The sequence below is a fragment of the Pygocentrus nattereri genome, chromosome 2, assembly GCF_015220715.1.
Source record: "Pygocentrus nattereri isolate fPygNat1 chromosome 2, fPygNat1.pri, whole genome shotgun sequence".
NCBI lineage: Eukaryota > Metazoa > Chordata > Actinopteri > Characiformes > Serrasalmidae > Pygocentrus > Pygocentrus nattereri.
Window position 1 is genome coordinate 32,288,227 of NC_051212.1, and position 122,050 is coordinate 32,410,276.

The following is a 122,050-nucleotide window of genomic DNA, read 5'->3' on the forward strand; positions in this document are numbered from 1 at the left end:
ACGATCTTATCCTGGAGCCTGGATGATCAGCTTTTGAACCCTGCGTCTGAATCTCAAATAGCTCCGTATTCCTAAATAGTGCACTATGTAAGTTATAAAATGTTGGTTTCTATGCCTGAATAGTCCAATAGGAAACTGTGCACACATGGCTGAATCTCAAATTGCTCTTTGTTAGGTATTTCATGCACTATTTGGATGCAGGAGCCATTATTTAAACCCCATGTAGTGCACTATGTTGGCAGTATTCAGCCTAAGACTAACTGATTAAACAAAAAGAATCTGGTATGCTTCTGCTTGTTTAGAATGAAAACCTGCAACAACACTGGCCCTTTGCTGATAAGCCTGAATACCTTTGATGTAAGTAAAACAAACAACACACTGTTCTGTTTCTAGTATCAGCCCATTCATGCTGCTATTATAAGGAGGATTTAAAGCACAGACTGCTTTTTAAATAAAGCACAATACTGGGCTGCCAGTCAGATCTGAAACATTGAGCACTTGGTGATTAAAAGGCCTAGACTCATCGGGGTGAATGGGCCTACTGAACAACATGAGAACAGCCAACACCTGAAACCAGGAGCACATTAATCTGTTGTGAAAATGGAAGATGAACTGGCTCAATATGCCCTCATGAAAGGTCAAAATAATCAAATTCTAGGGATAAAAATTTATTTCTGACTGTGCCCTGCAGCTCCTGTCCTGCACACGTTAATGTTTCCCTGCGCTAAGACATCCACTTAAACTCAACAAGGGCTTGTTAATTAGCTAATTAGTTGAATCAAGTGTGCTACCGAAGGGAAGCACCAGGGAACCAGGATTAGGAACCACTGCATCAGATAACACAAAAATGGGAAAAATCCTAAAACTGCACCGGCACCCCCCCACACGTACACACTGATATATTGTATGCAACCTCTATAAGATCATGAATTATTAATGCAAAAAGTATGTCGCTTCACAATGAGACTGATATGCCTTGGAAAATCTGAAAAACACACTGGCGAACTCTTGACATGATATGAAAGGATTCATTCCAAAATATCTACTAATAACAGTTTGAATCAGTTTGAAAAATATTGTACTAACACATCATGGATTGTCAAAAGCACATATTGTTTCTCTAATAAAGGTGGTGTTAATTAAAACTAAAGAACTGACATTCCTTGTATGTGTAAAGAATACTTCCAATAATGTATATCATAAAAATTTAATTAATAGACGTGGTGTTTAATGTGTTTTGAAAGGAAAGCCTGGCCTTAGTGTAATAAATAAATATAAAGATAAAGAGTGCTGTGAACAAACTGAGCAGAAATAATCACAATTTGAAAAACTGGGATTGGTAAAAGGACTCATCTGCAATATCAGTACTGCAAAGTAAGATGTTGCGATAACAATTACCAACAATGACAATTAATGCCTCCCACACCTGTAGAGCGCTTTGCACAGTCAAGCGTCTCCTCTGGTTCTGTAGCGATGGCTGGGTCTGAGCAGAAAGGTTTCTGGCTGTTCTCCAGGTTCAGATGGCTCTCCCAGCCTGAACGGATCACCTCCTTATCGGACGCGCTCCACAGCAACGAGTCGGGATGCTTCTGCCTAATATGCCTCTTAATGGTGCTCAGTTTTAGCGTAGCCAGTGAACTCCCACACACCATGCAGATCATACCATGCCTTCTTGGATCAAAATCCATCAAATACTCGCTCCGCCAGTACTCATGGTAGTAGCGGCGGTGGTCCCGGCCGGGAATGCGGCTGAGGCCAGGACGTGAGGCCCGCACAGGTTTAGCCGGAGTGGCTTTCTGTCCAGATGGCCCCGGGATGGGGGACAGGAGGAAGGGGGAGTTGGGGCTTTCAGAGATGCTCCAGTAGCTTGTGCCAGGAGAACGGACAGGAGTGACCAGACCATCATCTCCAATGTGTCCATTGGTCATGTCATATTCACCTGAAAAATACAATAACAAATCTGCATCAAACCCCAGTCTTATTTTCTCATTTTTTTTACAGGTCATCAGAATCCTGATAACAGGCTCTTTTACATTTATCTGCACTCTTATTATGGATTAAAGAAAATATTTATCCATTGTTGTGCTGAACCATGTTTTCACCCTAATCATATGTGTTTGAAAAGTCTTTAATTTGTTTTGCCTACAGAGATTTGGCCTTTCTCGTGATGGAAGTGAACTGGGATTTAGGCAACAGCTTGCAGTGATGAACTTTCTTGCCTAAAACTGAGCATGCATATCACCAGGATTCTTCTTGTACTCATTCACTGATTACTCACAGGGCAGAATTCATTTGGTGACCAAGTAAGCAGCTGTCTGCAGAGTTTACTGCCTCTAAAAGCTATATCACAGAAAGTTTGAACATGTACTGGTTACAAATACACTGACTGATGCTTGAGAAAGTTTTTAAAAATCCATTTAGGATAGAGAGGTACATGCAGGGAGTTGTAAGTCAAAAAAGTACCTAATAAACTCTTTTTTCAGATTTACCACTATTTTGTCATTATCAACATTTCAAAGATAAGCTCTGGTCATTTTGGACAATAAATAAAATGGGTATATTTGCATTGCAGGCAATACACCCCCTGGTCCCGATCACCATCATTGTAAATAAAATCTTGGGTCAGATTCTCTACAGTGAACTACTGCACATCAAACAACTCTTGACAATTGAATTTTGCAGAACTTTAGAAAAACTGTTGTAATTCACCTTTAAACAGTACTTGCTGTACTTATAAGCAGAATAAAGTAGAGCACATTCTTTTCCTAAAAGTCTCAGAGTCACGTTACAGCCACTGCTTTGGGGAGACTGGATTTACGTCACAGGAACTGTAGCTCAGGGGTCATAGATTCCTGCAGGGCCACAGTCCAGCCCAGTTTCGAGATTTCCCCACTCAAACAAATCAGTCAAATGGTGTGTTTGAGCAGGGAAATCACCTCACTGTGGTGAACTCTGGCCCTCCAGCTCTGAAACTGACGACCTTTGCTGTAAGCCAACAGGCCTTCAGCTCCTGGTCCGGGAATGCTTCTGTTCAGCAATACTGAGGTGATTTCTAGCTATAACGCATCCACTTCAACTCAGGAAGGCCTTGCTACTTGTTAATTAGCTATCAGGTTGAATCAGTTGTAACTGGTTTAATATGAACTCTCCCTTATAAATATGTTATTAATAACAATGACACTCTCAAATACTGTCAGAGCTAATGATACTCTGAGAACGTGTTTTGATGTGAGTGCTGCATGTGACACTTATAAATTTGCTATTTTTTCCATCTTGTATTTGCTTATTTGTTTTAGACTGACCTTATTCTAGACTTGAAAAGAATGATTGTTTAAAAAAATCTCTTACTCTTTGATAACCCTTTATTTAGCCCTGATGAGCACTTTATAATAAACGTGATCGCAATAACAGCTAAATCATATATACACAGAATCATTTGTATCATTTGTTTGTACTCACCAATCTGTGTAATTATATATCTATATTAACAAGCTTGACCTTTCAACACAATGAGAAATTCTGTGAATCTGTTGCTTTTGTTAAGGTTTTAAAGTATATTTAATTCCCAGCTTGTGTTCTTTTGTCTTCATTATTGTGTTTTTGCCCTTTTGTTCCCAACATGTAACTGTTGAGCTCTATTGTAATGCATGGCTCAGTGACGTAACTACTAGGGGAAGCAGACAGGATAATCGCACTGGGGCCCATGGGCAAGGGGGCCCACTGCAAGCAGTGCCTTTAAATCTTTACTGGGCCCCTGACATAGATACTGACACAACTGTTCATGACTTAAGAAAGATCCAATTCTTAACATACTTCACCAGTTACCTTCCGTCAACACACTTCCATCAACACACCTGACGTCTGTTTATCTCCCTCTTAGTCACCATGCATCTCACAACCTTTACAAACTGCAACATGATATAATCATCATTTACATTTCTAAAATAACATAAAACGCTAAAATACAACGAGCAAATTACATCAGCTTTATTATTCATTATAAGTATTTTTCTCTGGGCTGGACCACAATTTTTTCTGCACTAATCCTACACTCTTAAAAACATGGTTCTTTAGTAAAAAGAATGGGAAACCACGCTTTCACGTTCTTTGCATGTTAAAACGGATCTTCAGCTTGATGGAGAACTGGGTGTACATGGTTCTATATGGAACCTTTTTGAAAATGGTTCTATACAGCATCAAAAAGGGTCCTGCAACTGTTATGATGTCAAACTTGTAGCAGTAGAGGAACCCTTTTTGGTGCTATATAGAACCATTTTCAAAAAGCTTCTACACATAATCATATACAAGACATTCTTCATCGATCTGAAGAATGTTTTCGCCATGCAATAAACAGAACCATACCCGGCACTAAAGAACCATCTTTTTTAAGAGGGTAGTTATGCCACTGTTACGGCCTGACACAATGTGAGAAAGCTGAATCGGTTTTATTAGAGCAGGGAAAACACCAAAATATGCAGGGATTTGCTGCATAATTTAAACCCAACATCTATGCCCCTTGGCTCTCATCCTATTGGTCAGTTTTGACTTTGGGAACAAGTGATCCGGCTCACTGAGAAATCCAGTTTGTGAAATACGGCTCAGTGGTGGTTTACTCCAGGACCAGGGTTGGGCCCCACTGCAGTGGAGGAACCTTTTATTCTCCATAGGGCCACATGTGCGGCGTGCGGCCGCTGGGGGGCGCTGCGCCTCGCGGCAGCAGCAGCATGGCACTTCGCCTTTGTTTATAGTGGAGCCCGTGAAGCGAGGGGCCATGCTACCGCTGCCTGCTGCTATTGTTCCTCATACGGATTAACGCCGCACACGGACCGCTCCTCGACGGCCAAGGTTCAAACCGTAGGCATACATGTGTATAAATACTTGTTGTTCTTGTTTCTTTTTATTATTATGACATGAGCACAGCCGTCTTTACCTGCCGAGGGCTCTCCCGGTGGTGTCGCCTCCCCTTCCACAGCGCTTATTATTAATGAGAGAGGCTGTGTGAGGGGCTGCGTGTGCTGGGGCTCCGGCTCCTTGGGCTCTTTCTCCTCCTCCATGCCCGTCTCAGCGTTGATCCAGCGCGGCCGTTCCGCCGCTCCGCCTGCGCGGGAGGGAGGCTGTCACGAGCGGGCTGACTCGCAGAAGCAGGCGGCGAACGGTTGTGAAAGCACGAGGAAGCCGCCTTCACCCATATTAACTACATTGGTGTGCGTGTGTGAGGTTGGCGTGCGCCGCGCTGCTCGCCTCACCCTCAGCGCTGTGGCGGCCTCAACAACTTCAGCTAACTTTTACGTGTCGACGCGAGTTTCTGAGTCGCTCTCCGCGCCTGTCGAAGTCTTTCACAGGAAGCTTTTGTCAAATGTTGGTGAGGTCCGGGCGGCCTCCTGTGCGGGGGTTTCAGCCTCTGCCTGTCTTCAGGGTGGGGAGCCGAGCTTGGGGCCCCTGGGGCTCCTTAAGGGGCTCCTGGGTAAATTTAAAGAGACAGTAGCGGCTCCGTCTGGGGCCAGTCCGCTCGTGCCTGATCTCATTTAGACCCAGTGCGCCTTCAGCCGACGCAGAGCAGCGCCGAAAACGTTACGACCACAGCGGAAAACGCGCGGCGCGGCATTTTAAACGAGACATTGTATTGATTTGCGCTAAACAATCGGCACGTCCGCCTGTTTCAGCGCTACAGGATGACCTGTCGTTTACATGATGTTTTAGGGCTCGCAGGCTGGACAGAAGAGGTGAAAGTATAAAATCACAGTGCTGAGATATTTTCACGACCCTCAGTATGTGTGTTTTCTGAGGACTGATGCGTTGGATTAGACAGAAGAGAGCCATCAAGAGCTAATCTAAATAAAATAAATAAACAAAACAAATAAATAAATACTGTCCAAATTCGGAAAGCAGTTATTTTATTAATTATTTTAATTCATTTTTTTGCGTCCTCTGCGGCACCAAACTCAGTTAAATCAAGTGATTTTGCTCATTTTGCCGTGAAACGTGCAGTTAACCAGGGCTCTTTAACTGCTGACGACATCCAAGCAAGAGGATGTGCTCAGAGTGACGTCAGCGTGACGCAATTTTACAGTAAACCTGCGCAAAGAAATGCGCTTTTCAGCTTTTCCGAAGGTGTGAAATTGAGCGTATTTTGGCAAAATGGATGCGAGAGAAACGCACAAACCGCATTTGTTCACAGTGGCGCTTTAGCATGTGGCCCGGACAGCGGACGCGTCGGTATCACTAAAGAGGATTGTGGCTCCTGTCAGTCAGTCTGTTAACCTGCGGACAGCCTAATTCATCCGTGTGGGCCGCCGATACTGACCAACGGCCCAGCGACGGGTCCCCAGGGTCGGCGGGGGTCCTGCTGCTTTAAGAGCGCTATCGGCCCGCGCGTTACGCAGTTCACACACGCGCACACACGGCAACAACGGCAGCACCGAGCTCCGCCGCTGGTACATCCTGGTACTTTGGGCTACATGGCAGCGATAGTAGGGCTGAAAGGGTGAAGTAACTGCTGTGTCCCGAATGTGTTTTAAGGTCCAAACGTCCTCAGAGCGCCGCTTCTTCTCCAACATGACGGCGGCTTCAGCACGCAGGCGCAGCAGGACTGAGGAGGAAGAAGGAGCAGTGCGGTTATAGCTCAGACTCGACACCAACACAGCGCTCTCATGGTGCGTTTCTTTTGTCTTTTTTCACAAAGCCCCTTCGTGTAAGCGTGGTAGAACATCTTCAGAGCGAAGGAAGGCTCGAAGCGAGTGATAACACTGACAGGGGGGGCACGGTTTAAGAGACACTGCCATGGCTGCGCCCCGGTTATACCACATGAACTACATTGGCTGTTTACTGTATCCTGCACCTTGGCTGTTCTCTGTTCAGAGGGGAAGACTGTTTCTCACCGTTTTCCTTTCTTTTTCTTTCCTTCTTTATCAAGTTGCTGCATACTTCTAGACAGTGCTGACACTTTTGACCATTACCTTTTCAGTGTTTCATGATGAACGTAATGGAGGTTTTTGTTTTTTGCCAGTGTTTCTGCATCACTGAATAGTTTAGACAAAACAGGGCAATTCAGAGTGGTTTCATGAGAAATTTGAAATTCTAAATGATCAGAGTTTTCTCAGCGGCGGCGACAGGAACCAGACGTCTGAAGATCTTAGTGCCACTGAAACAACATCTCAGACATCACGCTACACCATAACCACTTGGAATGTGTTGCGTGGTGCCTGAGACATTGTTTTCCGATTAAGGTAAAACATAGTTTTGCGATACGGTTTTGGCCTAAAACATGTCTTAAAAATCCATTCATGGAGGGTTACCTGCAAGGATAAGGCAAAAGAGTCTTAGACTTTCAGATATAAAAACTCAGCAAGTACATGTAAGTTCATTGGCGGTTTCGAATAGCAGATAAAATAACTATGTTTGAGTTGTAAACATCACAACGCCTGGTTCCTGTCACCACCACTGTAAAGGAAGGTTAGTCAGTAAATTTCTGTACAATACACAATTTCACATCAAACACTCACCCCACTGAATTATGCAAAAAATGTTGATAAATCAGTGGAATTGCCTTTTAAGGCACAGTATCTGAACCACTCTAGACAGTAGATAGATAACCTCACACTCCACTGAGGAAAATTTGACTTTACCTTAATGATGGTTGCTTTAAAACACAAAGTTCTTGCACCATGAAGCTTAAAAGATAAAACTCATTCAAATTCCTAGATAAGGACCTTTTAAAATGGAAATGAAGCATTCCAAACAAAATCACATAATAAAGATGATTCAACTCATCTTAAACCAGTTATGTCAAATGCAGTGTTGATCGTTTGTTGGTGAAAATATTCATTGCCAAGAAGAAACTGATTACATATTTACTCACAAATGTAGCTAATAAAGCTTTCGTAAGCTTACAAACTCGGTGAGATAGCCTGTTGATCAACTATGTTCCTCTAAAATGTTGCAGAATGCAGATTTTAATGATTGTTATACCCTGTAAATCTGTGTGGTTCTGATATCAATACAGGTGATTCTATAGAGTAGAGCTCACCAATCTCCTAGAGACCTTCCTATGAAGAATGGTTTTCAGCCACACCTTCTCCCTACTTCCCACTACTGTGGGGGAACCAGTACTTGAAAGTACACCTTAAAAACTATAGTGTGCTTTATTGTTATGCACATTTAGAGTTTGTGATATATTTTGTCATATCACAAACAGACAAAACAAATCAGAAGCATTAGGATCAAAAGTTCTGAATAGAGTTATTTATATTCCAACGTTTCGCAAACTGCGTTGCACTAAATCCAGGTAAGCAGGACTAACTATGTATCGGAAGCATGTAGTTGGGGAGTGATCCTTTAAGTACTGATGATATCTGCAATATGATAAAAAAAAACGATCACAGTGTGCTGTCATGATAATGAGAATATCCAGTAAAATGCAAGTTGTGCAAGTGTGAATGTACAAAAACATTTCTTTCTTTTTTTTATTTAGTCACAGGTCACAGAGTTGGCTGCGACTTAAAAAAAACAAAAAAAAAAACAAGGAACTATGCTTCAGTCTTCATTGCAAGTGCAGAATTAAGTGGACCAAGAATGGAAGACGGCCACACACAAAACAAAATGTGACTTAACAGAAAGCCTCTGTAGTGAAGGTGAAGTGAATAAATAGCAGGTATGTCAAAAACAAAGACCCCGAATAAGCAACGCTACCGGCCAGTATCGGAATTTGACGAAGTCACCCTTGCTTGTAAAAGGGAATACTGGAGGACTAGGAAAAGGGAGCAGAGAGCAAGGCAGACCCTGGCCAAGAAGTTGTCCAAAAGTCCAAGCACAGGAATATGCAAACCTGCTGTGACAGTTTTGACTCAGACAAACAAACATGTGCCAGATATACCTCATTCCCAGTTTAGTCCTACTTTTCTTAATAGTGCTGGATCATACCAAGCTGATGTTACGCAAAACCTGACCAACTCATGTTGTTTGACACCAGAGAACAAGTTTGAGACACAAATAAACCACAAGAGAACATGTGAGAAGACCAAACTCAACAGTGCCATTCACTGGTTCCCTGAAAGGAGCACCGAGTCTAGAAGTTGTATGGTGATCCAAACTAAGGACATGAAAAGACTTGAAGAACCAAATGTGGGGGCTTCATTGGTTAAGTGCAGTGGGAGGCCACTCACCAATGGTTTACCTGTGCCTACAACGTTCAGAAAAGTACATGCAAACGTCACAGCAACATTGCAGACACACAACAGATTGTCAGCCTTTAATAACCTCTCAGACATTTCTCAGCAAAGTGCTGCATCCAGGTTTACACCAGAGTGCAACCGACAAAAGAAGCCTCAAATTAATAGCTGTCTACCACGCAGACCCTCTACCTTTGCACAAGGGAAAGCCAATAAAGACCAGCACATCCTAGGGAGAAGAGGTGCCAGCCCAAATAGGAAAGTGTGTGCCTATGTTCCAGAAAGCTGTACAGCCCAGGGCAGAACTGCAGACCTGCCCATGACTGAGGAGGAGAAGGCTGCTAAACGTAGGGAGAACTGGCGCATCAAAAAACGAGAGCAGAGAGCAAAACGAGCAGAAAAGCTAAAGAAGGACAAAGAGAGGACACAGTGTTTTGAAAATGGTCAGCAGAAAACAGGGAAGCTTTCCTGTGTTGTTCCAACATGCTCATTATTGTCTGTGAACACACTTATACCTAATTCTGTGAAGCCTGCTGGTCAAGTACTGAGTGATGGAAAACCAGTTCATTTCACAAATATTTCATCACCAACTCAAAAGCAATCTCCCCATAAAAATCATTCAGGAAAAGTAGATGCCCAGATGGCCAAAAATCTGTTTCCAGTTTCAGCCAGTAGAGCAAATCACCTGCAGTATTCAAAACCAAGTAATTTGTCCATATCTTCAGGGGTTTATCTGCAGTCTCCAAGCACGACACAAGCAACTAACCAATCAAAAACCCAGCAAAAGAATTTGGTGCAGGTTCAAAAAAGGCAAAGCTTATCACGCAGCTTTTCGCAACGCTTCCCACAACAGAATGACCGAGTGGAGACAGCAGAGCAGCGGCACGCTAAGCAAAGGGAGTACTGGAGGATCAAAAAGCGGCTGCAGAGGGCGAGGCTCTCTATGGAGGCGAAAGCACGTTTGAAGGAGCGGGATGCACTTAAGAGGTGCGCATTGCGCTTCCAGAGCAACCTGGAGCACGTGCAAAAGACTCAAACAGGCTTCCAGAGACTAAATAAAAGCACACTTAACAATGCTTCAGGAACAACTAGTGGCTTTATAAAAGAGGACGGCACCGTATCTGTACCTATCCCGAAGACTTCTGCTGAGATACTTCGAGAACTTCGACCAGCTACAAGTTGCAGTTTACGTACTGTAAAATCATCATACGTAACTAGTCCGAGAACTTCACAGTCACAAAAGCCAGTTTGTGTCAGAGCCAGGACTGCTGTATGTGGAATTCCAAATCGCATGAATTCTTCAGTGAATATTCAACCATGGTCCACTGAGCAGAACATTTCAACTGTTGATTCTCAAGTCAGGTCAAAACTAGCTAGCAGTACAACAGATGCTGGTGTTCTCACAGGTTCGACAGAGGTAAGCAAGGGTGAAGAACCAAACCAGGAGGATAGAACAGCTTATAGAAGGAAGTTGAGAAGTTCTTCTTCACCAAGTTTTGACTTGGTTCCCCGAGATACTGTAAAACAAGAACCTAGTTATCCCTCTATTGAATCTGTTTATTCCCTTGCAGAACAAAGTCATAGTATGGATAACAAAGACATCAAATCTCTACCTTCCTCTCCTCCTGAGACCAAGGTTGAGAAAGAGGCTTCTCCAATTTGTGACAACCAGGCCACCACTCTCTTGGTGGTAGCCTCTATGAAGAAGCTCCTGGAAGAATCTCTCAGCTCTGTGATAGACACAAGCACCTCTTTTACAGATCAAGATGCACTTCTGCCCTGTAAAACTGAACAAGAACTCTCTCCTCAGGAGACGGAGACAAGCATAACACCTGACATTATTTCACAACATGGAGCAGCGGAGTGTAACTTCTCTGGATACACTAACCCCTCCTTAGAGGTCAAACAGAGTCCAACTGTGTGTCATTCTCCCCTTCAGGCCCCTGGCTTTTCTGCTGAAGACACTGGCCAAGGCTCCTTGCCTGAGGTCCCTCATACTCTCACTACCGAAAGCTCATGCTTTAGTCAAGGTCCCGATAACAGAGCACACGATCTGTCAGTGGCTGCAAATGTGACACCTGTACACACAGGCACCCAAGGACACAGTGGAAAGACAACAGGATCTTATCCATGTTGCCCTCTACGGGCCGGTGGAGGTCAGCAGCTGAATGAGCGCAGTGAGCTTCAGAAGAAGCGGGAGTACTGGCGAATAATGAAAAGAAGACAGAGGGCCAGGAAGGCCAAAGAGAAGGAGAGAAGCAAATATACTGTGCAGCATAAACAACCTTCACAGGTATCATATGTTTCTGGCATCTCTTACTTCAGCTTAGATATGCAACTAAAGGTTTATCTATAGTTGTTTAATCTAGTGCCCTATCCTGGTCCTGGAGATCTACCACCCTACACTATTTAGCTCTTACCCTAGTCTTAATTCACCTGATCCAGGTAATGAAAGGCTTCATTCCTTAGAGCCAAAGCCATTTGTCTGTTTTGAACTTGATGCTGTGATCTGAGGATGTCGTAAAACTTACAACTGGCCGTAGACAGCTTTTTGTACAGACATTTTGTCTGCCTGCCCCAGCTGTACATTTTGCCAACTATAAATAAGTATTTACTGCCACTGCTGGCTATAACTCGGCTAACTACTTTTCATTTAATCAAATCTTTGTGCATTATTCTGCACTGTCTTTGCAGCCTAGACTTCATTTATATGTCCTGTGGTGATTTTTCTGTATTTTTGAACTGAAATACTTTTTGCCTCTGATATCTTCTTTTATTCTGGTCTTTTTGTCCTTTAGCCAGTACAGAGGAAATGTATCAGCTCTCAAGTCCATCACCAATGTGTAGCTAAGCCAACGGGTCACACAAACCTCAATAATCACTCAGCCCTACCTGTTGTCACTTTACGTCCCACTCGGCTTGTGTTGAGCCCCACTGCGTCAAACCAACTGTCAAACCAACAGTCGTCAAATGGGATCAAGGCTAAGTTTTCAGAGATGTCTCAGGTGAAGAAATGGCAGATACAACCAAGTGCTCCCACGTTATCCATCAGACCAGATACTGTGACAACCACACAAATTAATCATGTAAAACCCTCCGGTCCTCAAATGCAGAATAGAAGGACCTTCATGACCAATTTAAAAAATAAAAGCCACTTTAAGGCAGCTGCAAACCAAGAACTAGATCCTGAAGAGATTTTAAGGAGGAAGAGGATGCACTGGAGAATAAAGAAGCAAGAACAAAGAGCGAGAAAGGCTGCACGAGAAAGAGAACTCAGCCACACCGCAAAACTCTGCCACTCTGGCCTCGACTCCTCCAACAAGATTACAGAGCTAGTTCAAAGGTAAGTAAATAGGTAGGCCTACTCGTGATTTTCTCAGCTTCTTCCTGATCAAACATGGGAGACTGCATTAAAAACAAAGTCTCATTATATTGTTTTCGTTGGGAAATGGCTTTAAGGCTCTGAGGTGATTACAGATATGCCTAATAATAATAATAAGGGTGTGGTAACTGATTTATGCAATTAAATGAATATGTAAATACCACTAACTCCCAGCTGAGGTCAGAATAAGCAAGGGGAATTTCAGTATTCACAGAAGAGAAAGAAGCACATGATTTAATTAGCCTTTAAAGCCAATAATCTAGATGCTAATGTAAGACTGTATGCATGCAACATGTGCAAAAAAGATATATGCTAACAGGGAAGTGGTCTTTAAAAGAAAGGAAGTAGTCTGGCAAGTGGAACCAAACAGGGAGAAGGAGGAGCCTAACATATTTAACTGATGACAGAATCCTCAGGGAGAAGGAGGAGCCTAACATATTTAACTGATGACAGAATCCTCAGGGAGAAGGAGGAGCCTAACATATTTAACTGATGACAGAATCCTCAGGGAGAAGGAGGAGCCTAACATATTTAACTGATGACAGAATCCTCAACTAAATATCATTGTGTTTATTACACAATGAGTGGACGAGTCATTGTGCTTCTTTTCAGGAAAACTTACTTTCACTTTTTCATAGAAAACTCCAGAGATAACTCCAGAGTTTTGCACGTGGATTGTTTTATATCTAAATTCCTCAGGAATACGCCCTTCAGCCTTTTTAGATGCAACTGAGAATTCAATTTGCAAGGCAGCTGAGGTGTGTTTGGGTAACTTTCCAATATTAGCATAATATTAATGACATCTTACAATAGCCTGGTTTCCAGTTATTTAGAATAATTGGTTTTAGAGTTGCCAGTAGGGTACACAAAGTGTAGACAAATTAAATACTGATAGATTTGATAGTCTTGCAGAAATGTAAGTAATGTCTGTTAATGTTTCCTGCTTTTTTTTCTGATACTGAAAAATGATTAACTTGTATTAAAGGGCTGTTTGACTGGAAATTCCATTTACAAAGGGTGGTCTATGACTTTTGCACAGTGACGTAGCACAGGACCTGGCAAAATGTCAATGAGAACATAGCACTCCTTACCAAAGGAAAAATATTAAGTTCTATAAAGTTACTTTGAATTTGAGAGAATTTGGATGTTTTTTGGATGCCATTGCAGTACCCCATCAGAGAGACTGGACTACCTCCCTGAGCAGTGCCAGGATACATCTTTTAAAGGTACAGTAGTTTTAACCTTAAAGCTTTTTAAATATTTATAAATTTGTTTTCAGACTCCTTTTAGTCTTGTTAGCACTACAGTTCACCTCTTTAAAATGGATAGACACAAATTTACTCAATAAGGACACAAGTCTTTATGGCCAAATTCACAGGCAAATCTACGAACTTGATCATCAGTCATAAACCTGAAATACTATTTCAGACACTTTTATAACCTTAAATAAACAAATGCTCAAAATGTATGATTACTAGGATAAATGGTCTTGTCCTTGGAGCATAGGCTCTTGACTCACCTCATCTCATGTGATGAAATTTCTTTCCAGATGAAGCAGAGTTGTGTTTTGTTCCTGGTGACGACTGCTCAGATGAGCCCTTATCAGAGGCCAGGTGGCGGAGCACCTACCTAATGGATTATGATCCCATCAACCAGCTGCTGGTCTGCATGGTTTGTGGGGAGCAGCAGTATTGCCTTAGTGTGGAAGGAGTAAAAGCTCATATAGAGGAAGCCCACCCAGGTACTCTGTCTCTAGAAGAGAGGGAACGCCAAGGCATCCTCCAGGCCTGGGATGAACAAATCGCTGTGAGAGAACGCTTCTTCACCAACCAGCTTTGGCAGCAAAATGATGCCCCCAAAGGTAAATGAACATTTAAAGCAGTGTTTTTTTTTTGTTTTGTTTTTTTTAAATTCTGCTCTGCTTTAATTCCCTCTGCTCTGCACAATGCCCCAACATACCTGATCCAGCTCATGTAGGGCTTGATAATGAGAAGTATTGAGGAGCAGGATTAAAAAAAACACTGTAAGAAAGCAAAAACTCCAGTATTTTTCAACCTGCCATGTTTTTATTGTGCATCCATTACGACAGTCTTTCCATTTTCACTCAAAACTCGCTCACAATAGAAGCTACTGTGGAATGAATATATAACATATATTCAAACGTCGCCTTTACACACTGCACACAAGTCTTGGAATGAGACAAACATCCAAGAATTCTTACCAGACCTTTTCTTATGAATTGTATCCAACTTTTGAACACTAGAACAAAACAGTGGAAAAGAAATTGTGGTTACTTGTGCTATGATTTTCTGGTATTCATTGGGATCAGAAAGGGGTTGTTTTTTTGCCAAATTTGTTGGCTTGTAACCAAGTTTCTAAAAAAACACAGGAAACATGGATAAGTTATTTAGGAATGTGCAGTCAGCTCTTGAAATCAAAGGATTACTCAAGAGATTTGAAAACATAATTAAGGATAACCAACAGTGCTTCCATCTGCAGTCAACAAAAAATGGATGTCAGATGCAGTTACCACAGATATATACGGTGACATGCTGTATAAATAAAAATAATGCATGGCCACGACTTGGTAAGGCATAGGAATGAGATGATTAAGTTGTGGGAAATGCATTAGAATCTCATTCTCACATATTATTAATAAGGCATGGCCATGCATTATTTTTATTTATACAGGATGTTACCAGCAGGGCTCCATAGTTATACAATTGCAATAAGATATTCAACTTTTTGGCTTCCTTTAGCGTTAGTGAGCAAGTGAGGGAGAAATGATCAAACATTCTTCCTAGAGTATGCACGCTGACACTTGTAGTCTTACAAAAGTTTGTCCCATCTTTAAGATACATCATCCACATTCACTGAAGTGTTCTACAGAAAAATGCATTTTACAGAAAAATTTACTGACCGAATGCCGCAACGGTGGCTTTTATAATAAGAAAGTCTGAAGTTAGTAGGTTTTCTGTTCGTTTGTAAGAATAGAGAAACATAATGAAAGTAATCAAGTGTACAATACAAGATGTGGCTGAAAAATGCTGGAGTATTCCTTTAAAGGCACTGCCATGTCAACACACTTTTCTTTTTTTTAAACTTAGCAGTCAAGTTATTTGTACCAATCTCTTAGTAACACTGAATATCTGCTTTCCAGAGGAAAGCCAGATGCACACGGCTGAGATTGAGGTGATTCTGGATGTGGATGACAAAGCGAACCAACGTGAACGTCTTTAAAGATCAGCTCTAGAAAGCAGTGACCTCTGTTTCAGATGAGAAGCCTATGAGTCTAGGCTCCCACACCACAATTCTCAACTAAGACAATGAAGGACGCTTTGTGTCTTGCATAATAGAATGACAACGAGGAAGGGAAAGATAGTGCGAGAACCTTTTTTGTTAAATAAAACGAAAGCACCATATAGCCTCAAAGGCATAAACTTCTGAATTGCCTTAAGACCACTTTCCTCCTTTAGGCTTCCTTTTAAGGGAGATACCTAATATATATGCTATGGTTTTCTATCTTTTCTATCTGGTTTGTACTCGTAAGAGGGGAAAATGACCATGTATATATACATAATTTGATTGTTTATACATTTTATGTACATTTTCATTTTTAGATTCAGCATAAAGGCCTGATAAGTCCTTTGATCTTGGAGAGTTCAAGAGCTGAGATGTCCTTTTAAACAGGCTTTAAATCTCACAAAAAATTTTACTGAACTGAACAGTTCCTTCTTTTAAATTTTAAATACTGTTTCATAATGAATACATATGCACACATCTCTGGAATGTTACATAACAGACTTGGCAACTGATACACAACCATTTGTATAAATAATATACGAGTATGCATTTGCAATACATATATTGTACAGTTTAATTGTGGGATCTTTTGGGATCTGTCTTTTTTTGGGAAAATATTGTGCCTAGTATTTATATGAAGATGCATATACGTTTACTTTTGCCTTTTGCATGTTAAGTATTCTGTACATTTCTTAATTTGAAGTTATCTGTTCAAACTTTAAATAAAAAAAAACTAAAAAACAAAGTTTCTGAAAAGGGAGATTTGGGGTGTGCTTGCTTAAGCCAGTCACAAAAAAAATCTAGGGAAAAGGCAAGTTGTCTAGCTAACAAAGACTTTGAAATTTAAGGAGTAGCAAAATGAATGGGTTTGTTTGTTTCATCTCTATTGAAGGACGGAGGATGAATGAAAAATTCTATCCGAGCTGGTAGTTGTGGATGAATAATAAAATGGAAACTGAGGGGTGTGAATAATAGGACTTGCAGTGGAGGAAAAACAAATGGGTATATGCTTAAATGGGGACAGCCTTATTATGTATACCAGCTTTGATCCTCCCATAAAAATATGACTTAAAAACCAAAAGTGATCTGTGAGTAAAGACACTACATAAGAAATATAAAGAAAAAAAAATAGGAAATAAGGAGAAATAAAAGAACTTTAATCCACGTTTATTTCTGTTTGACCATAAAAGTAAACAAAGCCAAAATATTTTAAGATGGACTGTATTTTTTTTGTGACAGAGACTCGTGATACACTTTGAGATATTCTTTTATTTGAATTCTTGTAATGTGAATTTTTCTACTCGTGACCTTTCCACACCTACCGTTTTAACTTTTTAAGAGCAAATAAAGATTTTTGTACCTTCCTGACGATTTCATGTTACTTTGCATAATAAAACAAAAAGGAAAGACTAAAAATTCTGCCTTCATGTTTAACAGAAAGACCTATGGTATGGCAGCTGAAAAGGTCCAACTGCAATTGCTTGTTTATATGTCCTGGCCAGATGATTTCACTGGAGACTATTCAAAAACATTCTTAAAAGCATTAAGCACTACATGATGTACAAAGGTTTTTTTTTATATTGCACTCACATCTAAGCCTATAATGGACTCTGTCATGTAGTATGTAATTACAGATAATATACATGATCCTTTTATTATTTTACCCAGAATCACATCAGGATATGACTGAGAACAGTAATACAATAACTGTTTTTAAAGATGCCTTGAGGAAGACCCTTGAGCATATATTCAACATATATTTTTCAAAATAATAATCTTCAAATGATGGTTAACAGAGCTACTGTAGTAACACAATGACAGTGAAATCTCATTTACTACCTGTAGCACCGCCTGTGCTACCCCGGGCTCAAGGAGGACACTGGGGGGCAGGGTTCAGAGCTGCTGCAGCCATATTTTATATAATCACACAAACACAGCACAAACCAAATAATCAAAGCTCTGCTGGCCACCTTTCAGTGGCTTCATTTCAACTAGCTAGACTTTTCAGCTCTTCAGTGCTGCTCATCCCTCTCGGCTCTTTTTGAGCACCTGAGCCAAGAGGGAATGTGAGCTCGCCGCTCCGCCTCCTCGCTGCAGAACTGGGGGCGGGGCGCAGGCGGCAGAGCTCGGGACTCGCTCTGTGCCTTGGTGCTTCTCATGGCCGGCACCATCATCCTCGTCCTCCTCCTCCCCTCGCAGTCACTAGGTTCGTTGCCACTGGGTGTTCAGATGCCACACTACCGTTTAGTAAAACGTGCCACATCAACTTATTTCATGCAAACCACAGTAAGAAACTAATATGCCCACAATATGCAAACATAACTGGGCTTTTAAACATGTTGGCTGAACTGATATGCTATATAAATACCTCAATTACTGTACCAACTATAAATGAGATTGTTGTAGAAATGAAGCTGCTGAGCTGTGGCTGGTTAAATATGCTCAGTGAGGCAGGCTGATTTTGTGTTGGGACATCGGACTAAGACAGCAGCATTAGATTTCAGACATCACAGAAAATAGCTTACGGTCTTGGGAAAAACATGAGTAAATTAGTTTCTCAGCTCTCATATCAGCGACATAGGACATTTAAAAACCACCTCAGAGAAGGCAGCATCATGATAAGCTAAATGGCTCTGGATTGTAAAGTTCGTAACTTCTATTCTTTATTACTAATTACAGTTTTGTGGCTGAATATTACGGAGCCCCAGAGGGGATGGAGGTTAAAAAAAAAAATTCAAGCGAACGTTTTGCAGTTTTCTTTTATTCATGGCCACGATTTATTAAATCGTTCTCTCGTTTTCTTTCAAACGTGCGCACATTTTCTTTACTTGGTGGGTATGTCTTTTTTTCATGGTCACGATTTTCAAATTCGTTCTCTTGTTTTCTTGTAGCTGAGTCATGTTTTATTTTTAACTGAACGCACGTTGTTCGTGTTTTGATAACAGCTCCCTGAGACTGTCTGACGGGCTCTGATGAGATGATGAACAGACACGCTCATCAGGTTTGATTTTGGGGGGTTTGAGGAAACTGCAGCTCCTCTTCACAGCAAACGGGCCACGGTATTCCTGCTCCTGGTCAAATGGCGGTGTTAGGGACCATCACACAATTACAGTACGAAATGATCACGGTTTCAACAGCCTCACATTAACATCTAATCCATAGAGCTACTAAGCTCTCTTGCCATCTGACCTCATCCTACATGAACGTTTCTGTGTTTGTTTCATTTGAATTTGTTGAAACGTCGACGCTGATCATTTCTTCCTGTCATTGTGTGATGATCTCCAACACCGCAGCTTGTCGCGGGAGCAGAAAGCAGCCGCCCAGCATCTGTATCTCTGTTAAACATGATCATTAGAAAGCGCGGTTTAGTGAAGGTTGTAGTTTGTTGTCTTCCCTCATTTCAGCACCAAACTGCAGCTGCACTGATGAATCTGAGGGCGTTTGTTGTGAAGAGGAGCTGCGGTTTCCTCATAGCGCCCCAAACCAGAATCAGACCTGATGAGCATCTCTCTCCATCACTTCATCCATATAACACGTCAAAACCCGTCAGACTCAGGGAGCTGTTAGTTACTCCTGCATAAGACAAATAACATGACCTGTATCTACTACACTGATTTTGTGCACAAATAAAAAAAAATGCGTTAAAAGTGAACATGACAACGATTAAAAGATTAAAAGAAAATGAGAGAACGAATTGGAAAAACGTGTCCACGAATAAACAGAAATGTACCCACAAAGTAAAGAACACGTGCACGTTTAAAAGAAAACGAGGGAACGATTTAAGAAATTGTGGCCATGAATAAAAGAAAACGTGCGTATTGCAAAACATTTGCTCAATTTTTTTTTTTTTTTTTTTACCTCCATCCCCTCCAGGGCTCTGTAGAATATGACAAACTATAACCGTAACTTTTACTGAACAGAGCTTTGATTTAACAAATCAAAATCACAGCATCAGTGCGTACACCCATGTCCACTTCATTGTTGTTGGCATCTCAAAATTATATCAAAGTGACCTGACCCATTTTAACTTTCCCCTCAGTTACACTACTTGAAATAAAACAGCAAAAACCGAGTTTTGAATATAACCAAAACAAACCAGTCTATAATGCACCCTAGTCAGAGCATGAATAAACAAATTAAGTGTAAATATGTATGCTGCTTTTTTTTTATTTGTGTTCTACCCAGAATCAACGGTCCTGTTTTAGGTCAAATAAGCTTCCTCTATTTAATCAATTTAGAACCTCTGGTGATAACCTCTGGTTATAACTTGAAATCAAACACTTTGTCCAACCCTTGACTGATGTTAACACCTTTATTGCAGTGTGAGAGGAGTCTCACTACAGTCCACTCACTGCTTCATCCCCTGTGAGCGCAGTGTTTCCTCCTCTATGATGTGCTCCTGTTCTGTTCCTGGTTCTGCATTTTGCTCAGGGCTGTGATGGACATCTGCAGCCGCCTGGAGCTCTCTGGTCCCGGACTCCAGGCGAAACACAGTGGGGATCTGACCCAAGACAGGGTTGGTCTCCTGCAGGCCGCAGATCCATCGGGCTAGGGTAGCTTGGTCACTTTGACCTGCCATACACATGGCATAGACGGGACCTTCCTCAACTGGACGACAGAGGACCCAGTAAGATATCAGTTACTTCAGCCGACAGTATACATCAATACAACAACCATGTGCTCTTAGTCAGGGATATCTAGAGAGGTCAACATAAGGTCATTTAACATTTTAAAATCTAAAAAACCTTCCAATTATTGCACTCATAAGCATACACATTACATATAAGGGTGTACTGATTTCAATACACTGTTACAGTGTATTAAAATGTAAAACTTTCACTGATATGGCTGTCTCTTGCGAGGGTCTTGCATTTATCACTTTTTGTGGAAACCACTGTCAGTGATCAAAATTATTCTCAATGCAGCCCATCAGAGTGTAAAGGACAAGAAGGGGGCACTTACAGAGGCACTTACATTTGGCAGGGCTTTTTATAACTCAGTATTCTAGGGGTTAGGACTTCTGGGGTTTGTTTTTTAGACAGCAGCACAGCAGGCAACTTTTATTCGTCGTCAAATCAGATTTGTGTAATATACATTTGTGAATCAATTATGAATTAAGTGCAATATACAGTTATAAAACATGCATGTAAATTGTGCTCATGGTGTACACATTAACAAATTTAACATTAACATATGAAGCATGGCACACTTGCAGGCACTCATTTTTGCTGCACCATAAAAATGTGTGGAGATACCGCAGCACTGTTCCATTCAAATGTTGAATTTTCTGAATTTTTTTAATTTTCTGTATTGTCACACCTCCATTTACATGGTAATCTCAATATTTCATAGTAGTTGCTCAATAATTGGCCTTAAAATGAATACATATTATGAATGAATGAATACTATTAGTTTAGCGCAGGGGTGGGTAACTCCTGTCCCAGAGGACCAGATTCCTGCACGGTTTGGTGATTTTCCTACTCAAGCACACTTGATTCAACTCATCAGATAATTACCAGGTTTAGCTGGTCTGTTAAAGCAGGGAAATCACCAAACTATGATGACTCCTGCCCTGCGCCCAGCACATTTAGAGTTTCCTCTGCTCCCAACACACCTCATCCTTCTAATAGTCCTTAATGACTTGAAGTGGGTGTGTTGGGAGCTGGGGAAATGTACTGGACAGGAGGTACTTCAGGACCAGGGTTGGGAACCACATAAAAATAATGTATGAATACTGATTCTGGTTTAAGCTCACCATCATCCACATCAAAGCTGTCATCATCCCCCAAGTCTCTGTTAAGGTCAAGTTCAACACGCTGAGGGTAGAAGAAGCTCTGCTCTGGACCAATCAGTTCAGGATCAGGCTCCTCCTCTATCTAGATGAAACCCATGCAACAGAACAGAGCAGCTTAGCAAGAGTAAGGACATAGTGCTAACTGTTCATTTTAATCTGCATGACCTAGCAGACACCTTGAACTGGCTAGTACATTAGTCTCAAGGAAAAAAATCTATTACAGCATTGCAAGTTTTTAAGATAATGGTAATACTGATGCAGTTAAGGGTGGGCATTTCAAATACTCTTGCTATTTAAATGTGTGCATTTTAAAACAATAATATTTAAATATGAACATACTACCACCAACAGAGTGACAGCTTGAGTTGCATAACTTTACATAATACATTATAAATTTGTCACGTTTTTGTTTCCATATATAGTCACACTCAGATGTCTTCATTTGGCTTAATATCAGATGCAGTAACTTTGGCCTCAGTCCCAACATTTTGTAACTCTATGCACCTTGCTCAGTCAAATAAAATATACATATATATATTTTTTTCACACAGCTCTAAAACATCTACATCACACTAAATCCAGGCAACAGTTTGGAAGAATTCCACTCTCAATTTTACTCCTAGATTTACTCCCTAATTGCTCCCTATAGTCAATTTTCACAATCTGCAGCAAATTTCCAGGTCGGGAGTTCAATCAGAAATGAACGAGGGCGAATATGATCTACAATAAATCCCGACATTTTCAAAAATGATTGATTTGTATGACTCAAAACATTGAGTTCCACAGTATGAGGTGGTCCATGGCTGCTTCAACCTTGTAATGTGAATCTAGCTTTAAAGTACCTTCTCCTCAGGAGGGACAGGGTCAGCCCTGAGCAGGTAATAATGAACACACGTCTTCCTGAGCCAGAGAGGAAAGGGGCCCTCCACAAACACAGGTCTGTTTGGGTTATGTTTGGCAAGCAGAGAGCGCTGCTCCAGGCTCTGGATTCCTGTTATGAGTGCACAGAGACTGAGCTTAAAGGAAAATGCATTTTATTATTATTTTTTAAACTATTAAATCATCTCACATTGGAGTAAGTCAGACAGTATATGCTGCCAACTGTTCTGTACAGTGGCCTTCCAACTACCAGAGCTGTGCAACTGTTCTCTAGAATAAATGAGTATTTTAGGCCTGACTTACACTTACTGTGCTGTAGTTATCTACAATCACTCGGTTGCTTTTAAGTTACTTTAAAATAGTTTAAAGCAATAATTCATGTAACTAGAGAAATGTTTTGTCTGTTGAATAAGAGTCCAGCTTGAAAAAGAAACAACTGCATACCTACAATATGTGGTTGAGCGATTTCCTCTCCTGTCTCTGTGATGTCTGTTAATGGAAACTGAGGAGAGAAGACAATAAGTAATACTTCTTCAATGCAGAGCATCCGAGTCACAACACCTGCCTTAAAAATATATCTAACGGTTTTCCTGTGCAGCATTAATGCTCCTGTATCTGTGATATACCATTTCAAAATGTATTTACATTGTTTCCATTGTAAAGCCACATGGCTGTCAGACAGGATTCTAGTAGTAAACAGTGTGACCCAACAGTGTTCTGGACGACGTCTTTTTGGGTGGTAGGGTAAGTAGAGAAAGACTGTTTTAAGACTTAAAGCCACCACTGACTTCACAACCCTCTTATCTGTAACCTTTCCCAAAATTTAATTTCTAAAATTTGAAATTTGCTTTAATCTAGTTATATTGTCATGACTGTTTATTGTTAACTAAAATACCACAAAGTAAGAGTGTAACACTTCATGACATTGTTGTAACATGATGCAAACTGTGACAATGTGCATGATAGAGAATGGACATTCTATAAATTATGGCATTGAATGCAAATGTATTGTTCAAACACCAAAGATTGCAAATGATCAGCACCAACTTATTCATTAGTAAGTTCATCAGTAGCAACAACATGGATACAGTTACCATTTTTATTCATTGGCATATTCATTTGATTTTGCTCAAAATATTATGAGCAGACTGCCATCGTTATGCCCCTAGTACAAAGTGATATGAAGTACTAAACGTCTGGCTATACAACAGAAATGTACTGAAAGACCGGTACATCCGACACATTAGCCCGCTAGGCAGTGATAGCAGTTACCTGATAAACAGTAATTTCAGCATCCAGGTCATTAGCGATTCGGGTGAGACTGAAGCGTGCAAGGTCAAGAGGGTCTTGTGGGAGCTCGTGGGGCACTGGGAATGGGTTTGCATTCTTGAACTTGGGAAACCAATACATCATACGCTGGTACTTCCTCATAGGGTGGCTCTTCTCTCCAAAGATCTGAACAAGGAGGACCTTTGTTTCCACATTAGGCATGATTCCTGGTGAAACAAAGATTAGAAAATAGAAAACAGCACCGTGCCCCAGTTTTTCCCCCACACAAAAACACATAATGAAACATGCTTACAATCATTGCTCAGAATTGTTGTATACAAAGTGAATTCCTAATTCATTGTATACCATCACTGTCCTATTAACAGCTTTGAAAATGGCAGCTGTGCTTTATATCATGTGGGAATTTTTTAACAAAAGGATCAATAAAAATGATCCAAAGTGACTTGGAATAATACCTAATTTAAATGAAGATTAAAATTGACGTTCCTTCTCTTGTAAAGTTACAATTTAACAGATATGAGGTTTTGTAATGACAGCAAGAACATATACTATAAACATTACGTCACATTATTTAGCTTTGAACACTGCATTTTATCGTATCTACAGGACATATCCTTATTACATATTTGTAGATATGTGTGGCACAATATTTTTCACAAATGATTCTGTCCACTATATCTGTAAGCAATGCAAATTGCCAAGTTTTAGGCGTTTAGCGTTTAGGCGTTTAGCTTTCGTTGAGCTTTACGGAATTATGTCATGATATTGCAATAATGTAACCAGAACACTCTTGTGCTTGTTAGAGTTTGTGCAGGTTTATGCATTTTTTAAAATAAGTGCCTCAGCTCCGAACCTGCCAAGTGAAAAGTAATTATTATGACCAATGTAAGTTCTGGGCCAAAGAAAAGGACAGAACCACGCATACCATAATTTTCCATCTGCTCTAACACCTGCACTCCACACTCTTGCTGCCGGGGATAGTGATTGAACATCCTCTGAATAAAGTTCTGCGGCACAAAAACCTCTTTGGGAAACACATCCAGGAGTTTGTTGTAGACAACAATGTCCCGTTCTACACCAAATTCTGGCATTTTCCTCAGAGCAGCGTATATAAACTCCACATGTCCACGCCGCCGGATGTCCTTCTTGTTGAAGACGTCGACTACTCTGTTGAAATTAGCTTTGGTCTTTGCGTCCTTAGCAGCCTGTGCAAACAGGTCATCATGTGTGACCAATGACTTGTCCTTTTTCTCAGTTTCATGCTCAAATAGTTCTCGGAAATCTGCACTGTCTGGCTTGTTCTTGCAAACTGATGAACCACAATGAATCCACCTTTGCCCCTTTAGAAATCACAAAAACGTCAGAGTATTAGAACATCACACATAAAGAAGTGCATCCTACTTATTAGTCCTTCTAATGCGCAGCCCACAATGACAAGTAGTTACTAGCTAAAGATGTTCATTTAAACTGTGAGCAGAAACAACCAAGTAAATGCTTACTTGACCACAGCAGAGTCGTGGTAGTGGGGACTGCAGGAGAGGTATATGAAGACTGGGTTTAAAGAAAGGAGTGATCCACCCAATGTGCTGGGGTCGTAAGAGAAGCCGGGTGACCTTCATGGTAAAATATCATCCCTTCTGCAATTCCAATTTTGCAAAACAGAGGCAAAACAGCAGTAGTTATCAGTTTACTTCAGTTCACAATTATTAGAATTATCAGGTCATTTTTAACCAAAGTTACCTAGTTCATTCATATAATTACTTATTGTTTCACAGCTAAAACATTATACAGATATAATAGTTACCATGTGATTATGTAGTTATAGGCAGTATATAGCTATAATACACAAATATACCCAATTAACTCATCATTACATAGTCATAGTTAATAGAATAGCTATAGCATTGCACTGACTTAACTCATGACCATTTAGTTACATTTAACATACAGCTATAAAATCAGATAGATATAGTTAAGTAATATAAAATTATATAGTTACAGTTAATTTACTGCCATGGCATTACATAGATGCAGACAGTAACACACATACACTGATCAGCCAAAACACTAAAACCACCCCTTTGTTTCTACACTGATTGTCCATCTTATCAGCCCCACTTACCGTATAGTTTGTAGTTTATAGTTCTACAATTACAGACTGTAGTCCATCTGTTTCTCTGCATACTTTGTTAGCCCACCTTGCTCTTCAATGGTCAGGACCACTACAGAGCAGGTATTATTTGGGTTGTGGATCATTCTCAGTACTGCAGTTAGCACTAACGTGGTGGTGGTGTGTGTTGTGCTGGTACAAGTGGATCAGACACAGCAGTGCTGCTGGAGTTTATAAACACAGTGCTCACTCACAGTCCACTCTATTAGACACTCCTATCTTAATGGTTATGGCACACTTTACAGTTGCTCTTATCCGGAGCGACTTACAGTTTGAAGGTGGTGTTGGGAGTCTTGCCCAAGGACTCTTATTGGTATAGTGTAGGGTGCTTACTCAGGTGGGGGACTGAACCCCAGTCTACAGCGTAGAAGGCAGAGATGTTACCCACTACACTAACCAACCACAACAGATAACACCTGCTCTGTGGTGGATTGGAAGAACAGGGTGAAGAGGGGCTAAAAAAGTACACAGAGAAACAGGTGAACTACAGTCTGTAGCTGTAGAACTACAGCTGCCCCTGTACGGTAAACGGAGCTGGTTTAATGGACAGTGAGCGCAGAAACAACGAGGTGGTTTAACACAGTTACAGTTACTCTACGACTACGGCGCTGCACTGATGGCTCGTTCTCTCTCGTCAACCCAGTTCAGGGGCGGCTCCACCCGTTTTACCGATCTTTCTGAAAAAGGTGTGGGCAGCAGGTTCTGGTCGGGATACCAGCGGAGCAGAACCGGTGGCACAGGAAGCTGTTAACACACATCAGAACAGCGAGGAACTTTATTTACCATGTCACACCGGATTAAGCTTCGCGTGTAGTCTGAAGTGAGTCCTGTCCGTTCAGAAATTCAGTGTAAAGACTGAACATATCAGTCCTCGGCGCTCAGGTCTCCTTCACGCCAAACACACCGCCATAACCTCTTACTTCAGTCCGTCGCTTTCCTCCCGTCCCTCCTCGCTGATTACAAACATTTGCTCTCTCTTTATGGTTCCGACGTGTTGGTTCCGCGCCATAACTTCGCCCTGCTCACACTGGAGCAGCTGTAAATGCTTCTGTTATATTTTTACGCCTTGCAATTCTAGTTACAGGACGGTAAATAAACCTTATGTAAATAAATGACTTTAACGAGACTGAACCGTTTGACACCAATAATACGTTGAGCAGCTGTAATTGGTAAGTTAGCGTCCTACTAACCAAAACCTGTTTGCTAAAAAAAAAAAAACATACTAGTATGTGATCGTTGCTTTTAAACGTAATACCTCATCGTTCTTTCTCAAAACTACAGTAAATACTGCACGAATTGCTGAAAACGTTTAATTGCATGTTTTAGCCGTCTGGCTCCGTTCAGGCCCGTTCACTGAAGACTCTCTGTTTGTCGCCCTCTAGTGTTTGCGGTGTGTAATGGGAGAAATGGGAAGTGGTCGGACTCCCTCTGAACTGGCTGCTGTTTGCACCATCGCCGCGAGGTGGCGCAGGGACGGGTGTGCAGTTCTCATAAGTTCTGGTTTGCTTTTTGGGTTGGACTGCGATCACGAGTGTCTTCAGTAGTCAGTAGTAGTTTAGATGAGTGTCAGGAGGACAGCTGGGCTAAGAAAGAGTGGGGAATGAGTGTGAGCGGAGCTCCTGCATGAAAACCCATCCCGACTCGCTCCTCGCCGTCGCGCACTTGCTCGCCTCCGCGCCCGCCGCGGCTCATTTCCTGGGTCGGGCAGTTTGGAGTGGACTCGCTTCTCCGCTCCGCGCACGTGTGTGGTTTCTCTTCTGCTGCGAAGCTGCTGAGCACGGCTGCGGGACTCTGAGGGGGCGGCCTGGACTAGTATGGACTCTTCGCCTCTCGGCACCATGAGCTACTTCAGCGAGGTGTGAGAACAGCGAATCCTCTCCAGCAACATGGACGGGTCGACGAACAGTCTCGGTGAGTCGGACCGGCTGCCCCACTGCCCCTCCGCCCCGAGCAGACGGGGTTTTATTGTTTTTCGCATCCGCCTGTGAAGCTGTCAGCGTTGTTCGCCGCAGCCGCCTCTGGTGAAAGTCTGTGGAAGTTTGAGCTCCGCGTGCGAGTGAAATCCCGGTCGTTCCGAAATTGGAAGCTGTTGTTTTTCCCTCACGTCCCACTCGGTGTGTTTGACATGGCAGTTTGAACGGTTCGCAGTTTTTTGGCCGCTGGTGCTCAGGAGTATAAACGCTCGTGGGCTCATCTAGAGGTGGGCGATATGGCAGAAGCCTAATATCGCGATACTCACAGGCGCTCGCGATAAAAGATATGCGGCGATATTTGTTCTTCAGGCATCTGAGCAGAGAAGATGGAAAGCAGTGGAGGCACATTTAAAACATACCACCACACCGCGTGAACTCACTGATCACTACTTAATGTCTCATATTTAGGTTTGAGCTCTTTATAATGAAAACATGCAGTTGGTCAGATTTCTACAAGTAACGGTGACATGAAACATTCAGAAACACACCCACACACACACCCACACACACACACACACACACATATATATATATATATATATATATATATATATATATATATATATATATATATATATATAATGTGTGTATTTAATTATGATACTCATTATTGTAATATATTGTGATAACTTGTCGTGATAGTGGTAAATGTCGTGGTATTGCGCAGCTGTAGGCTCAACGTTGTCTTATTTTGTGGCTTGTTTACCTTTCTTTACTGCAAACCTTGTTTATTTCGCCACGGAAAGGAAACAGTGCGGCTCAGTGTCAGTCTCCAGCTGTCATTGTTGTGGTTTGCTTATCAGACATTTCAGCTGCTAGTGTGTTTTGTTTACTTGACAGTTTGGTCAGTCAGTTTAGAAACTGAATTGCTGTGATTACTATAGTAAGTAACTTATTTGGACACTTATGCCAAACCTAAAATGCGTTAGCACGTTTTGTTAGAAAGGAGAAGTCAAATGAAGGGGCATTTTGTTTAAACAGGCCAGTCCAAAGCCGTCTTTTCTTCATGGCAGCGTATTCGTTTGAAAGGCAGCTGGTACGTCTCAGACTCTTATCGTTTTGAGCAGTTTCTTTGCTGATTTCTGCAGATTTGCATCCAAAGTGTCTTTGCACAGTTCATGATCTCATCAAGCTCACCGACCCCGCTGTAAGAAAAGCAGCCTCTGTGCTCTGCAATACTCTTAGCACAGTCTGGTTGGAATTCTTTCCCAGGCGTTCTCCACACAAGGAGTCTAACGTTAGTTTGGTGTATGGCGGAACGATTTGGGGGAAACATTGTGATTTTTCCAAACAATTTGGCCATTATGGTTTAAATGTAATTAATAATTCCATAATAATTTCATAAATTAAGATAATTAAAATCTTAGTTTTTTTTCAAGATTGGCACATCACGTCCAGGTCATGAATTCTGTGGTGTTTGATTAAATTTTCCGAAACTAAAATGTTTAAACTAAAGGGAGACGTAATAAAACTCTGCAGCTCTTGCTTTTTGAAATTGACACCCTTTCACATCACGATTTTGATATTCATACGATTAATTGATTATCGTTAACCCGTCGTGAAATGGCTAAACGATATAAGATTTGAGGATTTGGAGACCTCTCTGGTGAAAATGTGTAATTGCAAGCAATGTGCAAGAGAAGATTTTGTAACGTCGCTTGTGCTTCTGGTCCCTTTACGTGGATGAGTCTGCGAACAAGTTGAGTATTTAAAGAGAGCTCTTTAAAAGGCGTGTCTTAAAAGGATGTAAGTGAATGCGCTGCTATTGTCTATATTATGTGGAATTTGCATTTGAAACCTAAACATTGAGCTGCAGCTTCTTTTTGAGCCTGTGGCATTAATACGTAAAGACGTATGATGTGGTGTAAAAAAACTCCCACGAAAATCCGACCCTGTATCTCTGACTTTTAAATGATTATTTTAGGCTCCCTCTTTCAATTTTAGCCGAAAACAATCTCACATAGTGCAACTATAAAGTCACCATATTCAGGCTGGGCCCACTGTATGTGTTTACCATATTAGGTGCTATGTTTTCATATCACTTACATCATAGCAGTAAAGAGACAGGGTTGCCAAACGGAAAACTCCTGAAGAAGTCCACATTTGCATGTTCTTAAGTGCGGGCATATCGGTTCGTCTGCTCTGCAATGCCCTGCACTACCACCCACTTTGCTTTTTGGAGAAACTGATGATCTTGTTTCCTGTTATATAGGTTTTTATTGGTGTGCGCACTACTGTATAGCATACTGAAACCATTGTGGGCAGCCACCGCGTTGACTTTTGTTTTGTTTACCGCCTTATAAACTGCTGGAGCTCTCAGGCTTTGAGGAGCAATAAATATCACATGGAGGAAGCCCTCAGGCATCTACAGGCAAGTTGAACGTCTCGATGAAGTGTTAATGCATCCCAGCTTTTGCCTTAGACTCGCTGACGGTCTAGCAGCAGAACATACCCGCAGTCTGGTTCGAATCGAAAGAGATCATTGTCAGAATCTTTATTATGCCGCCTGTTGTTTCTCAAAGTGGTCCAGTTTGAGGCTCAGTTTGTTTCCACACAGCCTGCTGAAAGTCTTATTGTGGAGAAAGTGAGTCAGCAGCGAGAAATTGTTCAAGTTATTGGAAGAGTAAATACCCTGTTTGTCCAAACATTTGCGGACACCAGCTTGTTCAGGTTTTCTTCTGATATCAAGAGTATTAATAAGTGTTTGTTCTGCTTTGCTGTGGTAACAGTCTCTGTTCTTCTGTGTAGGCTTTACACTAAATGGTGGAAGATTGTTGTAAGGATGTGTTGCATTAGTGAGCTCAGGTGTTGATGTTTGATGGTTACATCTGGTTCAAAATCTACAGTTTTCATTGAAAACATAAGTACCTCACTATTGCTCTTGTGGCTGAATGCAATCAAATCCCCTCAGCTATTTTCCAACATCAATTGTATCCTGAGATGCTCTGGATGTTGGGTGGTATGCCATCAGTCCAGAGAACACAGGTCCACTGCACCACAGCACAGGGGACCTTTAAACTCCTCAAGCCAACACTAAGCTTTGGACGTAGTACTCTCTCACAGCTGAAGCAGAGCATCCCATTCTGCCAGGCTGTGCTTTTCTATGGTGATTATACAAGCTGCGTATGTGCGCTTGATCACCTGTGTCACCAACAAGCGCAACTTAAAGTAGCTGAATTCACTAATTGGTAGACGTATCTGGAAACTTTGACATATAGGGTGCACAAGGCTTTTATGGGCTTTGCTGAAGGCTCAGATTGGATGTTCCCACTATTGTAGAGCTTGTTTGGTTGTAATTGGCGATATTACATTTGGAGAGGGTACATATTAATTCAAAGTTATTAAAATGTAACTATATATTGACTTGTTTCAAAGATGGAACAACGAACACAGTTTAGATTTGTATAAAGCAAGGAAATCACTCATTTTGCATAGGTTTCCACCACCTTTTTATTATACTGACATTTCCTTTTTGTCTTGTATAATTAATCATTTGCATATTACACAGAGTACCAGCCGCCTGGCAGCTCACAAGCATTCCTCTCCTGCTTTCTGACTCCTGATCTACAGCACATTTTGGAGGAACAGTCTCTTCAGTTCAACACAACAATAAGTGCCTAAATGATAACCATTTGGGATGAGATCAATTCAAAGTCTTGGATGTAGTAAGTTTGGCGCGCAGTCTCATTTACACTTGCTGTAAATGGTTCTTTGAAGCAGAGTCAAAGAAGAGACGCTATTGGTTCCTTGAAGAATCTCGAAGATCCCATGAATGGTTCACAAAAGATTTGTTTCTGTATATGAGATGCGTAAGTGTGAAGAACCGTTTTGAACACATAATGTAAAGGGTCTGGGCTAAAGGGTTTTCATGGAACCGCACCGTCCAAGCTGAGACCCATTTAGGAACCTTTATTTTTAAGAGTGCAGCCACAGCTGCCTTTCCCGTTTTTCTTAGTTATTGTGCAATTATTGTGCAGTTCACTCAGGTGACATAAAAAAAGATAGTAGAACGAACGCATGGGTGTCTTCGCTTAGAAAATAACGATGTATGAGTGGGTCGTCTTGATGCTTGAATTTAAACTTTGATACCCAGACAGATTTAAACGTTAGAATTGGCTACAACAAAGTTAAAGCCTGTGGCCAAAATGACAAATTTGTAGCAAGAATGAGAGAAACATGTTTGTTGTGAATATGAAGTATTTACATGTAATAAACAACCACACAACCAAAAACCACTCAGGTGATGCTTTGGAAAGGACATGTTTATCAAAAAGTTTACATTAGTAAGAGCACTGTAGTGACATTAGCTGTAATGGTGGTTCTCATTTGATACAGTTGGTTTAGCTTGTGACCAAACAGGCTCTGGATCATGGCGGATAGTGGGTGTTTTTCAGTGGTGTGAAATTCAGCTGGGTTTCACAAGAGCGTCTTAGCACAAAGCTGATTAGTAAATGATAGAGCGAGCATGACGTTGAGCACTGTCTCTACCAATTAAGACGATCTTAACACTAAGAAGACAAGTAGAAGAAAGGCAAAAAACACCCCCCAAAAAACAAGAAGAAACCGTTTCAGAGGCAAGTGGCCACTCAGCCTACAGGCTCTGCATTTTAGTGGACAAGTGCAAGGTGTTGTAGCCGAAGGCACCATGTGGTGCTTAATATCAACCATGTTCGATACCATCACCAAGTGCAGTGTGACAGTGCACGTTTTCCCTGAGCACCCAGTTTTTTACTTTATTCAGCAGAGAAAAATGTTCCGCTTAGCATGTGTAGATTCTGAATTTAGTCTCTTGTTTGAATAAAAATAATAATCTTTAAATGTGAGACAAATCAAATAAGTCAATACATAATTTAAACAAGGCCTCTGAATGGAAGAACAGTGGAATAAGATCTACAATCATGCCACGTCAAAAAGGTTTCCCGATACACAAAATGTCACCACAGGTAGTTTTTATTTATTTATTTATTTATTTTTAGACACAAAGAACAGCCAAACAGTGTCGTGTTCATTTAATATATCAAATTAAATGTAATGTTTTCACAAGGGCCTGCTGATTTTTAACAATAGCAGATCCAAATGTGCTTGTGAATAAAGGTATGAAAATTACATTTAATAAAAAAATACACACGTACAGTGTTACATATTCATCCAAGGTATAAGTATACAAAATGTAGAAACTTTCGACATGTTTTAACTTGAACGTGAATGGGGTTAAATAGAGAACTGAAAGCGTATGGAATGCTTTATCTGTTGTGAAATCACAGGACTTTCACTGCAGCGTACACCACTGATATGAAGCAGAAGACGGCAAATGCCATCCAGCTCATGCATGTATATGTTCATCTCAGCCCTGTGGAAATCTGCTTAGTTCAGCTAAAGCTCTGAAAGCAAAACGCGAGAGAAAAGGGCTGACAGGTCCTCGCTGTCCAGCACACGATCACTTCATCATGAGAACAGACGTCATCGCTTGCTTTTCATTGCAACTGTGAAGCTTTCCGACTGTGAGAGGTTAAAAGTTTGTGCACCTCCGTGAGGTTTTGCATTGTGTGTGTTTGTGTGTGCAGTGGAGTGAAGGTGCAGGGGCGGACAGGATGTGTTGATGTCGGGCCGTAGGTCTGTAAAGCTGTCGTGCTGCTACACTGACAGGAAAGGCAGCAGTAGACGGTGGGCGGCCTGACGCACAGACGAGCGCTAGTACAACTGTAATGATGCTTTCAGTTCTCACAGCTGTCTGTTTCAGACCTGTGCTTGACTTGAGGGTTCGTTTTTCTCAAGTTGGTGAACAATTTGAAATGGACAAAATGCACAATCAGAGCTACAGTGGCAAGACATTGAAAAAGAGTTTAATCCTTGCAAAATAAACAAAGAAAGGAGGAATGGGAGAGGAAAAATGTTGGTAAAATTCTAAAATAAAAATTGCAAAATAGACTTCCACTCAGTTAGGATACAGCTTATGCAGTTATTATACTCTGTAGGGCCGGACAGTATCACAGTGTTTATTGTTATTGCGATAAATTACAGCAGAACATATTTCGGTATGGATTTCCGAGCGTATCTTGGATTTCGTTGAACTTAAAGAACACTGAAAAATGCCATGAATTATTACAAAGAGAGCATAATTATTCTTGTTTATGTAGATTTATAGTAGCGCAGTATGGAAAAGGTAGAGTAATAATCATTTGTATTCATAGCTTTGGTAGTATGTTTTTTAATCTGTCACTAAAGCTTCTTGTTTTGTTTGTTTCAACTTCTCAGATGTCAGAAAAAGTCAATGTTGTGAGCATCATATACTGTGATGTATCTTGAAATATTGTGCCATTATACAGGGAGATTCACTCGAAAGAGGCCCAGAGTGTTGTTTTCATCATGTTAGGATGAAGCAATCTGAACTAAAAAAAAAATCCACTGCATATCTTGATGTATGTGTCATCCAATGCATTGCATGGGATGCTGGAAGTGATCTCAAACGGAGGTTAAATGTCGCAACAGCTGTCCAGTGCCTACCTCAGCGCTCTGACTCAGGGGGATCCCAGCTTGTTCGAAGGTCCATATAACTGAGGAGAACATTGCGTGTTGTTTTGTTCAGATTGCTTCATCCTAGGGAGAGTTATTAGGAAATGTTTGGGGCCTCTTTCGAGTGAATCCCTGCAGTTTTGCCATATCACCTGCCGCTTATACACTGTTAGTTTCTTCTCTACAGTTTGACTGAATCTGTTTTCTGAGATGTTTGCAGTTATTCAGTGTGGTACTTGTGCTTGAAATATACATGATAACCTGAATCGTGATGTACTTTATCACAATATCAATAAAATATAACACAATCCTACTAACCCTGTATCAGTAACAGAGTCCTCTTATTCGGTTAATCATGTAGAGAACAGCGATTGGGGGGGTGGTCTGTATAATTTACCTTTTGAGAATTTTTGGCAGCTTAACTTTTCCTTTTACCTTCTTCCCTGAGGCCATTTGAAATGACCTGTTTCTCCTAATAAGCGATAGTATGAGGCATGTTTTACTTGTGTAAAACTTTGTGACCAAAGTCATTTTCCAGTCTGTAACACTGACGCTGCAGTGTGAGGATAAATACAGTTTGTTCTGTAGCATAGCAGGCTGGGAGTGTTGTCAAAGAGCTGTCAATCAATTTTCTCTCGTGTGTGTGTTTTTTTTTTTTCTTCAAACTTTGTTGGCTGTTTAATATAATGATCTGGAACTTAAACTACTAGGAACTGCATTAATTCATCTGATTATTTCATGAAGTCACAGATACGTTTTGTAATCACACTTAGTAGAAGATGCTTTGATGCCTAGAACATCCTTCCTGTGAGCTGCCATTTGGATTGATTGACTGCACACCAGTACAGATCAACAGCACAGATCAAAAGCAATGTGTTTAACACATTTGTTTTGAGAGTGTAGATTTCTCTTTAAGGGAAAATGGCTGATTACCTGCTTTGGAAGAAGAGAGAAGCCTAAAAATGGACTTTAAAATGGTGAATGAACTAAATGTATTTAATAATCAGGAAATCTGTTTCTGCCAAGAGCAGTCTGGTTTTAGTAGTTCCATTTTCTCAGTAGCTAAAGGGAAATTGTGCTGCTTTATAATGATAAAAGATCGTTTTAAAAAAGGAAATCTGTCTCAAACCACAGTTGTATTAAAAAGCGACCCATGAATCCTGTTCTGTGCCGTTTCCTCTGCGTCTTTGTGGTTTAGAGCGTGGTGATGTTTGACCACTCAGGGGATTCACTTTAACTGCTGTCTGCAATTTAGATAAACAGGATTTTCATGTGAACATTCACTGTAGGTCCTCTGGGGCTGGAAGAGACCTTACGTGACCAGCCTGGGAAAGCTTTGGTGAAAAGAGACATTCAGCCTGAATTTGATTGAGCCTCTCACATTCCCCAGCTATCGCTTATCAGCAGACTTCAGTTACCTTCGTTTCTGAGTTGTACGCCCAGAGCACATCTCCTCTTTCTGAGTATGTATGTGTACACCATCATTTTATTCTATGTGGGAATAGGCAATATTTGAATATGTTATTGTTATCATGATAAATTACATCACAATATACAACATAGTATATATAGTTCACACAACGTCCATTGAAAATTTGAAGAAAATAAAACGGTGGGCATGAAAAAGTGGGTGTGAAGAAGGGAATGACCTCTGGACAGCTGCCATTTAACAGGGGCATTGCCGTTCAAGGTCAAGTTTAGTAGTGCTGGAGGGGGAGTTAAAGCTCTGGTTTAAAACTGGCTTCAGTAGTGCCGGAGGAGAAGATTAAAGCTTGTGTGCATTTCAAGCTGCCATAAAGATGATTTTGAGTAGCCATGCAGACTCAAAGAGAATTAAACTGTTATTATTAGACGTGCCATAAGCCAGGAGTACGTTTGTGTTAGCAGAAAGGCTGTTGCGATATATGCGATTAGATATGTTTAGACTAGCCTATTGCAACATATGATAAAGCAATGCAAATTTTTGTTCAACAAAAACACCAATACAGTTAACTGCATTAACACCAATACAGCTGTTTAAACACCTCGGATCAAATGTCATGTTTTGTTGATTTTGAAAATAAGTGAACACATCCTCTAGACAGAGCCTACTTACATGATGTGTTCTGTAAAGTTTCTGTTTGTTTGCTGAGTTTAAAATACTACAAACAATAAAACATAAATGCAGCACATTGTATTTTATTTTTTCCAGTAAACCGTGCACCAATAAACACTAGTTGTGCATTAAAATTTGCAGAAGTGCGTTGTCTGTAGCAGATGTTTACTTATATTTCCATTAAAAAATCCCAAACTTTTGGGTGCCCAAACTGTTGCACACCACTGAGTATGAATCGATTGACTTTTATTCAGAAAACAAAATTTTTTCAAGAACATTCAGAAACAGTTTGACTGGCATCAAAATTTCCTACCAAAAAAAGCCTGTTATATTCTACCACTTTTTATCAATTTTTCTTCTGTTACTAGTTCATTGGTGCAAATGAAGAGTTTTAAAAATGTAGTACTTTTAGTTTTTCATGTTTCTTTTACAAGTAGATGCTGATTTGCTGCTGTATACTGTCTATTCCTAAATTGTGTAGAAAAACACAATATTGTGATATATCACGTACCATGAACTTGTCTTCTACCATGAACTGTTGTCATATATCAGTCTTTCAATAAGTTCTATGCCCGCTTTGAGAACCCAAACACTGCACCAGACTCACTCCAGCACCCAGAGAACAGCCCCTCAGCGTGACCCAAACTGAGGTGAAGAGTATCCTTACAAAGATTAATCCCAGTAAAGCTGCTGGCCCGGATAAGATTGCTGAAGTGCTGTGCAGACCAACTCTCTGCGGTGCTGACAGACATCTTCAACTCCTCTTTAATCCAGGCAGTTGTCCCCACCTGCCGGAAAAACCGATCCACAGAGGATGCCATCTCCTCTGTGATCCACACTGCCCTCACCCACCTGGAGAATAAGGATTCTTACGTCCGTATGCTCTTTGTGGAATTCACATCTGCCTTTAACACCATGATTCCCCAGACCCTGGCTTACAAACTCTACACACTTGGACTGAGCACCTCTCTCTGCAATTGGGTCCTGGACTTCCTGATTAACAGGCCGCAGTTTGTGAGGATCCACAACATCTCCTCCTCCACCATCATCCTCAGCACAGGCTCCCCTCAGGGCTGTGTGCTGAGCCCCCTCCTGTTTACACTGCTTACAAATGACTGTTCAGCCGTCCATCCAGGCTGTCATGTTGTAAAGTTTGCGGACGATACGGCAGTGGTTGGATGCATCACAAATAGTGATGAGTCTGGCTTTAGGCAGGAGGTGGAACACCTGGAGAGTTGGTGTATTGAGAACAATCTCTGCATCAACGTGAAGAAGACAAAGGAGATGATTGTGGATTTCAGAAGGAGCAACACCATCCCTCCCCTCCCCCTACACATCGGAGGTTCTGCAGTGGAAGTGGTCTCCAGTTATAGGTACTTGGGCGTACACCTAAGTAACAATCTTACCTGGAGTAATCACACTTCCAGCCTGATCAGGAAGGCACATCAGCACCTCTACTTACTCAGGCGGTTGAGGCATGCTGGACTCGGGAGCTCAGTCCTCACCTCATTTTACAGATGTGGGGTTGGAGAGCGTTTTGTGCTCCAGCATCACTGTGTGGCATGGAAGCTGCTCTGTGGCAGAGAGGAAAGCTCTGCAGAGGGTCCCACCATGGACATTTACACCTCTAGATGCAGGAAAAGGGCAACTGGCATCATGAAGGACCCCACTCACCCAGCACACACACTTTTTGTTCCGCTCCCCTCAGGTAGGAGGTTGCGGAGCATTAAGAGCAAAACTACCATACTGAGGAACAGCTTCTGTCCTGAAGCTGTAAGACTCTCAATCTTATCTTATCTTATCTTATCTTATTCTTTTACTACAACACTCACCTTTGGTTGGGTCTAAAAGAATGCTTGCTTTGAAAGAATCTGGATTTTAAAGTGTACTTTTGGGTGATTATTATTTGTTTGGTAAGTGTTGCATCTGTGTTGATAGTAGTAGTTAGAATAAGCTTTTGATTATGGTTTAGGCTTTATAAAGAAAATTGAGTGTGAAAGCCATATTTGTGGGGTGAAAGAGGGACAGAGAAATCCCCTCTCTGCAGCTTCAGCATGATGATATATACTCAGCTTATCCTAGCTGTAAAGTAAGAGGTATAAATCTGGGTGTTGGATGCAGTTTGACTGTCTCTTTCCGTTTCTGGCTACGCAGAGCTCACCAGATGACTTCTCAATGGCCACTGTGTATCGAGAGCCAAGCAAAAATTGCAGTGCATGTCGGCTAAACGCACGCACACACACACACACACACACACACACACACACACACACACACAGAGGTTTGTTTTTATGCAATATCAGAAAGTGTGGTCATACACACGTCCCATTTGCACTGCATGTATGTAGGTAAATTAGCTTCACTGTTGATACAAAACTTCATGAATGGAGGTTAATGGAACAGGCATTATGCAAACAGCAGTTGGCATTTATCAATGAAAAACGAAAAACAACGGAAATGGAGATACGAGGTTTTGTCCTGACAGCAACGATATTAGGTATGCGCAGTTATTGTAAACATGGGCCGAGATTTTTCATGTACATATCGATTCATAAACTTTCATATGATGTAGAAATTTTATATGGTCTAAATGTAGAAATTGGGAATAGAACCACTTTGATTAGCATTGCATACAATAATACAATAACATTCATTTCTGAATGGTTAAGAATGCAGTAAAATGCAGGAAATGGAGACGTTTTAGGGCAGTCGCCCAGTTCTGCTCTTCTGTCATACAATAAATACCTAAAATATCGCCAAATCCAAACATTGGTCCAACATCAATATATTTTTTATAGTTCTCTGCTGATGCTGACTTGATTCCAACACCTCTGAGCATCCTTAAATAATGTCCCCTATGTATTATAGACATATAAGAAACTATATGTTATAAAGGTTTTCTAAGCCTTAGCTAACCCTAACCTTAAAAAACCAAAAAAGAAACGGTTTTACCCTTTCATTTGTGAACAGAATGGAACATGAAGCTTTTATATAAAACATTTTACAAAGTTGGGACTATTCCGTTGGTACTGACGGCCCTCTGTTCTTCAGATATTCCTGCAAAACATTTTTGTCCTGAGCATGTACAAAAACAAACACACACACACACACACACACACACACACACACACACACACACACACACGCTGAATTTAACTCATCACAGTTCATCGTTCTGCACCTGTCCATATTAATGTTTGCACAGAGCAGACGTAAGAGAATAGAGCGAGGGGTGATTGTAGAGGCAGAATGCTTGTTTCATGCTCTTTCATGCGCAGAGCTTGTTCTTTCACCTTACGCATTTAGCGAAAACGTTGAGGAAGAAAAGGAGCCAGATGAAGACAAATTGCTAATTGGCTCCTGATGTGCGGTTGGCTGCCGTTCAGAAAGCCTCTTAAAGGAGTGTTCCAAGCGTTTTAGCATGTGATTCTTAACCGTAAAGACCAGTTGGGCAGATTTAGCTAGCGTTCAGAGCTAGCAGACAAAGTTCAACCTAGCAGACAAAACAACATGGCACTAATCTAGCGTTCAGTGAATGTGGGTGAAGGAAATCCATGCTTATGACTTGCTATATAAGGACAGCATTAAATCTACTTGCAGCAAACAGTGTTAAACAGCATGGCAACTAGTAATGGCATTCAATTTTCCTTTCTGATGCTGATATTGAAACCTTTACTATCAGTTGATACAGATACTGTAGCACTGCAATATTTGCTAACTACTCAGATATTCTACTACCCACAGGAAGAAACACGGTACTGTGCCAAAGTCAGAGACCACACTGAAGCCATATCAATTTAATTTTATTTCATTCTTTCAGTATTTAGTGCATTGCCTTATTGCAGCTTCTGTGTGTTTCAGTAGACTTGCTCTGCTGAACGGTATTTTTCCACAACTCCAATGTTCAGCTTTAGAGGTTAGTTGAATTTTCTGCTCCTTGCAGTCCAGTTCATTCCAAAGACATTTAATGATGTTGAGCTCTGGACTCTGGTGTGGTCAGTCCATTGTTCTGAGAACAGCAGCAACTTCTTTGTTTGGTTTGCTAATTCTTTTTAGTCTGTTTTCCTTTGTCAGTAACAGCTTCTTGACAGCTACACATCCTTTCAGACGCATAGTGTTGTTGCCTTCTCACAGTAGAAGGATGAACAGAAACACCTGTGGATTTTTCAGATCTGGAACAAGAGTGGAGTTAGATTTTCTCCCCTCTCTCTCAAAGATGTTTGATGTGATGTTTGTCTGATGATGACAGTTTTGGTGTATAAGCTTGCATCCCAACTGCCAATTTCCTTCAGTTTTTTTACATTTTGGAAGCCTATATTTTTACCATGTATACCATGTTTTTCCCATATGTTTTAACTTATGTCATAACGTTGTTACCAATATGCCCTGTCTAATGGGAACAGATGAACGAGATGTTCATAAACTGCTGCATTGATAAATGCATGTTCATAAACTGCTGCATAAACTGCTGCATTGTGGTTTGAAAAACATGCATCTTCAGAGTTGTAGTCTTTGGTTATTTCATTAGATAAATGCCTTGTAAAAAGCTTGGATTATGCAAGTTTAATGAGGCCACATTCATTAATACCTGCTGTGAATATGTATGTATAATTATATGAATTAAATCCAGTCTTTATTTAAACAATGCTGATACAAAAAAGGTGATATTATTTAGCGTTACACCTAAAATGAACATTTTTGTCATCCTCTAATGACAAGACTTATTGGAACACCATAAAATAATTTTTTATTAGCAATCTGTCTTTTTAAATGTCATATGTTCTAGTTTGTTCATTGTTAATGGAAATCATTGTTAATTGAGGAATCATCATGCCTGAAACAAAAATAGCCCTCTGAGGCCTTCAGAAAGAAAATTTTTAATGCCTATAAATCTGGGAAGAGGGGATTGGGGAATGGCCTAGTCCAGGAGTCGGCAACATGTGGATCCAGCGCTGCAGTAAATGGACGTAAACGCTGGTGTTAATGCATAACTGCTAGTTCAGCCTTTTGGCCTGAGGATTGACACATAGACTGCTGGTCACTATAGCAGCGCAAATAACAGTCTGCCTGTCGAGTAGCTAATGACAAGGCAAAGAGAAAGATTTAAGACGAACGTTGATCATCTGGAGATGAATGGACTTATTTGCATTTGTAGGCACTCCAGCTGGTTTGCTGATACATTTCATTTGCAGCGAGGAACACTCAAACACTCAAAAGTCATGAAGCTGAAGTCAGCTTCTCATTCGTCAGCTTCTCGTTTGAATTTCCCTGTTCCAGCTTAAATGGTGTAGCAGTTACATTCTCACAACATTTTAAGGTGGAACATTTGAAGCTGGTGACTGAGAAGCTTCAGCATCATAAAAAGTCAAACGTCGAGGAACATTTTACAAGAAACTGTTCTACCTATGCAAAAAAAGTATCCTGCCAGATATGCAAGAAATGCGTCTGTAGCTGAGCTAAAGCTTAAAGCAGAGCACAGTCTGTGTTTTCATTTATGTTTTGTAGCCTGTACTTGTACATTAGCATACTGATACATATTTACAACCTATACAGGAAAACATTACTTAAATAAAAATGTTGTGGTTTTCAAGAAGGATTGATTTTTGTTGAAAGGACAAAATGGCTTTCTTAAGATTTGGGTTGCTGATCCCTGGCCTAGTCAAAGTCCAATGTGGATTTGGAAATGTGGGGGAATTGGAAATGTGCTGTACATGCAAGAAACCTCTCAAACATTGCACAGTTGAAAAATATCCGGTTGGAGGACTGGGCAGAATTTCTCCCAGTAGATGTCAGAAGTTGGTAGACATTTATAGGAAATGTAAAGTTGTTTCTGCCAAAGGGGGAAGTACCAGTTACTGAAACAAGGGGTGTACATAGTTTTTGAACAGACAAAAAAAAATGCAACCTCAGTTATTTATTTCTTTTTTAAATAAATGATTGCAACATTAAATTTTCATTGTTTTTGTTCTACTACATAATCTTCATCTGTACATTCTGTCTAGAGAAACATTTCATATGGTATACTTCACATGGCTGTGTGTGTGTGTGTGTGTGTGTGTGTGTGTGTGTGTTGGTTGGTTGGTTGGTTGGTTTCTTTATGTATTGTGACCACAAAGCCTATGATCCATTCCACAAACACTGTTTTGAATCAGCTTCACTTTTGTTCTGAAGAAAGAAAAAGGATCTAATGGAAAAATAGAGCGGTTCTTTGTTTCTGCGTTTTGATTGTTCCCCTTTAAATACCAACCAGTCAGAACATATTGTATTACACTGTAGTTCTGCTGTCACGCACCAGGCAATAACGTCCCAGTATCTCTACTCTGTGTTTGCACTGAACTTTCTACAGATTGAACATAAACCTCTCATTACAGGGCTCACTGCCAGCTGAACCTGGTTTCACATCAACATTAGACTCCTGTTTCAATTGAGGGGAAAGGTTTCCTCATAACCCGTTGTATGTTTTTTTTTTTTTTTTTTTTTTTTTTTTTTTTTTTTTTTTTTTTTTTTTATTATTTCTCTTGGGCATGCATGTGCTTGTCTTGTTTCTGTCTGTTGGTTGTGATGCAACTAGCCTACATGAGGCATGATATCATGCTGGTAGCATGGTCGCCTTTTCTGCTGTAGGCAAAGTAAGAAGAATTTATTTTCAGAGAGCCGAAGCAAAGTCATTTTTCTTGAGAAGAGATGAGATAAAGAGTTACCAGACATTACGGCTGGTTTATTTGACATGAGCCTATAGATAGCTGTCCAGAGTCAACAGATAATGTTGTCTTGTAAGTCATTGAAAGTGGGAGTTAAATGCTTTTGTGACATGGTTTCAACAACAAATTGATTTCCAAGATGCCAACAAATGGTGCTTGGTAAGTGTGTAATGATTTCAAAACAGTAGCGAAAAACCTGTATCCCCAACTCGCCCCAGATCTCTGCAAAGGTCTCTCACTTCCTGTTTTTCTTGGAAAGGAGGGATGCATAATGCAGTCAAAATCATATCAGCTTCAGCAGGTATTTGCTTAAAAATGAATATCAGAATCAGGCAGATGTTTACTTTTGAAGGTATTAAAAACAATTTTGATGATATATTTATTTTACTTTGGAAGAGGAGAATGTTTAGGCAACAGATTGAATTGAATTGACATCCATTTGTCACTGTGTTTGCACACTGTGAAATTAGACCTCTGCATTTAACTCATCCGTGCAGTGAAACACCCACATACATGCACACTAGGGGGCCGTGAGCACACCTGCCCGGAGCAGTGGGCAGCCCTAACCACAGTGCCTGTGGAGCAAGTGGGGGTTAGGTGTCTTGCTCAAGGGCACTTCAGTCATGGACTGTCAGCCAAATGGATCGAAGCAGCTGACCTTCCGGTCACAGGGCTGGTTCCCTAACCTCCAGCCCATGACTGTCCCCAGAAGGGCAGGTGGCTGCTGTGCTAAAATGTCAGCATTTTATTAATTTCAATGCATTTGTCTCTTCTGCAGTGCCAATCCATGTAGGTTTTACATTTTATAAATGTTTGTGTCAACATCAGTATTGGCAAATATGTAGACGACGAATATCGGCATAGGGCCGCTATTCCAGGCCACATCAGTGAAACCATGGTTGGCAAAATGAGGCTTCTGAGTGCATCTGTTTTGGTATTGTTTATAGCTGAGCGCTCCAGATAGCTTTAAAACTAGCGTAAATGAGGCATAATATCATGCTGATGGTGGTATGATTATCTACCAGCATAATGTCATATTCAAAAATACTTACCAAAACAAATAAATGAAATCTGGTTACAGTGCCATGTAAGGTTTCCTTTGGTGTCATTTTAAGAGAAGCTGGATAGAAACAGACCGTCAACCGTGTTAAAGCAACCTTATCCAAGTGTTATCTTAAACTAACAACTTCAAAATCATGGTACACTGACTTATAATAGCATCTCTGTCATTGCCACTTCGGTCACCTGCTATTGCGCTATGTAACTTTGACAGAACATGCATAAGACCACTTGCAAGAACTGAAATGCTTTATGGCATCACATCAGCAACTATGGGTCACATTAGCTGTAGTGATCTGTCATGTAGGTGATAGGAAAACAATATAAATCCAACAGCAGAGTGTATGTCCTGCTGGGACTGTTAAGAACAATACCAATACAGATATATGAGGATTTAAAAATGCAGTGTATCCTTTAAATATTAGATGTTCTTTTTTTCACTTCAGAAATACATAAACAAAAATTTCCCGTGACATTTGTTATGTGTAGTTATTTGAGTCCTCACCAAGATAACATGACACAGTGTGGTTTTAAAATAAGCTTGTAGCTTTGGGATTTCACACTGTAGTGTTATGAACACAAACATCCATCGTAATATCAACGATTATCAACTTAATGATTAACTCACAGCGTATCTCTAACAAAATAGTGCCATTACAACACATACACACTGCATCTTAGAAAGAAAAACTGGTTAACTTTGTTTGGCTACCAAGCCACATTAGGTACTTGTTCAGGTCATGTTAAATTACGTGTCCCCTTTGGTTTAATCATTTCCGATGTACCTACAGACATTCGAGTCACAGATATATTTACCATTGCTTTATTTAGGCACGAGGCTGAAGTTGACTTCCTATTCACCAGCTTCTTGTTTGAATTTTCCTGTTCCACCTTAAATGGTGCCAGAATGTAACTACTACACCATTTTAAGATGGAACAAGGAAAATTCAACCAAGAAGCTGTTGATAAGACGTCAGCCTCATCATTTAGGCAGAATAAGTTAAACACTATAGTGTAACCACTCATTAATGTTAGTTGTTTGCAATGAACAGAGAAAGCAGGCATGGCTGATATGAATGTTGCCAGGCTTGTTTAGGCTAAGAAGAGAAGTGAAGGAGTGCCAATCTCACACCAAAAAAAGCCTTGAAAGGTTGCACCTCTGCAAGCCTGTCTCAGCTAGCTTGTAATAAATGACATTGCCCAATGTATATTATGTGCAATATAGCCCATATCATGTCATCAGCAACATTTTATTCGATTACACACTTTCTCCATATTCAAACGCTTAGCAGATAATGCAGCCTGTATGATTTTAAAAAGGGAGTATTTAAGCAAAACTGAAACTTTCTGTAAATCTTTTTTTTGTTATTCTTTCTGTTATATGAGTGTTCATCTCCAATTTCACAATAAATAAAACTAAAAAGTCATACTTCTGTAAAATCCTGTGTTACTTTGCCTTGTCAGTCGACGTGGTTCTTTCTGATGCTGTCTTTGCCAGATCTGAATCCTTCAGCTTGCCAAGAAATACATGTGTACAGCTGTCCATGAGGGAGATTTGTATTTATAACTGTGGTGTAAAAGTGAATTCCACCCTGCAACTGTAGAAGAACCCCAGTAGCAAACAAATACAAATGCTTGTGTAATGCTGTTTTAAGACATTCTTTTTAAGGGAGTTAACAAACCCCTGCTTCTTAAATATCACATATTATAATATATTTGTAAAATATCTTGATCTAAAATTTGTAGTATAACAGTACTGCCTAACAAAGCTGTCAGACTTATTGGTATATTTTTTGAGTTCACACATGCACACAATCTGTAGAAGATTATGATCTGTTGGAAGATGTGAACACAGTTCATATATATCCAAACATTTGTAGACATCCATCATTTCTTCTTACATCAACGATATTAGTAGGGGATTTGGTCTTCTCTGTTCTGAGTCTTTACACTAGATGCTGTAACATTGCTGTGAGGATTTGATTACATTCGGTGTCAAGAGCATTAGTGAGATCAGGTACTGATGTAATGATTACATTACTCAAACCCCACTCCAGCTACCCCAGTAGCTACTGGATGGAGCTCCATCACTCCAAAACATAGTTCTATTGCTCGGCAGGCCAATGCTGATGGGGCTTTGTACCTCTCTAGCAGGTGCTTGACTTTGGGTATGAAGACCTTAGGCACCTGCTTCCAAGCATCTCATTCTACTGGCAGTGCTTCTCTATGGAGGTTATAAAAGCTGTGTCAGCAATGGGTTCACCTTAAAGTAGCTGTATTGACTAATTAGAAGGGCTGTCTGGATACATGTGAAAATATAGTATAGCACTACTACAATATTGGTGAAGATTAACTGACTTGTATCTTAAGCAGTAACTGTTAAAAATGTTTCTTTCTCTTTCTTTTATTACACTATAAAAATAGTTTCTCAGTTCAACCTTAAAATTGACCTAATGTTGTAACTGTAGTTTAGGTGAACAAACTGTTTTGCATCAATTCAAACCTCAAGAACACTTTTTCTACCCTGTTCCATTTCTTGCAGTGTAGATTCAAGCAAAAATATGACAGAATAAGTCCAAGTTCAAGATGTTCAGTTGTCCACGCCAAAAGAATTTCCAGTGGCCTCTTCAAGGCCTTCAAATGTATATTCTGATCATGTTCTTATTTTTGTGGAAATAAATAAGGTCATAAAATGGAAAGTTTGTGACTGTTTGAATAAGTGGTTTCAGATCTTCGTTGGTCGGGTTTTTGACTAATCCAGAGTGAGCAGGATCAGATAGCGGAGTGAACGGCCTCGTACATTTTCAAAGAGCCATTTGTGAGAGGAGAGCGGCCGTGGTTCTGCTCCAGAGACCAGCGACTGTTTGAAGCTGTGCTAGTCTCAATTGCTAAATGCCAGCACTGAGAATCAGGAGGACAAACTGGTTCAGCACATTGTGTGTGTGTGTGTGTGTGTGTGTGTGTGTGTGTGTGTGTGTGTGTGTGTGTGTGTGTGTGTGTGTGTGTGTGTGTGTCCATGGAGTAAGACTGATTTTCATTTCGTAAACACCATCATCTGAGGGAGTGCAAACAGTCTCATATTGTGGCCCAATAAGGCTGGATATTTTAGTGCTTTATACTTCCCACTTTAGCTGTAAAAGCTCAGCCAGTCTTTGTTGCAGTGCTGTTTTTAACCGCGTGCTGAATTACCCTGTAGTTAGTGAAGTGTTTCAGGTGTTATTTTTGACCAGACTAAACAGTGTTTAGCCACCCTGTAAGGAAACGCTTCATTCACAGCTCCCGCATCTTCTACCATAATGTCTCATATCATACTACAGCTGTATTGGATGTTTGGTTTCGTGTACAAAACATTAAAGTAACTAATACGTGATATAACTATTAATAAATGAATAAAAGCTATATATTTCTTTGTGTCAAACATGAAGGATTATAAAATGTTCTTATATTGAGCACAACATTGTAAGTAGTGTAGAATGTAACCCTTACACTGAGTCATTGTTACAAAATCCCAGTCTGTCCTCACACTGTGGGTGTGCTTGTGGTATGTGCAGTCAACTGAATTTTAAAGCAGTAGTTTGACAAAAAGCTCTTAACCCAATCGAATATACACAGATTTATACAGCTCTTAGTTATCATAGGCTCATAGTGCAAAATTGAAGACACAAAATACAGGCGTCATTGCTTCATTCACGCTGTCAGTCATGTGTCATTTGCTTGATACAACTGACAAGTGCCAGTTGCATCATGCAGCAATGGGGTCTTGCGGTCTTTACCAGACGCAAGCTTATCCATATGCTTCTTAGTTCTGTTCTTAACTATTTTGAATATAATTGTTTTGCTTTTACTTAACAATTGATAAATATGGTTCATATTACTATTTATGTAATAAAAGTAGTAAATTCTAATTAAATGTTGTAGTGACCATAAGCACAGCCTTTACCAACATAAAACATTAGTCAAGCAGAACTGTATAAATATCAGGATTTATAAACTAGTTAGGTTGTAGAGTTAGGTATCATTTTCGGATGGGAAAGAGTGGCATCAGTGCATCCCTGTGGAAGCCAGATAAATAAAATATATAGCTATTAGTTACATGTTAACTGCATGTTCAACCCCTTAGATTCCCAGGCTTATTCTGTGTCCAGCAGTGATACTGAGTAGTTTAAAAACTCCAGCAGCGTTGCTATGTCTGATCCACCCGTACCAGCGCAACACACACTAACACACTGCAATGCTGAGAATGCTCTGCTCTGTAGTGGTCCTACGGGGGTCCTGACCATTGAAAAACAAGGTGAAACAGTTGGACTACAGTCTGTAATTGTAGAATTAAAAAGGGCATCTATAGGGTAAATGGAGTTAATAATATGGACAGTGAGTGTAAAAACAAGGAGGTGCTCCTGATAAAGTTCTCGGTGAGAAACTTTGTTAGTAGGCTTATGTCATACGTTGTCAGAAACCAGCCAAGCAAGTCTATTTAAGATTACTTAACTCACTGAAGTTAGGCGAGTGTGTTTTCGCACGGCGAGGCATGCAGTTTGCGTGATGCTGGCTGGTCTAATGTCTAGCTGCTTTAGCCTTGTAGATCCAGTGCAAAACTAAAGAAGTATACTTTCAACACCAAAAATGTCTTTGTTGACAAACTATTTCAGGTGAAAATTGACATTTTTTTCAACAAATAATTGTGGAAAGTAAGTGAAGTGAAGTGTTGTGTTTTGCAGACAGTAAAGGGTTAGCTGAAGAGACAGCCTGTCAGACTGATGGACTAGTGTAACAAAAGCTGACAATAGAAAGTGATAAAATCAAAGGAACAGTCAGGGTTGGGTCGAGTGGAGGAGTTTGTGTTGGAAAGCACTGAAAGTGTCATGAAACTGTGCTTGTTTGTTCAGTTTATGCAAGTAACAACACCACACCTATGGAAAAGTCAGCGGAGACTGGTGTTTGCTGTCGTGAGGTGGAGTGAGCTTTCCTTGGAAATACATTGGTTGCTGCAACTTTTCTCACACAGTGCAAAACTTAAATTCCATTGTTGCAGCTGCGCTGAATTTCATCATAAATGCTCCAACCTCAGGGGTTGTTTTTTTTTGTCTAGTTTTGTATTATTTCCTAGAAGAGGTGTTCTAGTGCTGGGCAGTATTAATAACAATTTCCATATATATAAAACGTTATCAGACAATCTATAAGTTTGCATTAACAAAGTTAATGAATTTATGAAGTTAAAGAATTTCTACTCTACTAAAAGAATGTCTTCAACCTGACAGAGGATGTTTTCATTGGACTGTTGTACTAGACTTTTCCTAAAATTTCACCTAAGAATTCTTCATACAGGAAAGAAATTTACTGTTTACTTACTTTTCATGTGTTTAACCAGATTCAGAATCACTCAACCAGTGACACATACTGCCGCTGTCATGTTGTTGACACTAACCACAATTATTCATAAATAACTACCCCCCCATTTATCTTGCCACAGGTTGTGTTCCCTTGTGTGGTGGGCATTTGTCTGTGGAAAAATTACCTGCTCTAACAGAAACGCAGAAATGCTGATGAGCTTAAGTGTGGTCAGAAAAAAAACACCTATTTTTTTGACACATAAATATTTATAGACAGGATTTAAAGGTGTTTTATGACTACAACCTTAGCATAATAAGGGAAAATATTTTCAAAGTAGTGAAATATAAAGAATAAAAGCAAGACATCAAGCATTTTTGGGGGAAACAGTCCAATAATTACTTAATCAGATTTTTTGAATAGGCTCAATGCTGCCTCCAAGATGAACCTCCTTGCGCACACAAGAAAGTACAGGCTCTGACTGCTGTACATGTTTGCCACGAATTTAGTTTTTTGTTTTTTCTGAAGTAAAAACCTCAAAACCATAGTCTTTATATTTGGGATATATTCAATATAACCTAAGCCTGTTTTTTTTTTTTTTTTTTTTTTTTTTTTTTTAAATAAAAAACTGCATTGAATATTTTTAGATGCCACCCAACATTTATAAAATTGTAATGCACTGTATAATGTTTTTAAAGCACTGATTCCATGATCGTTTCCCAGATTAATGTACAGCAAACGTCAAGTACCAAATAGTGCATGAGTTTGATTGAATTGAATACGGTCCGTGTGTAGCTCTAATATGCCTTGACTCTCTGCAGGTGTTGAGTATCCTGTTCGGTTCTGAATGAGGGTTAATGATAATCGCAGTGTCCGCTTTGGCCGTGTTTCATGTGTTCTGGTTTCCAAACCCGTCATAGTACAGTAAATCACTGTAAGAGCAACACCCTGACCATACACTGATATCTTCTAGCTTTCAAAGCAATGTGTTTGGTAAGGCAGGTGCTGACTGCTTGTATGCATTTGTGCAGATGATGTGTCGGCTGGGAGCAGTGCAGAGTTTCCAGACAGGCTCTCTCTTATGGAGGTGCGGCTGCAGGCGCAAGAAGATGAGATCACGCTGCTCAAGTCCTCATTGGCCGATGCGTTACGCAAGCTCCGCCTTCATGACCAGCAGATTCCACTACTTAAGCAGCAGCTAATTGCTGGTAAGAACATCCGTGTAGGTGTTTTAATATATGAATGGGTTTTCTTTTGGCAAGACTTGCCAGTTATGGATTACATTTTTATTATTAATAAATTGTGAATTGATTTTTAGTAACATTTTCTCATTTAAATGATTTGAGAATAAATGTGTAATGTTTTTTTAACCAACCTTTTCTTTTTATAATCTGCAAGCTGTTGTCAGAAAGCTAATTATTAGAATACTCTATGTATAGAAAATATAGCATATAACAACACAATGACAAGCATCAAGGTTTTACTCATTAATGGTCACATTTTATTTTGTTTCACATCCTTACAGTTTACAAGGAAACAGCCATTTAAAGAAATACAAACTCTTTTTTTCTAATCCAAAAAGATAAAAAAGAAAATTGGTAATGAGAAACGGAGGGGTAGATACTGTGTGTACATAAGGTTAAAAAAAAAAAAGAACTTTAGAAATGAAAAATGAAGAAAGTAAATTGTTTGCTGTGTCAAGCAGAACTCCAGCTGATCTACTAAATTGTATTGAATTAAAATTAATATAGTTTATCTGCCAGACAATTTTGAGACTCATGTAGGTTATGGATATATTCATGGTTTAAGGCTGTTTTGTGAGAATAACGCTGATGCGATGTAGGAAAGTAGGAAAAATTTACAGTAGTGAAATGTAGACAATAAAAACAACGCATCAAGGATTTGGGAATTGTCATATGGAAAGCAGCCCAAGAATGATGTCAACTACATATTATAATCAATTAGAATTTTCCAGATTCGATGCAACCACCTTTAGAGTGATATATCACGGTACATCAATAGATTTTTACACCCCTACTGTTAATTAATATTTGACCTACTATTTTGCCAAACTTAAACAGAAATGATACATATGGCAATACAGATGTATGTGTGTATGTGTCTGTGTGTGACCTCAGTGAACCCTGGTGCAGCTCGAGTGTTGAATCAGTCTTTTTCCATCGATGGATTCTCCAAACCCTGTAGGCTCTCAACCAGCTCTCTGGATGGTCTGCATCACCCAGTCAACAGGTATTACAACAGCTCCTGATTACAGTAGTGCTTTTTACTTTACTCCTGATTTGCAGAATATTAATCTCTCAGACCTTTCCCTCTTTCTGTTATGTGAATTATGCAGTTCTGTAAGATCCTTAAATGTGTGTAAATATAAATTGCAAGTGGCACTGTGTCAAATATACGTCATATGTACGAAGCTGTTTATTGTAAATGTGATGCATGTTCATTCAATACAGTGTTAAATCAGTTTTTTGAAGTCAGAGCTGTTACTCAACATCCATGATCTTACAAAAGCTTCTTTCTGTTACGCTTCCCTGGAGATATGAATTGCTCGAGTAGAACTGAAGCACAGTTGTGAGAAACACAAGACGCCCACCCACACATTTAGTACAACAAAGAAACGGCACAACATTCCTTGGCACACTTTAAGCCTGGGACAACTGAACAACATCCAGCAAAAGAAGGAGAGCGAGAGAAAACTTGTGTGCCATGTGACTGTGGTTTCGTGTAAATGCACAGTGGTGTTTTCTGCCTTGCTTGGTTTGGAAGAAAATGCCGTCTTTTTGTGAGCAGTATTCAATGGTGCTATTATTGAAAGAGACAGAAGAGGCAGACCTGCAGTTAGGCAAAGCCTTTAAACTCTGTTTCAATACAGCCTGATGTTTTAGGCTGTATTTTAAAAATGAAAAAGCAAAGGTTAAAACATCATAAAAAAAAGTTGAAAATAATCGCTTTAGATGGAGTTTTGAATGTACATTTTAAATTCAAGCAGTGCCTCAGACTGCCAAATGAAACGTAACCTGATGCTCTAGGCGACAAAGGACTGTTGTATACATATTGTCAAAGGTACTCGATTTATGGCCATGTTCTGTAAGCACAGGATCATGGCATTTGGGGCATAATTGCTGTATTAGATCCTACATAACGCAGCCTTGAAGGTTGTACTTCATTTAACTAATTTCAAATGTTTTAATGTGAGAAACTGAGGACAAGCTGATTTCTTGTTATTCTTAGTAGTTGTAAATTTGTCATACTACTCTTCCATTTTTTGCAGTCTGTCTGTCTATCTATCTATCTATCTATCTATCTATCTATCTATCTATCTATCTATCTATCTATCTATCTATCTATCTATCTATCTATTTCATGCAAAAATGATGGGTTTTATGATTGTGTGTGTGTCTTCAGCCATGTCTCAAACTCAACTGAAAACGGGGAGGGCAGTAAAGCCCACTCCGTGCCCAGCCTGAAAGCAGGCACTAGTGAAAGGTCGACCCAAACTGACCCCTGGACCCCTGAGCCTGTGAGGACGCCACTGGCTGCTTCCAAGAGCCTCTGTCTGGAGGATGCGCTTCCAGAAGGAGTTTCCCTGATGGAGGAGGCGCTGAATAAGCTCCATCAGGAGACACAGGAAGAAGAGAATAACGAAGATGAGCGAGAGAAGGACAGAAGCTGGCGCTCTGTGGTGGAGGAGCCCATCCAGCCCACCAGTATCAGAACTCTTCAGCAGCAGCAGAGCAAAAGCAGTGAAGAAAGCCAAGGCTCAGCCCCACAAACACCAACCTCCAGCTCTCCAGCGCCCCCTAAAGAGCCTTCCAGCAGCCCCCACACTGGACCCCTGTCCCCCATTATGGAGGGCGAGAAGACACTGTGCGTTCAAACCGCCGATCAAACTGACCTCATTCTTCCCTGCATGTCCTCACTGCTTCTGGGCTTGGTTCTGATTCTAACCCCTGTTACTTATGCGCCTGCAAGTCTGAGTTGTACCACTTTACACAGGACATTGCTATTTTCCGAGATTATTCTTTAGATTCTTCAGGTTTAGATTGCCTCACTCTCATAGCAACATCAACGTCTTAGTGGTTACACTGCAAAGAATTATATGTTGGCAAGTAAAATTATGCTAAACCAAGTCACTGTGTCTAATATTTTTCATTTTAAAATTGTTGTAAAAATATTGTAATACAATTGACTTATTTCTAAACGTTTTACTTGTTTTAAGTAATTTTATCTGGTGAAAATGTCAGAGTATTTATTATCTGCATTATTAAATGAAAGAAGCAAAACTATTGGTCTACAAAAATCAGCTTTTACCAGATAACATTTTCTTAAAACAAATAAAAACATCTGGAAATAAATCATCTAATGTGTTCAATTTTTACAACACCGCAAAATGAAATATTAGAGACAAACACTATTTAAGATTTTTTGGCTAAGAATCTTTTTTATACAATGTAGGTAGGTTATGTTAATGAGACTTCTTGTAATTATAACACATTGATAGTAATAAGCCTTCAGGTTTCTGGTTGAGTAATAAAGCCTAGGGTTTAAGGGTTTAAGTGCCGTTTTGGGCTGAAAACTAATATGAATGAGTCTTAAGTTTTGTGCAGAATGATTGTGCATAGAGGGAAAATTATTGTGAATGCAGAGTCCCCACTTACATACTTTTGTAGTCCATAGCTAGGCTTTATCAGAAAGCCATAATATAAATAGTCTTAGTCCAGGGCCAGGGTTAATCAGTTATTAGAGACCAGCCTTGCCCTTCTTTTAGGGAGAGCTTGTTTCTATATATGGACGAGGATAAGTATAGTGTGTGGAGTCCGTTGAAAGCCTAATTGCAAGTTATTGAGTATGCTGCAAGTTTGAAAGAGCTGTAAAAACAGCCTTTCTCTAACTACCAGGTGCAAATTTGTAAAATGTGACAAGACACTTGTAATTAGATTTCTGAAGATACATGCAGCATTTATAGACATGCTCTGTCGTTCAGGATGTCATGTCAGAGAAGATTTTACACTGGAAACTGTTTTGGCAGTGTTTTTTTAGGACGAGGCCAATGTTATGTGTGAGTTTGGAGGCTGTTTGTGGTACAGAATGTGAGGATGACTAAGAGTATTTGACCGCAATTCCATGTCGAGAGATATGGGAATGAATAATTAGATTCGGTGGAAAATTTGATGGACAAGAGCAGCATTTGAGATCAGTGGAGCGTATACATGAGAAATTAGTGCAGAGTTAGGCCTCTAGGCCTCAGGACATATTCACACTGTAAACAGCACCCGTGATCTCCTGGAGTTTATAGAGTAGATGAAGTCATTGCTCAAGCTTTAGTAGGTGTGAAGAGGATGGAATTGATTGTTTCTTTAAAGTGTTTTTAGTGCCAAAAGATACAAGTCAGATGGTACATTACGCTTGAATCTTGGACTGGTACAAACTTTAGCAAAAGCTTTATGACTGCTGGGCATTGCTGGTTTCAAATTTAGTTTGAAATCATACTAACCAAATCAAGTCATACTTAATCTTAACCTAATTATATGTCTTAGTACATTCTAATCATGTTTTTTGATTATTTCATGATCTCTTCTACCTGCATGCATAACGTTTGGCAGTCTTTTATGAATATTTCTTGATTAACAAACAACATTTGTATACTGAATGTTTTTGTGTGTGTGTGTGGCCTGATGCCTATCAGAGATGTTGGTATTCAGAAGGACACTAAACAAGAATAGTCTATAGAAAAGCAAGTCTGTTTTAGATTACTTAACAACTTAGTGAGCTTTGAGACAAGTACATGATTTGTGTATGTAATTAGCACAATGCTAAACTTGTGGCTATAAACTTCCATTACTCATAATCTACATTAACCTCATAGCTCCAGTGCAAAAATGAAGAAACAAACTTCAGACACTAAAAATGTCTTTGCTAATCAACTATATTTGGGATAAGGGGATTTGTGTAAATTTGGTGTTTGCCTGATTATTAGATCACATCATGGATCACACTGGTTCTGCCTGTAGGATTCTAGTCCTATGAACTGAACTCACAAAAAAGTATTACTGTTGCATCCTATTATAAGGATAGATTATGTGGTTGTCTGTATAAGGACTACATGATATGGACATAAAATGCAATATTCAGAAAAGTAGTTTGTTATTGCAATGATGATGCGAGAAGACTTTTTTTGCTGCATAATCAGAAATCTAATTAACTTCTTCTTTAAGCAAAACAAAGCCTAAAAAAATACATATTACAATTCTCTATTGTGAAAGTGTGAAATACTAGTGGTTTAATAATTTTCTTAAGAAGGGCCTGATTGAGTTCACATTATAATATACATATTATATATATGTTAGCTGTGCAATCCATAGTTCCATTGCACTTTTGCCCTTTTCCAAAAAGTGTGAAATGCAAATTGTTGTTTTATATGTATATATGTATATATATATATATATAGACCACCAAAGACAAATAAAAATCTTTCCATATATGTTTTTTTCCTAAGTCCTGCAAAAACAATAAAATATACATTTATTTCCTTAAACAGCTACTTATGGTGATGCAGGTTTGTTGTGACAGTAGCCATTACTACTTTGCACATTTTACAACAATGGGAGTGAGAACAGTCATGTTTACAGTCCAATAGTGAAAGATGGAGTAGTTTTTGAGTTGTGCCCATATGTATCCTCTGTAACTGGCTTTATAGCAGAGTGGTTAAGTCACTCTACATGTAGGAGACCAATTTCAAGCCTAGTTTAGGGTAGTGCATCGTTGCTCTAACATTGGATGCGGCTCCCAACATTGCATTCTTGCCAATCTAATTGCATCGCCCTTGCGCTTCACATGTAATGTAATGCTGTGATCTATTCACTTGATAGATGCTCCATTAAAAGCTACTTCATTAACATAGTATAATTTAAATTAAAATGCAGGTTCAGACAGATGTGCAAAGTCTTTTACGCAGAAGACAATGCCCCATCAAACAAGTTTCACTTCTTTGTCTGTTGCTACTAACGTCAGTGGTGACCACTGCCGTTTCCTCTTCCGTGTTTCTTTTATTGGAGAACATATGGAGCTTTTAGAGGAACAGGAAACGGGGTGTGTTTCAGAGGAAACAACCCCTGAGCGCACATCCACTCACACCCGCTCACATTGCATATTGAGTGTTTAATGCACTCATGTTGTGCTGAAACAATATGATCACTCTGCATCTGCGTTCTGTTGATGTCCTCTTAACTGATTGAGAGTGGAACATGATCCTTGCTTGAGCATTGATGATAATGATAATGATGTGCTATGATACTTTTATGTATATCCTGTTCTTCTTAATTCACTCCTGCTGTGTGTTCATGCATGTGTAAAACCTACTTCTATATAAATCTAAGCTGCTACATAAATACATAAACTGCATAATTAAATAAATCTCATAAAGCGATACTTTCGTTATAAATTACATTTACGCAATGTTAACTTACCTCAAAATGTAGTTGAAAGTTGTTTGTCAGAAGCTTGCTTCTTTATTTTTGCACTGGAGCTACAAGGCTGATGTAATGGAAGTAGAGGGTGCTTATGCTGTTGCATGCCTGAATCATCACACACTTCATACCTGCCTGGAAATGTATTGAGTTGGTGAGCAATCTCAAATAGACTTGCTTATGTGGTCTCACTATATAATATGAATGTGTAAAGTAAGATTTTCCACTGTGCTATTACTCTAAAAGGGGAATTTGATTGAGGTGTAAACAAAGCCATTCAAAGTGTTTTGATGTGAAATGGTTCATTGTAGAGAAAACTTGGACTCAGATTGCTTTACAGTGGTGGTGATAGGAACCAGGGGATGTCAACAACCCAGATATAGCCAAAGCCTCCTCTCAGAATGATTGTAAAACAGCATCTCAGGCCTCAGCGCATTTAATACCATTCCATATAAGATCTCTCTGAGGTATCTTTTAGAGACACTTTAGACATCTGGTTACTATCACCATCTGTGAACAATTTTGGACAAGTTTCTGTAGAATGAAGTATTTCGCATCAAACCACTCTGAAGGACTTTGTTTCCATCTTATGAATGCAGCAATTTATAAAAAAAATGGTGGAATTCCCCTTCAAGTCATATGTCATATAGAGACTGATCACTGGCTTTTGTATGTAGGACGCGGAGAAATAGCGAGAAACTAAGCAAGGACACCCAGGACAAGACCAAACAGAGAATGCCTAAGAAAGCAGCATCCTCCACCAATCTGCTCACACGTTCCCCAAGCCTGGAGGGGTGAGTCAATCCACGTGATCGATTCAGTACTGAATATTTCTTTTACCATTGCTCTAATGCCACTTAGAACTTTTGGGTGGGCTTGAATGGGCTGTGAAATATTTGGTGAAGGACATTCTTACAAAAAGGCACTTAAAACGTAGTTGCTGGGGTTGTGGGGTTTTGAATGCAACATGAAAAAAAGCTTTTGTTTCCTGATAATTATTTTTTAAATGATCATCTATTCATTGTAGTCTGAATTGTCCTGAGACTAGTAGTTAAAAGAATCCAAAGCTAGGAAATGTAGTAATGATGTATAGTAGTCGTCTTCATCAAATCTAGTAATCAGATTCATCCAAATTACATCACAGAAATAGATCACTAGAGACTTGCTTTTTAAAAATGTTCTCTACATTCATGATGATGAAAAGATGGCAAGACATTGGACCTTCCCCTTCTCTTCATTCCAACTCATTTAAATACCATCGGATTCCATTAATGTGCAATAGTGTTCAGCATGACAATGAGATGTTCCTCTAAAGCAGGGCCACCCAACATTGCATAACCCCATTATCAGTTAGACAGTGAGGAAACATGTTTTCAATTGTTCTATCTTTTTATGTGTTTTTATATATTTTAGCTTCAATTAGTTATGCATGATTGGAAAAGACAAAGTTTGGAATCAGCAGCTTTTTGCTCTAAACACATGATCAGCATTCATTATTTTGATCTGTCATGTTGCAGTTGCTTTATTTAAATAATAACAGGTAAATAAGGCAGGTGCAATTACGCTGTATTTAAATGCTGCTGATACACTTGTGCTAAAATGTTGTAGCGTAGTTGCGTATGACTTAAATAGCCAGTCATCGCTTGGTTTAGATATCTTATTTTGTGTTGTTTAAATAAGCACCTTAGCCTTTTAAACGTTTAAAATAGCAGTTTGACTCATTAAAGAGCATATGATGTCATTTATGTTGTGGCTAATAGAAAGTTCATGTGTTCATTTAGCCCATACAGTGTTCAGGTTTACAAAAGGCTAATAAGATCAGCAAAAAATGGCATTCATGATTGTTGCCTTGCTTTTAAAGTACTTTTAAAGTACTTTTAAAGTATTTAAGTACCTTTAGTAATAATGCATATCATGTAATGTAAAAATCTGTGGTCCTTGACATCCTACAACTGTCATGGACTGCAGCACGTATGTAACTAGCAGTTTCAAGAGTCGTAAAGGCAGTAGTGCACAGAAAAAGGAGATTTAAAGACTTTATTTTTACTCACTGTGCCTTGTGTGTAAAGAATCCATTGAAATATTAAAGAATACAGTCACACCATGTATCCTACTAACGTGTTAAACGTAAAGCTAACGAGTTACTAGCCAGCTGTTTTGTCTTTCTTGGCTCTCAGCTAGGGGCAACATGACAATATTTTTTGTTTCAGTAATAATTTATTTAACAGTAAGTCACAATATGCTTTTCTGTGCATATCATGGATATCATCAATGTTTAAAGACACTTCCCAACTGCTTGTTTTATTATAGAGAAAGCGTAAATAGCCCTGTGTAATTGGATTTGATGCAGCATATGTGTAAACGTTAAAAAAAAACCCAAATAATTGCATTCATAGTTTTTAATGGTATTTCTTTATCATAAAAAGTTCTCAAAGTATCATGATTGCATTTTTTGTCATATCACCTACCTCTACTCTTTGGGCTACTGCAGACATTACACTATGGTGCTGCAAAAAGCAAAAGGGCCACCACCTTTGCTCTAGATGTTTTAGAAGTCATTCTTTTGCTGTAATGCTGTACATTCCGTTGTTTTGCACCACCAATAGGAGGATCTAGATCACTGACACTTTATTTTCTTGTTTTTTTGTTTGTTTTTTTGACAGCCGAGCTAAAGACCTTCTCGCAAGCACAGGTAATAAAAACTCTCACGGCTTTTTCTCCTCGCACGTGCCGCAATCATATAATGAAACATGCTGATTTACTGCCTGTGTGGGTCCTGACCCAGCGCTGGCTTCTTGGGCTGCATTTGTCCACTGCAGCTCATCTGGAAATGACTTCATTCCACACTTTCATAAACACACACTGTCATCTGTCTCGCCTGTCTTTAGCGACACGCGCTCTGTGCTCAGGCAGGATGGTGTCCAAGAAAAATACCCATTCCTTCTATACTCATTTACCTTTGGGTGTATTCAGTTGCTGAGTAATTGTGGTTGACCAGGGAATATTGACATATTTCCTTGAAAATCTGTTAAATGACCTCTTTTAAACCCAGTCACTATTCCTTCAATAGACAGACATATTTGGTTGGCTGATATATCAGCTCTAAGTACAGTTGCCAGACGGTTTTACTTGGCACATCACATTTCAAGGAAACTTCTAACAGCTTGAAAATTTGACGTTTCAGATAATTGAATAGACACAGACCTTGACAAGCCTTTAAATGTAAGTGGATTAGAAAACTGAAACAGGCTTTGAGAATGTCAGTGCTGCGTTTAGATTCAAAATCGTATTAGTCAGAAACAATTTTATGTCTACATTCATTCCTTTTTTTTGTGAGTGACAAAAAAAGGACAAGTGCTGTCTGGATGTTCTGTTTGTGCATATGGACTATTTTTCTGAATTGGTTCATGAATTGTAGTTGAAAATGCATTTCTGACTTTTAACTGACTTCGGATTGTGTTGCTTTTGGTAACCATGTTATCACTGCTAAAACAATCACAATCCCACGGAAGCTGTACCACCAGCGGTGACTTTTGGTAATGACCATTTTAGCCCATTTTCAGCAGAACTCAAATATGATTCACTAATTACAATTCTTAATGCTACACGTCTTTTTTTTCCTGTTCTAAAATGCATAAGGCACTGCCTGTGTCCTAGATGTCTTTGTTTTATTTGTGATATGAAATGTGGGACAGAATTCTTTGAACAACGTTTTTTTTTTTTTTTTTTTGATATTTAAACTCACAGGAGTCGGTCAAGACTCTGTCCTTATCAAATGGCTGTGTTCTCTGCTTGAATTGTCCTTGAATTGAAAGCATTTTATTTCAACTTTGTACATACTGTACACTTTTTGCTTTTACCTTTTACTACGGTTTTTTAGAGTTATTCTTATATTTTCTTTTTTTTATTCTCTTAAGAGGATATATGGTGAATGGAGGAACAGCAAAGTAAGAATTTCATTGTACAGTGCAACTGCCTGTTCTGCTGTGCACATGACAATAAAACTCTTGAATCTTGAATTTTCTTTGGGGGATTTACCCAATAACTGTCATTCACGCATATTAAAGCATCCAACTAACACCTGCCTTTTTGTCAAAACCATAGAAGAAGGCTACCATAACACGGTACAACACTCTGGTACAGATATGACTGTAAAAGGGGTGTGTATGTATGTACAGGGTACAATTTAATTTGCAAACATACCCATGATCTTAGCAATGCATAGAGAAGCTGACAATTTCACACCGCTGCAAAAGAAACTGGCCTGCTTTGGAAGTTGTGAAAATAAACTCTCGTAAAAATAAAGGTTTCTAAATGCTTCTCAGCTGGCATATATAGTTCTAGGAAAGACTTTTAATTGGTATGGAACCTTTTTTTTTTTTTGTACGTTTTTGTTTCTCTGCGTACAATCATTTCATAGATACCCTCAAAGTTGCAACAGTGGTCTTTAGACTAGGTCCGATTATGTACCTTAAAGAACCCAATGTTTTACTGAACACAAAATACAAGAAACTGAATTGTACAATGAAATGTACAATTTTGTTCCCGAAGTAAAGGTACTGAAACTGTATCCTTAGGATACCACCCCTGATTACAGTTCAGTAACTTTTTTCTGAAAGATTCTTTAGGAAGATAAAAAGTGGTTCTTCTGTGTTCTATGCCACTGCTTCAAAGAATCCTGCTCTGCCCCTTTTTATTTTTAAGAGTATACCCGTAGGCCATGATCATGCTCCTTATTGCATTCAAGGAACAAGAAATGTTCTCATTCTCTTTTAAAAATGTATTTTAAAGTATTTTAGTAACAGAATATAGTGTAACAGTATAAAGAATGTTTTTAAAAACTTGATTTAAAAGCAAACCTACTTTCTTTATTTGTTTAATCTTTTGTCCTTTTAACCCTCGACCCCACACAAACAACGTATGCTGACCTTCCAAAACATATATTTTGGGCACGACTGGTCTAGATCATAGTCCTCTAGTAACCTCCAATAACCTTTTAATTAAAAGTCTTTTCTTGCAGTGTGACACGTTTAAACCCTTTAAATGGCCACGGCCCAAAGTTTTATTACACACTTCTACAGTTTGCATTGAAGTCCCTGTAGTTACTAAATAACAAGCCTTAGTATTTAATAAGCCTGGGATTTTAAGGGGTTAAACACACACCCACCCACACACACACACACACACACACACACACACATGCACATACACGCTCTACTCACTGCAGTAACGGACACAGGAGAGCTTGTTACTGCAGGCTGTTGCTGGAAATTCACTGGCTGTGGTTGGTTGTGTGTTCTGACAGAAATGATGGATGGCTGTTTGCTTGCCAGAAGCCAGAGCCTTATGGCAGAAGTTCTTCCAGTGGTGATTGTTCCCTATCATTTTTGCCTATGTTAAATCATCTGTGTCACCTGCATCCTGAAACACTGGGGAAAGGAAAAGGAATCAAGTGCCTTTACGTAAAATGTCTTGAGCGTGGGCAACACTAGAAGTATGCAGAATTCCTCAGGAGTGATACTGACATTTTAACAAGATGTTGTCAGGTTCAGATTTCCTCAGTAATCACTTGTCTGTGGCACAGCATTGGCGTTGGCTTGGCTTTTCTAGACGGACATTGAGCCCTGACTAAAGTGCCCTATGAGTAGGGATGAAAAATCCATTTTTAGTCCAGGATTAGGCTGGTAGGATTTTGAGTGAGCAGTAAACAAGTATGAAAAAAACAAGCACTTAGAAGAGTTATAGTATATACTTTATTGCCTTATTTTCTTCTCAAAATCCCCTGATTATAAAATACTCTGCATTATGTAATACATTCAAACAGATCACCGTCACTGTTTTGACGGAAAGTAAGCTGACATCGTCTGCCAAGTGTGAGACTGTTTTTTTGGCTCCTACTTTTTATTGTCATACCATTCCAGGGAACACAGATGCACTTTCCTGCCATGACTTATTCAATAGTCCCATGAGCTCTGCAGTCGAAATCTGGCTCCTTCTTCCATTTTCTCTTCTTCTTATGATCTGTGCAATTCTGAAAGGTGATCTGGGATAGTTGGGTCTGGATGAGGGTGCAGGGCTGAGAGTCAGTGGCTGATGGAGCACAGTGTGATTTATGGTAATTTGCTGTAAATCTCTTTATCTGCTTAGGCTGTTTATCTGTGTCTTTCTGCCTCTTTGCAGGAACACAGGGGTCCAGGAGAGGAACACAAGGTAGACTTCTCTATATTATTGTTCAGACTAATACACAGATTGAGTTACACATGAAATCATGCTGTTACCAAATAAATCAACATTTAGCAATAACTCAGTGAAGGAAGACACGGAGAGGACCACACGTAGATAGCCCATCAAATGTTTGGAAACATCGAACTTTTCAAATGGCACTATATGTATGACAGTATATTGTATTGTAGTATGTTGCCAAACAACAAACAATTTATATCCTTATTTTAATGTACAACTTTAGCACTCAGACCTTTCAGCTGTTTAAGCCACTTTTGGGTCCAGTAGTTTTCCATATGTGCATTTAACAGACGTGTAGAAAAAAAACGGTTAAATTATTTAGGCTAAATGTAGTCTTCATATCAAGAAAGATACTTTGATGAAAAAGATGTTGAGTGCAAAATGTACCTTAGAAAATAGTTGTTCATGTTAACAAAAGCTTTGCAGGTGTATTTTTTTACTGTATTGAACTGTATCAGCAAAGCAATTCAAATTTCAAGGTTACAGTGCACTTTTGGTGGGCAACTTCAAGGTATAATGTGAAATATGTTATTTTGTACCTCAGCAAATTCCTGTTTAGTGCCATACTTGCCCTCTGTTGAATTCTCGTATAAACTGCTGTTGTACATGTCTGCTGAAGTTGTGCTGGGTTAGTTACAGTTTTATGTAGTGCAGCCTTCCTCTAAATATTATGTGTATGTGTATTAAATCGTTATTTGTTTTAATATAATAATGCACATGATTATGTATGTAATTGACAGGTCAATCAATCAAAATGTTCATCCGTGGGCGGCCAATCACCATGTACATTCCCTCAAACATCCAGAACTACGATGAACTAAAGATGGACCTTCCCTCAGAGAAACTGGAACTGGATTGGGTGTATCCGCTGTCATGGTCAATCAGGGCCATCTTCATTAAGTTGACATATTTGTGAGAAACAACTATAAGACTTTTAGTCTTAAGTTCTGTGTAATTGTTTGAGGCAAGTTCCAAGACAGTCTGTCTATATTACAGTGAAATACCAAACAGATTCTAGCTGGTAAGGTGAACAAAAAGGATAGACTACAAAGACTTTAACTTCATTTTCCTATATATTCCATTACATGGTGCTTATCTCTTTTATTTGGTAACTGTAAAACTTTCTATAACATTTCTAACATCATTTAAAAGGCTTGACAAAAGTTGTGAACAGCTGATAAGAATGATTTTGAAATTACATTTATTACTTTCACTATAAAACTAATTAGTTTTCTTTTAGTACCATAGAAGTTGTAAAGAAAGATTTTCATTGATTATGCTACACTGTCTTCATTAAGCTGAGAGTCATTGCTTTGTTTTACTGCCCATATTCAGTTTGTATTCTAAAGAAGACTCCTAAAGTCTTTGCACTGTTTTTTTACTCCTTATAACCCTGCTGGCATTTCAGTGTCATTTAGTTACACAGTTAGTCTCAGAAACTTCCCATCATGTTTACATAATACGCAGTATGCTTACCCAGTTAGCACCTCGAACTTAAGGTACTGTAAAGGAAAGCATTACATGAACAGCAACATTACCATTACTATTCCTTGACCCCCTGGCTGTAGCTATGGCTACCGAGGACGTGACTGTAGGGGGAACTTGTACATGCTGCCCTCAGGAGAGGCGGTGTATTTTTTAGCCTGTGTGGTAGTTCTTTACCACGTCACTAAACGAACGCAACGACATTACCGCAAACACACAGACTGTGTACGATGGTGAGTTTAAACTAGAAACGCCACACAACGCCACACCATGATGTCCTTCAGAAAAGATGAAAACATTCTGCATTCCTCGCTGTCATATCAAAACCTTGTAACTCGTTTTCACTTCCTTATATCGTTCAAAAACACCAGCTGCCTTTGACATTGTGAGCATTTAAATAAGGAATGAACCAATAGAAGTGACTCAGAACTACTTGGAATCAAATCTTGTTATATTAGGTTATGTTCTTCTACAAAGTTGACATTTCAGTTAATGGTTTTGTTATGACAGCGACAGATTTGTTTTGACAGTGGCATTTTTTTTTTTCCATGTGAACAGATTACTTCTTTACAGAAACTCCATTTAGCATTCCATGGAAAAGCGTTTTGCTTCATATTTGGCAATAAAAGAGTTTGATGTAGCATGCAACATGTTAACGTTTCAAAGCATACTGTTCACTTTTAAATTCATGTAGAAGATATTTGAATACTGAGCTGTAAAAATAGCCTGTTTTTAAATGTTACTTTTTAATTTAATTAAAACATATTCGCATACAGTTGTATGTAGCATGTTTGAAATGGAAATAAATGAACATATTCCCTACAGGGAAAGTTAAATGTGCCATGCAAATTTTAGTGAACAAATTATATTTGAACATATTGGGGGGAAAAAAAAAGAAAAGAAAGTATAAAATGTGCCATAACCTGTACAGGCTACTTTTTATGTTTTATTTTAAACAGCAATTCTGCATTAAAATGTGTAGAAGTGTGTTCTCTATAGAGGATGTATTGACTTTCAGTCTGGACTGCTTTATGAATGAGGAACAGTGCAGGGCAGTCAACCAGATTAGAGCTCATTAACATAAATTAATCTTAAAAGTACAGAAACAGTCTGTTTAGGGTTGAAGAGTTTGGAAAATGGTCAGCTAACATTGAATTATGACCTTTCTGGCACATAAAAACCTTGAAAAAAGTGCACCTCAGGTCAAAAAATAGGATACCAGAAAAATATACGATATCGGCCTGTAGTGCTGTATTTGAGCAGATTTGTATTTTGTGTTTTCTCTCTTGCACTGCAGTCTAGCAATCCATCCAGACAAGGTGCTCATTGCATCTGGACAGACAGCAGGCGTGGATAAGGATGGCAAGGTGAGTTTGGAGACAGGTTATTGAAATCAGAAGACTTTATTTACTAATTTACATTGTATTGTAGTGCTTTCTTGCATGGCCAGTTGAAGAACTCAGCAGCTCTAGTATTTGCAGGTTGCTAATATATATGTGTGCGTTTGTGAACCAGCCTTTACAGCCGTTTGTCCACATCTGGGACTCCACTACACTAGTCACCCTGCAGCAGATTGGCCTGGGCACATTTGAGCGAGGTGTCGGATCTGTGGCCTTTTCAAATGCGGTATGTGCTGCCTGCCATTCATAATACAAAATAAAAGCGATGGAAATAAATAATTTTAGGATCCAGTGTGTCATTATAAATCTTGAGCATTTTGTTTTAGGATGCTGGGGCGTTTCTGTGTGTGATCGATGACTCCAATGAGCACATGCTGTCTGTCTGGGACTGGAACAAAAATACCAAAGTTGTTGAAGTGAAGGTGTGTAGGTACATGCACGCTCACTGTATGAAATCACCATGCTAAATGTTGTAGCTATAAGTTTTATTAGTAATTAATTAACGGTTAATAATATTATTAATTATTTTATTGGTGGTTGGAAAATTCTGAAAAGTCACAGAAGCCTGTCAATTGTCAGTTAATTGAATGATCTTTTTAAAATCTGGACCAAAAAGGAATAAACCCTGCAGAGCTTTTTAAATAATCCAAAATACTTTACTGTAAAAAATGAACTAGAAAGTTGTTGAAAACACTATATTGCACAAATAGATGTAAATGTAAAAATGAGTCCATCAGGCACTGTTGATTACTGTAAGAGAGGGAAGATGAAAATTGTCATCATGCACTGCCACCTAACTACAGAGCTATCATGAAGGTAAATTTGAAATGTGAACTGATTCATTGGGTTTAATCGAGTCATTGTGACAGCCCTGCTAAATATTTGTTCATAATGTGAATATTATAGCACGTCATATACGCCCCCTCAGGGAAATCTAACTGTGCTCTTCCATTTGGATCCTGTTGGAGTCATCAGTATTGCATAATGTCTGTTGCAGTTAAGAGTATGATTTCCAAGATTGCTTTAGCAGCTCTCCCTGTGCAGTACTCAGTTAGCGAATTAAAAATGTAGGCAGCTTCTGATTCCGTTCCTGTTCATATCCCAAGTGCAATCTGAGCGTTGCCTTGGGAACGCTGTAAATATTTTAAGCCACTGCTTGTGCGGTGGAGTGCGGGGGCTTCTGAGGAGTAGCGAGTTTGTTACTGTTGGAGAAGTAGGAGTGCTCAGTGTAGTGGGCCCATTTGTCATGACGTTTGCTCAGCAAATTATTCTGTAGTTTCCCCCTAGATGCACGTTAGAAAATGTTATTTAGGACCTTGGCGCAAACACACTGTGCAAGCATAGCTGACAGCTTATCCACTTTCAGTTTTAAGATATGCTTCTGATGCGATGGCATGATTAAGGAGTTTTGAGAGAGGGACTGCTAGAGGTGATTTACTGAGCAGTTGGGCCTGCTTCCTGGACACACAATTCTATTCCTGGCATTAAAAAAGGGTTCTCAGTGAAGAATTAGCTCTGAGATTTGACTGAGTATTTGCTTAATCTATGGGTGGGAACCTAACCCTACAGTATGCTGTGGAGAATGCTTGTGCTGGAAATAAAACTAAAAAAGGACCACAGTGAGGTCATTTGAGGGCATCATCAGGGCAGCTTAAGAAGCATTTATTATTTTTTAATTATTGTTGAAATTTGGACATTACAGCATTATTGGAAGCTTGTTTTTTGGAATGCATTAGAAAATTTGGAAGAAATTGTTGGGACCTTTTTCAAATTTTTCTAGATCATACCATTAATGACACATGAAATAACGAATCAGTTATTTTTATGATGCATTAAATAATAATGCTGGTATTTTCACTGGTTAATCTGATGTGAACTGTGTTGAGCTGTACCATTTTGCCTTGTGGTAACATTTTTAAAAGGCTAATTTCATTGAAAAATAAGACTTTTGTGATGTCACAAAAACCAACACGTTAACATATATCCACCTGTTCAAACTTCAGCAGCTTAGTTCCGCCCATTTACACAGAAGTTATAAGGAGCCTTTAAGCCGGGACTGCTTTTTAAATAAGGCACAATACAGGGTGGCCAATCAGAACAGAGCTTATTTATGTAAATCAGCCTCAGTCTTAGACACAGTAACAAAAAACAGTGTAATTATTAGCAGTTTTTGTACGCAAACTCACACAAACATCATAAGTGGACCTCAAGATACCAGAAAAAAAGGTTAGTTAGAAAAAAAGTTTTAAGTCTCATGCAAAATCAACATTATACTCATAATGATGACGATAGTAGATCGATAGTAGTTGTTTTGACTGAGTTCTCTTTGAATATTGTTTTAATGCACACACAGTTATCAGATTCATCCACTAGGAGAAGGGGTCTGAGGGGATGTGAAGTTTTCTTTATACAACAGCGGTATGTAAATTGCATGTTTGTGCTTTCTATAGAGCACTAATGAGGCAGTGTTCGCCGTGGAGTTCAACCCTGCAGACACTAACAACATTATCACATGTGGGAAATCTCATGTTTACTTCTGGACCCTGAGTGCTGGGACATTGACCAAGAAGCAGGGCATCTTTGGAGTGAGTGCCGTTAAAAGTTGTGTTGGAACAAGAGTAGATTTCTGCATCAGTGAAATGCTGCATTTGAGAGAAGTGACTTTTGAGTTCTGAATTTGTTCTTTGTTCTTTTTGTTTCAGAAATACAAGAAGCCCAAGTTCATCATGTGTTTTGTGTTCAGTTTAACGGGGGATGTGCTAACAGGTGATTCTGAAGGAAACATCCTCACATGGGGCAAGTCAGCAGCAGACATCAAGACATTGGGCAAAGGAGCAAAAGGTATATGTTTGCATCATTAATTACAGTGTTTATCCATGCATTATAGTTTCACACCACAGCCCATGCAATCCATATGTGCAAACTGAGCTGCCTTCAGCATGGTTGTGCTGGCACAAATATACCCCATTCAGCCTACTGCACTATAGCCCACCCACTCACATTGAAATAAGGCGGAGAGTTTCTGCCGACAGCCTATAGTAGAGGTACTGGATCGAGAGATGTCAGAGAGAACGATTAAACTCTGCTGTTCGTGGATGCTATGAGGCACAAGTATTGTTTCAGCCTTTTAAAGGATTTAGACACCCAAAAAGGAGGGGCTGATTTCTTTTTTTTCCTGATGTCTCTCTTGTACTTTAATAGTTTGTTCTGGATACTTCAGCCTGGTATGCTGTTTTGAATCAGAACAGAGGCCAATTACGCATATCAGTCTTAAAGGCAGAGGAAAAAAAACATGGCTCAGAAACGGCTGTACACTCCGAGCAGAACCAGCATTTTAATGTTTATGTTCTTGCCTTCCAACCCCCATCATTTCTAAACTAGTGAGAAAATAATTAAAAACAAAAAACATAAAAATAGTTCATTTTAAATATGCTGTATATAACTGTATGGCGATGTGCATACTCTAATCCAGCTGTCTGAAGTGAGGTCCATGGGCCACAGTCACCCCAGCCCCCCAACAAACCCCCCCCCAACCCCCCGCCCCCTTCCGATGAGAGAACAAACTTATCTTTATAGTTTTTTCTTTCTTTTTATTTATTAAGTAGTTTGGTCACAAATAGTGTTAAAATTCATTGTTTTTATTCATACGCTGTTTTGTCTTTTTGACCTTCAACACACCACAAAAACTGGAAAGAAGTTTGGGCCCCCCTGCTCAGTCCATCCAGCCTCTCATTATTCGACACATCTAAATTACTGCATGAGTAATTAACTGCAATTAAGACAATTTCCCAGTCATCCCAGAGGCAGTGAATCAGTCAAGAGTGTTTGGTATCTGAAGTTTTGTTTTTGTTTAGTTTCAGCGGTGAAAGACTCTTTGACGTTATACCTGTGTTTGCTCTTCTCTCTCCTGCAGAGACGTTTCAGATCATGAAGCAGACGCGTGCTCATGAGGGCAGTGTGTTCACCCTCTGCGTCCTGCAGGGTGGTGCTCTGCTCAGCGGCGGCGGCAAAGACCGCAGAATCATCCGCTGGAGTGCAGATCTGGCGCCTGAGAGAGAGTGTGAGGTGAAAACAGAGAGAGAGAGAGAGTGTGTGTGTGTGTGTTTGTTTTTCATTTGGATATTGGAAAAAGGAGTGCTTTGTGTGTATTTTTGAAGGGGGAGAGAAAAAGGAGAAGGAGAGTCAAAAAAGGGAGAGACAGGGAAGAGGAAAGAAAAAGTGTAAGAGAAAGGGAACGTGGGGAAGAGAGTGACGGTAGGGGGGGAGAAAAAAAGAGGGAGAATAGAGTGAGAGGGTCCAAATGGGGGAGAGAGAAAAACAGTGAGAATGGCAGAAGAGAGAGAGAGAGAGAGAGAGAGTAGTAGAGAAATAGAGGAAAGGAGTGAAAGAGAGAGAAAAGGAGGTGGGGAGTTGTAGGAGAGAGTGACAAAGAAAAGGAAATGGGAGAGAAAGAAAAGAGAGAGAGTCCAAAAGGGGGAGATAAACAGTGAGAATGGGAGAAGGGGGAAAGAAAGCAAGTGAGAGAATGAGAGCAAGAGAGAGTGATAGAAAGGGGGAGAGAGAAGGAGAGAAAAGGGCAGAGAGAGTGGAAGAGAGACACAAATAATGGAAGTAAGAGAAAGAGAAAGGGGGTGAGGGAAAGAGTGACAAAAGTGAAAAGAAAAAGGAGAGAGAGAGACAGAGGCTAAAAGCTGACCTCGTTATCTCTGTAGATTCCAGAGAAATATGGAGCGGTCCGTACCATTGCAGATGTGGACGGTGAGGAATTGCTGGTTGGAACAACCCGGAATGCGATTCTCCGTGGCACGTTTTCAGATGGGTTTGTGGCCACCGTGCAGGTACGTCATGGTTTTGAAGAGTTTGTGCTGTTAATAAATCATGCTTTCAGTGTAACGCGGCATATTTAGTACCAGCTTCATCTGAACATGAACTTTTGTGCAAGTGTGATGCAATAGAATTGTCTTTTTGGCACAGTGCCAGTCCATCCAGCCCATCGACATTCTGTGCATACTGCTGTGCTATTGACCTCTGAACTACTGCACAAAAAGATATCTCTTAAAGCCAAAGTGCAGCCAAAATCCAAGATTTAGACTATTTATCCCTCATCCCAAAGGCAGTCACCCAGCCAGCCAAGACATGTTTAGTGTCTAATTATCCTCTTTAGTTTTCACTGGAGCTGTGAGGCTAGTATAGCTAATAAGTAATGAAAGCTTGTTCCTGCCAGGCAGCATCTTTCAACTGCATAGCTAAATCATGTAAAAATACAGATAAAAAGCAGCCATCAAGAAGTGCTGTTATTAGTTAGGCAGCATACTTTTGTCGGCTTTTACAGATGACACCAAGTCATACAGTGTTAGAAAGACATAAGCAAATGTATTTGAGCAATCTTCATCTTGACTTTCTTCACACTATTTTAGTAACAATAGCCAAAACATAATTAAACCTAAGATAAAAAGCTCAACAGACATGTACCTTAGCAGCTCCTCATTTCTCATTAAACCCAAGCACAGTTCTAGCATCCTGGTATGGTTGTGACACTGTTAGAAAACAAAACTTTTCTAAACCACTACCACACACAAGATTATATATTATATCCCTCAGCATATCATAGTATAAGGCTAAGGGAATTAAAATAAAGACAGACTTTTTACCATAATTTAAACATCAAATGCATATCTCAGAATTATGCAAACTAACAAAATGAAACGTTGTTTTGCCCCAGACTATTAGGAGGCATTTGCCTCTTAGAGTAGCCTTGCAGCTCAAGTGCAAAATAGGGAAGCAAACATCAGACATGAAACCTGTCTTAGCTGACTACATTTGGGTAGGGCTAAATGCTTCAGGGAAGCTGTGTAATTGTGTTGTGACTATATTCTGACTATATTTTGTAAATTAACCCCTTTAAATCTCAGGCTAATTACATTCTGTGTCTTAGAATTCAGTAACTACAGGGACTTCAGTGCAAACTGCTTAGGTTATAGAAGTGTGTATTAAAACTTTGGGCCTGCCGTGGGGCCCTGGCCATTTAAGGGGTTGAGATCTAGACTTGGTGTTTTTTCTGAGTTGAACTTACTGCCTGTTAGTTGTGGTTATATTGTCACATGCACAGCTCATGGGTGTTTGGTTGCTTCTGATTGGTCTAAGTCATCTATAGTTGATAAGCTTTGTGTTGTTCTTTATGTTAAAATTCCCTGTTTGAAGAGCCCATATCATAGAAATACTAATTTCCTTCACTTGTTTTAAATAAGACTTCAATGGAGCATGTAAACACTGTTAAAGTTTCAAAACTTGCCATTCCCTTACCAGTCCATACAGTTCATTAATAGATAACCGCAAAACTGACATGTTTTGAGAGACATATATATATATATATTATAAGGGGTTATAAGTTATAAGGGGTGTTTCAATCCATACTGCCTATTGAATGAGGTACAATACAGGACAGCCAATCAGAACATAACTTATTTACATATATCTGTCTTAAAGACACAGTAATAAAAAAGGCTGTTTAATCCTAAGGGATAAAGAGAGGGTGGAATGTGGTAAAAATAATGATCATTTTTGGTACAAACATTATTGAACACAAACATTGGTGGATCTCATGGAAAAAATAAAATACTTGAAAAAAGTGCCTTGAACAGCCTGTTTAATTCTAATGGTTAAAGAAAGGCTGGAAAATGTAATGTAAATTATACAAACCCAGTTTGGGACAGTGTGTAAAATGCAGATAAAAACAGAAAGCCATGAATTCTTTTTGACCTTCATTGAAATAAAAACCGTATAAAGACAAGATTTTACTGTTTTTTCTTTTGATCATCATTGTTTTGTAAATACAAGCTCATTGTAAAACTGATGCCGGCTGCACATTCCAAAAAAGTTATGATGGGGCAGTTGAAGACCAGGAACACTGTGAAATGGTCCAAAAAACATCTTAAACAGGGGATGCAGTCATGCTTATGTATAAAAAGAGCACTCAGGAAAGGCAGAGTCTTTTATGAGCGAGGATGTGTCGAGTCTCAGTACTAGAATCCAGTGAAATCTCCGTGCATAAAGGGCAAGGATAAAAAACCAATATTGAACTGTGACCTTTGATTCCTCAGATGGCACAGCATTAAAAACTTATATGCTTCCAATAAATATAGCCACATGGGCTGGGGCATGCTTCAGAAAACCCTTGTCAGTAAATATAGTCTACTATATAGTCTTAACTTGCATTTGTAGTTTGTATAAAGTGGAAGGTTGGAAAATTGTTGTGAAAAAATTAATTGACATTTTTTGGTTTGTAAACACAAATACAAACATTAAAAGTGGACCTTGGGAAAACAATAAAAAGTGAGATGGGGTCCTTTAATTTTTTAAGACAGTATGTAAATAATATGGGCAACAACTAAAATGGCAGTTCTTTGAAATTGTGATTTTGATAAAGAGTCATTTGAGATTTTTAAACTAGTATATTAAAGCAACATTAACTCTCTTCTCTGTGTTTGTTTGTGTGTCTGCCTGTTTGTGTTTGGCAGGGCCATGTAGATGAGATGTGGGGTCTGGCCACACATCCCTTCCAGAACATCTTTCTCACATGTGGGAATGATAAACAAGTGTGTGTGTGGAACGCTGAAGAGCACAGTCTGAGCTGGTGCACCACACTGGAGGTCAGACAGCTCACACACGGCACTACGCAGACTGAACCCCCTACAAAGACATGTTGTTTGGAAGTGTATCAATTCTTTTCTGTTTCAGGAGTCGGGTCTGTGCGCTGATTTCAGTCCCAGTGGAGCTGTTGTTTCGGTTGGACTGAGCACTGGAAGGTAAACTGCTATTGCACTGCACAGCTACATTTACATGCTGAGAACGCATAACAAATATATTGTGGTTATGCTTATTTTTCTTGCAAATGTAAAAGGGATCTGGGGTTTTTTCATGTCAAAATGCTGCTCGGGAGACAAAATGACAGTAATGTGAGTATCTATACAGAGAATGAAAGAAATACTTGTGTGTTTTCAGCTCTGAACTCTGTCTTCTGCACCTGTAACATACAGTCGGTTAACATGTTCAATTCTTTTGATGCCTTTTCCCAATGTAGAAAAGAACAGAAACCCTTGAAACACACTTACGCATGTACTGAAGCAACTGTTCATTATCTTCTGTTACAGTTGTGTTTAAAATTGAAAGTTTTTTTTTTAACTACAGGAAATTGTCAAAACCATATAAGCAGAGATTAGGTTGATGAACATTGGAGTATTTCTTCAAAGAGGCCATATCATGGAAAATCCGGTTTTCCTTATTTTTAAACAATGATGTTGTATGTACAACAAATACCATTCAGTCATCTCTTGAATGCCATGGCCTGTTTGAATATTGTTACTGACCATGTACATTGTTTCATACCCAAACCAATTTTTAATGGCTACTTACAGCATGATAAAAGCACCAGGTAACAAAGCATAAGTCAACTGGTTCTATGAACATGACAGTTCAGTTTTCTTCAGTGACCTTCCCAGTCATCATATCTGAATCCAACAGAACACATTTGGGATGTGGTAGAACAGGAGATTCACAGCATGAAAGTGCACCTGAAAAATCTGCAGGAACTGCATGATGCCATCATGTCAACATAGATCAGAATCACAAAGGAATGTTTTCAGCTTTATGTGGAATCCATGCCATTCAGATTTGAGGCTTTTCTGAGAGTAAAGGGAAACCCTACCCAGTATTGGCATAGTATTCCTAATAAAGTGCTCAGCGAGTGTGTATCTGTTTACTCACAAAGTTATAAGGAGTGTTTCAGCTTTACTGCTGTTTAAAAGAGGCTGAATACAAGGCAGACCGTCAGAACAGAGTTCATTCACATAGAACAGTCTTGGAAACTGTAACAAAAGAAAAAGGGCCATTCAGACAATACCGTTTCAAACTTAGTGTTAGCTACAGCACAGCAGACACTGCGGCTGAAAAGTGCAACATTTAAAGCCTCAAATATTTAAAAACCGTCAACATTGTGCTGAGTGCCACAAAACGCACTGTTCATCATCCATAAGTTATAAATTTTAACATTTTCACAGGCCACTTTTTTTCCCAGTTTGTTAAATTTAGCAAATAAACAGTAATTGTTTAGAGAAGTTTGTTCTGTGTAGAGGATGTGCTGACTTATTTTCACTTAGAAAACTACTGGGACAAAGAGTGCCCACACTTCTGCATATGACTTCATGTTGCATGTGAGACATTTACACATATCAGTTTTAAAGGTACAGTAACAAAAAAGCCTGTTTAATTCTAAAAGATGAGAAGAGGTTGGACATTGTAATGCTGAAATGAATCATAAACTATATTATAAACATAAAACTGCACAAGCATCAGCAGAGTTCAGAAAAAAAATTAAATACTAGGAAAATGTAGCATATTGGCCCTTTAGAGAGAACATCGTCATCATCATCCTCCTCCTCCTCATCTTCTCTCTTGTGCTCTGCTACAGGTGGCTGGTGTTGGACCTGCAGACCAGAGAGGTGGTGTCTGACTTAATTGATGGCAATGAGCAGCTTTCGGTCATCAGATACTCACCAGGTCAGATCTCGCAGCTCATACACAGTCTCCACAGACTTCATACCAAAAGGAGCATGCCATTTATTACTAGGTTCATGCCTGCAGATATAACTGCCCAAATTCACTGCTGTTATCTGTGTTGTACCACAGCATGTCATTACTGCATCTGTGTCATCAAGATGAATTGGAAGTGTCTTATTTCTGTATGCTTCCACGCCGTCTCCTTGAGTTCATTGCTTTTCTCTCCACAGATGGCAGCTTTGTGGCTGTTGGTTCCCATGACAACTTCATTTACATTTACAGCGTGACAGAGGGGGGCCGACGCTACACACGTTTCGGAAAGTGCACGGTAAGCGAAGCGTGCTAGAACAGATGTGCCAGGTTCTTGAGTTGCACTTGGAAGTGATTTATATGGCTATAATGTGTATTACCAAGTGTTTGTCATCGTATCAAGGGCAATTATAGTATTGCTGTTGTAAGAAAACCTCATATCTCAAATTTTGCAGGACAGTAAGTGTTCTTAACTTTAATGTAAATTAATATAATGAAATGAAAGGTAATTCTGGACCCTTTCTGTTGGTCCATTCGTCATTATATATTCACACAGATTTAAATATTGACTGCCATTTTTAAACAGAGAAGAAAGAGAAAGAAACAGACAAAAAGGTTTTTAAATAACAGCACAAATGGGCCTATAAATGTTATATAAATATCTATAAGGTCTACACAATGCCGTTTTCTTCTGTTTTGCATATTTGTCACACTAATTGTTTCAGATCCTCTGAGTAAACACAAAATACAGTTTTTAAATGATCATTTAATTTATTGAAGAAAAACAGTTATTTAACATCAGTGAGACCTGTGTGGGGAAAAAGTAGCTGCCCCTTTAGTTACTGAATCAACCAATTAACCATATTTAGTTGATAATTGGAGTCAATTTAAACTAGACACACTCAGGCTTGATTACTGCCAGCCCTTTGAAATGAAATAGAACCACTTAAATAGAACCTTTCCAGTAATGAAGAAGGCTAAAAGGTCTCAACAAGCAGCACATTATGCCACAATCAAAAGAAATTACAGAATAGGTGTATATCAGTCTGGAAAGGGTTACAGAAGAGAAATATATCAGACTGGAAAGGGTTACAGAGCCATTGTCAAGGCCCTGGGACTTCACCAAACCACACTGAAAGCCATTATTTCTAAAAGGAGAAAATTCAGAGCAGTGATGAATCTTCCCAGAAGTGGCTGGCATAGCAGATTCCTCCAAGAGCACAGTGACTATTCTGATCTGAAGTGTCTGAAGCACAAAAGCAAGTGCCCCTTCTGTTTAGTTCAAAAGAAACAAAATTAAGATGTGGAGTGCCCAAGTCAAAGCCCTGACTTGAACCCCATTGAGATGCTGGTGCAGGACCAATAATGTGTAATTCATACTCAGAAGCCCCCAGTGTGGCTCAGTTAAAGCAGTTCGGCAAAGAGACACATAAGTGTTGTAAAACTTATTTTTCTTTTAATAAAGAAAAAGATCATTTAAAAACTGTGGTTTGTGTTTTTTATGGTTCCCTTTACATTTTGTATAAGGATCTGAAACCATTTAGTGGGAGAGCTATACATTTTATTTATTTATTTTTTTTTACAGCACTGTAGTTACAATGTTAGGCTCTGTTCTGTGTCGTTTCAGGGACATTCCAGTTTTATCACCCATCTGGATTGGTCCAAAGATGGGAAATATATCATGTCCAATTCCGGCGATTATGAAATCCTTTACTGTAAGTGTTCTACACTTTGTCCATCTCGTGTGCAAATGTACAGATCGCATTATTTACTCTCTTGCCAAATGTCTTAAGCCAGGTTAACACAGTATTGTTTGTGCTTTTATAATACAGGGGATGTGACCGGAGGTTGTAAATTGTTGCGAAACCGTTATGAGAGTAAGGATCGTGAATGGGCCTCTTATACATGTGTGCTGGGCTTCCATGTGATGGGTAAGAGACACAACAACAAAAAATGCCTCTTCTGAATGTTGGTGGTTGTTGAATTAATTTGAAGAGTGTCATTTTATCGTGACATACAACTGTTAGTTTTAACAGCATAATCTTGAGATTAGTTCTATCACAAAAAACAGCATATTACAATATATGTATATACATACATGTATGTATGTATGTATGTATGTATGTATATATATAAAACAGAATATTTGTTGCTCCTAAGCTTTTCAGTTGCCAGCTGTGATAATTGAAAAACTAAACAAACTGGAATTGGCAAAAAACAAAGAGAATACAGTTCAGCAGATGGCCTATGAAGTGCAAACTGTCTCAAACAAAACAATGTTCAGTTTGATCTGGCAGTCTTAAATCAGTGAAGAAGCTGAGCTGAACTTGATATTGCGAGTGAGTTTTGTAGCTCTATCCCCAATGCAAAAAGCCCTGACATTTTTCCCCCAGAAAGAACTGGCAATATTAAAGCGCATGTCGTGCAATATTCAGGGCGTTTTTTGCTTTACTTTTCGCTTAATTTTGCAGAACTGTTGTATAAACTCTCATCTTAGGCTCATTTCAGCGACCAAATCACAAGATAAGACACTTTATCTTGTGTTTGTGTTCAAAGCATTCTTAACATTTTTTTCTGTTTAATGGTTTATTGTAATTGAGCATGGAGTAGATTAACTATGCACTGTATGTCTGGAATGTCATCATATCATATTATTTGATATGCTTATTCATTTTGAATTTTCACTAATGTGATAAAGAAAATGTTTCAACTTAACTATTCTTAAGCTGTTTACGCTAGACCTGCCTTATTCTCTTTTATAAGAAATGATGCAGCAGTTTCTGTGTTAGACATACTGTGTGGATGTTAGGTGGTCACCCACAGGGGCTTTGCTTGTTACCTTGCCGAGTCCTGTTAGAGCATCTGTAGTGATAACATGCATTGCATGTACTGTTATACTATGTGTCTGTGGCAATGTGTGCAGGCGTGTGGCTAGAGGGCTCAGATGGGACAGACATCAACGCTCTGTGTCGCTCTCACAGTGAGCGAGTGGTGGCCGTGGCTGATGACTTCTGCAAAGTTCACTTGTTCCAGTATCCATGCCCTAAACCAAAGGTCAGTTCAAGTTTGAAATCAACGTAAATAGGAAATCATAAAGCATTTTCTTTCCTACTATGATGAATTTCCAACTGAAACACAGTATCAGGGAGGGTCTCTGAACTAGTTAAGCATTTAGCTCAATAAAAGGTTGGGCAGCGGAAGGGGGATGTGAAACATTAAATTAATTTAGTAATATTATATTTGTCCACTCGCTGAAGCATGTTGACGGGGCCAAGACTCAGAAGACTATTCAGAGGACAGAAAATGTCATTTCATTTTAATTCACATTATAGGAAAACAAGAATTTTGTCTTATGAATGAATTGTGCTTAGTATGACCAGGGACACAAACTAACAGGGACACGAGGGACACAAATGTATGTGGACACCCCTCCCAATTATAGAGTTCAAGTGTATCAGCCACACCCATTGCTAATAAGTGTATAAAATCAAGTACATCGCAGTCTCTGTGGGCAAACACTGGCAGTAGAATGGGCTGCACTGAAGAGCTCAGTGACTTTACACATGGCACCATCATAGAATGTTACAAGTCAGTTTGTGAAACTTCTGACCCTGGTCAACTGTAAATGCTATCGCAGACTTCCGGAGCGGTCACCGAGTACTAACCCGTAAAGATCGCAGAGATCCAAACTGCCACTGAAAGCATCATCAACACAAGAACTTTGTGTCAGAAGCTTCATGATACGGATTTTCATGACTTTAGAGCTGTGGACTCTGGAGTAGTGGAAACCTGTTCTCTGGGGTTATGAATCACACTTGACTATGTGGCCGTCTGATGACATATATGGGTTTGGTCCATGGTTTTGGAATGGGATGGGATGTCCAACAAGCTCGTATAGGTGTGATGATCAGTTGTCCACATACTTTTGACTATATAGTGCACATAATCTCCATACTCCATCCATCCATCCATTTTCTAAGCCGCTTCTCCATCAGGGTCGCGGGATCTCCATACTCCATACTTTGAATATCAAAGTTTAAAGAAATGCGTTTAAATCGTGAGATTTATTCTTGATGTCTTTTTTTTTTCTCTTTTTCTTCAGGCACCTAGTCACAGGTACGAGGGTCATGGTAGTCACGTGACCAATGTACGCTTCACACACTGTGACAGCCACCTCCTGTCACTGGGTGGGAAAGATGCATGCATCCTCCAATGGCGAGTTAAGAGGAGCGGAGCTGCAGACAACAAGGACCACCCAAACTTTTCTCTTCCTCCTTCCACTTCCACAAGCTCCTCAGACCCCAGAAACCAGAGGGAGAAAGAGCTGGGATGAACAGAGAGAAAGATGAAGAGATGGATAAAAGAGAGAATATCATATTGCACAACTTAGTCATTATTCAGCCTTAGGAAGCCTGTGCTTAAAAAAAGCAACGTTATGGTGTTCTTAACCAGCTGTCATGGCCAAAAAGGAAATAAATGGTGCGTTGACATTCACTGTAGGAGGTTTACACATCATATTACTCAGTTTTATAGAAAACAGGACCCATGCTGTATGTGTCAATGGGCTTATCTTTATGTGAAGTAAACTGATCTTAGAATTTCACCACATTAACATTACATTAAGTTTTTGTTGATGAAACTGGATTGTAGAAAGTTTGTATGAGCCTTTACAAAAAAATCATCTCACGAAGGTCTTTCAGAAGCAAGTTTCTCATTTATCATACGTAACTCATTGCAGTACATGTTTACATCACTGACCAGTTGCTTGTTTGTAGCTGTGAACCGTGTCTTCTGTTAATTTCCTGTGCGCTGTCTGGCTATGAATTATTAAATGTGTGTCATCACACTATTAAACCCAAACCCATTGTCTGTGTGAAATTGATGTTGTATTTAATTGAAATATGACTGCAGATACTGTACAGATCACACACATAATCCTAGAAACAAGGCTGTTGTGGATGCTTCGGAACAAAATCTATTCTTGATTCATTAACATTAACTCACTTGACACTTACACAACTACATACACTTACCTTGTATCTACATTCATTGTCTTATTTTATCAGCCCCACTTAGCAGACAGATGAACTTGTAGTTCTACAATTGCAAACTGTAGTCCATCTGTTTCTCTGTATAATTTGTTAGCCCCCTTTGCCCGTTTAGGACCACCATTGAGCAAGTATTGTCTGGGTGGTGGTTCATTCTCAGTAGTGTTGCTTCCTTAGTTCATCTTGTAGAAGTCAGAGAGAAGCAGCTCATCTAATAAAGCGTCCAGTGAGTGCACAGTCAGTTTAAAATTAAGTAGATAAAGTCCTCAACGTGAGGAGAAAATGTGCGCTGTACAATGCAGTGATGTGCCTGCCCGCCACCTAGAGGACAAGGGCGAAATTAAAACGAAGAGTTCAATGCGGGCCTGTTACCTACAGGGGGCAGCAGCAGCACACCAATGACTTCCACCAGCAGACATATCTGTCGTTTGCTGTACTTCGGAGAGTAAGGATACCGTATCTAAAGCATTCTTACATGTTCCCTGCCTAAGACTTCAGAACAAGAGCACTGCGATAAGACAATGAATCAAGGATGAGCGAGCACAAGGATCCACAGCGGTACAACAATTATAATCGCACTGATTATGATGATGATGATTGTTGGTTTGTTGTTGTGTTTTAAATTATTATTCATAATAATATTATTCATATTATTATTCATAATATTATTATTTTATATTCAAAAATTAGATTGAACTGTGCATGTCTGTAAAAGTAAAGGAAATGACAGTTCAAAGTTTTCTTTTCATTATTATTATTATAGGCGCGTGTCGTCCCTCTTCTCTACAATGAATGGCACTAAAGAGATCCATACAGCCCTGCCCAAATAACTTAGGCTTGAGTCCACAAAACTAAATGATGTTTACTACAAGATCCTTTGTGAATTTTCCAAAACTTAAGAACTCGATGACTGAGTCCTAATCTGCTGACCGTATTCAGACAGTCGCAGGTAATGAGCACTCACCCCCGAGCCCACTTCTGCTGCGCGTATAAACATCGGAGCACATAATGACAGTGATAATAAACACGCGCCGCGCCGCGGCGGCGGATCTCCGTCTGCTCTGTTTCGTCTCCGAGTTCGGCGGATCTCGAGATCGCGCCGAGTTCCAAGTGACGTTGCGAGCTCCCGAAGATGACGTTTAAGAAAAAAGGGGGGGAGGAGGGGTGAGCGGAGCGGAGGTGAAGAAGAGGATGATGAAGCTGGGAGAGCGGAGGATGGGAGGAAGAGTGGAGTGAGTGAGAGAGATAGAGAGAGAGAGCGAGAGAGAGAGAGAGAGAGAGAGAGAAGACAGGCTGGCTAGCCGATGACTGTGGGTGCCTGCCTGCGAGGCTGAGTGTGTGGCCGGTCGGTCGGTCGGTCGGTGGGAGTTGTGGAGGGACGGACTGCATCGTTAACTACCGGATTGGAACAAAAGCAGCGCGTTTTAAACCTGCGGGGACTCGCCGTAACGGAAAGTTTGAACTTTTCTCCCACCGCCGCCGCCGCTCGGGCTCTCACCGTGCCGGCTCCCCGGCTTTGTTCCGCCACAGCAGCCGCCGAGTCCGCCGCCGATACATGCAGGAATAATAAACTACCAGCCGCTGCGCGTTTGATTGTTATCCGCCGAAGAGGGGAACCCCGGGCTTGTGTTCGCCGAGTGGAGTGAGAGAATGGCGGCCAACATGTACCGAGTAGGAGGTGAGAGTGTTTCCTTCTTTTTGTTTAACGCCGTAATTCTGCGCTTTCTTTAGCCAGCCTGCTAACATTAGCCGCTGCGGCTAGCGAGCTGATTAATAGTCAGCTAGTCGCCTCGTTAGCCTAAATGCTAACTAGCACGCTAGCGCCTTTTCTCATTTGGTGGCGTTTTTTTTATTTCCGCCTTCTTTACAATGGCCGGCTTAGTTAGCAAACGAGCTAACGATTCGCAGAAGCTAACAGAGCGCTACCCGGGGAAGAGAGTGGAAGTTGTGAACTAAAGTTGGGGAAATGTTCGCTACGGGAGGATTGTTATGGTTATTCTGACTAGCCGGCGCGCCGTGGCTCTTAAGTAACCGTCACTTTCTCTCTGTTTACTTTGTAGAGTTGTCACTCACTTTTTAGTGAGTGAGATCGGAGTTTCTGCCAAAAAAAACAGCCTGTGGGCCACGTAAACCACTAAATTCATAACTAATGCTTGGGACTGAATTAAACACTATCGCCTGGAAAAGCCCCGAGTTTCATGCATGTTGGCATCTAACGGGCTGAGCCCGATAATTACCGACTCCGTCTTTACGGTCTCGCTCGCGTATCCAGCTCAAACGCGCAGGAGAGGAGCAGCGCAGCGCTGACGGCTCTTCGCAGCCGCCTGTCTGTCACCCGCTAGTGTAGATGCTGCAAGCCTGTCGGTTTTTACTGCTTAGCGCTTTGTTAGTTAGTTAACCAACACCGTGAGTTGCTGCTGAACTTCGCCGTAGCGAATTAAGGACAACCTGAGCACAGCCTGAGCTCCGAGCAGCTGCCTGCTGGCCGAGCTCTACGCGATGGGACAGCTTTTAACGCGGCTCCCTGCTCATGCTGCTTTCCCCGCTGTAAAGCCGGTAGTTCGCCAGCGTTAGTAAAAGTGATGCTGGCAGCCCGCAAAATCTCTCCCCCTCGCGTGAATGGGACCCCACACCTGCTCACACACTGTAGCTAGCATACATACGCACGCGTCACTTGCTGATTTCCTGGCGACCCTAACAAAGCGGGTCACAGGCAGCGCTTATAATACGGCATCTGTTTAAAGCCTGATGCGCCTGCACTGATCACTGCGCGCTCCGTCCGCGCTGTCGTGCTGATGTGTAGACGGAGCCGTAAGAGCGACTGTAAATAGGTCAGTCAGCGAGGCGATCAAGACGCTGGCTCTTCTTTTTTAATTAATCGACTCGCATCGCCGCTTACCAGCCTGTTCACAACCATCGACTCCATCCGCCTTCCGTTAATGTGGATCATTAACCACACAACACCTCTCTCTCTCTGTCTCTCTCTCTGTCTCTCTCTCTCTCTGTCTCTCTCTCTGTCTCTCTGTCTCTCTCTCTCTGTCTCTTTCTCTCTCGCTGTCTCTGTCTGTGGGTCTTTTTAATGAGTACATTAAGTCTCACCTTTTATACTGGATGTCGACTGTAAGGATGTGGCTGTTTTCAGTTTAGTACTGAATGTCAAAACAAAGAACCCTCACCACAGTATCGCCGATACGCCCCTCAGTCTCCACTGAGGGTCTTGCCATCCTTCCTAAAGAATACACCGTGATCAAAACTAGGCGTCTGGGGGCATTTTGTGTGAGGGGAAGGGGTTTTATAAGAACACCATTTTGTACAAGAAACTGCTGCTTTGAGTCCATCGCCTGTATACTGTATGACATTAGAGCTCTGTAGACTCAAGACGGCACAAGTTATTGAAAATCGCAGCCAGGCTGAAAACGTGTTTGTTGCACTGCTCGCAAATCATGTAACATTGCTGATCAAGTGAAATAGTCATGAGCACTGTTTCCATGAATGGATGTGTTCGAGTCTTTCAGTGAACTGTAGTTGACTGAGTGAACCAACAGGCTGTTCATTCATGTGAAGAGACTGTTTCCTATGAAGTGTGCCTCCACATCAGTCTCAGATTCAGTCACTGTTTACTTGGATCCCAGTCTCTGTTTCCTCTCATTCGTCAGGCTGTTCTTTTCAGACAATGTGCTTTATTTCAGTGTAACTACTTGTTTTTCCTCTGCGTCCCTCTTGTGCTGCCTCATTGACCAGAGTTATGCATTGAAATGCAGTATGTTTATGGAACTGGTTTCAGTACCTAAGTAGTCTAATCATCAGTGTTCCTGTCAGCATAATCTGACTAATGAGCATGTTATTAACATCAGAACAGCTCTGCTACATGGTTTCAGGCACTTTTACGTTTTTTTTTTTTGTTTGGTTTTTTTTTAAAGAACCTTTCAAGAACAGAGTACGGATCATGTAACAATCTCTGTATCACTATAGATATGGAGACTGTGTTTAAATAGATTTTAATTTGTGTAGAAAAAAGAGGTATTGAGAAGTGTTGTTTAGCCGTCATTATCAAAGACAAGGTACTGCTTTTTTATTGGTACCTTTAAAGTTGGGCAAGATGATATTTTATTGCTATCTTGATCATTTTTATCACAATGCACGGTATGCTTTTCAGAACAAATGGTGGATATCATCACTACTTACAAAGAACAGTGGCCAACTGCATGTTTCTTTAACAAGATGAGTCCTATTTAATGGGTTTTAGTGCAGTACAAAGTGTGAAATGTTGACTGGTTTTAAATAGATGTTTTCAACTCTGGCACTACTAGTGCATTGTCTGTGTGTCGAAGTAGCATGACATGTAATATTTAAAGACATTTTCATTATGATGTTTTCCATAACACACCCATCAAAAATGTGAATGATGCCCAGCCTTTCCATTGACCTAAACAAATACTACGTTAGTAACAGCAGCTCAGTTTCATATGGCATGGATTATGATGCCTTGGTGTTTTTGAGATTGACCTTCTGCTCCGAGTCCGGCTCATTCTCTTCCATGATCATGGCCTCTTGGCTGTGAATGTGGTTCACAGCTCCAAATGGTGGAGGCCTGCTGGAAGTGCAGTCTGCTGCCTGCATCCTGGGCATATTGTCTGTTCACTGTTAAATACTAGGGATGCGCATTCTGACTAATTTTGATACTCAGGTGTCTCTGAGTTAAAGAACAGATATCCGTTTAACCGCAGGAAAGACAAAAGGGAGGGAAAAACTGACTGTAGCCAAACTTGGCATACAGCTTTAGGCTTATATTTTAGATAACCAGCGCTGAAGGTTTAAATTAGAAAGCATGTGTTGTTATTCAAAAAATAGCTGAAATCTTATAAGTAACAGAAGCTGCCTCTTCAGATGAGCTAATGATGTAACACTAACCAGTACATTATTGGCTGCTGATGGAGATTCTTCATCTTCTACACGAGGTGTTTTTTTCCTGTCGATGATGTGCCAACATGTTACTTTGTCAGAGAAATGTATTTTCACTGTTTCTGGATCTATGTAACATTAGTAGTTGGTGTAGTTGGTCGGAAAAGCCGGCGGGCAGGCACCCCTGTGAGGTGGTAGCAAAATATATATTTACTCTCAAAACTGTCGTATTTTCCAGTCATGTTAAAACATAAAATCTGTTTCCTTGAACTGTTGGCCTACTTATTTTCTGTCTTCCCTTGATGAAATATAACAAAGACCAAAAAGTGATTTTATTGTTCAAATACAGGCACCTCGAACGGTCAACCAAGTACACATGCACATCCCTGTTAAATACACACACAGTTAAACTACTTGAGTTGGGTGAGGTAGTTATGAGACTATACAAGAATCTGACTTAACATGGTTGGTTTATATCAGTTTAACCGTTTGAGGATTTTTGTCGCCTAAAAATTTGTAGGATTGTGTGATTATTTTCAGTGATGTGCTGAGGTCAGACTCGTAGAATTTTTGACTGCACAATTTGCTGTGTATTCCTGAACTCGAAGTAATCTGGTTCTCTGGTGTTTTTGTTTATTTGAGGTCTGTATAAGGTAAAGATGTCAATGAAATAGCCTTTTGAAAAGTTAGTGGAATAAATGAGATTTTCTTATTGTTGTTGTGTTCTTCACTTAGATAGAAAAGGATTTTCTTGAGAGCTTATTTGCGTGAGAGCCTTTTATATAACATATATTATCTGTTATTTAAGCTGTAAATAGCTGACAGTAAATAGCTATTCTACAGACTAGTATGTTTCATTATGATTTTTGATGTTTGATTATTTTTGGATTATTAGCCTTGTCAGTTTCCAGTTTAGGGTTCATTAGCGTCTAATTTGAAAAGTACAGCCAGACTTTGAACCTCTTCAGTCACAGTGTGTTTGTACTTTTCTCTTTTTGCTTTGCATGTTGTAAGGAGCCCGTCAGACGTCCCATTAAGGTGACCACATTTAGGTTTTTTTGCTGAGCTTAAGATTTGGGGGTTTCATTTTCAGTGGGTTCTGTTGCCCGCTGTTGGTTTTGGTCAGCATGGGTGTCAGTGTTTTTTTTTTTTTTTTAATTATTATTCATGTTCTGTAGTGCTGGGTATTTTGGTGAGTAGTATTAGTATTTGGGCGAATATGCATGTGTGTGGGAGCCTGTGACTGTAAAACTACCAATGAACAACGATATGTTCACAAACACGTGCCACAAATCACACATCGCAGTAACTTCATCCGTTTAGCGTTTAACAGCACTGCAACACAAAGCAGCTTTACGATGTGCAACCAAAATGCTGCTAATAACAGCTAACTCACTACATCTGCGAACTAAACCACGTCTGTGAAAGTAAAATGAACTTGAGGACACAGCTGACAAAAGTCATGCACGCTGTGACATGCAGAAAGGACCTGAGTGAAGTGTTTTTCTGCAATGCAGTATTTTTATAACAGTTATAATAAAGAGCTGACTTGGAGCGCGGTTACCACACAGTGGATGCTGTGCAGTGTCTTGCTCTTAGACTTGAATGTATTGTTTCACTCACTCATTTGTGTGCCATGTAAATTCACACACATCGATACAGCAATCACAGTACCGATATCTGTGTAGTTTTTGGAGATTTATCATCGAGATCCTGGAAAAGATTGTTTGCAATAAAGTCAACACCCTTTAATGCAGTTGGGAGCTAAGCTTTCCCTCACCCTCAACACAGTTATCTGCCCTGTGTGGTTGTTTGCAATCATATGGCATCGTCAAATCGTGTAGTACCGTGTTTTCTCTAGAATTATTTTTTCAGCAGCGGTTGCAGTCCAGACCTCAGGCAGGTGCTCACAGTTTACCACCAGTCCTGCTGATGTACAGGGGAGAGGGACTAGGCATTCCAGCCTTTATTCCTTCTTTCCAACCTGGAGAGCGGAACCAGTTGTAATACAGGTGGAATTGTTGGGATTTAGTCAATTTGAGCAACAAGGCGCAAACCTCTTATGGTACATGTCCACTGCAAGCAGCACACAACTGTCCCTCTGCTTCCTTTGCCAGTGCCGCATGAGGGGCATGTCTGTCTGCAACGTAGGACAGTCAAACCGGTCATTCACTGTGGATTCTAAATAGATTTCAAATAACTTCTCAACTAAGCTGCTCTCGGGAATTTAAAGAGCTCAGTATATTTCAGTATATTAGCTGGCAACAGATGTCAACCAACAAAATAGATCTTTATCAGCCTGCCGTAATTGTGCACCATGTCTTTTTGATGCATCATGAACACTGACAGTGTCAGATATAATCTGCTTTGAGGTGTTTCATTTACTTTGATATTCATTCAGTGTTGGATTGTACAAAATTGGTAACCAAGACACAGCAGTTAATAACTTAAATGTCGTCCAGGCAGATCTGCATAGGAACATACTTGTTGTGCACAGACAATGGAAAGTTGCTTTTGCCTGATTGGTCAGTGCTGCATGGCTTCCGCCTGTAATTTAAATAAAGTTAAAACCAGCTCAGCTTTTCCTGCCGTGCTGTGAGTCATGTTTGTGCTGAGGTCATTACATGTCATGCTACAGAGTGTCATTTCGTTTCATGCATACAAGCACAAATTTTCGCTGATTATGTGAAGCTGATCGCCAGTAGGCTGTAGCTGGTGCTTGTTCTTAGACAGTGGTTGGATTAGTCTAAGTCGGTTAGTTCCAAGTGGCCCACATGGCTCTGTTAATCACTCAGACTGCCAGCACTTTAATACTGACATCAAAATGTGGGCATTTCTTACATTTCTTCTAAGAAGACCGAGTAAATGTACAGGTCAACAATTTGGTGAAGTACAACAGTTTTTGTAAGCATGTGATGTCAAACTTTGCTGCTCCAGATCACAAGTGCCTGGACGTCAGCGGGTTGCCAAGGATGTGTTATTAAGCTCATGACTGAGAAGGCAGATGCAGCATGGCTTTTTTGCTAATTATGCTCGCTCTTCTAGCTGATGTTAACTAGGATCAGAAACTGAAAATGTATTTCTGTCGACTTCATTTGTTCCTCTGAAGAGGCAACCCCTGTTATTCATCCAACACAAAAACCTACCAATGTTTCTCTGCTATATTCTGAGGTTTTCCAGCCATTTCCAATATGTCGCCTCCAGCTGTGGTGATCTTACTTGTGTGTCACGTGACAGGACAGGTGAATCATATTTAAAATAGCCTGAAAAAATCATTAGGACGTGTTTTCCTGCTTTGTAGCAATAAAGCTATATCTCACTGACATTTGCCGTTTATCCGAAGGAGATTGAAAAGCACGAGCGCTCACGATTCATTCACAACTTCAGTTTTACGCATCAATCAATCAAACGAGTCACAGAATAAAAAAGAGCACAAACAAAAAACTTCATCACTTCATTAACAGCTACTAGTGCTGCTCTGTAGGCGAACCTGCCAGTCTGCAGCGACAGCAGAGGAGGGGAAAGTTCAGCTCCTCACTGCTTAAATACATTTATGGCATCATACGCCTTCAAAGAAGGGGATGACCGTTATCTATCGCCACCAAGAATTCTTCGGTGATATGAAGCTGAACTTAGTTTTCTAATCGCCAGCTTAATGATTGATTTCCCTTTCCACCTTAAATGGTGCAGCAACCTCACATACCAGAATGTAACTGCTGCACTATTTAAGGTGGAACAGGAAAATTGACCCGGTAGCGACCGAGACATCAGCGTATTACTAGCGGTGTTTTTTTTTTGTTGTGTTTTTTTTTTTTTTTTTTTTTTTAAATGCGTGTTATGAAGGAAATGACCATAAAGCACTATTACAGTGGTTCTCTTACAAAACGGCGGCTTTTTAACAGAGAAATACTTACATTTATGTGTCTCTATGGCCGCTTGTGCAGCCATCTTGCCCACGATTTGCATAGCATTCCAGGAATTTTCTCATAACCCTCCGTTTGTAGTGCAGCCTCTGAAAAATCTTCATTTGAAGGGACAAATAGCCCTAATACTTCACCCTACCCCTCCATCTCAACAACAGTTGGGACAACCCTACCCTTAGACGTGAATGCGTGTGTGTGTGTGTGTGTGTGTGTGTGTGTGTGTGTGTGTGTGTGTGTGTGTGTGTGTATATATATATATATATATATATATATATATATATATATATATATATATACACACACACAATTTTAATAAATCTCTCTTAAGACTACAGAACTCTAGTGGTTGGAGTGACACTGTAGATCACTTCCTGTTTCCCTATTTCATGGGTATGGAGCATGTAGGAGCTTCAGCATTGAAGGCAAAACTGAGTGGATGCTGCATGAATTAACTCTGAAGGACTGTCACTTTAACACAGTCCAATAGAGCTTCCCACCTAACTTAAGAGTACTTTCTAGTCCTAAACCATCTTAAAGCAATGAAGTTTATGCACGAGTTATTACTGCAGTATAAAATGCCATAGAAATCTTCTTCACTAAAGCCTGATGTATGTATTAGTCTGCTAATATGTCAGTATTGGCAATATTGGGTTTATCATATTATCTTGATGTTGCATTTAAACCAAAGAGATTCATTAAAAATGTTTTTAATGTTATGAAGATACATTCTGAATGTATCTTTTGAAGTTATTTATTGTTTTAAGTAGGGATAGATGTGTGCAATATTTGCAGTAAAACAATCATTGAAAAAATTCAAAGATTGTTAAAAACCCTGCATGATAATGCACAGTGAGCACCACTGTGAAGACAGTCAAGACATGAGAAACTGACTTAGAACATCAGGACTTTTACCAAGATATAATCTGTATATATATCAGTATATAATCTGTACATGCCAAATATCAAGAAGGGCTATAACAACCACAAACGTCTTCAGTACTACTTGAAAACACAACATCTGCTTGACATACAGAATCTAGCAATAAAAAAAACAGGCATAAAGGAAAGTCCCTGCTCATTTGTAGCGTCAAGGTTTGAAAATGACAAAAACCCACGAAGTGTAATGCTAAAGTGTAAAATATATGGTAAATAAATATAAAAATGTTGTGAAATTAATTTCATTTGACAATCTTTATTGATGAGGATGGTGAGTTTTGCAGGCATTATAAAAGTAATTATAATTTTAGTAAGTTTGCTTTATGTGAATTTTTTTTTTTTTTTTTTTTTGGCTCAGTGTGTTACTACATATTAGTTTTGGAAAAATCTTTAATCTCAGGGCATCGCTATTTATTGGTGTCAGCAAAAAAATTAAATAATTAGCAGCCTTTTTTGAAGCTTTAAGCAAGTGTTTTCTGCTTTAATCCTTTAGGACTGCTGTTAAGCACCGTTTGGTGATTTACCTGCTCAGACACACCTGATCCAGCTCCAGTGTGCATTACGAGGTTTAGTGGGTGTGTTTGAATAGGGAAATCACCAACTGTGCTGGATACCAGCCCTAACCGTTGTTCTAGCCCCCTGCTACTGATGAAAAATAGGAATTATAAGAGAATTTACAGAAACCAAATCAAAGAAATTCTGATTCTCCCCACTGTTCATGTTTTGCATCATTTGTGAGTTTCGGCTGTTTAACAAAGGTGACGAAGAAGAGCTGACAATCATATGTCAGTTAAGCATCATTTAACTAAAACAACAGCAACATGAAGTTAAAATCTAAAATCTGAGTATTAAATTATCAGATTATTGTGTGTGTGTGGGGTGGGGGGGTGTGGGTGTGGGTTTTTTTTTTTTTTTTTTTTTTTTTTTTTAAATCCGTATTGACCTCACAAGATCTACAAATCAGCTGGGCCTTATTCTCTACAGCTAGTGCATGTTCTCTTTGAGGGGTAAGTATTGATCTGTGGCCCTGTCTTTTCTCGCTGCCAGTCACCGTGATAAAGCACATGAACCTGAAGAGACCTCCATTTTAATTTGTCCCTGTGGGAAGGGGCTAACAACATGGCTGAATGAAAACAAGAAAGCTGTTTGAAGACCAAGATCATTATCAAAATTCTTCTCCTTACTAACTGGCTGAGAAACAGAAGAATATTGTTCATGCGTTGTGTTTTTGGCTGCACTTGATCATAGATTCTCTCATTATTGATTAACCTAAGATCTTATTCCCCTTGATTACTATGCTGATGAGGGCGTTACATAAGTTCTGTACCCGTTGTGTGTTTGTCAGTTGGATTAACCTTCTTATACTGAGTATAAGTTGAAAAAACAATGCATGAATACTGTATTTAAGGCGGTATCCTCATGTTCCTTTAAGCATCTGTAATACTTCATTTTTCTAGAATGTTGTCTTAATAATTGCACTGGGAAGACAAGCATTAGTGTAACAGATGATTTTTTTTAAAGGCATAATGGAAAAAATACCATTCATGCAATGTTGTTTCTGATTAAAGGTTCACCTTTTTTCTATCTGACTCCTTCATGGTAAAAGTGTGACGGGTTCAATATGTATCAGGAATTAAGTTCTGAATCCATACCTGATCCTACCTGTAAGATCAATTAAATTTAAAACTATGCATTGATATTTAAAACACTTGCAGAAATGACACATGCAGCTCTCAGTCTGTTTAGACAATTTCATATTCATTATCTGTTATTTATATATTTCATGAAACTGCAGTCAGTGATCAAAACTAGGTATGTGGGTACATCCTTTCTCAATAAAGTGGGTAGGGAGGCAAAAGCCTCATGTTATGGGAGCACCCACACTAAATTGACTGGACTTTTCATAAAGCAATTAAATGATCTCTTAATTAGCGTTAATATATGAACACATTCATTTACTAATTTTTACTGTCAAACAATGCATGATGTCAAGTCGTCATATCGTATTGAATTTTATGCATCATTACCCCACAAATCTATAGCGTATTGTGAACCAACAATAATTTAGCCATATTTCTGATGTGATGTGTGGCAGATAAAGAGTAGGATGAAAAATGCAGTAATCGGTGTTCCTTTTAAGGCTTTAAAGTTTAAATGACTTGAACTGATTTTGACCATGTTGCAATGCTAGTAGACCTGTCACAATCATGAGATATTAATGATTTTCTATGTAAATGCTTGGGATTAAAAATTGAATTGGCTTCTTTGGTTTGTGGTATGTAGCCATTAAAGTGCAAGTCTAAAGTAGTGAAATTGTCTGCTCTTGCTTTTTAGCTTTTAGCTGTTGACACTCAAGTCCCAGCAGATACAACTGGCACTCAACTGAACAGACATTACAGACCGCTGCCCTCTAAAGGTGTTTATTGCGCCAGTCAGTTAAAATCATAATCAGTTGAAATATTTGCGCTTAAGTCAAATACTTCTGATCAGCCCCTTATGGAATAATTGTCACAGACCTTCATGTTGTGGATCTTGTGTCTGAGTAAGATGTAGCACTGCTTTCCAAACAGAGCAGTCCACTTCTGTGTAAGATAAGGTTTGGGTTGAGTAATCAGTAGGCTGCGTCGTAATGTTCGAGTGGGCAAATGGATAGGATCGAGAGTTGAAATGGGGAAAAAAGTATCAAGTCATCGTAGTACTTCAGTGGTTGGAGCTCAGAAGTGAAGTTCGAACAAAAACCTGTGTCCAGAATCTGGCAAAATGTGCAACTGCAAGGCTGTTAACCTAATCTGTAATCAACTTTGGTAATGCAAATACTGTATTTTTATTTGTTTTGATTATTTTTGTTTGTTTGTCATTGTTGTTTTTTAATAATTACATTTATCTAAATTATAATTCTTAGTTATTCTTAAAATTTACCTGACATGTGAAATCTAAAAATTACCTCAAAAACTGGTTTAAACCTTAAAGTAGTCTGTAGAATTGAAGGATCGTCAGAACATGCTCAAAGTTTACAGTGAGTTTTGTGGTCAAAATGCTGTTTTTATGTAACTTCTTTCTCTCTCCCCCCCCCCCCCCCCCCACCCCCCCTCCTCTTTCTGCAGATTATGTGTATTTTGAGAACTCGTCCAGCAACCCCTACCTGATCCGCAGAATAGAAGAACTAAACAAGGTGGGTTTGATGGAACCATAATATGTGTGTACTGACACTAGCTGGGCTGTGCCACTGTTTAGTGGATGGTTCTGAATGTTTTAATCCAGAGGCTGGTGTTGAGCACAGTTTGGCAGGTGCTCTACTCACACACTCTCTAAACCATGCAGTTCAGAGAAACAAGTGTGTTTGAGCAGGTATATCATCAAAATGTGCTGCACACTGGCCCTCCAGGACTGGAGCACCCGTGTTTTAATGGAAAGATCTTCTCGTGAGCACCCTCTTCTCACACTCTTAAATGTGTTGGATCTTCATCTTCTCAAGTTCAGGTTTGGTGTATAGACGTTAGAAACAGAGCTAAACAGTGTGTGATGTTGGAGTTGCAGATCCTGCCTTTGGAGGCTCTTATATAATGTAGAGAATGACATTAGACTGTCTTTCAGAGCAGGGATTAAAATGTATTTATGTAACCCTCTCACACTGCTTTGGAGAACAGCATAAGAAATCAGATGAAGTAAGCATGAGAGTGCACACTAGTGTTCTTTACTTTCTTGTGCCACACCTTTTGCACAGGCCACTTTTTTTCCCTCTTTTTTCAACAAATAATCAGTAATAAACATTACACTGTACAGAAGTGTGTTCTCTGTAGAGAATCTCGTCTTGTTTTCTTGATTTTATAAGTTTAAAACATGTCATTTGACCAAGGGCACCTAGACTTTTGCATATACTGTATGTTATTAGAACGGCCTGTTCATTATTACTTACTGAATTGTAACATTATAATAATCACATTTATAAAGGGAGAGAATTGAACCTGAATGGAAATCAATTAAACATTGTTTAAGCTTTTATAATTATGCCTAATTGTCGTATGTTTTGCAAATTCTAATGGCTGAATAGAGAATGGTGTAATTGAGGCTGATTTAAGCCTGGAGTGTAAAAAGTCTGTTTCCTTTGTAAAGCATGGTAAGGTCTTTGTTGTAATTACCTGTTTGGCTCACTTGTCCGTTGTCTTCTGCAGACGGCCAATGGAAACGTAGAAGCCAAAGTGGTGTGTCTCTTCAGGAGGAGAGATATATCTGGCAATCTAAACACGCTTGCAGACAGCAATGCCAGTGAGTACTGCAACATTTCCATATATTTATTTTTCACAGTAGAAATTAGGCTCTGGTTATTCACATCTTTTTTTTTTTCTTTTTTTTTTTTTTTTTTTTTCCTTCAAAGGAAAACAAATTCTCTCTCTAGGCATCTGGCAGTAACTTCACCTAACCTCAGTAGAAAAGCCAAATTGCAATAGAATATACACAGTTTTCTTAAGTTTGTCACAGCAGACCACAAACTTGTGTGATTTTAACAGGCTGTGTCAACGTCCATCAAGATGCTCGAATTCCAGTGATTAACAAATATTGCTGTTCATGTGTAAAACTGTTGATACTTGTCTGTGATGCAGGGTTTTGTATGCGCTGCATCAGTTAAGATTTTTGTAATTAGGTATTGCCCTGTGTGACGTGGCTTGTGCTCTTAGTTGTTCATATTTCTAAGGACTCTTGTGTCTAACCTGTTTCTCTGTAGTGGCGATAAAAATGCAATAAATATGGATATTGCTGCACACATGCTAGACAGATGCCCACTATTCCTATTCCTGGGCACTACATTGACGTTAATAGACTGGCAACCCTGCAATTAGTGCCCTGCACAAAACAGCCAGCTTTGTCAAGTGTCTTAATTTGGGCACAGTAGGCTTCAGTTTGCATAGCTGATGCTGCTATGTAATGGTGTTAAAGGAGTATGTTACTATAGTAGTAGCCTTACCTTCACACAGTGTCGGTTAGATGTGCAGGTGCATTAGCTTTTCGGCAACATGTGGTGTTAGCATTTTAGCTGTGTAACAGCTTTGTACTAGAGATGCAATGTTGGGTATGAATCTGATTCAGTCCTGCAACAAATGGCACACACTCACATTATGTAATGTGATGTTGTTGGCGTTGTGTCTCGTCTTGTGGGGTAATGGGATGTTCGACTAATTTGAGCATGATGGTCTGCTTTTAGATGCTCATTTTAAAATGTGCTTTTTCAAAGATGAAATTGATGCCATGTACAGCATCTACCGATACCGGTACCAATACAGATAAAAATGTGTGATCTTTTTCTTTTCAGCATTAGTATCGGAAAAGAAAGAGTAGTATTGTGCCTTCTCTTCTTAGCAATATAGAGAACCCAAACATGTTCAGAAGAAAAGTGTCAAACATGTCAGCATTTACAAAATAACTTGCACCTCAAAGGTCTGTACATGGCCAGAAGAGTATCAGTACCTTTTCAGAGCTACAGCTCATGAACTGGCATTAGCTTAATATGTAGTAAGCGTGACTGCTGTTTAACATTTGGCGTCTATAACTGAACTGAAAATAACTTTTCCAGAATCCATGTACTTGATTGTGTTCCAGTTTATTGTTCAGTGACTTGATGAAATGTGTACACAGTGCAGACACTGAGGAACGGGAAAAACAAAAATGTTTTTGTCTGAAAATTACTGAGCCAAAGCGGTTTGCTCATATCTTTAGGGGACGCGCCAAAAGAGCAGTCTTCCCACTCCGTAGCCATGTTAGCACTACTGGTAAGGCCATATCAGAAAATGTGCCTAACATTTAGTCACTTGCTTTTCATAATTACAATTGCAAAACAGTCATTTAACATTTAAAACAGTCATAACAAACATTTAGAAGACGGAAAGGCTGTGTGTGTCTTAAGTGTCACTATGACGGTCTGGTTGTTCAGATTAGATCCGAGACAATGTGGTGTTTTCTTTGTTGGTATTGGTGGTTCCTGTGCTTGTAACACAGGTGAATAAAACTGTTTTATGTGTTTATTGCTCATTCTCTTACAAGCCTTTCATGAGTTACAGTAGGGGTGGGTGATATGACCATATGTTTTGATAAATAGTCACCCGTCACTCTTCATGTATCAGATATAACAGATTTAACTGGAAATGATGTAGGTGTTTGTATCTTACTATTGTTAAGAAGTTGAGATATTGAGTTATAAGTAAAGAATGACGCATCTCGTCTTGTTTCATGTAAAACTTGAATTAAAAGTATATTGTAATGTAATCAGGTTTGATAGCATTTTTAAATGTTTTGCTGCTGCTTTTTGTCTGTTTCAGATTTTCAAATCCCAGAAAAACAAAATACCAGGAGACATATTGTGTATTGTGACAGTTTTAAGTATCATGATATTATATCTGCTGTTAAATGTCACTTTAAGTATGTATGGTTGGTGCGTTGTTATATAGGAATATCAATATGGATGGCTGCCATAACTAAACTCCTCCGTCACTGGTTGCATGGCATATTTCACTATTTGCTTTAATAAAAGTGCCTGCAAATAACTTGAAACAGACAAAATAAGTAGGTAAAATGTATTAATAACGTAATGGCAAAATGGGCAAAACTTTGTCAGCTTTTAGTGCATTTCGGTCATTATTCACTGGTTTGTTATTGTTCGTGACTATAATCTGTGTAAAAGCAAAGTAAGGACACAATACGAAGGAGTGAATAGTGTGTTCTTTTGAGTTAAGACTCTCTGAACTAACTTAGGCTAGTGGGTTAGTTTTGTTTTTGTGTTGATTTAATAGCTCTTTATACAGAGTTTTAGTTTCATGGCTTATATAGGAGACTGTAGATTTCAGACTGGAGCCAAAAAAATAAACATTCATCAACAGTGTGCCGAGTTGCCTCAGTGGTAGGTTTACCATCGATTTGCTGTCATTGTTAATGAAATCTGCATTAAACCCAAATATTTATTTACTAACCGTTAAATGAATTGGGCAGAGCATCGTCCCAAAGCGGGGCAAAGTCTGTTTGAGTCTTGAAGGGATTTAGAGCGTTGCTGTGTGATTCCACCAGTTTTGCACTACTGAACCTTTATGTTTTTCTGCTGTACTGCTCCTCACGGCACTGGGCTCATTCCTGCATGGTTGTTTTAACACGGTGCCGTTACAGACGACCTACGATTCTGTCCCACCCACTGAGGCTTCCTCCTTGCTCCTTCTCCCTTCTTCTTTCCCCTCATCCTCCAGACTCCCCAACACCCCCCTTCCCCTGCCCTCACCCTCCTACTCTGTCTGGGCTCCTGTGAGCTTGTCCTCTGCTGGCCCTGAGCCTGCAGTCTCAACTCCACACTCTCTGAACAAAAGAGCCTTCATGGGACCTGCCGGGGCCTGGTGAAGAAAGGGTTAATGCTAACTCGCTGGTGTCTTTGTCAAGGAGTGTGTGTGTGTGTGTGTGTGTGTGTGTGTCTGAGAGTCTGACTTTGTGGTGTGTGTGTGTGTGTGTGTGTGTGTGTGTGAGTGTTGGGGGCGGGGTTGTTACTCAGTGGGGGATGGGCGCCTCAGGTTTGTGCACAGGGTTTCCCAGTAAATCTGGCAGGGACTGGCTAGCCGAGGGGGGGACACTGGAGTGGCAGGAGGGGTTAATGGAGAGGGGTGTGGTCAGATGCCCCGCCCACTCAGTGACAGGGTTTCCTCTGGCTTATTGCAGGGGTGGAGTTCACTCAGATCCTGTGATAGTCCCATCAGGTCTCACCTCACACAACCACCCACTTAATGACAGAAGAAATTCTACATTTTCATGCTTTTTGTGAAATGAGAAGGAAGTATTTGTCTTGTAGTTCAGTAAATAAAGCCATGCAGACGCTGTTTCTCAAGATATTTTGTAGAATTTGACACAGTTTCCATTTATATGAATGGATGTCCACACAGACTTAGTTTAAAAACACTTTCTCCAATATTTCTTCTGAAATAGAGTATTAATTGGGAGTTTGCCCCCCCCCCCCCCCCCCCCCCTTTAGTTATACCCTCTAATCTTCTGAGAAGGCTCCCAGAATTGTGCGTACATGATATCATCAAAGATGTGCGAGGCCAGAGTAATGTTCTCATGCAATTAAAAAAAAAAAAAAAAAAAAAAAAATCTCTTTTTCATTCATCTTTTTTTTTTTTTTTTTTTTTTTTTTTTTTTTTAGTTCATTTATATTCAGGTAATAGATCAGATATTATGGCAAAAGAATTTGTGTGCAAATGAACATTTTAGACTGGACCAAAGAAATATTTGCAAGTATATCTATAGAAATGTACTGAAATCCTATAAGTAGTTTCGTAACCAACACTAAAATTAGTTTGGGCTGTTAGGTTCATCAGAAGTGGATCTGCTTGTGATTATTAGGAATTGGAGAAGCAGGGTTTTTTTTTTTTGGTCCTCATATCCAATTTACTCATTGATAAAATGATAAATGTGAAATGCCATGCTTGAGTTTTTCTAAGACTGAGAAATTTCATGATTTACAACCTACTCTGAAAACATACTTTAGTGATAAAAGACAAGCTACATTCTGCTTCTCTGGCACAAATCAGCTTGTCTTTCATCACACATTGGGATTTCACACTGCAATATTAATGGTTGGATCTGTACCGTACTTAGAATCTGAGTTTAGGGCATCTTTATATTTAAAAATAACCTGAGAATTTTACTTTAACCTAAAATTAGTGCATAGCACAAACACTGAATGTTACAAAAGTATATATTAGCTTGCTGGTTAAATTCTAATGTCCCACCCGAGCTGAGCGACGTTTTATGTATTTTGTGTTATGGAAAAGGCTGAAAGTTTTATTGTGGTCTGATACTGATTGATTAGGTGTGGTTCACAAATGCCTCTCCAACCCATCTCACAGATATTGGATGGTGCTCTGTTATTCCAGAGAATTCCTCATTAAAAAAAAATAATAAAAAAGTGCCTACACTTTATATACCTCTCGCTGATGACTGGAATGGGCAGGGGGTTTCAATAGAATTTTTAAAGAAAGAAAATGTATTAATTTGCTTTGAAGAACATTGGCAGCATGAACTGATGCATGTGTGGGTTTTTGCAGGAGACTTTGAGGAGGAGTCCAAGCAGCCACCAATTGCGGAGCAACAGAAACACCAGCTTAAACACAGAGAACTGTTCCTGTCCCGACAGTTCGAGTCTCTTCCTGCCACACACATTCGGTAAATTTTATTCTCACAAAGACATGCACACTGTGGCTTTCCACCACCCACCCCATACATTCTGCACATCTACCCCCACCATAACTTAAGGTGTTGTTTTGTTGAAATGTTCCTTCCATGTTTATGTGGTTATTTCTAGGTAATGTGTTTAAGATAACTCATGTTAATATTTCTCCACAGGGGGAAGTGTAATGTCACACTTCTGAATGAGACTGATGTTTTAACAAGCTACCTAGAGCGAGAGGTAAGACAGAATTTGCTTTGATTTACAGCAAAACCCAAAGCTGAGAGGACTGAGTGAATCCTATAAGCATTGTGACAAACACTGATCATAAATTTAATGCTATGAAGGGAATATTGCAGTGGTTGTTCTTTGCAATCAGTGTAATAGTTATGTGTGGGCTGTGCTTTGCAGGACTGTTTTTTCTACTCATTGGTATTTGACCCAGTCCAGAAGACCCTGCTGGCTGACCAGGGTGAGATCAGGGTGGGCTCCAAATACCAGGCTGAAATCCCTGACAAATTGGCTGAAGGTGAGGTGCAAAAAATAATTATGAATAATTATAATAAAGGATGGTCTTAAGAACGTAGCTATACAGGATTCAGAGTGCGTTCTCCTGTTGAGTTTTTAAGCCAAAACATTGTATGAAATATGAGTAAAAATGAAACTCATTACTGTCTCATTGTAGGTGAATCAGACAATCGAGTACAGGAGAAACTGGAGACAAAGGTGTGGGACCCAGATAACCAACTGAAGGACTCTCAGATAGATCAGTTTCTGGTGGTGGCTCGGTGAGTCACGGCGTTCAGATTCACCATCTGATCACAACTTGCTCTCGTTACCTTGGAAACCATACTCAGGGCTCATGCTAACTCCACAAATTCTTGGATCTAAACCAAATTGTTATTAACATACTGAGCATGACTGATGTTGCACTGGGTAGAAATATGAGATGTTGCTGTTTTTGTTTTACATTCCAAAGTAATAATGCACCATCATTAACGTCATAGCGGACATTATTGATTACTTATATGGAATTGTTACAGTGAGCAGATAAGATTTTTCTACTGAAAACCCACTAATAATCACTTCTGCTTCAAATTGCGTTGTATAAGTTGTATACATAGACAATGTAGCTTGCAGTTCAGTTTCTGCATTGGTGGAAAATGTACCTGGGTAACTTGTTCTAAAATAAGTTAGTCAGCTGGCTGCACTACAACAGTTAAAGGGGGAATTCCACTGAAAATTATGATTGGCTTAAAAGACGACTCACCTAAATGTTTATTTATTTCTAACAGAAAAATTAAAATCCTAACAGAACAATCTTCATGCTTGTGCTAGCCATGTCATGAATTAAGCTTGAATATTGTGTTGTTTTTTTGTGTTGTTTTTTTAATTGGCCAGGCAGTGCCAAATGCTTATTACATCTTGGGACACATTTATTTGCAATATCAGATTGATAAATAAAAATGCAGTGTTTTGTTGCAGTTCCCCTTTTAACTGCTGTGTTTTCTGGTTAAACCAAGAATGTTTTCTCAGAACTTTTCATTTGGTAAAACCCTTTGATACCAAAAATTGTATGCCAAGGTAGGATTGTGTCATTATGTTCCACATACCGTTTAGGATTATTCAGTTTTTCATTGCCTTTAATGTCGCCATCTGTTGGTCATGTAATATACTACATGGTTGTTTAGCCCAGTAGCCCATAATGCATAGCACCATGTAAATCCAATTGTTTCAAATAATTTACTGTTTTGGTGGGTTATGTAAATTATATTAGTAAATATGTAAAATGACCTTTTAACAACTTGATAAAAAGTATTAATTTAATAATGTAAGGCTAATTGTTGTTGTAGATTTTTTTTTTGGGGGGGGGGGGGGCAGGGGGGTAGTAGTACATGGTATATATTATAGTCATAATGCTGATACCTGTGTTCCAGGGCTGTGGGGACATTTGCCCGTGCATTAGACTGCAGCAGCTCTATTCGCCAGCCCAGCCTGCACATGAGCGCGGCAGCTGCATCCAGAGACATTACGCTGGTAGGAGGACATGCATGCATACATTTACATATTCACCGTGTCACTCTTTTAGTGGAGTATGTCATGACGCATGTCTTATTGTATGAAATTAAACATTCATTATTCAGGAACTGTCATACAGTATCATTTCTAGAGCTAAGTAAGTCTTTCTTGGTATTTGATGCTGCATTGCACTATTCTAAAGATAATTTCATGATCCATATTACCATCAGAGGAATGCAGATCTTAATACAGTAGATCCAGGCCTTCATCTTCCTTGAGTGAAGACCTTGTTAACTCTGTCTGTATTTTCCAGAAGACAAGCCAAAAAAAGAAAGGAGAGAAATTATTAAATACATTTTTAATTAGAAATGGCTTTTTTTTTGGTCTCTGGTCCACAATAAATTGCATACAAATGTGACATCATAACAGGAAAAAAATATTTAATTTTGCAGATATGCTTTCTTTTCCCAGTTCCATGCTATGGACACACTGCAGAAGAATGGCTATGACCTGGCCAAGGCCATGTCCACACTGGTGCCGCAGGGCGGGCCTGTGCTATGCCGGGACGAGATGGAGGAGTGGAGTGCCTCGGAGGCCATGCTGTTCGAAGAAGCGCTGGAGAAATATGGAAAAGACTTCAATGACATTCGCCAAGATTTTGTGAGTTCATAAACTACTGCTCATTAGCCTCACCAGTCTGTTCATATCCTGCAGATTTGGTGTTTTGGAGATCTGGAAAAGGCCATCCATTTATAATGTGACTAACACTTAACTTCATTTCATGGATTATCTGTTTTCCCAGTTGCCTTGGAAGTCGCTAGCTAGTGTGGTCCAGTTCTACTACATGTGGAAGACCACAGACCGTTACATCCAGCAGGTACATCTTCATCTACTGCCCTTCTCTGTCCTATCATGTACTGTCCATCACCGACAGCAAATATCTGTTGTTTGTAAACCCTCTTTTGAATAGATGAACAGATGCCTAAAAAAAAAATAACCTGCTTAATGAGAGAGGCAGGAACAGTTTCGTTAGACCATTAACGTAGCAAAGCTTGCCGTGTTGCATTTACACACATACAGGTCTGATCACAATGTGGGCTCGACCAGCTCAGAACAGATAGATACAGACAATGTCTGCATGCAGGACACATGTTAATGCCAGGTGTAAAAAAAAAGCCCTATTTAATAAAGATTTCTCAGAAGTGCATTGAGAAGTTATGCTTTTTTCTCATTTTCAGAAAAGACTGAAGGCAGCAGAAGCAGACAGTAAACTGAAACAGGTTTACATCCCCACCTAGTGAGTATTTACTGTAAAAGCAACAACTATGTATTGTGTTCTTTAGAAGTTGGGTGTAACATAAGTATTGTCATCATTAGTCTGGGTTGCTGGAGTTGCATGGCAGAAACAAGATTTTTGACCTCACTCCTTTGAAGGGCACTGTGTAGTTTGACATTGCATGAATTACTTCTTTAAATATTAAACAATAAACATTTATTTGTTTTTATTGTTAAATCAGCACCAAACCCAATCCCAACCAGATCATGGCTCCTGGTAACAAGCCTGGCATGAACGGAGCCGCAGGTTTTCAGAAAGGCCTGTGCTGCGAGAGCTGCCACAGTGAGTACAATAACATTAATCATGCTTACTCTGCCTTGACATCCTTCTCCTATAGCTCAGCTTTACATGAGTTGCCTATAGATATTTGGCCATTATATTGGACACAGGACATGATGGCATGCACTCATTAATCCAGGAGATATTGTTATGCATGACCTTTTTACACCAAAATTTGCTCCTCCAGCTGCCCAGTCACCTCAGTGGTATGCATGGGGACCTCCCAACATGCAGTGTCGACTCTGCGCCTCTTGCTGGATTTACTGGAAGAAGTATGGTGGGCTGAAGACCCCCACGCAGTTAGAAGGAGCTACAAGATCTGGCTCGGTATAACTCGACAACTCGCCCTAAAATAAATTTTCATGCTAATCATACTAATAAATATATATATATATATATATTAGTCCAAGATCACCCTGGTTTGCAACTTACCTCCCGACTACATCCACTTCTGCAATAGGATGCAGCCCCACGTGGTCACATGACTCGTCAGGAAGTGCAGGGCATGTCTCCATTTACCAGCAGCGCCGGCAGAGCAAAGCTATTGGCCAAGAACCGGCAGACGTTTATTCTGCAGACCACCAAGCTGACCCGCATCGCCCGGCGTGTATGCCAAGACATTCTACAGTCTCGCCGGGCTGCCCGCCGCCCTTACGCATCCATTAATGCCAATGCCGTCAAAGCAGAGTGTGAGTGCACCGTTGCTACTGCCATTCCAAACAGGAACAGAACAAAATACTTTGCACACAGACACGATAAAGATGCTGTTATAAATGTCATAGAACAGGCTTTATGAAGGAGATTCATGAAGGAAATATACAAGGTTATATACATCTAAACAGCACTGTATAATCCTACTGTGGCATTATATATAATAAGCACTAATGGTTAGATGCTAATTAATTCTTTATTTTCTCTCTCAGGTATGATAAGACTCCCTAAGGCATCAAAGAGTGCTATAAAGAACCGCCCTGTTCCACGACCATCCCTCGTCAACATAGTAAAAGAACTTGGTAAGAAAGTGCCGTTAAGCTCTTTTTCACTGGTCAAAATTCAGAAGGAGTCTTTATGGTTTGTAATGTAACTGATCATGTAAATGTATAATTATTTCTCTCTGTTCTTCAGCTGTCCAGGCTCCTCTTAAACTCAAAGCTCCCCGTGGTGCTCCCACCCCTATCAACCGCAACCAGGCAAGCCAACCCCGCAGCGCCCCGGCCCTGCTTGGGAAGAGGCCCTTTGATAGCGGAAGTTATGTGAGTCTCTCTCTGTCTCTCTAATATTGGAATGGTCAGTTGGTAGAATTTTAGCAATGTATAGAAAGGGAAAAACTGTTTAACTGTTTTTAGTTGAATAATGATGGTAAATTAGAAAGTAGATTTAAGGGGGAATTCCACCAATTTTGCAAGATTTCTCCAGATTTAATCGTTGAGGTGTAAACTGTTGATCAGAGTGGTTTGATGTGAAATGGTGAATTGTATAGAAACTTGCTGACTCAGATTTCTTTACAGTGGTGGAGACCAAAGGTTCATGATGACTACAGCCCAAATATAGCCATTTTTAAATTTAATATCCAAAATAACCTGTGAACCTGCAGTGAAACCACAAGGAAAAATAGTGTTCAATCCAAACTCTGAAGTTTTCTCTGGGATCTGTTTTACCCTACAACGCCTTGCATGTACCTCTTTCTTCTGCGCATATGTAAAAATGTGCACCAAAGATTTAATAATGGCTTTCTGTGACACAGCTCTTAAAGGCATTAGTTGCCTCAGATGCCAGGTTCCTATAACAAGTCTAATTCTAAGCGGTACTTTTCTCTAAAATAGCGCGTTTCGCATTAAAACATTTCTGAATTTATTTTCAATTCTAAGGACTGAATTATGCAGAAATTTGGAAAAATCTGTGGAATTCCCCTTTAACAACAATAACGATAATAACGCAGTATGATGATAGTAGCAACAACTCGGATGTCTCTCTGCCTCCCTTTCTTTTTTTTTTTTCTTTTTTTTTTTTTTTTTTTGTTTAACTCGTCATTACACATACTGCACCACTGACCCTTTTACCAATCTTACTGGTTTTCTGTTGGCTGCAGGTGGGAGGGCACCCCTTTTCCACCAATGGGAGGCCATTTATGTCCAGCATGAGAACAACTTCCCAGTCAGTAATAAAGCGTCAGAGAGTCAGCCATGGAGATGCCCCCAATCCTGTAGTGTTTGTGGCTACTAAAGAAACCAGGTGTGTTACAACGCAAGTTTTACCCCAGTTGTAGGCCAGATTCTCAGTCTAGTTTGCTGTAGTCTGCAGATTTTGAGGCCGTGTGAGTCGACAGTTGGAAAAGAAAATCGAGTAGCGTGCGAGGGTCACAGATTTTTGCCTCCTGGTTGTGTTTCAGACCGGTCAGAGTATTTCAAACTTTCATCTTTCTTTCCCCCAGTCTGAGTCTGAACCTAGTAGTGCAGATCTGCATTGACTTCCCCAACAAAAAGCACAAAAGAAATAAATACAGCAAGTTAAAGAAAAATGGGAAATAGGCACTCACATGTGTAGCGAAGCTTTTCAATGAGCTGTTTAAGGCGCGAACACAGTTGAGTGCATTTACTTTGAAAACTCTAAAAACTACCACACTGATCACAACTTTACACCCACGACCTCACCTGGGTATTTTTCAGCTGCTTCTTTACTGTATCATCGCAAATGGTGGCTAAAAAAGCTGCTCCATGTTTATTTGCATCTCCTAGTAACGGGAGAATGCGGGTGTTCAAGCAAGTTTGCGTGTGATCCCCGAATATTTCAGTTGCCCCAAAATATTCTGCAGAAGCCAGTCAGATAGTATGAGATCCTGTCTTTGACTCTGTTAGAACTTTAAAAGTTGTGTTGTGTATCCAGTGCAGTACAGTAACTGTGTTAATGTGCATGTGTTTTTCTTCAGAGCACTGAGAAAACACCTGACCCAAGCAGAGATGCGGCGGGCAGCTAGGAAACCAAACATCCCTGTCAGGGTGAAAATTCCTCTGCCTCCACGGCCACTTCCTGTACCCATCCTGCCCTCCAGTACCAGCGAGCCAATTGTGCTGGAGGACTAAAGCACCTTTCTGTTAGGCCACACCCCTTGCCATCACACATCAGATTCCACCACGTTTAGATGTTTGTCTCTTCTCCCACCAAAACCTGATTTTTGCAAACCCTCATTCACATCAACTCACTGTTTTACTCTGTTTCAATGTATCTCTCTCTTTGTCTGTCCGTTTCTGTCTGTTTGCTTGTCCATCTCTCTTATTCTCTGGTGCTGTTTCTCACTCTCGCTCTGTCAGCAAACACGCATACAGACACTCAGACCAGCGTAAGCCCCACGCATCTCACAGCAGCAGGCTTTGGGCATGGACTTTGTAGTGTTTTATTCCAGTGTTATGGTTTAATTTTTCCCCCTCCTTTCCCTCCCTTTCCTCTTTTTTAATGGCAGATATTTTTAACTGTGTAATTTAAATCAGATAATGCTCAACATGAAATAATGGTGATAAAGCACACTTTATTTTTTTCCTCCAGGTCGATCTTTATTTGTGTAAATATTAACATTTTTCAGGAGTGGTATCTTTATTGCTGGGTTTAGAAGGGGAGGGAAGGGATCTGAATTAGGGGTTTTGGCATGTCTCTTTTTTTCATCTTTCTCCTTTTCTTTGGTCAAAAAAAAGGAAGATCAACATGTCCCACTTCTTTTCTCAGTACTGTAGTCAATTTCAGGTTTGGAAACCTGTAGTCTTTTTTTTTTTTTTTTTTTTTCCCTGACCGGTTTAAATGGTTCTCTTCAGTCTAATCCAAGCTGAAGCATCTCACTTAACGAATCCTTAATTCAGCTCAAATGGACAGCAGAGCTCTGGACTGCAGAGGTGTCCCCACCACTCCATATGCCATGGATCAGCGGACTCAAGTTTAGAAATACTTTTTTTTTTTTTTTTTTTTTTTAAATGGTCCCACTGTTTCCCCTTTTTACATTGTAATCGTTGAGCAATATGTGATAGAACATTTGTCTGTGATAAGAAATGATTTGGAGATGTATTTGATTTGCTCTGATGTTTGGGGGCTTGGCTGGGTTCTGTTTGAAATGGTTTTTCTCAGTGCTAATGGTGACAGAATGTTGATGGCTCCAAATTACGTTCCCAGAACAGATCAAGGTGAAAAGGTGTTGGTATAAAGGAAGGGCAAGCATAGGTCAGAGAAACCCTGTGGCTTTTATAGATCAAGGGTACATTTTTTTTTTTTTTTTTTTTTTTTTTTTTTTTTTCTTCTTCTTCTTTTTTTTTTTTTTCTTTTTTTCTTCTTGAAAAGTAAATGGTTGTTTTCTCTCACAATCAGTAAAAAGCTGCCCCCCTACACACTTTTGTATGTGTAAAATAATGAATAAAGCCATACAAATTTAGGTTTGCCAGTTATACTTTCTCTCGTGTATGCCAAGATGCTCAAACCTTTCATGTATCTGATAACCCAGCACCTGAAATTCTGAATGGAGCTGCGTGCAAGGCAACGTAGTGATTGTAGGTAATGTAACTGTAGTCTGAATTGAGACAAAGGAAAAATGCTGTTTATGACAGGACTTTTTTTTTAACTGCTCCAATAGATCATAGACTGATTTGATACTGAATCATATCCTCATTTATTGGTTTTATTTGTGCTGTTTTTGACATGTAAACAATTGGACTTGCTCATTCGCTCATGGCATTGTGAAATGTCAACCAGTGAATGAGGCTCACATCATTCTTCCTTGTACACGGCCCCCCCCCAGTTTTAGGGGTTTTGTAAGGTTTCTTAAAATGAGTGTGCACTGCGCACTAAAGACTAAAATAAATGTTAACCTCTCCCCCAAGAAAAGTTGCCAGTTTTATATGAAAATAGTAGCCTGAGATGCTGCTACCTTTAGCCGAGGGCTAAATATGTCCATATAGTTCTCCATTTGGGGTTGGGTTAAAGGGAAGGGAGGGTATATCAGTTCATTAAGGTAGATTCAATTTTGTATGTCAGTGATTTTTTTTTTTTTTTTCCCTCAACTGTTTTTTATTCTAATGTCTCTGTATCCTTTAATGCATCTTGATAAGAAAAGAAATAAAGATTTTTTTTCTTTGTGGTCATACACCTTCCCCTTTTTCCTCTGATTTTTATCAGGTTAATTTCACAGGCAAGCTTGCTTGTCCCGAGTGCCACTGTATGGCATGTGTTGAATATTTGTATTATAGTATTAAGACTGTGTATTAAAATACGGATTTTTCGATTCCATTCGAGTTGATAAATTTGTTAAGCATTTAGAATTCGATTCACAAGTCTACATGTAGGTCTGCTGTAGAGCCGGATTTATTTTGGGTTACAGCAACTTCGGCGTTACTTCACTGCGGACGCTCTTCTTTATACTGCAGTGTGCAGGTTGTTTTTAAAGTTGCGTCTTTAAGGTGAGAATTTGTGTCGTGTTTCACTCTAATCTATCCGAGGGGTCCCGATAACCAGGCTGCACCAACCCTGTGATGTCGATGATGCTAAAATAGTGGTAAATCTGGAAAGAGAAAAGCTTTTATTTTGGTACTGTTCTACAGCGCCCTGTCAGTCTCTGTGAGCACATTAGTAACTATCCCCTCTGATCACGTTCAACAATTCTGACCAAGCAAGTCTCTCAGATCTCACCCCAGACCGCTCTCATTACATTTAAAGACGCATTTGATAAATCGGTGAACATCCAGTTTAATGGCAGACCCGAGCTCATGGCGTGTCTTCTCTCTTTGTTTAAGCGGCGCTGAGTGTCATCACCGACTCGCACAATGAAATCAGACGGGCTCGACCGCCGCCTCGCAGACGGTCATTCAATTAGCAGAAGCGAGGTGTGACCCGCTAATGACCGCAGGAGCGCTGCGCCTGTGTGTGTTTTAAGAGCTCGCCATTTGAAGTCGACCATTAAGCTACTGCCAAACGATGTTTATTGGGCCTCAAACAAACTCCTACCTGAATCCTGTCAGGACGGGAGAGAACCAGAGCGGCTGATTTGCATAAATTAAATTGCCGGCCCGTCCCGCCTCCTGATTGGTCCGTTCGAACTTGAGGCGACGCAGCTGGTGCCCGTTTAAAGGGAAACGCGGGAACCGTGATTTGGAGCAGCTTTAAAGCAGCGGAGCTGAGCTTCGTTTGGTGTGTGTGTCGTTGGCCCGCCGGGTTTAGGCTCCAGTCCTTGGCTCGCTCTTCCTCGCTCACACCGCAGACATCCTGCCCGCTGCTCTGGTGGACGGTTGGACGCTGCTGTCGCAGACTTCAGCTTCTGGGCGAACAGAAAGGCTCTGTGTGGAGGCGCTGCTGCACTCGTGTGGAGACCGCAGAGATGTTTGAGGTACACTCTCTTATTTTTCGCTTCTGTAGTAATTCTGCGTAACTAATCTATATAAACTGCAGTACAACAGGACACCGTTATGTGCCGGAGATAAATGGGTAATCAACTGTGTGGACTCGGGATAATAAACAAAAGGTGTCCATCTCTGACCTGCCTGTGTGAATTGGTCAGGCGTCTGGTTCCTTACAGCTCCACGTTAGAGTCTGCAGGTTAAAGCTGCTGTGGAAGCTTGATGTCTGATGTTTAACGCTACTATGGAACAAGAATCCTCTAGGATATCTGACTTCAAGAGCTGAAGTCACTAGGCTGTCATCAGTGTGGTTAAAACCACCCCTAGTAATGGATACTTCAATAATCTCAGTAAACTTGTTAAACTACTGTAGTTTATTAGTGGATGCTACACTTGAGCCTTTTATGTTCAAGGGATATTTGATGTAGTCTATGGTTCTAAATAAGTTCTGGACAGAACCTTTTAGTTGTCTGCCATTACAAGCTTGACATCATAAAGGAACCCCTTTTGGTGCTCTATAGAACCTTTCTGAAAGTGTTTTTATATAGAAATGTGCACCACAATGTGAAGTCATAGCTATCTGGACTTCTCATGGTCTTGTGTAAATGTGCTTTCTCCTCAGACCAGCCAAGATGACTTGCTGCTGTTTCCCTCAGATGGTGGGTATGAGGTCTGTTTCCCAGGGGAGAGCTTGGCTAATAGGGGTCAGTCATTAGCTGAGGCTCTGCTTCCGTTGGTTGGGTCCCCATCCCCCCCACTGAACCCATTGCTCTGCTCCACCCGCTACAAGACCGAGCTGTGCAGTCGCTACGCTGAAACGGGTACATGCAAATATGCAGAACGCTGCCAGTTTGCTCATGGTCTACATGACCTCCATGTGCCCTCCCACCACCCCAAGTACAAGACGGAGCTGTGCCGCACTTTCCACACGGCGGGCTACTGCATGTATGGCACTCGTTGCCTCTTTGTGCACAGCCTGAAGGAGCAGAGGCCTGTTCGCCACAGGCGTAGGAGCGTACCATGCCGTACATACCGCGCCTTTGGGGTCTGCCCCTTCGGAACCCGCTGCCACTTCTTGCATGTTGAGGGTGGCTCAGAGTCAAGCGATGGCGCAGAAGAGAAGACCTGGCAGCCACCTTCACGTTCCAGTGAATGGAAGCCTCGTGGTGCTCTCTGCCGTACCTTCAGCTCCTTTGGCTTTTGTCTGTATGGCACTCGCTGTCGCTTCCAGCATGGGCTGCCTAACAATGTCAAGGGCCTTGACTTGAATCAGACCCCTTGGTCACCCCAGATGCCTGGAAGGGCCCTGTCCCCAGCATCAGACATGTGTTCTTCCTCCCCACCCTCATCCTCCACCTCCTCATCACCTCCGTCTATGCTGGCCTCCCCTGTGTTCCGTGATTATTCTGGTCCCATCACGCCACCATCTGGAGAAGCAATTGCCCACAATGCATTCACCTTCAGCAGCCAGCACCTCAATGACCTGCTGCTGCCACTAGCCATCAGACTCCAGCAGCTTGAACAGGCTTCTAATCTGAACCCACAGGATGTGCTTGAACAAGCACTGTTGTCTTAATGCTTCTAGTAGTCCTTTTATTTTATTTAAATGGCCTTAATTGTAAGGTGGCAGGGTGGATTTAAATGGTTATTCTTCTGCTTGTTGGGTCTGATCTTTTGTAGATAGTTAATTTGACAGACTAAACTGCTGTAAATTGACATTTTAATCTGTTGTACATACTATGGAGCATTTTGCACGCTATGAATGTGTATTTATGATTTTAACTTATGTTTACTACCTAAATTATTGTGTGAGGATGGGAGCACTTTTTTTGCATCCTTCATCTTAATAAAATCACTAACTCCATGCTCTGGTGCTGTCCTGACTTTATCTGACTTTGAAGTCCTGGCTTTTCCGGGGGGTGGATGGCGTGGGTCTGTTACTTATTATTGCCGTACCATGTTTATTTGAAGAGCTACTGGTAGCATATTCAATACCAGAGTATGGTGCATAACCTCGGTCATAAAACGGTGGCTTTTACATGCAAGTAACGCTTTGTATGCCTAAAAATGGCATTTGGGATGCTGCACAGCTTCTAATTAGAAATATGGTGTACGGTTTTGTGGGAAAAGCACTTATTTCGTGACCTGTGTAGGGAGAAGGGAGCCATTTGAGATTCAGCCGTAAATGCGTCCCTGGCACGCATGCGCAAACTCTCGGCCCAATCAAGGCTTTTATTTTGAAGGGGCTACACCGACGCTAGCATTAGCTCGCAGCCCATATACAATATTACATGCGCACGATTATTCACAGATGTGTATGCGTTACGAAGGTAAAGATAAAGGACGTTTTAGCCTTTCTGAGGTCTGATGAAATGAGAGCAGTCGAGTTAACGTGAATAACCGAGCGCTACTATTGGTCCGTAAACCACCTGAGCCTCGTCAGTTAGCGTTAGCCAGCTACCTGCTGTTTTGTGTTCGTACGTTATAGCCAAGCACTCAAAGCTGTAGCAGGTCTACAGGTGATTGCTGTGAAATATAGGTAGTTATTTAGCTAACGCTAGCGGGCTTGGGCTGGCTCAGACGAGCAGAGGATCGCGGGGTGTTGTGGCTCTGCTCCTGCGCGGCTGGACCCGTTTTGACCGACGTTAAAAAGTTTAACGGCGGCTTTTGCGTTTAGAGTTCCCTGCCAAGATGACCGAGACGAGAGAGGAGCGCCGTTTCGCCGAGGTGCCCCGGGAGTCCATCAAACTCATGGCCGAGAGTGCCGGGGTGGAGTTGGGAGACGATGTGGCCGCGATGCTCGCTGAGGATGTTTGTTACCGCCTCAGGGAAGCCACACAGGTAACCCGACGAGCTGAACGAGCGAGCCGTTCGGCTGGCTGACAGCACACGGATGGGTAGCAACGCCGACCGTCCACTTAATTAAAACCACATTGTTTCTACATTCATTGTCCATTTTATCACCTCCACTTACCAATTAGGAGAACTGTAGTTCTGCACTTGTAGTCCTTCTGTTTCTCTGCATACTTTGTTAGCTCTTTTTTACCCCGTTCATCAGTGGTCAGGACCCCCACAGAGCAGGTATTGTTTGGGCGATGGATCATTCTCAACACTGCAGTGTGTTGTGCTGGAGCTTATAAACACTTCAGTATCACCGCTGTACTGAGAACAGTAGGTTAACCAACCGAAAATATCATCCACCAGCGTCCTGTGACCACTGATGGGGGACTAGAGGATGACCAACACACAGCAACAGATGAGCTACAGTCTCTGTCTTTACAAGGAGGACCAGCAAGATAGGATTGTCTAATACAGTGGACCCTGTTTAAAAACTCCAGTTTTGTGTGAGAGGTGGTTTTAATGAGGTGTTCGGTCAATGTAAGCTATTAGCTGTTGAAAAGCCTTTTGCAGACAGACTCTCCAAAAGGATTCCACACATTTATGGCTGGTTTAATACTCACTTCAGTCCACTCCACATGTACTCACCACAGAACAGCTCCCAGTTTATGAGACACGCTAAGAGAAGAAAACTGACCGTAGAGGACTTCAACAGAGCTCTTCGCTGGAGCAATACTGAGGTAACCTAGCTATTAAGTAGTATTAATATTAGTATTAGTATTAAATGTCATTAACTTGATTGGCCTTGCAGTATGTTAAAATTTCATGCTTACAAGTAAAATCGTTCCTTCTGTTGAAATGACTTGGGATTAGTAAAAATGTTAAAGAATTTGTCCTTCTAGTGAAAGTTTAAAGGGCCCATTTTGTACATTTTTCTTGTATTTTCTATTTTTCCTTTTTTCCTAATTCTTTTTTACATGACCACTATCCACTCACTTTTTTATTCCTTAGAATTACTTTTAATAGAATATTTGTGCCTTTATGACTGGTATATTTAAATGAGGTCTGTTCTTTTTTTATGTGTTTGGATTGCTTTTTTTTTTTTTTTTACTAGTATGAGACAGCTTTATTGTCATTCCTTTTCACCACAGATGGTTTAACGAGAAGCAAACACTGGTTAATCCGAAACACAGAGCAGCAGCAGATAACAACACAGACAAACAGTAAATACTGACAACACTCCGTTCCAAACACTACAAAAAATGTGCTACACAGTATACGATATAGTATGCAACCATTAAACACGGGACCGTAGAGACTCGACAGTGGACAATGTCGGAGCTGTAGCTGCATCCCAGAAAGCGTGGGATGCTTGGATGTTTTACTCGGAATATGGAACCTTGCAAAAACGTGCCTGGGAACAAAGCCTGTGTTGTTCTGTCCGTTTCACGTTCCTCTTTCTGTCACTTTCAGACCATCTGTGGCTATGGTGCTCAGGATGCTCTACCATTTCGTCCACTGAAAGAGGGAGAGCTTTTCTTTGTCGAGGATCGGGAGGTGAATTTGGTAGAGCTGGCTCTTGCCACTAACATTCCCAAAGGCTGTGCTGAGACTATGGTGCGAGGTAGGACACTGTTGTTCTCTTTCTAGAGGGTGGTGTAGTATGTGTAGATGAGTACTGATCGTTTTGTCTGCTCGGCAGTGCATGTGTCCTATCTCGATGGAAAAGGAAATCTGGAGCCACAAGGCACAGGTGAAATACGTTTTTCTGTTTTTTATATAGTAGTGAATTGCTATTTTAGTTATTAAAGTACATAATGAGCTGTGAGCCTTCCAGGTTTGCACTTAATAATGGAAAACACGCTGCATGCTCTACCGTGGGTGATGGGCCTTTCTTCTTCAGTTCCCAGTGCTGTGCAGTCTCTGTCCGATGACCTACTCAAGTATTACCAGCAGATCACTAGAGCCATATTAGGAGAGGACCCACACTTAATGAAGGTATGAGCTGCTCAGTGGTGGATAAGCTTGGTTGTGATCCTTTAAAGATCCTCTAAAAAATCTGCTGTTTTTTCTTTCTTTTAATAAAACTAGGTTGCTTTGCTGGATCTACAATCCAACTCCAAGATTGCTGCCCTCCTACCTTACTTTGTTTATGTCATCAGTGGGGTAAGTGACTTACACATAAATTCGCATAAAAGTGGGTGTCTAAATCCACAAGTTTAGTGACACCTTTGCTTGTTTTATGGAAAACATTATAAGAAGTCTTTGAGGTGAGATATAGCTCTAAACTGTGCAAGCTTCTGGTGTTCAAGGGTAGAAAAATGGATGATCTGACATAAATATATGAAGTATAATATTGGGTTGGTTTCCAAGCATAGCCTAGTCTTTGCTTAAATTATTTTGGGGATTCTCCATTGAAAACTACTTTCTATCTAATTTGTTCGGCAAATGGAAACGTGTTGTATCCCCCTCAGGTGAAGTCAGTAAGTCATGACTTGGACCAGCTGAACAGGCTGCTGCACATGGTGAAGAGTTTGGTTCAGAACCCATATCTGTATCTGGGCTCATATGTGCGAAGTCTCGTCTCCAGCGTCATGTACTGCATCCTGGAGCCACTTGCCGCCTCCATTAATCCACTCAACGACCACTGGACCCTGAGGGACTATGCTGCCTTGCTTCTCAGCCACATCTTCTGGTACATCACACATTACCTGCACTTTTACATATGCCACACATACACAGATGCTGGAGATTTAGGTGCAAAAAGTCTGAAATTCAGGCCGTTTGTCTACACATATGATGAGGCAAATATTCAGACACAGACTTTTTAACCTTTTGCTTTTAGTCACAGTATAATAATGATGATTTAATTTTTAGCAGAGTGCCATGAAAAAAGTAATCTCTAAAGCATATCTGTACCCCATTTGATAGCACTCTCTAGTCTATTTGTTGATCAGTTCATGGTAAATTATGAAAAATTCAGGATCACATATAAGAATTTTTTTTTATTATGCTGCATTAACCACAACTTCAACAGTGTGTCACTGAATATGTTTAGGGGAGTCAACAGTACTGAGATGTGTACATTTTAGGTGCAGCATGGTGTTTATCTCTCAGATGTGTTTGTAAAAGCTTTGTGTGTTCTGTGGGGTAGGACCCATGGTGACCTGGTGAGCGGACTGTACCATCAGATTCTTCTGTCACTGCAGAAGGTTCTGTCAGACCCAGTCCGGCCTCTCTGCTCTCACTATGGAGCCGTGGTCGGCCTGCACGCTCTTGGTTGGAAGGTAACCTACACATGCACACTGAGACAAAATGTTGTTCTAAAGCTTCTTTTATGAGTCCCTCTGATGTCAGTGTGTTTGTGTTTACGCCAGGCTGTTGAGCGTGTGTTGTATCCCCACCTGCCAGCCTACTGGGCGAACTTGCAGGCTGTGCTGGACGATTATTCTGTGTCCAACGCACAGGTGAAAGCAGACGGACACAAAGTGTATGGAGCTATTCTTGTAAGTTTGTCTTACATTGTGATTGAGAGGCTTAAAATCTATTGGTCTAATTATTGGTCTAATAATTTGTCTAGGGTGCTCAAACTTTTACATACAACTGTAGCTATTTAGCTCTCTCTCTCTCTTTCTCCACTAGGTGGCAGTGGAACGTTTGCTAAAGATGAAGGCTGTAAGTCTGTCTGCATCTGCAGAAGGTGGCGCTGCTGCTCTTCAGGGTTCTGTTGGGGGGATGATGGGCTTCAGAGAGAGTTCACCAGGCCTGAGCCCTCCTCCTGAACCTCTCTCCGAACCTCCATTGGGCATCGCCAGCCACTTGCAAGCAGGCGGTGCAGGATGCCAGTGGGAGGAGTGGACCCCCGTCTCACTTCCTGACATGTACTGTGAGCTGTACTCCTTCTTTGGAGACAGTCTGGCTGTGCGCTTTAGCACTGGCCCTGCACTTGGTGGTGCCCCCTCTGCCACCCCCATTCAGTCTTCAGACACTAGGAAGGAGCCAGGCAGTGGTGCGGCCAACTTGGAGAGTACACGCAAAATGCCTCAGCTCACTGCTAACATGAACATCAGCCCCAGGCAGGACGGAAGCCCACGAACTGAGCCAGCACCACCAAGTTTGGCTACAGCACCTGGGAGGTGAGTATAGCGCAAGACTCAGTGGAGGTTATGTTCTCTTAAGGAAGTGGTGCCATGGGTACTCTCCTTCAGTCTCTTAGATTATGCAAGGTGTCCATATAGGTGGACCAGTCCTTTACTTTTTTAATAATGGTACAGCTTACAATACAGAGGGGGGAAAAAATCTGATTTTTATGTAACATATTAGGCAGCATTAATCTCAGCCTGGTAAAAACTTTGGGGAAGACTAACTTTAGAGCACTTAAATTGTAAGACTTTTAGTAGGGCTGCAACAGTCAACCGAGTTCACAGCATCAATTAGGGGAAAAATGTTGGTTTGTTTACTTAAACAAAAAGGGCTTTGTAGTGCTCTGTGTGTGTGTGTGTGTGTGTGTGTGTGTGTGTGTGTGTGTGTGTGTGCAGGCTGGGTGGGGCTCCAAAAAGAAAAAAAGGTGGGCGACCTCTAGTGTAAAATGGCTTATTTCTAAATATTTCCAGCCAGTACAGTATAGACTTTTGTTTCTTGATTCTATTAAGTGCTGGCATCATCCCTGCTTTCTAGCTTTCTAGACCTGAATGCTAACTTGACTCTTCACTTTTGTCCATACAGGTCTCTGGCCCGCTCTTCTTCCTCTTCCTCATCCTCAGTCCCTCGCTCCAGGTCGTCCTCCTCCCGTCCAGGGCGCTCGGCCAGCCAATCCCGAGACATTTTCCCAAAAGCTCGCTTCCCACCTCCCCAGGTCGGCCCACCAGCCTTCTCATTTCTAATTGGAGGACGGCAGATGGGTCGACGATGCCAGGGACGGCGCTTCCAGACAAGCTTCACCCCGACTCCATCACTTACCTCCCTTCCACCTCGGGCCTACGCCCACAAACTTCCAGTTATTGGAAGAGTGAGCAAACCAGTGAGGCGCTGGACGTGCTCCCATTACTCACTGTACTTGCCTCTTTAAAAGACCCATGGACAGACAGGGTTGGCTGAATATGCCAGTGAATGAGCTGCCTGAGTTACACCTTAGACAGACTGACTGAGCTCCTAACAGAGCCAGATTGAAAAGGAACAGCTGCAGAACAGTATTTGTGGCCTGGGCTGACCACTGGGATGTATGGCCACAATGTTGATCAACTCAGACTTTTTGGACTCAACAGCATTTACTGGACAAACACATGAAAACACAGTAATGCACAAAGACAAGTTCAGGTTTTGTCAGTTGGGCTGTAAAAGATTCTTTGTTATGTAGATTTTCAAACATTATTTTTGTAACAATGTAAGGTTGAAAGCTTGTAAAATAAAGATAAAGACAACAGGAAACTGACTTTTATTTAATACTAAATCAAACTACAATTCAAATACAGCAATCCTAATATTTAAAGATGCAGAGGAAATATAAAATACCTAGATTTTTCAAAGAACAGCATTAATATACATTTTGTTTCTTACACAGAAGTAGTAACCATTTGGCTTCCATCATACTTGATGGAAAGCACTATGCTTTCCCACAAGTACACTTGTAAATGTTACTCTGGTGTGTCGCCGTTTTAGGCTCACTTGTCATATTGATTATTGTTATTTAGTAGATTTTTTGTAGAATTTTTTCCCATACAGTAATTTGTCACAAAAGTACAATTAATTTGATCAGCAGCGTTTTGGTCACTGCTTTATGAATATAAGTGATTTTGGATTTGAATTTTGTTGAGTTTATTGTAAATGTTATAGAACTTTCTCAATTATTATAGAATACTAGCATTATATTCAGTGGTTTTTTTTTGTTTTTTTTACAAAATTCCTTCAATTATTAAGGTGTAAACAGTCATTTTGAGAGGTTTGATGTTAAACACTCCATTGAGTAAAACTCCAGTGAGTAAGACTATCAAAATGTGGAATGAAGAAACTGACCTTTTGCTTCAGGACTGCTTTGACAGTACAAACTAGGATTCAGAACTGCTGCTATGAGAGAGGACGGTACTGTTGATCTAGAGGACTATGCTTCTGGGTTAACAGGCTACATCAGCAGCTGCATTGAAAGCATTGTTCCTACAAAGCGCTGTAGAAAATACCCCAACCAGAAATAAACGGTGAAGTTCTGTCCATGCTACCTGCTCGCCATGCTGCATTTCTCTCAGGCAACGCTGAAGATTACAAAAAGTCCAGATACGACCTGTGTGTATCTATCAGAGAGGCCAAGTGAGAGTACAGGCTGAAGCTGGAGGGCTTCTACACCACCACAGACTCCCGGCGCATGTGGCAACGACTGCAGCACATCACCAACAGACGAGCAAGATGGGTCACAGCCAGCCACCAGAGGTGGACAAAGTACACAAATCATGTACTGGAGTTAAAGTAGAGATACCCAAGGTAAAATATTCCTCCAGTAAAAGTAGAAGTCTTTACTCTAGACCTCAACTTGAGTAAAAGTACAAAAGTATTTACCTTCAAATGTACTTAAATATCAAAAGTAAAACTACTAAAAGATTAATTATGGCTCTGATGTCCTGTTATCATTTTTATAACAAGACTCGCTTCATGAACTCATTTTAGGTGAAAACCCCCCAGTGTCTCTCTTGGTAAACCAGTCTTTTAATAGAACGTCATTAATTAGTGACGCTGATGTCTATTAAAATGATCATAAGCACAGAACACTTGAGGTAAGCAGTTTCCATCAGGGAGAACCGAGTGGCTCTGAAATCACTTTTACAAACAAGCAAAGTTTCAGTTTAAGATTATAATGTAGTTACAAGCTGAAAGAAAACTGTCTTTAAACTTCGGATCACAAACAAATCAACATCCCCGGACGTGCACTCAGGGTTTGTTCATCAGAACTGGCTGACGTGTTTGTGGACATATTCAATCTGTCCCTCGCTCAAGCTTTTGTGCCATCCTACTTCAAGACTACCACCATCGTGCCCCTCCCAAAGAAAAGCGCTGTGACCTTCCTAAATGACTATCGCCCTGTTGCACTCACTCCAATCGTGATGAAGTGCTTCGAGAGAATAGTCATGACTCACATCCAGGAGACTATTCCAAACACTACAGACCCTCTTCAGTTTGCACACTGTCGGGAGCGGGCCACAGACGATGCAGTGAACACTGCTCTTCACACAACCCTCACACACTTGGAGGGAAAGGACACATATATCAGAATGCTCTTTACTGACTACAGCTTAGCATTTAACATGGTCGTCCAATATAAACTCTCAGAAAAGCTCCTCACCCTCGGACTGACACCCGCCCTCTGCTACTGGGTGCTGAACTTTCCAACGGACAGACCCCAGTCAGATTTGGCAGCCGCACATCCAGTACAAGAACAGTGAGCTCAGGGGTACCCCAGGGCTGTGTGCTGAGCCCCCTTCTGTACACACTCTTCACTTCTGACTGCGCGGCCTCCCAGAACAACACCAGCATCAAGTTTGCTGATGATAATCATTGGACTGATCACTGGTGGGGATAAGACAGCGTACAGCAAGGAGGTGGCTGAGCTGGTGGCCTGGTGTCATGGCAACAATCTTTCCTTGAATGCAGACAAGACCAAGAAAATGATCGTTGATCTGAGGAGGAAGCGGGAGCTGCACACATAGGTGAGACAGAGGTGGAGAGGGTGAAAACCTTCAAATTCCTCAGCATCCACATTAGTGAGGATCTCACCTGGTCTCACAACACACACCTCATCATCAGGAAGTCCCAGCAGCGACTGTACTTTCTGAGAAGGCTGAGGAAATTTGGCATGCCAGCCAAAATTCTCAGCACCTTCTACAGGAGTACGATCGAGAGTGTTCTTACCAGCTCCATCATGGTCTGGTATGGAAACTGCACTGCTCAGGACAGAAAGGCTCTCCAGCGTCTGATCAAAACTGCGCAGCCTTCCCCTCACTACAGGACATTTATCATGCCAGGGTAATCAGGAGGGCCCACAACATCATCAGGGACAGTACACACCCAAGACTGGTTTCTATTCATAGGCCATCAGGCTTGTGAACACCTCACTCACTACCCCCCCCCCCCCAAAAACTGTTTTTAGTGTTATTGTTAAATTTTCAATTTTTTTCTATTTTCATCTAAGATTATATTAATATTATATTCGGTGAATGAAGGAACAGCAAAGTAAGAATTGTACAGTGTAACTGCCTGTTTCTGCTGTGCATATGACAATAAAACTTGATTAGAGAAACTTACAAAGTCAGAATTGTTCACATTGGCGGTGACAGGAACAAGACGCCCACTTCTGGAAGCTTTCTCACAGAATGTTACTACACAAAATGATAGTGAATATGCTGCCTGGTGTCTGATATGTTGTTAAATTTTAAGAAGATTTGGGTCAAAACATATTTTAATAATCCATTCATGGCAGGGAGGTAGGTGCAGGGTGTTGTGAGGCTTAGTTTTTCCGATTTTACCACTATTTTATCTTTATGCATCCATATGAAAATCAAAAGACACATACAGCTTCATTAGTGGTTTTGGATGGTAAATACAGTGGTACATTTCTCTACAGTGAATGTTTTCACATTAGACCACTCTGAATGTCTACATATCAATGAATAAATTACGCAGACCCATACAGAAATGTGATATATGGCCACATATAAAGTGTTATACATTTTAAATTATATGTACACATAAGTAAGTATCAAATAATGGTCAAATACGCGTAGCATATGGATCATGTTGATGAAAGTGTTTTCTCAGTTTGCACCGTGTTTTTATTTGCACTGTGTATAGTGTCTTATTGCCCACTATACAATCTATATTCAGTCCTAGGTTACATTTTGTAAAGGCAGAATTCAGAATGCAGTTACTTTTTAAGATTTTAGGAGAATGCTTTTAAAATACTTAGTGAATTATAACAATATATACCATCTTTACACGAAACAATCAATACAATCAATACCCGAGATACTGAGAGCTGCAGTGGACTGATGCAGGCGATGACAGCCACAATAATGCTGAGAATTTTGTAACTTAATTTAAAGAAGTGAATATTGAGAGCGTTAAAATAAAAAAAAAATTTAACTAAAAAATCTAATAAAAAATAACAGTAGATGTTTTTTTTCTCACATGTATTCGGAATACCTACTTTTCAATGTATTTTAACAGAATATATTACTGAATACCTTTAGGACAGAGTATTCAGTATTTAGCCATCACTACTTTTTCAGAGTATTCTGCCCAGCACTGTATGTCACAAAATGTCCATATGTGACAAATATAACTTGTAGAGAAATCTCTATATCTGCTCATTTAAACTAC

The 122,050-nt window shown here is 40.2% G+C and overlaps 7 protein-coding genes across 11 annotated transcripts in view; 5 read left to right on the forward strand and 2 right to left on the reverse strand.

Annotated features, from left to right (window-relative positions):
* Positions 1-6,081, reverse strand: part of si:dkey-106g10.7 (uncharacterized protein C11orf95 homolog) — a 12,966-nt gene extending 6,885 nt beyond the window's left edge. For all 3 annotated transcript variants that reach the window (XM_017719959.2, XM_017719958.2, XM_037535696.1), the window contains exons 1-2: positions 4,931-6,081; positions 1,427-1,939 (exon numbers count right to left, since the gene is read on the reverse strand). In XM_017719959.2, coding sequence (XP_017575448.1) covers positions 1,427-1,939; positions 4,931-5,054 — 637 coding nt within the window. In that variant the 5' untranslated portion in view covers positions 5,055-6,081. The remainder of the gene's footprint in view (positions 1-1,426; positions 1,940-4,930) is intronic.
* A 192-nt stretch (positions 6,082-6,273) lies between these two features.
* si:dkey-28a3.2 lies at positions 6,274-17,216 on the forward strand. The gene is made up of 7 exons (XM_017719955.2): positions 6,274-6,434; positions 6,520-6,653; positions 8,471-11,460; positions 11,966-12,510; positions 13,717-13,775; positions 14,099-14,410; positions 15,710-17,216. Exons 3-7 carry the CDS (start codon positions 8,653-8,655, stop codon positions 15,787-15,789), a joined length of 3,804 nt encoding a protein of 1,267 aa, XP_017575444.1. The 5' UTR covers positions 6,274-6,434; positions 6,520-6,653; positions 8,471-8,652; the 3' UTR covers positions 15,790-17,216.
* A 2,929-nt stretch (positions 17,217-20,145) lies between these two features.
* On the reverse strand, positions 20,146-27,444 carry ecsit (ECSIT signaling integrator). The gene is made up of 8 exons (XM_017719960.2): positions 26,769-27,444; positions 25,315-25,452; positions 24,741-25,155; positions 23,798-24,021; positions 22,970-23,027; positions 22,489-22,637; positions 21,608-21,728; positions 20,146-20,460 (listed from the first exon to the last, which is right to left on the reverse strand). The coding sequence occupies exons 2-8, from the start codon at positions 25,432-25,434 to the stop codon at positions 20,201-20,203; spliced, it is 1,347 nt and encodes a 448-aa protein (XP_017575449.1). The 5' UTR covers positions 25,435-25,452; positions 26,769-27,444; the 3' UTR covers positions 20,146-20,200.
* Positions 27,445-27,519: 75 nt separating this feature from the next.
* eml3 (EMAP like 3) lies at positions 27,520-80,711 on the forward strand. 2 transcript variants are annotated; one of them, XM_017719956.2, is made up of 24 exons: positions 27,520-27,896; positions 50,686-50,862; positions 51,793-51,904; positions 53,078-53,539; positions 57,816-57,932; positions 59,802-59,830; positions 63,319-63,348; positions 64,122-64,242; positions 64,950-65,099; positions 66,164-66,233; positions 66,382-66,492; positions 66,593-66,688; positions 68,717-68,851; positions 68,969-69,107; positions 70,180-70,331; positions 70,979-71,104; positions 73,784-73,915; positions 74,004-74,071; positions 75,733-75,821; positions 76,052-76,149; positions 77,479-77,566; positions 77,684-77,782; positions 78,775-78,905; positions 79,954-80,711. In XM_017719956.2, the coding sequence occupies exons 1-24, from the start codon at positions 27,872-27,874 to the stop codon at positions 80,182-80,184; spliced, it is 2,988 nt and encodes a 995-aa protein (XP_017575445.1). In that variant the 5' UTR covers positions 27,520-27,871; the 3' UTR covers positions 80,185-80,711. The 2 variants fall into 2 exon arrangements, with proteins under 2 accessions (XP_017575445.1, XP_017575446.1); XM_017719957.2 differs by lacking the exon at positions 53,078-53,539 and having other exon boundaries at positions 27,523-27,896.
* A 1,328-nt stretch (positions 80,712-82,039) lies between these two features.
* On the forward strand, positions 82,040-108,747 carry mta2 (metastasis associated 1 family, member 2). 2 transcript variants are annotated; one of them, XM_017719961.2, is made up of 18 exons: positions 82,043-82,577; positions 93,765-93,832; positions 94,833-94,926; positions 99,732-99,849; positions 100,030-100,093; positions 100,265-100,382; positions 100,539-100,641; positions 101,791-101,890; positions 102,344-102,532; positions 102,675-102,749; positions 103,111-103,169; positions 103,390-103,490; positions 103,675-103,814; positions 103,948-104,176; positions 104,411-104,500; positions 104,613-104,740; positions 105,577-105,719; positions 106,414-108,747. In XM_017719961.2, exons 1-18 carry the CDS (start codon positions 82,550-82,552, stop codon positions 106,565-106,567), a joined length of 2,001 nt encoding a protein of 666 aa, XP_017575450.1. In that variant the 5' UTR covers positions 82,043-82,549; the 3' UTR covers positions 106,568-108,747. The 2 variants fall into 2 exon arrangements, with proteins under 2 accessions (XP_017575451.1, XP_017575450.1); XM_017719962.2 differs by lacking the exon at positions 105,577-105,719 and having other exon boundaries at positions 82,040-82,577.
* A 911-nt stretch (positions 108,748-109,658) lies between these two features.
* cth1 (cysteine three histidine 1) lies at positions 109,659-111,716 on the forward strand. The gene is made up of 2 exons (XM_017719997.2): positions 109,659-109,842; positions 110,475-111,716. Exons 1-2 carry the CDS (start codon positions 109,834-109,836, stop codon positions 111,426-111,428), a joined length of 963 nt encoding a protein of 320 aa, XP_017575486.1. The 5' UTR covers positions 109,659-109,833; the 3' UTR covers positions 111,429-111,716.
* A 373-nt stretch (positions 111,717-112,089) lies between these two features.
* Positions 112,090-118,117, forward strand: taf6l (TAF6-like RNA polymerase II, p300/CBP-associated factor (PCAF)-associated factor). The gene is made up of 12 exons (XM_017719963.2): positions 112,090-112,182; positions 112,530-112,693; positions 113,344-113,430; positions 114,164-114,314; positions 114,393-114,443; positions 114,594-114,688; positions 114,782-114,856; positions 115,165-115,385; positions 115,845-115,977; positions 116,068-116,196; positions 116,333-116,826; positions 117,416-118,117. The coding sequence occupies exons 1-12, from the start codon at positions 112,164-112,166 to the stop codon at positions 117,756-117,758; spliced, it is 1,962 nt and encodes a 653-aa protein (XP_017575452.1). The 5' UTR covers positions 112,090-112,163; the 3' UTR covers positions 117,759-118,117.
* The last annotated feature ends 3,933 nt before the right edge of the window (positions 118,118-122,050 follow it).

Excerpts from the sequence above, each read along its gene's own strand:
- si:dkey-28a3.2 (XM_017719955.2), top strand. The coding sequence starts at position 8,653 with ATGTCAAAAACAAAGACCCCGAATAAGCAACGCTACCGGCCAGTATCG. Across the intron at positions 11,461-11,965 it reads AGCATAAACAACCTTCACAG|CCAGTACAGAGGAAATGTAT; the intron begins GTATCATATGTT and ends TTTGTCCTTTAG. Across the intron at positions 12,511-13,716 it reads ATTACAGAGCTAGTTCAAAG|TACCCCATCAGAGAGACTGG; the intron begins GTAAGTAAATAG and ends ATGCCATTGCAG.
- ecsit (XM_017719960.2), bottom strand. The coding sequence starts at position 25,434 with ATGAAGGTCACCCGGCTTCTCTTACGACCCCAGCACATTGGGTGGATC. Across the intron at positions 22,638-22,969 it reads CGCTCAACCACATATTGTAG|GAATCCAGAGCCTGGAGCAG; the intron begins GTATGCAGTTGT and ends CACTCATAACAG. Across the intron at positions 20,461-21,607 it reads CAGCTTTGATGTGGATGATG|TTGAGGAAGGTCCCGTCTAT; the intron begins GTGAGCTTAAAC and ends TCTGTCGTCCAG.
- eml3 (XM_017719956.2), top strand. The coding sequence starts at position 27,872 with ATGGACGGGTCGACGAACAGTCTCG. Across the intron at positions 63,349-64,121 it reads GTCCAGGAGAGGAACACAAG|GTCAATCAATCAAAATGTTC; the intron begins GTAGACTTCTCT and ends TGTAATTGACAG. Across the intron at positions 74,072-75,732 it reads GTTGGACTGAGCACTGGAAG|GTGGCTGGTGTTGGACCTGC; the intron begins GTAAACTGCTAT and ends GCTCTGCTACAG.
- mta2 (XM_017719961.2), top strand. The coding sequence starts at position 82,550 with ATGGCGGCCAACATGTACCGAGTAGGAG. Across the intron at positions 102,533-102,674 it reads ATGACATTCGCCAAGATTTT|TTGCCTTGGAAGTCGCTAGC; the intron begins GTGAGTTCATAA and ends CTGTTTTCCCAG. Across the intron at positions 103,170-103,389 it reads CAGGTTTACATCCCCACCTA|CACCAAACCCAATCCCAACC; the intron begins GTGAGTATTTAC and ends TTGTTAAATCAG.
- taf6l (XM_017719963.2), top strand. Across the intron at positions 114,689-114,781 it reads AGGACCCACACTTAATGAAG|GTTGCTTTGCTGGATCTACA; the intron begins GTATGAGCTGCT and ends TAATAAAACTAG. Across the intron at positions 115,386-115,844 it reads CTTCTCAGCCACATCTTCTG|GACCCATGGTGACCTGGTGA; the intron begins GTACATCACACA and ends TCTGTGGGGTAG.